General features: G+C 43.2%; 5 protein-coding genes and 1 long non-coding RNA gene across 13 annotated transcripts in view; 1 reads left to right on the top strand and 5 right to left on the bottom strand.

Annotated features, from left to right (window-relative positions):
- Positions 1-18507: 18507 nt before the first annotated feature.
- Positions 18508-20757, bottom strand: LOC136490153 (uncharacterized). Its single transcript, XR_010767537.1, has 2 exons — positions 20255-20757; positions 18508-18924 (listed from the first exon to the last, which is right to left on the bottom strand). It is a non-coding gene; the product is annotated as an uncharacterized lncRNA (long non-coding RNA).
- Positions 20758-49930: 29173 nt separating this feature from the next.
- Positions 49931-55074, bottom strand: LOC136490152 (uncharacterized). Of its 2 annotated transcripts, XM_066486639.1 has the most exons (7): positions 53326-55074; positions 53095-53202; positions 52894-53013; positions 52616-52665; positions 51998-52111; positions 51353-51451; positions 49931-50669 (listed from the first exon to the last, which is right to left on the bottom strand). In XM_066486639.1, the coding sequence occupies exons 1-7, from the start codon at positions 54853-54855 to the stop codon at positions 50462-50464; spliced, it is 2229 nt and encodes a 742-aa protein (XP_066342736.1). In that variant the 5' UTR covers positions 54856-55074; the 3' UTR covers positions 49931-50461. The 2 variants fall into 2 exon arrangements, with proteins under 2 accessions (XP_066342736.1, XP_066342737.1); XM_066486640.1 differs by lacking the exons at positions 49931-50669; positions 51353-51451 and having other exon boundaries at positions 52024-52136.
- Positions 55075-72924: 17850 nt separating this feature from the next.
- Positions 72925-78271, bottom strand: LOC136490151 (uncharacterized). Of its 5 annotated transcripts, none has more exons than XM_066486638.1 (8): positions 76393-78271; positions 76112-76304; positions 75731-75843; positions 75440-75650; positions 74719-74842; positions 73704-73837; positions 73333-73413; positions 72925-73257 (listed from the first exon to the last, which is right to left on the bottom strand). In XM_066486638.1, exons 4-8 carry the CDS (start codon positions 75623-75625, stop codon positions 73153-73155), a joined length of 630 nt encoding a protein of 209 aa, XP_066342735.1. In that variant the 5' UTR covers positions 75626-75650; positions 75731-75843; positions 76112-76304; positions 76393-78271; the 3' UTR covers positions 72925-73152. The 5 variants fall into 5 exon arrangements, with proteins under 5 accessions (XP_066342735.1, XP_066342734.1, XP_066342733.1 ...); XM_066486637.1 differs by having other exon boundaries at positions 75735-75843; XM_066486636.1 differs by lacking the exons at positions 72925-73257; positions 73333-73413; positions 73704-73837; positions 74719-74842 and having other exon boundaries at positions 75628-75650; positions 75735-75843; positions 76393-76521; positions 76707-78271.
- A 31353-nt stretch (positions 78272-109624) lies between these two features.
- LOC136486174 (protein FLORAL ORGAN NUMBER2-like) lies at positions 109625-110546 on the top strand. The gene is made up of 3 exons (XM_066483011.1): positions 109625-109814; positions 110093-110184; positions 110314-110546. Exons 1-3 carry the CDS (start codon positions 109733-109735, stop codon positions 110491-110493), a joined length of 354 nt encoding a protein of 117 aa, XP_066339108.1. The 5' UTR covers positions 109625-109732; the 3' UTR covers positions 110494-110546.
- A 2684-nt stretch (positions 110547-113230) lies between these two features.
- On the bottom strand, positions 113231-117573 carry LOC136490150 (target of rapamycin complex subunit LST8-like). Of its 3 annotated transcripts, XM_066486633.1 has the most exons (12): positions 117228-117573; positions 117107-117191; positions 116375-116496; positions 116171-116272; positions 115978-116090; positions 115187-115256; positions 114575-114652; positions 114367-114483; positions 114210-114304; positions 114031-114110; positions 113723-113782; positions 113231-113641 (listed from the first exon to the last, which is right to left on the bottom strand). In XM_066486633.1, exons 3-12 carry the CDS (start codon positions 116480-116482, stop codon positions 113514-113516), a joined length of 951 nt encoding a protein of 316 aa, XP_066342730.1. In that variant the 5' UTR covers positions 116483-116496; positions 117107-117191; positions 117228-117573; the 3' UTR covers positions 113231-113513. The 3 variants fall into 3 exon arrangements, 2 of the variants coding, with proteins under 2 accessions (XP_066342730.1, XP_066342729.1); XM_066486632.1 differs by having other exon boundaries at positions 117107-117573; XR_010767536.1 differs by having other exon boundaries at positions 113553-113641; positions 113723-113941; positions 117107-117572.
- A 25944-nt stretch (positions 117574-143517) lies between these two features.
- Positions 143518-144179, bottom strand: part of LOC136490148 (plastid-lipid-associated protein 6, chloroplastic-like) — a 1516-nt gene continuing 854 nt past the window's right edge. The window contains exons 2-3 of the mRNA XM_066486631.1: positions 144046-144179; positions 143518-143926 (exon numbers count right to left, since the gene is read on the bottom strand). The exon at positions 144046-144179 is cut by the window's right edge and continues 233 nt beyond it. Coding sequence (XP_066342728.1) covers positions 143709-143926; positions 144046-144179 — 352 coding nt within the window. The 3' untranslated portion in view covers positions 143518-143708. The remainder of the gene's footprint in view (positions 143927-144045) is intronic.

The following is a 144179-nucleotide window of genomic DNA, read 5'->3' as shown; positions in this document are numbered from 1 at the left end:
AGGTGATAACAAGTTACTTTTTCTTTTACTGAGTAGGTGCATATCTCTTCTTTAGTAACTAAACAAACACTTACGTAAAACATTTTCTAGACTACAATACAACAACCACTTGTTTTAACCATAGCTGAAGTTATACACATCCAAATAATATGGTTGTGGACTTTATGGAAATCTTATGAAATTTCCTACAACTTTTGTTTAATCATCTTAATGTGATTCAGAAGTTATATAGGTCAAACAATTCAATCTTTTGGATCAGTTCAGAGAGCAAGCATTTCTAACAGCAGAATTCTATAGCCAAAATTCTTAAACCATAAGGCCTATGACTATGAAAATTTAACACAAGGTACATAAGTAAGCTATCTACAACTTTGTTATTATCAAGTTACCTAGAAAAAGTCATTATGATCATGAAATTATTACCACAACAGAAACTATACATGAAGTCATCTAGTTGAATTATAAAGCAATAATTAACTAGCTACCTATAACCAATTACTTCTAAGCTTAACCAATAACATCAACAGATCATTTGCATCCCAAGCACCACATAAAACATCATGGTTAAGCCTAACTAATTTATTTATATTCATTTATTAATTTTCTCATATAATAAGGTGATTTACAGGATAAATACTTCCATTCCTCAATAAATTCTAAGAAAATTATAGTACCCTACATATAACTTTAATAGTCTACTATATAAATTTCATACCATTTGGATAAGTATAGCTACCTCTACAAAAATAATGAGTTACATACGCTTCTTTCTAGAAAAATAGTTTAGCATAGTGAAAAGTGTCAAACAACAGATTTAATATTTTTCATACTTTCCTCCTAGCACAAAAATAATGAGTAAAAATTTGCATGATCATATGTTAAGTATTTTTATCCCATTTAATTTTACTAGAAACTAGCAATTAATTAAGATTAAATAGGAAGACCATATTTCAAGTATGCTTATTGTAGATTTAATATTTTTCCTAGCTAGAGCATGTCAACACAAGACCATCAAAATTGAAATCATAATTTTTGTACTTCCCTAGCTTAAGATATGCAATTTACAAGATATAAACTAATTTAAAAGCACTCAAATTACTCAATTTAATTCTCCTAGAAAAATACCCTAAGTAGTTGATTTCATATTTTTATCAAATAGTAAACTTCAATATGAATCCAACAAAATTTGGTCACCCCATTTGGATACGCCTAGCTCCAGATATAATTTTTTCAAGTTAGCAAGAAAATATGTGAAATAAATAAAGAAAATCATATTTACTCGAGCGCTATAGTTAGGTGCACCCGGTCTATACACTCGTTGCGACTAACAGCATGGGCCCACGGTCAAACCATCCCCACTTGACAGACGTATAGAGACAAGGTCACCGCCGTTATCTTCCCCATCATCACGCTCATTTACTGGTATCCTAGGTTTGCTCGGAGGATCGCCAGAGCTAACTCACCGGTGAGCATGGTGGCTCAACGACGGTGCGCTGTGGTGCTCCAGCCATCTCCGATGATGGCATGACTAGGCAAGCGTGGCTACAACATCCTATCGACACAGAATTTTGTCCCATGCTGAGGACACACGAGCAAGCCAAAAGGGTCCGCTTGATGGAGCTAGAGATCCGCCTAGCTTCAGCACAGGGATGGTCAATCCTACGCACTCCTCCCAAGACGTGCCAGTCAATTTAACCATGTAACTAACAAGGAGAGAAAGCTTATCAGTAATTAAGGGCAGAATATGCCGGTGTTGCCAGATAGTCCTGAATGTGTGGCTCTGAGAGCCAATATGAAAGGAGATCGACTAAATAGCCGATTCTAGTATATTCATAAAATAAATCGGTTAAAGCTCATGGGGTTGTGTAAGAAGAATCGGTTATCATTCAGGGTGAGTATCATTTTTTAAACAAATATTGGTCAATGACCATAAGATATTAACAATAATTAGTTTATGCAGAGCCAATGACTATAAGTAACCGAACCCCTTTTTTATAAAAGAAATAGTTCATCATCATTCAACCATTTAATAGAGATAAATCTAATAAACATATTAGATCTCATCTATCGCTATGACCAGTGGGGCATGAGGTAGAATCATGCAGGCCGTAATATAATAATAAGATCATGGGGCTAACATATCTTTCAACCTACCGCTACTTTAACGGTCTTATGACATGAACTGTTCATGAAAGCACTCGATATCGGCTAAAACAACTGATTCAGGCATAACGCACAGTTAAGGTCATGCCTTCTCAGGAATAGATCTACCAAATAACGATCTCCGCTCCACGGTGCTAACAATGGGGTGTGAGGCAAAATCACACAGGACGTGGTAACGGGCCATGGAACAGTTTTTGCTAGCCAATAGATCTACTTAAGATCAAACATGCCTTAACCGTACGCTATGCACGATCAAGATTGACTTAAAACAACCAATAACACATAAGTCATCATTTAAAGTGTAGATTAAATCAATTTAGATTAACAAACAATGAGTTAACAAAGATATAAGGCTGATCTAGATCAATCCTAATCGGGCGAAGTGATATTGTTGTAATTAAATAAACAATGAAAGCAATAAGCAATATCGGTAACTTATTGAATCTATCCGAAGGAACGCCACCCTTAGATAGAGCCAATAACTTGACCTTAATCTAGTTCGAGCAGTGGAGGTCGACCGGATCGATACAGCCATACTTGAACTAGACAAGAGTCGATAACTAACTCATACCAGAGTCATAGTGGAGGTCGACCAGATCGATATAGCCATACAAACAGAGGTATAAGCCATGACGGTACTTACAGACAAGCAGTGGAGGTCGACCGAATCGATGCAGCTGTACTTACTGAAGAACTCACTGAGATCTACTCTACTCCTACTCCTAAGGGGTGGCCAGAGCCGAAAAAGTAAATAACTTGTATTGGATTGATTGTGTGTCTTTACAATAGCCGGGGTTTGATATTTATACCCGGGACCTACGTATGACTCCTATCTAAGCACGACTCATCACAATCTTTGGCCCTAAGAGAAAACATTCCTAATTTAAGATAACTTGGACTCTAATCTTTCCCATTTTATAGAGTCCATCATGTTTTGTCCCGATGCCAATCTTAGCCTTTGTCGTTATCTGCTGGCGCTGCCTGAAAAAAGCCGATTCTAGTGCTGCATTCGAATCAGCTAATTCTGATCTGCACGCAATTGATTCCTGCTGACACGATCTTGGGAGCTTTCGAGTCCCTATGACTCTCCTTCCAAATTTTGGCCATAGTTCAAGGCCAATCACCCCCTAAGGCCAACCCGGTGCGGGAGAGGCTAGCCAAGGCTAAAGCTAGAATCACTGGTGAGACATTTACCATAATTTTTTGTTTCTTCTTAACTTTTGTCTCCAAGATCCTGATCAACTCTTCCTTAAATCCTTTAGATCTATCGGCTCTACTGGAAAGCCTTCGTTTAGCTATGGACCATGTGGCGAAATTCATCAATGATAGGGGCACTGTTCTGGTGGTTCACCTGCATGACATCTCGAATCGCGTCAGGGAAGTCGCTCTTCCTGGCATTCGTCATGGTGTTGCCATGGCATTAGCTGCTGCGCAAGTTCACTCCAGCCACGATCTTTGGCTTCTTCCCCATGGAGCTCCAGCCACCGGATACCCTGGAGATTATGAGCACTTGGTCGAGGATTTCTTCGATGCTGCCAACTATGTAGCCCTGACCTCCCAGGCCGATGATATAGTAAACAAAGTGTTTTCTGGTCTATAGCTTGTAATAAGTGATATTAGCAAACAATCCCCTCGTCTCCAATGATTTTCCTTTTACTTCATGTATCACTTTGTCCGCATTTGCCTCGCTCCTAAGGGCGATACACATCGTACCGGCTCTTACCCCTCTAGCTTTATCTTCGCACTAGAAGCGATACCCTTCTAGTATCGACTATTAGAGCTGACAGCCGAGCAAATTGGTTATCATGTATTAATCCAAATGCTAGGGAAATATTCCTTTGAATATTCCCCATTTGATTGCTCTGCCAAATTCCTCTTCTCTTCTCAGTGTCTCCAAAATGTAAATATTACCAGGCGCACAATGCTTGATCCGATAAAGTCTCTCTCGATTAGGCGACAATACCAGCTATCTTGCTTTTGGCCATCAAGGGTAATCCATCCCTAGCTTTCTCTGGAGTCTTATTGCCATTGACCATCATAAGTACATCCTCAAGAGCATCCCCGGATCAGCCAAAGAAGGCAAACAACAGACCGTGGGGGCTGATGCTATTCGGCTAGAAATGTTGAGAGCGATCCATGATGTTCTAGACTTGAAATCTACATATCAACGCGTAGCTTGTGTAGAATCGATCATACTCTTCATTATTTAATTACACTTCTTGTTTTGGCTAAAGAGTCGATTTAATACAGCCGATCCTAGACTTCTAATCTTAATCCAATTAAGTCTAAAAACATGGCTTTTATTAAGAGAGCCTTTTGATTTCCTGCCTTTAGTTGCCCAATGTCGTATTCCCATCGACATTAGTGAAGTGGCGCTTTGCCTTCCATTAATTGCGGTTGCCTTTTGCGCCCCCCGATGCATCCACCTCTTCATTTTATGTCTTCAAATACCAGCCGATGGCTTCGGCCTCGAACACATCTCCACTCGCAACTGTTCCTTTGCTCTTCTCCGCCTGCCAAAACCCTATAGCGGTTTTCTTTCTCCCTTCTATAGATCCAATCATTTTTCATGGTTGGCGAGGACAACCGAGGCAAGCGCATGGCGGAGGAGATCCCGAAGGAGAACATGCCGATGAACCAGCATCTCCGACGCATGAGGTGAGATTGACATTGCCTGTTTATGATGATGAACTGTTTTGACTCGCCTAGAGGTTTGTTGTGAATGACAGTCTTCGTCCTCTCCCTAGGGTCGGTGGGCCCCCTGATGTTGCATCTTCTATGCCAGCCTCGTCATCGAATTCTTCCAACTCCTACAATGGCGATGATGCCTGGCGCTACCTTCATGAGTGGAGGATGGCTCAGAATCATTATTCCATGGTGACTTGGGAGAATAACCAACTTGAGATTTGCCTCAGGTTCTCTCAGGCCGCCCTCCATGTGGTTGTGGAGGAGGCCAGCGCCATCTGAGCATGCCTGACTGAGTCTGATGCCATGGTGGTGGGTAAGATGAATTCTAGGAATGCCTCATTCCAATTTCCACTATCAATATCTTGATAGTCTTTTTGTTCCTATGATTGTCAGCCCTAACAGTGCAGTTGGAGTCATCAATGCCATCAATGCTCGAGGTTCCCCCATCACCACTCATTTCTAAGACATCCTGGCCCACATTCAGGAGATTGCCCTCCATGGCGTTTGTCATGGTGTGGCGGTGGCACTGACCATGGCATAAGTCCAAACTGGGTACGAGCTCCACGCCATGGAGACTGGTTTTCCAATGGGTGACGGCCCTGAGGAACACGAGGACCTACTTGAAGAATTTTCTTATGGCAGCGGAGGCCATAGTAGACATCACATTCACCTAGGATGTGGTGAACAAGGTCCTTGATTAGATTGTATCTAGGGTAATCCGATGAACCAAGACTCCTGTTCTTTTCATGAATGTGTCTTAGTGCAATGCCCTTGTGCATGACTATTTTTGCTTGTTGTTTTTGCTCAATGGGTGATACATATCATATCGGCTTTCATTGTCTTTGAAGATTTTCATTTTTTGAATTAGAGGCGATACCCTCCTAGTACCGCCTGTTAGAGCCGAGAATGAATCGGCTATCGAATGTTGATCAGATGTTAGGATAATGTCCCACAGAAGTTTTCATATCAAAGGTCAAATGATTAATCAACCTAGGTAAAGCATCCTATTAAGCAAAACATAACTTCTTTAAGAAATCCATTAACCTTGAATCACACTTACAATTTGACTCAACATCCACATACGTCGGCCTAAACCCATCTCCAGGGCTAATGCTTATTTTAACTTAATCCAATGGCTGACGTGAAGCCGTGACTTTTTACTAAAACAAACTCTTAGAGCCGATCGATTGCATCGGTTGTTGGCTTTCATTGCTGATCTTAATGAAGCCTCCTTCCCATGACTTGCTAGAAAAACATTCGAAGTCTCCTAATTCCCAAAAGACTGGATCGACTGTTGTGATGCTCACGGACTCATCAGCATGAACCAGTTCAACATCATCTCCATGCCATTAAATCAAACACTGATGCATTGTTGATGGTATACAATAGTTCGCATGAATCCAATCATGATCGAGGAGCAAACTGTACGACCCTTTTTCATCAATGACGAAGAATGTGGTGAGCAGAGTCTTGCTCCCGATTGTTAGTTTGATGTTTATTACCCCTAGGTCTTAGACGTATTACCTCCGAAGTCCTTAAGCATCATGTCAGTCTCCATTAGATCTCCTGGTCCTTTGCCAAGCTTACAAAAAATGGTGTAAGGCATAAGATTGATAGAATCACCTCCGTCCACCAACATCTTGTTCATCGGCTTCCCATCAACAAGACCTTTCATATATAAAGCTTTTAAGTGCCGATGTTTGACTGGTTTGTCAAATATTGCTTGTTGTACAACCGTTAACTTGGCAACTATCTCCTCATACTCCGATTCATCAAAATCCAAATGAACTTCTTGATCTGCCGGAGCTCTGAATTCTGATGGCAACAGAAAAGCCATTTGGATATTAGCCGATGGTTGCTTTCTATAGACTGTTTGCTTGGTACGCCATACTTTAGGTTTACCGGATGCCTGAGCCTGTTCCATCTCTTTATTCCTTAGGCATTGCACCCTTCTCTTCTGGCTTCTTATTAAACCTCCTGGACACCATTGGCCTTCCTGCCAAACATATTTTCTTTCATTGCCTTCTTTATAATCAGCCCAGTCCTAGTCAACAACTCTTTTTCTCAGCCGATTATGAACACTTTTATTTTTTAAGCACCGATCCATGTTATTATGATGATATGCATCTTGAGCATGGATAGACTGGCAGTTGGTTGAAGACTGCCTAAACTCCAAATATTAATTGCTACATTCTAGACAGTCATGTCTGGTAGGCAACTTTAAACCTTCATTCCAGCAATGTCCGAAGAAAGGACAATCCAATGTAATTTGGCTTGTTTCCTTTCATACCTCTCTTCTTTCAGTTGATGCTGGTATGCTTGATCCTTTAACCAATGCTGATAATCCTTTTCCTTCTATCGCTACCACTTATTCAATAGAATCCAAGATGTAACTCGTGGCTTTGTTGTCCTACTTTTAACGTCTCCCCCTGCTCATATCGGCTCTTTTGCTTGGCACGACGTCTTCTAATCTCTTTGTACTCGTCAGCCGATATTTGCATCTTGGGATCAACTATTCTAGCTTCTTTTGATTTAGTTGATGTTAGGACCATAGTCTTTCCTTTGAGTAGCCCAGCATCAACCATGTTTTGATCTCCCGGGAAAGGATTATCATCAACTTTCATTTTCTGAGGCATATCAAATTTGAGCCTCACTTGCTGAATAGCCCTCTGTATATGCTGCCAGAAGATTCTACATTCATTAGTGGAATGGGAAGTAGCATTATGGAACTTGCAGAACTTCTTATTCTTCAACTAATCAGGGTGCAACATATCATGACCATCGGGTAGCTTGATCTATCCCTTCTCAAGCAAGAAATCGAAGAGCTCATCTGATTTGGTGACATCAAAGTCATAGCTCTCCTTGACTCCTCTTCCCTAAGGATTTGGCACCATTATTGTCTTCTTGCCCCAATTCCATTCAGCCACAGCAATCTCTTCTTCATCTTCATAGCCGTCATTGACTAAGTATGGATTGTAAGCCTCGGCCACTATGGTACTTTTCTAGAATCGGGTATCTCTGCGCATACTCTGGAATTGGCTATTGAGCGCTGCCACTCATTGAGCCAATTGACCTAGGTTGTCAAATTCTTGTCCTAGCAGCTTTTATTTCCACATTAGCAGCATTCCTTGAACAGCTAAGCAGCTAGTTGATCATCAGGCAAATTTAAGGAGAAGCACAAGTTCCTGGTTTCTCGGAACCTTTGAAGAAATTCAGTGCCTGATTCATTAGTCTTCTGTCTTATAGTTGTCAGATCAGTAATCTTCTTTTCTCCAGTCCCAGTGTAAAAATATGTATGAAACTTCTTCTCTAGGTCAACCCAATTGGTAATGGAATTGACTGGTAGTGATGAAAACCAAGTGAAGGTTGGCCCTGATAAGGACAAGGAGAAGAAACAAACTTGATGGGCATCCTCAACTAATGCTTTGCCCAATTGTGTAAGATACCAACTGACATGTTCTATCATGCTTGTACTGTCTTGGCTAGTGAATTCAGCAAACTCTGGGAGCCTATAATTTGTGGGAAGAGCGACAAAATCATACCATTCTAGATATGAGCATTTGTATGAAAAGGTTAGCCCTTTTGGCATCAGACCGAACTGATTTTTCATCATCTTGGTCACCCTCAGCAATAATTCATCAGCTTGCAAATTTGGATTCCTCTACACCTGCTGACCCATCTATGGATTGAAATCCCATGTGCCTTGATATCCTAGATTTGGCATCATGTGAAGGGTGTTATAATATGTGCCATAGTGATACCCTTATGGAATCTCGATCTACTGGGTCCTTTGCTAGCTTGTTGCTTGAAGTCGCTGATTGTAGACATAAGGATCTATATCTCTACGGATCCTTTGAATTGATGGTGCTATTTTTTGAGCCGACGATGGTATGTGGCCTGATGTGCCAAAATTGATCGCCTGGTTCTGACTTTGCCCCGCTGGCTGTTGCACATGCTATATTAGCGGTCCAGGATTATACTATATCTGATTCACAGTAGTTCCTTGAGCCTGTTCAGATGAACCCTGAACTACCTGGACATCACCATTACTAGCTGGTGCTACTTCTTGATGGTTGGTACCAACTTGATCAGTCCCTTGGGTCGATAGATCTGGAATGTTGTAATAAGCCAGCCCACCTTGACCAACTGGAAACCCATGAATCACCTCCCTCATGGCATTGTGGAATATGTCCAAGAAAGCTTCGTTATGGCTTGATATGGCATCACGAACAGATATGTCTACAACTTCCTTAAAGAAACATCTGTCTTCATCTTCAGTTGTATCCGTCTACCCGTGTAATAGAACTCTTAGTAGTGGAAATTTCTGAACAATTGTGTTATCACGTGTTTTGGTGTAGGACAACAAACACTTGTTCTGAAACTTTTCTGTAGCCTTGCTGATGATACCCTTATCCCCATCAGATAGATCTTCATAATGCAGCATAAGGATGTCGTTGTTGTTGTAAACTACCATGATGATTGTGGGGTCCCACCGGGCATGCCAGAAATGTGTGTCGACATGGAATTTTGTCCCGTGCTGAGGACACACAAGCAAGTCGGAAAGGTCCACTCGATGGAGCTAGAGATCCACCTAGCTTCAGCGCAGGGATAGTCAATCCTACACACTCCTCCCAAAACATGCCAGTCAATTTGACCCTGTAATTGACAAGGAGAGAAAGCTTATCAGTAATTAAGGGCGGAACATGTCGGTGTTGCCAGATAGTCCCAAACAGTGTTTTCCTAAACGCTAAATGGTAAACAGTCGGTCACCTACCATTTAGCCATTATTCGGGCAAAACGTCCCATTAAACGGGCTAAACGACCAATTAAACGGGGTAAACGGGTGATTAAACGGAAACGGTGCACCACCGTGTAGCGTTTACACGGTGTTTAAACGGGCTAAACAACCATTTAGGTGAACAGTGGTCCCGAATGTGCGGCTCTAAGAGCCGATATGAAAGGAGATCGACTAAATAACCGATTCTAGTATATTCATAAAATAAATCAGTTAAAGCTCATGGGGTTGTGTAAGAAGAATCGGTTATCATTCAGGGTGAGTATCATTCTTTAAACAAATATTGGTCAATGGCCATAAGATATTAATAATAATTAGTTCATGCTGAGCCAATGACTGCAAGTAACCAAACCCATTTTTTATAAAAGAAACAGTTCATCATCATTCAACCATTTAATAGAGATAAATCTAATGAACATATTCAATCTCATCTATCGCTATGACCAGTGGGGCATGAGGCAGAATCATGCAGGCCGTAGAAATAACAATGGACTCGATGACCCTAACTTATTACTAATATCAGTGGGGCATGAGACAGAATCATGCATGCCATAATACAATAATAAGATCATTGGGCTAACATATGTTTCAACCTGCTGACATGATCTTGAGAGCTTTCGAGTCCCTACAACTCTCCTTCCAAATTTTGGTGTAAACACATCCATGAACCCTAGCGAAGCTCTATGGCGTGGATCAAGTCATGGTAAAGCAGCGGTGATGCTTGGCCGCATGCATGGTGGTTGCACGGTGATGGTTCGGCAGGAAAGGGGGTGCAAGCGTGCATCCATCTTCCCCCCGAGTTTCCTCATCCTAAGCCTAAACCCTAATAGCTACTGTGAGAGAGAACGGTGACTATACAGGCGCCACCACATTGATGTGCATGGCAACGACACTCCTGGCTCACGGTAGTGCGGCTCGTGTTCTGGCACCGACGACGCGATAGTGGCTTTACGAGCAGCAGCTATGGCTTCTAGGGTTTATAGCAAAGATGAACCAAGAGAGAGAGAGAGAGGTAGGAGGAGCGGTGGATAGGGCTGGCCACCATGAGCCCAGAGCTCGGCGGTGCTTCATGGCCATGGCAGTGACGGCAACGGCCCATAGGCCTTTACCTTGGTTCAAGATAAGGCAATGATGGGTCGGTGAGGTGGAGGAGGTGATGGCGGAGCTATGGATGCAAAGGATTGAGCAGTGGGGCTTCACGGTTGGCAAGCGCTGCTAGCAGAGGTCCGACGGCGACACTGCTACTATGCTCCACTTGCTTCGGTGAGTGCCAGGGTGAGCAAGAAAGGCGAGGCAGAGGGAGTGAGTGCGTGAGAGACAGTAGGAGGGAGCGGCACACTTTTCTGCCCATGTCGGCTTGACTAGTGGGACCATCACTAGCGGGCAGCCACCACGCAACACGTGCAGCCTGCGCCGGTCGGCCACGACGTGACTGAAATTTGAATCGGCTAAGTCTGATTTAGGTGACTGACAGCGCATCTTCAAACGTTCAAAGCTCCTAATCCATGGCGAGTTGGTGAAAACTTCATTAATACAAAGTGTAGAGCTACATGAGTACTACAAGATTGATTAAAGAAGTTTTGTCTAAATAACCATGTGTTGGGTTCATAGACCTGGGGTCCCTCGGGGACCGGCTTCCTAGAAAAAGGCTCGGCCAAAACTGACAATGCACAACTCATGGGCTGGCCCAAGTATCAGAGCAACAGACTAGGGAGTGGTCCAATCTCTGACCGGAAGGTCAGGCCGAGGAGGAACAACGCCCGTTTTTCGACTCTAGCCCACCTCTCTAACCAGAGCGCTCGATTCAATCACCAGCCCGCCTCTAGATGGCCTCTTCGACTAGAAGGACTGGCCAAAAGCATCGCTTCCAACTCAAACCCCGCTCTCTCTGACCGGGGATACGCCCAGCCCTTGCTCACCATCCTTCTACGACTAGCACGAATAGAGCTGACTGAGATCAACTGACTAGGGATGCTCGCTCGGTAGGGACTAGGAGACATGCGGAGAAAAGCAAGGCAAGGCTCACAAGTCAAAACCACTGTACCAGGGACCATACCCTGCATGGAACAGTACTCTGTAACTGCCCTAACACAAACAGTATTGTAGGTGCCAACATTTCCCTCTATAGTGTTGAGGGCGCCATTGACTCCCATACGGTAAGGCCCCCCACATGCCCCTGGGCATCGACAGTGTTGTGGGCGCCGGAATTACCATACCGAGTAGACATGGAGAAAACCCCTCATATGCCTCTGGGCATCAACAGTATAGCAGATACCGATATCTGCCATACCCAAACAAGATGACGTAACCTCCCACATGCATCTGATATTCTACAGTGACATCAATAGTGTTGTGGGCGCCTACCATTATCCTGCACCCGTCGGCATGGGCAACAATGCTTAGAAGCATTCATACTCTCTCTCTCTCTCACTTGTAAGGCCATCCCCTTCATCTATAAAAGGGGATGCGCTCTCTCCCAATAGACCAAGTTAACCCAAGTTGATCCAAGCTTAGTCCCTTTAGAATCATTAGATCGATCAAGTTCACTAGCTCACAACAACCAAACCACCAGGTTTGGACCTCAAGCACATGCTTGAACACTTAGCTCAAAGTGGAGCGCCTATCACTCTCGGCCCTTCCGACCAGAGCCGACCGGACCTCTCATACATCCCATCTTTCTCCTTCTCGTTTGTAACCCCACTGTAGACTTTGAGCACCTGGGCTCAGGAATAAAGTCATCGACTGACTCAAGCTAGATATAGAGCACGTTGCCTGAACCAATATAAACCCTATGTCATTGAGTGCTAGGCCACCTCCGATCACAACGTACGACAAAACTACAAATATTCACTAGTTGGTCACTTTCTGTACCGATAATTGGCGATGTCCGTGGGGAAGACGTTGTATGTTCAACACTTTTTGGTCATTGGATGGCCCACTTTTCTGCCACCCTCACCGTGGCAGGCTCGAGCGATACAATTCGCTTCGGCTCACTGGAGTTTCCCGCACTCTCACCTGTTGGGATGTGGGTTCCACCCATCTTTGAGCCATCCCAGGCCTTCCTTTTCGGAAGCCTAGACTTCATCGCCGACCGGCTCGGCGTACTACACCTCCGTTAGGAGGCTCACGTCCCGGCACCCATCGGAGGGGCACCCTCCATTGACTCCGGGATGCATGACTTCGACTACGCGGCATCGGTGCTTCATTTCGAGCAAACTCTCTGCTCAAACCCTGCTGTGAGTAATGTACATGCTGTTATTTACTTGCTATTCTCTATCTTCCGCCGATTACCCGGAGGAACCCCGTTGTCCCCGACACGATCGCCATATGACCAGTTTCCTTATGGCCTCGCGTCTTCCACAGATGGATACGCCCGGGGGCCCGAAGGATGCCAGCGCTGCCCTTTCTCGCATCTGAATTCGTGGGAATGGCGGACTATGCTCCCACCTGTTTCCCCGACCTCATGGATGACAATGGTGAGAGTGATGGCTCCAGCATCGGCAACATGGTGCCTAGCCACCGGCATCACAGGAGTGTGCCATGGCGGATGCTCCGGGACACCCACCGGTGAAGAACCTCATCGGACTCTCATGCGGAGACCCTTGAGCTCACACGGGAGCACGGCGAGGCACTGCGACAATAGTGGCCGCATCAGCCACCAACTGCACCAGCGTGCTCGATGCACCACACTACGCCCCATGCGCATAAACCAGCGGTGGCGCCCGGGGTCACGCCCGTCAGGTCTAGCGCAACACCATGGATAGGGGGACTGCTCCCCCATAGTTTGCTTGGGCCAGTCAGAACATCGCTACCACGGCAATGCTTCTATGCGGCCTATCCGAGCCAAATGACCCTCATGAACAGGTGATCCACCAGAACCTCCGAGCACTAGTGGAGACCACCGCCATGCAACAAGCGGAGAGCTCTGTATCATGACACCAACTCATGACCTCACTCCCCACTAGGGGAATGGGGATGCAGCAGATGGGTCGCTCCACCCGATCACCACGACGGCCGTCGAGCGTAGCACAGGAGGCTGCATTGGCACCTCGCCTTGACTTGATGACCACTTCGTACCCACCGCCTGGCTACGCGTGGCTCAAGCCAAACCGAGACACACATAGCAGCGACCAGAGTCCCAACCCTAATGGCCCGAGACCATAGACCTATGTCCAAAACCTCCAACGAGCGCCGCTCCCGCTGCACTCCAATGGATGTCGGTGTAGAGGAAAGGCCAAGCGCTAGGATCAGGACGAGGGCCCCTCCACGTAGAGGGGAAAAAGAATAGAAAGGATCGCCACCGACCGGCCAACTCCATGTTAGATGCCACGTCTGATCACAAGGGCACATAGCCCCAGCAGGACCATATGGGCCACTTCCATGAGCTCATGGAGAGCCCGTGCACCAACCACGACTACCCCATCAAACACCTCTACAAGGACTGCCAGCTCCTCAAACGCCTTCTACGGCAGGCTGGCAGGCCAAAGGAAGAGAAAGGCGAAGAAGCAGCAACCGAGAAAGGGGGCACAGCGGGTAAGGATCCAGACGACTGAAGGTTGAAGTGATCTGACCGGACGTCTACCGACTGAAGGACAACAACGATTACACTCTCTCCGAATGCTTGGAACAGCTATGTCATTTACTTAGTGTATGCTCCTATAAAAGCACCCCGGCCCGAGCACTTTTCGGCCAGGGGCGCTCGGGGGCTCCACTAGGGTACACCACTACCTCTCCATTTTGTTTACTATCATATGGTGAAATTCCTTCCTACCCAACCAAAAGGGTAGTTCATTCCATTAATTTGCCATACTTAGCTTTGCTTTAAAACATTCCGACCGATCGCACCCCGCCTTTCCCTACGGTTACGAGCAGCCGAGCCTCACGAGCCACACCCTAGGCTCCCAAGGTTGCAGCCTATGGGACAAATGGGCAGGTACGAGGAAACAAAGAATAAAAAAACAAAATTATGCTAAGAAAAAACTAAGGAACAGAAGGGGAACAAGCTTCCCCGAACAGAGTGACTGCATCATAGAAACTGAAACTAACCATAGTCATTAAGCACACAGGAACATTTACCCGGGGGCTCCCCCACGAACTTAAAACTTTTTACGTTCACTAAACTACTTATATTTTACAAGCTACTGGACTGGCCCGGCGGCATCTGCTATTGGTGCAACAACGAAGGCATGGGCTTCTCACTTCCCGACGGCACGACATTCAGCTCAGTCGAAGCCAGGGCGACGTCCACCTCCGACCCAGGCTCCATGCATCCATAGGCTAGGCAACGTCCTCCCCATGCATGCTTCTAGCCATGTCTTCACGGTGGATGTCCATCACCCACTGGGTAGAGACTTGCTATGCCACCAACCTTGCGTGCGGCAGCAAGCCCTCCCCGATCGATTGAATGTTGTCCATGCTCAAGCCTTCAGCATACCCACTGCAGATAGTAGTGAAGTCTAGGTTCGGGTGGTGTGTCACCACCAAAGTCAGCACCCCCAATGCTCTATAGAACTGCCTGCTCCTAGTAAGGTCCCAGACCGCATCCAGGACCTCTGCCAGCTAGACGGCGGGCATACTAGTGCTTGGCGCTGACCTAAAGACTTCTAAGATGATGAGCTAGGCAACGTTGCAGATCTGGTCAAGGTCCCCCTTGAGAGCATGTCAGGACTTGGCTAGCTCCTCTGTGTTCTGGCTAAAAGTTGCCTTGACTGTCTCCAGGTTCTGCTCCAGTAACCTCACCTTTCCACCCAGCTCTGAAAAAAGGGCAAGCTCAGAAACAGGTTGAAGAAAGAAACCAACATGATGAGAAACAAAAAAGGTACACACCATGCGTGGAAGTTCTCAAGGACGGAGAGTTCCCTCGCTTGCCGGGCCACCTGCTCATGCAACCGGGTGCTCACCTTCTCCGTCCCCATCATCCGGCCCCGAAGCACGAGCACATCCTAGTCTACCTTCGACCGGGCCTTTTGCTCCACCTCCAGGGCCCTCGGCTCCACCTCTAGGGCCTTCTGTGCTGACTCAAGGGTGCTCTGCTCTGACACCAAAGCACTTCGCTCTGACTTGAGGGCTACCTGGGACTCTTGGAGCCCCGCCTTGGTGTTCGACAGGGATGACCGCAACCCCACCTCGGACTCCACCTGACAGGCCTTTGCCACCTCGAGCCCTTGCTCGGCGATAGTCACCTGCTCTGCTGCATGCTGCCCCTCTGCTCGCGCTATGGTTGCCTCGGCCGCTCGGTCCTAGGACTCATAGCAAGCGGACTCTAGCTAACGCTCAAGCTCAGTCATCTGGGCGTGCTCCATTTGGAGGAAGCGAGACTTGCGGGACGACATCCCCTTCAGACTCTATGAAAAAGAAGCATGCTAAGACAACCAACAAAAGATGCAGAGGTCAAGGATGAGTATGGGAAACTCACCTTCACGGCAAGCTACAGGTCAACCTCGACTAACTGCTGAGTGGACTTAACCTGCTCCTGGGCATTTCTAAGCTTTACAGACATATTGGCGAGTTCGGACACCGCGGCATGTCCTTGCTCTCCAAGGATGTCCCAAAGCTAACGCTCCTATGAATCCCAAAGGATGAACCGCACCTTTGCCAGGTCCTTGGGGCAGGACCACTCCAAGTCACCCTCCGGCAGCCCGCTGGAGGGCCCAGCCTTCGATGGAACCACCTCCAGCTCCCGCGACAACACCAGCAGCTCCACCATGTCGTCAGCCTCGTCGTCGCATGGGATGTCCACCACCTCGGTTGCGCGGGCCATAGCCGGGCATTCCGACTCTACCCTAGCCATGTCTCCCCCCGGTGCCTTCCGCTCTGACCACGAGGGCGAGCCATGTAGCCCTCCACCCGGTGAGGTAGGGAGCTCGGTCTCCCTTGCCTCTTCCGCCGCAGCTAATGGAGAAGGGGCCTCAAGGGTTACCTCCAACGTGACATCCACCATCGACACCAGAATCACTACTAATGCCGATGCTGCCGATGTCACTGTAGCAGCAACCACCCTCGAAAGGGAAGGGCTTGCCGCCACCACCCTGTTCCCTCCGCCACTCGCCACGACAAGCTACAGGGTGGGCCTCCATGCCTCCTGCATGGGAGTTGGGGTGATACTCAAGCCCATCATCGCCCAGCCACTAACAGAGGGTGTAGATAAGTCACATTCCAAAAAGACTCAACAGCAAAAGATCGAAAAGGGACAAAGGAAAATGTACCAGGAGGTGAGAGGAACGACTCTGAAGGTAGGACCCAACGTCACCGGGCCTATAGGGCCAGGACCACTCCTAGGCTACGACTCATGCCCCCTCACTTCAGCCAGGGACGAAGTCCTCCTAACCGGCTCCTGCCCATCCTACCAGTTGCCACGACCCTCGGCTCGGGACTCCCTGACCAGAGTAGCGGGCGGAGCATCCTCTGGCCGCAAGTCACATGATGCACTGGTGCTAGTCCGCTCCTTGGACCGCCCGGCATGCTCGGCCATGTCTGCGGCATGTGGGGCGTCCTCTGGCCTCGAGTCACGTGCTGGCACCGTTCCCGGTGATGCACTGGTGCCAATCTGCTCCTCGACTGCCTAGTTTGCTCGGCCACGTCCACGGAAGGAGGGGACAGGACCGGCGACACCACCAAGGGGCGTGGTGACCACGTCCGCTTTGCCTCCCGTTCACCGACGGCGTCCACGCTCGCCACATGCTTCCTCGGCATGGGAACCACCGCGCTCCGTGTGGCCTCCTGCTCATCACTAGCGGACGTCGCCATAGGGTCACGACGCTCCGCCGAGGTCACAACGACCTCCTGGCTTTCCTCCTCCTCGGAGAAAACCATGTTGTCCACATCTATGGGATCCTCCGACTCGAGCTCGGACTCGACGTTGCTCTTCCTCTCCCTAGCCTTCACACGCCTGACAACCTCCTTCTCCTTCTTATACTTTCGATGAACCACCTTGGCCTTCTTCTTCTTCCTGGTGTTTGCCGCCTCCTTCTGAGCGGCCTGCTGGGCCACGCCCTTCGAACCCTTGGGAAGGTGCGGCCAGGACTTGTAAACTCCAAGCCCCAGTGGAATGTGTGGCTCCAAATCAAAAAATAGGAAAAGCAGAGGAAGAAGTACGGGCTAAGGAGAAGGGAGCATACCAGTCTAGACACGATCGTGGAGTTGAAGGGTGTCGGCTTCCCCTCGACCCTCTCATTGGGCTTCAGCTGCAGCACCCAGCCAAGGTGACTCCAGACCTCGTCGTCCGGTAGATCCTCCGATGACGCGTGGTCTGGGTCTAATGGGCCGCTGTACAACCACATTGGCCATGTCCTCTCCGCAAATGGCGCAACCCGGTGGCTGTAGAGGGTGTGGAACACCCGCACCCTATCAAGACCACGCCGCACAAGCTTCCAGAGCTCCTCCTCGACACTACTAAAAAAGTCCACATCTAAGACGATTCGCTGTTGTCATAGTAAAGGTAAATAATGTCATGGAAATATATCTATGACGAAGTTATGATGAAATTATGTTCATCATCTTTGTAGCGTCACAGTTGTTGCACAGTGATGATTTGGTGCATTTTGTCGTGGATACAGTTACAACCATGATGATTTTGCCCCGTCACTGAACTGTTTCAACCAATGTTCTAGTGGACACGTGTATGGCGGAGAGGTCGACACGTGTATGATGGTGAGGTTGACACATGTACGATTTTATGATTGAAACGTGGCGTTCTCATGTGCATTTACATGGCAGCACGTGAGCGATAACGTGGTAGCACATGAGGGATGACGTGGCACACATGAGGGATGACGTTTTTTTCGTCATAGAATTTTGACGAATTTGATATAATCCACAGGCAGTACCATTGTAGCCCGGACTGAGCACTCATTCCAGAAACAGAACATAATTTCACATATCCAGCACATGTTCATACATCATACACAATTGTAGGTTCATACATCACAACTTTAGTGTTCATACAACCGAAGTTCCAAACATAGGGGAACCACAAGTTCATAGGTTCACATCACTGGAACCACAAGTTCATAATCAACCGACAAAGTCACAAAATAAGTTCACAAGCAACAACCGACAGACCAAGTTCAGTAACTTATGAGGACCAGCAGTACCGACACGGCTCAGCACAACTCCATGGAACTAGAGGGGAACCCAGGCAGGACAGGAACAAGCTATGTAGCTCGATTACCTGAGTTGAGGCTCAAGATGCGCTGAAGGATCAGATCATTAGCTTTTTGTTTCTTCTTGAACTCCTCCATCGCTTGCTAGGTCCTGAGCACAACTGGCCATTGATTCTTCTGTGTAAGACATAAAAAAATAAGATATTATAAAAAAGTACTTGTGCTGAATGCTTTTTTGAAACAAAAAAGGCAAAGCATCTAAATAAATTCCTTTCGGTCCAAAGCCCAAGATGTTACAAATGGTGCCTGAGTATCCCTGTGTATTTAGTTAATAAAAACAGAACATATGGATCTGATATAAATTCAAAATGTTAAACAAGCTGAGCTATCATTACAAGAAGAAAGCATTTTCCAAACAATATCCAAAACTATAGTCCAAATTGCTTGAATGTTCAGATTTACATTTCGAATAACTAGGTCAAGTTTAAATATCTATTTACAAGGTTAAATCATGTTATCTTGATGGAGAACTACAAAATAAACCTAGCTCTTGAATCATATTAGATCCAGGATCTTATATTAGTGCCAGTAACTTTACAAGATTCAAATTTTTGTATCAGATGCACAACCAAGCATAAGGAACTTGTACCGAACTTCAACAAGAGGTATGGATAAAATGATAATATTTACTTTATCTAACTAAATCGATAAGAGTACAGTAGTCCAAAAAACTATAAATAATTAATTTGATACCACAACAGCATTGTCCAGTTCTTATAGCTATAACTAAATACTTCTCTAACATGTAAAACCCAACATAAACGAGGGTAGCATCTTTCATCTTGTACGGATGGTGGTAATGGGGAGCTTTGAAAAATAGACACGCAACTTCCCCTGATAATTAACCTGAGAAGAATTATAATGGTACTGAGTATTGACTCCCGAGAGAGAAAATTTACAGAAAGAAAGAAAGCAAGTCCCTGTCCACGACAATTACAGCAAGAAAGAAACCAAGTAGCCGTACACAGCCATTATACTATTGAAATTTGTACAGCCAATGAGCTCATAATCTTGCCTAATTCCTAACGAGGTTTTGACTTAGACAAAGTCTCCAATTGTTGCAGCCACTGCAAGATCAAATAGGAAAGCAAGCCTCTTTTGTACCCTTACTTGAAATAAGTAATCAATATATCTGATGTTCCTAATTGATTGTCTAAATCTGCATCTACAAAAACAAGTCTTCAGTATTATTTGATTGCACCGTGTGTTCATCTTGGATCTCACGCATCACGAAATCTCACATCTCCATCAAGTTATTCTGATGTTGGAGAACAGCCTAGTCCTCAGAAATTGGCATCCGAAATCACACCCAAACTAGCACTAGTGAATCGATAGATACCATGCTTGCAGTACAATTTACACCACACGTCTCAGATACGAAATAGCTTCGATCCAAATAAAAGGCCGATCGGGGAATCAACGAGCAAGCGGGCAGGGATTTGCTTACTTGAAGCGGACGTCGGCGAAGGTACGCAGGAGGTAGAGGATCTGCCTGAACTCGCCGCGTGGGGCACTAAGGAAGACACAGAAGATCCCGGTGATGAAGAGCGCGAGCACGGCCGCGAACGCAAACGCCTCGGATCTCGTCAAAGCCGGGCGCGCCCCTACGAGCTCCGGCTTGCCCTTATTAGCGGCAGGAGAGTCGTCGCTGCCAGGGCCTGTGGCCTCCTCTGCGCTGCCGCCAGATAGAGGCCGGGAGCCTCCCTCGCACCGCCCTTGGCCGGATCGACACCGGGGAGCCTCCCCGCGCCTCCCATGGCCTCCTCTGCCACCGCGAGTGGATGATGTGCAGGATCTGAGTCTTCACAAGAGGAGGCACTACGGGCTGCTGGCTGCATGGATCCAGGTGCAGGCGTGCGGAGGTAGGCTACGTGGAGGAGAAGAACAAATGGGTAGAGTTAGGGACTTAGGGTTTCAACCAGGCAGTGGAATGAGTGAGGCGAGAGGGGAATTTTTGGCTAGGGTTCGGTGAAGGGTGCAGGCAGCCGAGTTTTATAGTGAGGGCGGTAGGCCATCCGATCATGTATCGTACGGTTGACATCGTGGGCTGAGTAGATTGCTTTTGTTGGGCTGCATAGAAACAGACTGTTTCAAAGTTTTGGCCCATAATTGCTTATGATTTTTTCTATAAAATTATAACAAATATTCTATAAACTAAAATGTAAACCAGTAGATGATTTTAAATGTGAAAGTCATCAACTACAAAGTTGTAGAACTCATCACGATCTACAACTTTGATTTGGGTCCTTTCTCCATATGAGCTCGTTTCTACGATTCAAAATTTTAAATTTCAAAATATGCTAACTTCAAATAAAATTTTGGGACACTAAATGATTTCAAATGGAAAAGTTATCAACAACAAAGTTGTTTAACTCGCTGAGATATACAACTTTTATTTTGGTCATCTTTCCACGTGACTTTGTTTGGACAATTTAAAATTTGAATATCAAGAAATGACAAATTCAAATAATATTTTGAAATACCAAATGATTTGAACTGAAAAAATTATGAAAATAAAAGTTGTAGTACTCATCACGATCTACAACTTTTGTTTTGATCATTTCTTCATCCGACAAAGTGTTAGCACACTTTGTTCACAAATTGCTATATCTCTCATATAGTTTCATAAACTATGTGAGAGATTTATGAATTTGTGAACAATGTGTACCACCACTTTGTCGAATGAAGAAATGATCAAAATAAAAGTTGTAGATCTTGATGAGTACTACAACTTTTATATTCATGACTTTTTTAACTGAAATCATTTAGTGTTTTAAAATCTGGTTTGAAGTTGTCTTTTTTGAAATTCAAAATTTGAATTGTTCAAATGAAGTCACAAGAAAAGATTGCCAAAATAATAGCAGTAAGAACACAATAACTTGATAGAGCATGATTTTAGAAATATTAAGGAAAAAAATCAACACATTTGAAGTTAGTATGAGAGAGAAAGCCTAATTACAAGTTTTAGCCAGAGATTAAAAAGAGAAATCACAGTTGTCCAACAATTCAAAAATCGGAATTTCAATATATGAGTCTTCTCTGTTTACTTGATGACATGCTATAAGTGCTCGAAATCGTAAAAATGATTTTATATGAATATTGGAAAAAGAATCATCCAATTTGGAGTTCATATGAGTGAGATAAACTACTTTCAAATTTTATTCTTGCATTAAAAAGTAAAAAACTGCTATTCTTGATGAATTTCATGAGTGGATGGTGGAGGTGCATCACCTGCTATCGTAGATACTTCTATATATATAGAGTAAAATGCAGTCACTAACACAAAAGTTGGCACTTCTCAATGGTAGAGCAAAAAGTTATGATGCTTATGGTTCAGAGTTCGATCCCTCTCTCAAGTACTTTTTCTCCAGCTTGAGCAAGGTCACACATTTTCTCTTTTTTTCTTTCTTTCATGCATTTTTGTAAGATAATTGATAACTCAGTAATACCACATCTATTGATCATGAAATTTTTATCACAAACCCTACACGCCAAAAGTAAGCTAACATACAAATTTCATAATTTTTAGAGCAAAGAAACTAATATAATTAATTATAGTAAACTCTAGTTTAACAATTGCAGCAAATATTTTAGACTAAAACAGGGTGTTTTATATGTTCACTTTGTAGAGATTTTTATTCAGAGTTTAACAAACTTTGGTTTTCCATTTTACGGTTTTTATTTTATTTATTACAACTTTTACAAGTTCTCAGATTTAAATGGAAATAGATAAAATCTTATAAAAAGGAAAAGCGACCTGCGGGCTCAATGGTCCACTGAGCGCACGAGCGGCCCAACGCAAGAAACAGGTCAGCCCAGGCGGTGTTTGGCCCACGCATGAGGTCATATGAATGATCCTAAATTCCAATAAGAAAACAATGTTCCCATCCCTAAATACGAATTCTGGTGGTAAATCAACTCACTGTTGAACTATCAGGTGCCGGGTTCAATTCCCAGACACCTGTATAGTTTCACTTCTATGACAGAGCTCAGTACATTTATATGAGGATTTTTCCTAATTCGTCATAGTTGTACGAAGGGGCTGACGACCGCATCCAATGTCTGTGATGATCAAGGTAGATTCGTCATGAATGAACCTTATTCAGTGACCAAAATCTGATTTGTCATTCTCAAATCGTCATAGATCAAAGGATTTTTAGTAGTGCGATGACCTCCACCTTCTTCCTCTCCTTGTGGGCGCAACCCCATGACCAACTTTCCTGCTTCTCTGGCCTTCACCGATGAACGTCGGGAACGGCGCCTCCATCGGTTTCCTGATGTAAAACCACTCCCCATGCCACCCCCGGTTGGAGTCAAGGGGAGGTACGCGAGATACGAGGCACCCACGCTCGGTTTCCTCTACAGGGCGAAACCCCCCACCGGCGCGATCTCGGTCGGATTCCCCACCGTCAAGGCTCTCCTAGAGAATAGCCACCGAAAGAAATCCGCATGCGGCTCCATCCCGAGGAAACCCTCATAGACGGTGATGAAGCTAGCGATGTGCAGCACCCTCATTGGGTTAAGGTGCTACAGCTCCAGACCCCACTCATTGAGGAGCCCACGTAGGAACTAGTGTGCGGGGTACCCTAACCCGCGCTCATGGAAGGTAAGAAAGGACACCACCTCACCAGGTCGAGGTTGCGGGAACTCCTCCCTCCTGGGAACCCTCCAGTGTGCCACCTCCTTCGATGGTAGGAACCCCTTCGCAACGAAGGCCTTCAACACTAACTCCCTCACGGTGGACAGCCTCTAGTCCAACATTTCGCTCTAGGATCGCAAAAGGATTAGTGAGTTCCTCTCTTCTCCCTCGCTCTCTCCCCTTTCTTTCCTAGGAACCATCGTGGCTCTCAGGAACGCTCACCGCAAGAAGGAAGAGGAAAGGAGGCGGCGGATGAGGAATAGGCAAAAGAACAGAGCGAAAACCCTCCCCCTTCTCCTACTTAAGGAAAAGGGAACAACAGTTGGGGAAGGGCGCGCTGATCAGAGAAGGCAAAGCGGCAGAGCGAGAAACACTCTCTCTTTCCCATTTAATGCAGATGAGACGTGCCCTAACTGATGAGACGTGCCCTACTCAACGGAACAACTCCTGATCAGACAGGACGTGGCCTAGGCATGGCCCACCACTACCGCATGACCAACCACTACCGCACGCTAGGCACAAGAACCAAAGCGCCACCGCACATGGGCAGCTCCCCGCTTCCCCAGGCCAGACCTAGAAAAACCCAAAACAAGATCTCCACTAGGAGAGACCATCGGGCCCCCCCTGAGTCGATCAAATCCCTCATGATAAACATCGAGAGATAGGTAGGGAGCAAAGGGATGCCCCATATAGGCCATGCTGACTCTGTCATGAACGATGAGCACGGGTCCTGGTCGGACAATTCCGACTAGAGCTCTCCAAACCCCATCACTCGAGTAATCAAGGTAAAAACCACCAACCCCTTCTATTTCTTTATAAATCATTTCAAACATCCATATGTGCATTCATTCCATACGCCCATGCCTCACAACGCTCCATGTTGCATCACGAAGCGGCGGTTGCCTCATTCGACATGAGCAACCAATAGAGCCAGGGGACAAAAACATAGATGAGCCCCATGCGGCCCTCACCCAGTCTAGTAGATAGGGTCATCTCAACCTTCTTATTCGATCCTGAACCTCTTGCCAAGCCTACAGAATCTCCATCGAGGGGAGGCCGTTAGGCCACTCGGGTCGGTCTCCAGAATGACCCAGGCATCTGACGGGTTGTAGGTAAAGGAGTAGTGGAATGTCACAAGAGGGCTATGCCGACCCTGTCATGAATGGTGGACCCAGATTCCGCTCGATCATACCTGTTAGCGAACTCACTGAGCGTGTCACTCGAGCCCGAGCGATCGGGACAAGCGACAAAACTCAGCCCCTCTAGTTGTGAGGAACCGAGGATGGGGTAACACACACAACTCACATTGACCCCTACTAAGGCCCAACATGGCTCGGGGGCTCAAGACACAAAAAGCCTGGGTCTATGACCCCAAACTCGCCACTTCCGACTACGCTCCAAACAATCTAGGTCTGCGACCCCGATCTCGCCCCATCCGGCTACACTTCCGACTACACTCCAAACAACCTAGGTCTACGACCCCAATCTCGCCCCATCCGACTGCACTTCTGACTGCGCTCCAAACACCTGGGTCTATGACCCTGATCTCGCCCCATCCGGCTATACTTTCGACTATGCTCCAAACACCTGGGTCTGTGACCCTGATATCGCCCCATCTGGCTACACTTCCGACTGCGCTCCAAAAACAAACCTGGGTGTGTGGCCCTGATCTCGCCCTATCAGGATCTACGAGCTCCAACTCGCCTGATCCCAAACTAACTAAACTAACTGCCTCACCCGATCCCACGGTGTGCATCGACGCCAGGATCCACAAACTCCATCTCACCCAAAACTCTAAAACGACTAAACACCATGGCTACGCAATGATGTCGTGGTTGACAACTCTGTCTTAACTAAAAACATGCACACACGCCCACTAACAAACACCCCCTAGACGGTTCCACCTGAACCGCCTGGGGGCTCGGGGGCTACACCCGCGGGTGTGCTCGCGCGCACCCATCGATAAAGCAAAAACACCTCCCCCGCTGGCAACACAGAAAAACCCCCCAAATAGTTCTACCCAAACCGCCTGGGGGCTCGAGGGCTACACCCGTGGGTGCGCTCTCGCGCACCCGCTGTCAAGGCAAAAATCTCATAGACGATTCTGCACGAATCGCCTAGGGGCTCGGGGGCTCCTGTCGGGTTTATAGACCTAGGGTCCCTCAGGGACCAGCTTCCCAAACAAAGGCTCAGCCCAAACTAACAACGCATAACTCATGGGATGGCCCAAGTATCGGAGCAACAGGCTAGGGGAGTGGTCCAGTCTCTGACCGGAAGGTCAGGCCAAGGAGGAACATTGCCTGTTTTCTGACTCCGGCCCACCTCTCTGACCAGAGCGCTCGATTCAGTCACTAGCCCACCTCCAGACGGCCTCTTCGACCAGAAGGACTAGCCAAAAGCACCGCTTCCGACTCCAACCCTGCTCTCTCTAATCGAGGATATGCCTAGCCCCTGCTCACCATCCTTCTCTGACTGGCACGAATAGAGTCGACTAAGATCAACCGACCGGGGACACCCGCTCGGTAGGGACCAGGAGACGTGCGGAGAAAAGCAAGGCAAGGCTCACAAGTCAAAACCACTGTACTAGGGACCATACCCTGCACAAAATAGTACTCTATAACCATCCTAACATAAACAGTATTGTAGGCGCTGACATTTCCCTCTATAATGTTATGGGTGCCATTGACTCCCATACGGTAAAGCCCCCCATATGCCCCTAGGCATCGACAGTGTTGTGGGCGCCGAAATTACTATATTGAGTAAACATGGAGAAAAACCCTCACATGCCTCTAGGCATCAACAGTATAGCAGATACCAATATCTGCCATACCCAAATAAGACGACGTAACCTCCCACATGCATCTGACATTCTATAGTGACATCAATAGTGTTGTGGGCGCCTACCATTATCCTACACCCGTCGACGTGGGCCACAAGGCTTAGAAGCATTCATACTATCTCCCTCTCACTTGTAAGGCCATCCCCTTCATCTATAAAAGGGGATGCGCTCTCTCGCAATAGACCAAGTTAACCCAAGTTGATCCAAGCTCAGTCCCTTCAGATTCATTAGATCGATAAAGTTCACTAGCTCACAACCATAGAACCGCCAGGTTCAGACCTCAAGCACATGCTTGAACACTTAGCTCATAGTGCGCTCTCGGCTTTTCCACCTGGAGCCGACCGGACCTCTCGTACACTCCATCTTTCTCCTTCTCGTTTGTAACCCCATGCAGACTTCGAGCACCTAGGCTCAGGAATAAAGTCACCGACTGACTCAAATAGGACGTAGGGCACGTTGCCTAAACCAGTATAAACCCTATGTCAATGAGTGCTAGGCCACCTCCGATCACAACGTACGGCAAAACTACAAATATTCACTAGTTGGTCACTTTCTGTACCGACACCATCATTTTCAAACTACAAAGCTCTAAATTCGGCTACATTGAAACTAAAATCAGCATTCTACACTTAGAAAAATTGTCACAAAACAACATTTTGTTGTTACTTGTGAGCTCTATTTGACTATGTTAGACACTGATTCAGCTCATGACCCTTAAACAAAGTTTGTTACCCATGATGTGAACTACAACTTTTATTTAGGTCACACAACCATGCAAACAATCTAAGCTACTGTTCAACTTTGGTCAAACAAGCATCATGAAAATGGCATTACCAAGTAAACCAACACTTAGAAGCAAAATTGGTTCATGTCATGAATATAAGCATTGTTCCATTTACCATCCTAGATGTATCTAAGGTATTTTTGTGACCTCACAACCAACTTTTGCATTGGTCACACATGATCACAAGCATATGCATATGCATATATATAATCAATCATCACATGTGATAATGTACAAAGAATGAGATGAAATTTCATATGCTCATGTTCATGAATACTTGGATGATGCTTGTGCTCATAAAATGCAAATGCCAAATGCATTGCTTAACACTGGGGTGTTACACAAGTCATGCAGACTACTCAGTGCAATGAGACCACTTTCCCTTTCTTAGGGCATCGGGATTCTCCTCCATTGCTGCCTTCGCTTGGCACGCACGCTCAAGCTTTGTCTCCCTCTCCTCCCTGTACGCAGCAACATGTCTCCTTTCCTTCTCTTCCTTGTGCTCCTTTTCTATAGCCTCCTCTCTGTATCTCTTCTCAATCATCTCCTTGTCCTCTGCCTCCCATCGCAACAGTTTCTACATCCACTCCTTATCTTCCGACTTGATCTCAGTGTCGATCCACTGCTCAAAATCATAGAGTGGTGGAGGGGTCTGCAACAAATGCAATTATTACAAAACAAATAAATCATGCAAGACTTCATATGATACAAAATAATTATTACACAACATCAATTTCTTACCATCTTGTTAATGTGGCGCTAATGAAGTGTAGGCTCAAACGCAAAATTGGCAAACATCTAGTACCTCTGCCTATATGTGTCCTCTTCATCAGACTTTGCTACCTTGCAAGGATCACCGCACCAGCACATGGGCACTGGAACACCACTAGGCAGAGGCAATGGGTTGAAGGCATTTCCGGTCATCCGGCCATAACTACAATTCAACCAATTTTGTTCTAAGAACCAAAAGCAAATAACATTAAACCCTAAACCTAGGGTTTTCCATTTGATGCACAACAATGAACGCATAATATCGCAAGAGGCACTGAGGTTACCTTAGTTTGCTAGCTTTTCCACGCCTTGGAATCCAACGGTTGTATAATACATCCAAATATTAAAAAGTTCATGAAACCCTAAGTAATGACGATTCTTAGGTTGGTTGAAAAATACGACTAATATATACCGAATCAATGCAAAAAAAACTAGGAAAGGAGATAGGATACCTTGCTATTGAAGATCTATAGATCAAATCCAAGTTTCCACGGTCTAATATGCTGATTGGTGAGGTAGGACATAGTGGGGAGAGAAAAAACCCGAGAGCGAGGAGGAAGAAAAGGAAGAAGCCTTGGGAAGGAAGGGTGGGTGCTGGTTTAAAACACTACCATAGTGCCATAGATCTTGGCACCAAGCTCAGCGCCAATGACATTGGCGCCATGCTTGGCGCCAATGACCTTGGTGCCATGGTGGTTGCCATGTCACCACCACATCTACATCGACGCCTACGTTAGCCTAGGACCTTGGCGCCAAAGGTTCTAGCACTAAGACATGTAATCTCGATGCCAATTACAACAGCGCCGAGCTAAGGGTCTAGATTTTGAAAGCATGCCTCTAGGGGCAGATTTGTGAAAATCTTTCAAAAAAGGGCCAAAAAAACAAAAAATTCGGACGGCTCGACCAACTCTCCTTGGGGCCTTGGCCCAACCTCTCCACCTACTTGTTGGCATGCTTCCCGAGACACGCATTGCCTTGGACGACGTCACATCAATAAGGCCAAGACCGGGCGGCGGCCGAATGCGTGCCAAAAAAACGAGCATCCGCCATGGCCTCACAGAGTCACGGCCCTCTCGCCATGGCACACGCTGCACGCACCCCTCCTTGCACGCTTGGACGCGCATGCCACGTCATTGCTCTAGTCTTTATACACCTTTTAAAATTTGATTAGGCACATTCCTATTGAGCTTAATGTTTGGATCAACCACAAAAGACTATTTATATATCGTTTTTAATTTATAGGAATAGATATTTTGATAAAAAAAAATAGCCTCCAAGAGCCCCTTTAAATGAATATTCAAATATAGATATTGTATACTTCGGATTTCTCACTAGTCAAAGGTGGACAATGAGGATAACTCTTTAGAGTGTTCACAAGATATAGAAACATTGATAGATGATATAATATACTTAAATGACTCTGCAAATGATAATTTAGAGTATATTTTAGAAAGATGCTAATTAAATTAAATTAAATTAAATGCATTTTGAACATAAGGATCGCTATCCCCTGTTCCTAGTACATGTACAGTTGTAGTCTATAGCTAGGCTACGTCTAAGGAACGTTAAGAGTGTAGTCTTACAACAGAAACTAATCAAGGTCACAGTAATTCATGGCACCAATCAAGATTGTTGCCATGCTGTAACGAAGCTATAGTGTGAGTAAAGGGCGCAAATACACCCAAAAAACTGAAAATTGGTTACATTTTTTTTACTAAAATTCCAGTATATAGGCACCCACAAGGCAATTGTATCCTAGTTCATTTTTTTTCTGGCTTCACCACTTAGTCCTGTCACGTTGCCTGAATTGCCGAGATATTGGTGTCAATGAGATCGAGGGATGGACTGCGAGGCTAGGTGCTCCCATCTCGATCACCATTCACCAAGTCAGTTTCCTCAGCATACCAATTAAGCCTCATCAAACATAAGTTTTCGAATCTTTTTCCTTACTAGTGGAGATGCACGTGCGATACACACGTGTCTATGAAAAAATTTCCATAATAGAAGAATAACAATCAAATTTCTAAATCTAGTTACTATAACTATAAAATCGTAGTCCTCAACCATAAAGCCTGATTTTTTATAATGCATAGAAGCAATCTTGAACTCATATCACCATTGGCCTAGTCACAAACTCATAAAAATTTACAACATCACTTGTAATGTCATATGGAAAGAATATTATTTCTAATGCATAGCGAAGCATAACGGCAAAATATTAATTTTCCTAATGGGTAGAAGCCGTCACAAACTCAAATCAATATTATTCTAGGCCCAAAGTAATAAACAATTACCATAACCTCTATCCTAATTGAAAATAAAGAATATTGATCTAGGCATACATATATATTCAATTAAAGGCCAAACACATCCAATAAACAGAGACATAAATATTGTATCTGGCACTTTTGGTAAAGAACTCAATGAACTCACTTGCGCATGTTCGCCAGGTCTGGGTACCTCTCTAGTGCTTCCTTGACAAACCCCTTGTCATCCTTCTTGTCGAACTCCACTTGCGCGGTGCTCTTGTCGACAAGTTTCAGGTTTGGCAGCTACATGAACAGTATGCTCTTGACCTGCCTAATGTTACCTTGTACTTGAAGACGTACTCCTGCACAAGCAGGATGACCATGAGCTACACGAACATTCGGTTAAATACAGAGCAGGCAGCATATTGGAGTCAAGGAGTAAACTCAAATATACATTTACTGAACTGGAGCAAAATATAACAGAGCTACAGACCAGTTATTTATATGTAGATGGATACAAAATATGCATGCAGTATCATTGACCATAACATTAATGGATAGAGGCTCTTTGAATAGGGAAAACAAATTCAGTGAGCAGGTTTGAGTATCAACTGCACTATAATACCCTTGGTGTTACGAGCTTGTTTAGCACCGCGCTTTAGGCCTAAGACGAGTTTTCGAAACGAGTTTCTCGAATTTTCTATTTAAAACATACATGAGGCGATAAGCGAGTCTTGTGTGACTTAGTTCGTGAACTCAAATAAATGCTCAAGTTAAATCACGCCGTGCGTAGAAATATTTAGGAATGTCGAACGATGATTCTGGCGAGTAGATTAAGCATGAAAAAGGCGACTTTTATAAATAAAATAAATCCATTAATAAATAGAACGATATATATATATATATATATATATATATATATATATATATATATATATGAACTCACGGGTTTATTTTGATGAGCACGAACTAACGAGAGGGAGAGCGCAGCAGTTTCATTTATTTTTCCTGGCGCGGCGTGGAGTGTACTCGCCTGGCATTGCTATTGATCATGTCTCATTCTCATCGTGGCTCTATATTTCTCTGTATTGCGAAGTCTCCTCGTCCATCGCCCTCCATGCTCCCCGACCTTTGCTTTTACTTCTCTCTTGATTGCTTTTGTCTGCCTCCGCTAGTCCTTGCTACCTCCGCTGTCTCCGTGGCCGGCAAGCAAAGCTCCAATTCACGAGTTCCCACGTCCCTGCCTCGGCCTACCTTGCTTGTCTCTAACCTTGCTTGTCTTCTACTACTGCTTGTCCTTGCTCACTGTTCTCTCTACTAGACAAGTCGGCCGGTCACCTCCGAGCTCTGCTGCTAGCACGCAACCACCAAGGTCGATGCTGCTGCTCGAGCGTCCTGCAGCTCCGCAGCGCCGCCCTTCTTTTTCTTCCCCGCGTAGCCTGCCGTGTCTGTGCGTTTCCACCTACCCAGGCCATAGGGCCTCGCCGTGCTGCGCCTTCAGCCGTCGCCCGGCCCCCGCACGCGAGCGCTGCCTCTCCTTTCCCCATGACCCAGTCCGGCGTCTACACCTCGCTCTCACGCTCACCTCAGAGTTGTGTCTCTCTGCTTGCTTCTGCTGCTAGAGGCCGTAGTCGCGCGCGCAGCTCTGCCTCACGCGAGCACCTACACGACTATGTCATCGTCGCCCGGCCACAGCACGCGCTAGCGCACCGCCCGCACCCTTGTCCTGCTTTCCTTCCCCGCTGCACTGCCCCGTCGTCACAGCATCACGCGCCGGCGCTCCTGCTACTCCTCCGCACCATACCTCAACATCGACGTCCCTCTCCTCCCTGCTTGCTATGTCGCAGCGCCACTCCTCCCATGCTCACGCGCATCTCCACCTCGACGTCCATGCTCTGCACCCCAATGTTCGCGTCGTGCCACCTGCCCACACGTGTCGGCCCTTCCCCCGCATGAGCACACGCAAGTCCCCACGGCCCGCTCGGGGCTGCTGCCCCTCCCATGCGTCCGAGCCATGTTGCCGCGCACCACATCCCCTCCTCGACGGCTACATCTCCACGCCGCCGATGTCGTTTCCCTCTGTGCAGTACCTCACCAGCCGCCATGCCGAGGCCACCCGCGCCAAGGCGCCGTGCCGCACACAGCACTGCCTCGCCTCGCCGCGCCTCCCTGCGGACAGCCACATCAATGGCCAAATCATGGCCACGTCCTCCTCATCCTCGGTGGCTCACCACCGCAGTGTGCCATGGCTGTCGCTCCTGCTGCGGCCGCACATGGCCACCAGGTCATGCCATGCCTCGGCCCACGTCGCCAGGGTGTGCACATCTGCCTCCGACAGGCCGCTGCACCCTACCTCGGCACATGCAGTGCCATGTCCACCGACGCCGAGAAGCCGCCCTGCCAGCGCCATTGCCGGCCGGTTCCCCTACCTCTGTGATGCTCTATTTTAAGGTAGAAAAGGGGCTCAAGCGTAAATAACAGTTTTACCGTGTTCTTTTTGCAAAAATGCTAGACTCATATTTTTACAGATAGGGTCTTAGTTGATTTAGAGAAAGTTCAGGGGCCTTTACGCAAATTTCCATCACGCTGGGCTCATCCACGCACGGGGCGACCGCTCCTAGTCGTTGGGTCGTTGGCCGCGCACCCTGCCTAGGCCTGGTGCCACGCGCCCCGCTGGGCCGGACCGCTTCTGCACGTGGGTTGGCCGCTCAACCACGCCTGGGCCGCTCAACCGCGTGCGCATGTTCTATCCCGCCTGGGCCGCGTTCGCGTTGGGCCAAGGTCGCTGATGCCGGCCTTGTTGATTTGTAAAGCAATTTCTAATTAGCTTATAAGGTAAAATTGTAAAATCAATATAAAATTTTGTAGGTGTACAAAAATTGTGAAACCAGTTTTGTTAGTCTCCTAAAATCATGATCTACCTGTTAGTATATTTTATTCACATAGTGTGATAATATTCTTGGAAGCTATATATTTAATTTAAGGTACTTAATATTGTAAAAATATAAACTTGTATGAATTATTGTGATAAAAGTGGTAAAAGTGTTGAATCTAAAATTTGTACAGTAGGCTCCTAGCAATATTAGGTACTCACTATAATTTTTGTAGCTCCAGAATAATTAGTTTACTAGATAGATAATGATGCCCTATTCCGAATAATGATTAAATCGATAGAATGAAATAAAGAAACACCGTGGTTTATATAACTAAAATATTTGTTGGGAAATAACGTCTTATCTTATTCGACAACATGGATATGTAGTCTAAGTACGGGCATCGTTAGAACTAGCTCGTTAACTTGAGAGGCATAAATCGCATTATACGAATCACGGTTACAGTTGATTAATTACTTCTTGCATGGCATCGCATTGCATATCATATAGGTACGATGATGGATCAATGGATCAATTGAAGGATGATTGGGAATCCAAAGAGGGTGTAATGGTATTCTCTCCAGGAGATGATGCAATGGGCTTTCTATTCAGTTGATGGCGGATGATCCGAAGATGCAGATACTAACTTTTAATATATATCTTACCTAGGCAAGCCTCGGTGCATAACCCCTACTTTCTACAGTTTAAATTATATTTGTGCATTAAGTTTTAAGGAGATGATTGAAACCCACTTGCATATACATATCTTTATCCTATGAGTCTTACTAGTATGACATGATCATGTAGATTGCTATGCTATAGGACTCCGGTAGAAGTCGAGTGATTGCCTATCACTCGCGAGATATAGGAAATATATTACTATATGATTATCACTTGGAATATATAAAATGGTGGAAAGGAAAAATGGGGACCGGGCAGGGATATGGTTTGGGTATTGGTGGGTGTAAGAGGTTGTGTCACCATAGACGCGGGGCATGGCTTGGTTACACCGCTTTCCCTATCTGTGTCGATTAAGGACCGGTCATTGCATAAGCCATCGAGGCAAGTCACAGACTTATTATCCTGAGCACATACTTGGGTATGGGTGCTTAGAAGACTTATTGATCTCTAGTCATGGATCCGGCTCTTTCCGGATCGACTGTTAGGGTTTTATTTTGATGGAGGAGGTCCTTGCACCGCACTGAGACCGGGACTCAGGGGCGGGGGCTTGGAGTCCTAGTTTGGACGGGGACCTAGACACCCGGGATAGGAGAGTGATGGGTTGGTCCTGCTTATGCCTTGGGTACAAGCGGGGCGTGTGTTTTCGGGGTACCCAGCTAGGGGTATTGATTCGTGAATCGCCGGGCAATCTGTTACGGCTTGTTTCATGTCTAGTACCGTAGTAAGAACTAAAATATGAAAGATGGAAGATGGAAAAAGGAAATCTGATTGCTTACCACCTGCTTGAAAGTAGCACAGATGCTTACATAGAATGGTTAGTTAATGAACCAATGCGGCTATAAATAAAAATCGAATATAAGGACGCACGCCTAGTACTGCTTCCTACAAATGCAATAACCCACAAGCCAGATAGCCTTGCATATCCTTGGAGTCTTTTTTTTCCTCCTGTCAGGTAAGTCTTGCTGAGTATAATTGAGTACTTAGGGTTTTATTCCCCTTGTTGCAGGTGACAGGTGGAGGCTAAAGCTGACCCTTGTGTGGATTCCTCCTGGTGGGCTCAGAGAGGATTTCCTTTACGTTGTGATCATAGTTTTTATTTATAACTCTCACCAAATGCTTTTATAAATGAAAGTTTCATAATCTGTTGTCGTAGTTTATATATCAATACTTCATCATGTCATGATTAGATATTCATTTCCGCTGTAACTCTATTCACATGTTCATATTCCACTATTTAATTAAATTATTCATAACTCTAATAATATGATTACATTCCGCTATTATAATAATAAATGTTATACTCTGATGTTGTATTAAAAGTGATGTAAGAAATGGTTATGAATGATGTAAGCTTTATTCTCTCATTTGTGATCCTGATGGCAAAAATGTGGATTTTTGGGTTCTCCCCTGGGGTGTGCTCGATAGAACTGAGTAATTTAGTGTCCTCCTTTGGGTGCTTAGGGTCTAATGGAAGACAAGCACTCCTGGGAGGTATTAGATTAGGCGGTTCTGCCACATGCACGTGCGGCACTCACATGTATCATAAAACTTTATTCATAATAGAAGAATTATATACGCACACTTAATAAATTATGTTCCATGGTAAAATGAATTTGAACCAAATAGCCAGTAAACATAATTAAGGACAAACTTTGGTAAGTAAGTTTCAAGAGGCTTAAAAACTTAATTGATATTTGTACATATAATTTAACAATTAAGCAAATGCATCAATTCCTGCCCCTCAAGAGCGGGCCAAATTAACTATTTAGGCATACCATATCTCTTGGTCAAGCATGAATATTAGAATTTTCAGCTAGATAAAAACTCTTTTTATTCAACAAATAGATCATTTGTTCTTAAACCCTTGACATTTTGAATTCATTTCCTCTAGGTCAAGCTTATTTTAAATTAACTGTTTGAGCATCCCATATCTCTTAGTCAAGTGTGAATATTAGAGTTTTCGGCTGGATAAAAACTCTTTTATTCAACAAACAGATCATTGGTTCTTAAACCTTGACATTTTGAATTCATTTCCTATAGGTCAAGCTTATTTTAAAGAAGGCAATATTGCTACTTGGACTTATTATTATGGTCAAGTGTGAATATTAGAGCTCTCAGCTGGATAAAAACTCATTTTTTCAATAAACAAACCATTGGTTCTTAAACCCATGATATTTTAAACAGTATTTTTATGAGGACTTCTATAATTTGTAAATCGATAAATGCCATCTAGACTGTGTAAATTAGATAGCAGTGTATTTATGAGGCTATAATCAAGCATGTTTTGAGGATCCTCCTCCCTCTGGTTAGCTTGATGAGGACCTTAATGATAATTCACTACCGAAAACAGCAGATTTGCTGAGATCCAAAATATTTGTCGAGTGCATTCCACTGGGCACTCAACAAAAAATTTATTTATCGAGTGCTGCAGAAACTAAACTCGACAAAATAATGGCGCTCGGCATACCAAACTCTTTGTCGAGTGCTGAAAAAAGACCACTCGGCAAACTAGGAAAAACACTCAGCAAAACAGAGACACTTGACAAAAAACCACCATGAGGTCATCTATCAGTTAGTGTGTCGACCATTAGGAGTTTGCCAAGTGTCCGTTAGTGGCACTCAGCAAAAAAGTAAGTTTGCCGAGTGTTTTTCGTTAGCACTCGGCTGAGAAATAATTTTACTAAGTGTTTTTTAGCACTCGGCAAATAAATAAGTTTTTTTTCTCTTCTAACCTTGAAACTTTTTCTACTCTCCACATACAACATGTGGTACTCCATGTTAATATTTGGTATATTTCTGGATCTATTTGCTATATTTAATTAATTTATTGAATTTTAAGGAATTTTTTTGTATAAGTCAAATTTGAACCGCAAGTGATTCAAATAATAGAATAAAATGAGTAGAAAAATGATATTCATGTTATTGAGTCCAGTGTGAGGCCTTACCTGGGAAATGAAAAGAAATTTCAAACATCTTGTTCAGGAAACACAACCACGAACGTGTGGCCGAATAGTTTCTAAATTCTAAAAAAGCAAACAAAGTTTGAAAATCATGAGATTTGTTAAGATCTCATGATATCATACATGGAGACCATAATAAAAAATTGAGAAGGTTTCGCACAATCTATCATGTACGATGTTTACAAACCGAAGTATCTCAGAAGAATAATCGTAGCGTTGAGAAGGATTCGATAGGATTTGAAGTCAAAGTGACGGTTGAATTGGGGTTTGACTTCAAAACTTTTTTGTATAGGCAATAGAGAATATAGATTGATTCATGTGAAATTTTGGTGATTTTTTGGACCTGTTTGATAATTTTAATTTATTAAGTGCAATTATTGGATTTTAATTGTTATAGATTGAATTTGAGATATAACTACATGAAATAACAAGTTCTTTTCTCTTCTAACCTTGAAACTTTTTCTACTCTCCATATACAACATATGGTACTCCATGTTAAGATTTGGTATATTTCTGGATCTGTTAGCTATATTTAATGAATTAATTGAATTTCAAGGAATTTTTCTAGTATAAGACAAATTTGAACTACAAGTGATTCAAATAATAGAATAAAATGAGTAGAAAAATGATATTCATGTTATTGAGTCTGGTGTGAGGCCTTACCTAGGAAATGAAAAGAAATTTCAAGCATCTTGTTCGGGAAACACGACCACGAATGTGTGGCCAAAAAGTTTTTAAATTCTAAAAAAAGCAAACAAAGTCTGAAAATCATGAGATTTGTTAAGATCTCATGATATCATACATGGAGGCCATGGTAAAAAAAATTGAGAAGGTTTCGCACAATCTGTCACATATGATGCTTACAAACCGAAGTATCTCAGAAAAAAAATAATAGCATTGAGAAGGATTTGGTAGGATTTGGAGTCAAAATAACGGTCAAATTAGGGTTTGACTTCAAAACTTTTTTGTATAGGCAATAGAGAACATATATTAATTCATGTTAAATTTTGGTGATTTTTTGGATCCGTTTGATAATTATAATTTATTAAGTGCAATTATAGGATTTTAATTGATATAGATTGAATTTGAGCTATAACTACATAAAATAATAAGTTTTTTTTTCTTCTGACCATGAAACTTTTTCTACTCACCACATACAACATGTGGTACTCTATGTTAAGATTTGGTATATTTCTAGATCTGTTTGCTATATTTAATTAATTTATTGAATTTCAAGAAATTTTTTGGTATAAGTCAAATTTAAACTACAAGTGATTCAAATAATCGAATAAAATGAGTAAAAATGATATTCCTGTTATTGAGTCTGGTGTGTGGCCTTACTAGAGAAATGAGAAGAAATTTCAAACATCTTGTTCAGGAAACATGACCATGAATGTGTGGCTGAATGATTTTTAAATTCTAAAAAAAAGCAAACGAAAGCTAAAAATCATGAGATTTGTCAAGATCTCATGATATCATATGTGGAGGCCATGATAAAAAATTGAGAAAGTTTCACACAATCTGTCACGTACGATGTTTACAAACTAAAGTATCTCAGAAGAAGAATCGTAGCGTTGAGAAGGATTCGGTAGGATTTAGAGTCAAAGTGACACTCGAATTGGGGTTTGACTTCAAAACTTTTTTGTATAGGCAATAGACAACATAGATTGATTCATGTGAAATTTTGGTAATTTTTTGAGTCTATTTGATAATTTTAATTTATTAAGTGCAACTATAGGATTTTAATTGATATAGATTGAATTTGAGCTATAACTGCATGAAATAATAAGTTTTTTCTCTTCTAACCATGAAACTTTTTTTACTCTCCACATACAACATCTAGTACTCCATGTTAAGATTTGGCATATTTCTAGATCTATTTGCTATATTTAATTAATTTATTGAATTTTAAGGAATTTTTTGGTATAAGTCAAATTTGAACTGGAAGTGATTCAAATAATCGAATAAAATTAGTAAAAAATAATATTCATGTTATTGAGTCTGGTGTGAGGCCTTACGTAGGAAATGAAAAGAAATTTCAAACATCTTCTTCAAGAAACATGACCATGAACTTGTGGCCGAATGGTTTTTAAATTCTAAGAAAAGTAAACGAAGTCTAAAAATCATGAGATTTGTTAAGATCTCATGATATCATACGTGGAGGCCATGGTAAAAAATTGAGAAGGTTTCGTACAATCTATCACATACTATGTTTACGAACCGAAGTATCTCAGAAGAAGAATCATAGCGTTGAGAATGATTCGGTAGGATTTCAAGTCAAAGTGATAGTCGAATTAGGGTTTGACTTCAAAACTTTTTTGTATAGGCAATAGAAAACATAGATTGATTGATATGAAATTTTGGTGATTTTTTGGATCTATTTGATAAATTTAATTTGTTGAGTGCAATTATAGGATTTTAATTGATATAGATTGAATTTGAGATATAACTGCAATAAATAATAAGTTTTTTTCTCTTCTGACCTTGAAACTTTTTCTACTCTCCACATACATCATGTGATACTCCATGTTAAGATTTAGTATATTTCTAGATCTGTTTGCTATATTTAATTAATTTATTGAATGTCAAGGAATTTTTTGGTATAAGTCAAATTTGAACTGCAAGTGATTCAAATAATAGAATAAAATGAGTAGAAAAATGATATTCATGTTATTGAGTCTGGTGTGAGGCCTTACTCGAGAAATAAAAAGAAATTTCAAATATCTTGTTCAAGAAACACGACCACAAACGTGTGGCCGAATGGTTTTTAAATTCTAAAAAAAGCAAACGAAGTCTGACAATCATGAGATTTGTTAAAATCTCATGATATCATACGTGGAGTCTGTGGTAAAAAATTGAGAAGATTTCACATAATCTATCACATACGATGTTTACAAACCAAAGTATCTCAGAAGAAGAATCATAGCGTTGAGAAGAATTCGATAGGATTTGGAGTCAAAGTGACGGTCGAATTGGGGTTTAACTTCAAAACTTTTTTGTATAGGCAATAGATAACATAGATTGATTCATGTGAAATTTTGGTAAATTTTTTGATCCATTTGATAATTTTAATTTATTATGTACAATTATAGGATTTTAATTGATATAGATTTAATTTGAGCTATAACTGCATGAAATAATAAGTTTTTTTTCTCTTCTGATCTTGAAACTTTTTCTACTCACCACATAAAACATGTGGTACTCCATGTTAAGATTTGGTATATTTCTAGATCTATTTGCTATATTTAATTAATTTATTGAATTTTAAGGAATTTTTTGGCATAAGTCAAATTTGAACTGCAAGTGATTCAAATAATAGAATAAAATGAATAGAAAAATGATATTCATGTTATTGAGTCTGGTGTGAGGCCTTACCCGAGAAATAAAAAGAAATTTCGAACATCTTGTTTAGGAAATACGACCACCAACGTGTTGCCAAATGATTTTTAAATTCTAAAAAAAGCAAACGAAGTCTGAAATCATGAGATTTGTCAAGATCTCATGATATCATATATGGAGGCCGTGATAAAAATTTGAGAATGTTTCACATAATCTATCACATATAATGCTTACAAACTGAAGTATCTCCGAAGCACAATCTATGACTAATGTTATATGTTTGTTACCAACTAGTATTTAAGCAATCATACTAGAGCACAATGCAACTAAGAAGATATTACAGATAGTTGCAAGGGTTATACTAGTTAGGCAGTATAGAGATCATATGTGTTGTTCAATCTTGTCTCACACATGCAATCTCTTCTCCTTTGTGCAGAATCAATCGGTGGCATTGAATGAGCCTCATGACCCAGCGTGGTCGTAGTGGAACCCGTGACCTAAGTGACTACTTGTGATTTTATTTGCATTTGCATTTGTGGATAACCTGTGACTACTTGTGACTATCTATGGTTGTGAATGAACCTACTAGTGATTCTGAAGTTTATTTGCATTTATGTGTTGTCGATATATCTATATGAACTGTATGTGATGCTTATTGTGAACTATGTATGATGCCTGTAATATTTATTTGATTGGGGTATGTTATACGTGATCGAACAATAAAAATAGGAAATATATGGTAGCTTTGCCGAGTGTTACACTCAGCAAATAGGCCTTTTGCCGAGTGCCAGGGTAAAAACACTCGGTAAAACGGACACGTGGCAAAAATCTATGCATTCTGGGACTAAAATGGCTTCTTTGTCGAGTGTCTACGCTGTGACACTCGGTAGAGAAGCCAACATTTATACATTTTAGACCAGTCTTTGCCGAGTATCCATTATTTGACACTCGACAAATAAGGTAGGTTTGCCGAGTGCCCAGGATTTGACACTCGACAAACCACCTAGATTTGTAGAGTGTCTAGGAGTTGACACTCGGCAAAGGAGGTAGGTTTGCTGAGTATCAGGTACGGGACACTTTGCAAAAGTGCCGTGACCGTCTCCGCACCGTCACATTACTTTTTTTGCCAAACATCGGTTTTAGCTCTCGGCAAAGTATTTGCCGAGTGCTCGACAGAAAACACTCGACAAAGAGATGTTTGTCGGCACTGTAGATGTCGTGTGCTATTTGTCGAGTGTTACACTCTACAAAGCCTTTGCCGAGTGTTTTTTTGGTCTTTGCCGAGTGCCTATGGCACATGGCAAAGCGACTGTTTCCGGTAGTGATTGAGAACCATGGCGGGTTTGTGTCGAGGGCATCACACACGGATTGGAGACATGGTGGTGGACGTGAGCTAGCAAATAAACCATAGCAAAGAACTGCACTATGATATTCTACCATATACATGTAGAGATCTCTCACAGGGGCATCACACGTGGATCAGACACATGGTGGTGGACGCAAGCAAGCAAACCGCAGCAAAGAACTGCACTATGATATCCTGCCACATACATGTAGATATATCTCACTTATGTCCAATGAATATAATAATAATAATTATATATAGAAACTTCTCTACTAATTGCAGCGCACTTTATCCTACTACAACTTCATTCATCAAAGGAGCAGAAATTAAAGTAAAGTCCATTAATTAAGCACCTAAAATTCCATCTGATGCGTCATGCATGACAAGGCTCTCCAAGGATCATTTTTTCACCAATCTTGGACAATGACCTTTTCTTTGACCTCAACTAAAAAATCAAAGGACACAGATTAGATGAAAGAATGACCAAATGGCAAATGTGTTGATAGTAATTGAAGTATGACTGCAGATATAGTATGTGGAGCAGTAAACTCATCATCAATTAAAAGTCTATTTTGTTATAGATACTATGACTAGAAAAGCAAAAAAAAAATATGATCACTTAAAACCAAGAATATACAAACGAATGGGCAAAAGTACACTTGATGACCCATAATCCAATTATTCCAACAAGAAAATATGAAAGAAATGACTACTCAAAGCAGCGATGCCAATGCAATGACCTTGACAATAACTCTGAAACAAAGTATTGTATAAGATGGCTAAACAAACCTAGAAACATGGACAGCACGTGCATCAACATCAACTAAAACCAATGAGCTTGAAAAGTGACATATATAGTCTATATACGATCTAACAAATTAAATTATTGAATGAACAAGTAAAACTGATGGTTCTCACCTCGTTGCTATGCCTAGACTGCTTGCGGTAGTTGGTTGCCCTATGGGGAAGCCGTGCATAGCACCTGCAGGAGAAAGACTGAATTTTTTTATATGTGGAGAGGGATCAGAGTATGAGGTTGTGGCCTCTACCGCCGTGTAGGACACGAAGGCTCTGATGGCGTACGTACCACGCAGGCGCCGCCTAGGAGGGCACATCTTCTTTCCTCAGGCCTTTGGTGTCCTAGTGGTGCAGATGCGGCTACGGCCTCAACTGCCGTGTCACTACGCCAGATTCTTACACTAGGAGCAGGAGCATTTTTACTATAGGGGTGGCTGGGGTTGGGGGCGCCCCTACAGTGGGCGTCCTCGGGCCCCAGCAGCCCAGCCGCCCCTACAGTTGGGGTTGATCTGTAGGGGCGGCTCAATCACCAGCCGCCCCTGCAGTGCCCATTTGTCTTTTTTCAAATTTTAAAATCTGAAAGGTTCAAATTTAGTCAAATGATAAGATAACCAAAATAAAAGTTGTAGATATTGATGAGTTGAACAACTTTTGTATTCATCACTTTTATATCTGAAATCATTTAGGGTTTTAAAATTTGGTTTAAACTTGTCAAATTTCAAATTTTAAATTTTAAAATGTGTAAAACATTGTCACATCTAAGTTTGATCAAACTTAAATGCTGAAGCATGATTTTAGAAATTTTTAAGAAAAAAACCATCACATTTGGAGTTAGTATGAGGGAGAACAACTAGTTACAAAGTTTACCCACAGATGAAAAAGAGAAATCACACTGTTCTAGATGATCCTTACATGATCATAGTAAACAGTGTGATTTCTTTTTTTAATCTATGGGTCAACTTTGTAACTAGTTTTTTTTCCTCATACTAACTCCAAATCTGATGATTTTCTCCTAAAATTTTCTAAAATCATTCTCTATCAATTTATTTTGTTGGTTTTGTCAATATATACATATGAAAAATTTGAGCAATTTAAATTTTGAATTTAAAAAATGCAACTTCAGACAAGATTTTGGTACCCCAAATGATTTCAGCTGAAAAAGTGATAAATACCAAAGTTGAATAACTCATCAAGATCTATAACTTTTGTATTGGTCATTTCTTCATATGACAAAGTAATAATGACATTGTTTACAAATGTGATACATCTCTCATAAGGTTTTATAAACTATATGAGACATGTGTAAGATTAGTGAACAATATATGCTAAGAATTTGTCAAATGAAGAAATGACCAAAATAAAAGTTGTAGATATTCATGAGTTGAACAACTTTGGCATTCATCACTTTTTATGTTGAAATCAATTTGGGTCTCAAATTTTGGTTTGAACTTGTCGTTTTTCAAAATTTTAAATTTGAAAGGTTCAAATTTTGTCAAATGACAAGATAACTAAAATAAAAGTTGTAGATATTAATGAGTTGAACAACTTTGGTATTCATCACTTTTTATGTTGAAATCATTTTGGGTCTCAAATTTTGGTTTGAACTTGTCATTTTTTAAAATTTCAAATTTGAAAGGTTCAAATTTTATCAAATGACAAGATGACCAAAATAAAAGTTGTAGATCTTCATGACCTCTACAACTTTGATGTTTATCAAAAATTCATTTGAGGTCATTTGAGGGCACTGTAGGGGCGGCTGAAAACACCAGCCGCCCCTACAGAGGCACCCTATGTAGGAACACCCTGGGAAGGGCGGCTGGTGCAGCCGTCGCTACAGCCACCCCTCCAGTTAAACTTATGTAGGACAAGCACTGCAATAAATACATTTGTATTAAAAAAGTTAATCTGCATACACTCTCAGAACTTCACGTTAGTAGTTAAAGCATATATATAATTAATTAATTAATATATAAACAATAAATAATAATAATAATAATAATATTTATTTGTATAGTGTGATATTATTATATAAAGACCGACCTCTAATCCTGGTGACTACACACTATTCATCTCCCGTTTTGCACACCCAGATTCCTATTCATCCATGGTGCACCTCCCCTTACCGTCTGATCATCCCTCTAGGCATCTGATTCCCGCCACGCCTGCTCCACGCTGCCCACCGTGGTAGCCCCTCCCCTGCATTGCCGCCGCACCTAAAGAAGTAGAGACGCCACGACAACGCAGCATGAGAAAAAAAAATTCCTGCCTCACCGCGGCGACGCCACCGAGAAACCCCGCCGCTGCTCCGAATCCGGTCGGCGCACGCCATGGCCGTACCACCCCGCAGCAGCGCCGCCGCACCCCTCCCCTCCCCCCCTCGGGTTGCTGTGGCGCCGGCGCTGGTCGCCACGACACCGGGATGCCGCTGCTCCGCCCTCTCCGCCCGCCTCGACTTGCCAACGCGCTTCGCCTCTCCCAGTAGGTTCACTCCACCGCACCCTCTTCCCGGCTCTAGCGGCCCGATGCTGTGCCGCGCCAGCACGGGAGGCCCGACGCGGGCAAACCCTAACGGCGTAGCCCGGGCATTGGCGCGCGCGATGAAGGCTGGGTCAACCTCTAACGGTGCAGCCCAGGCGTCGGCGCGCGTGATGCCTCCAATGCGACCAGATGTAGGTATTGTTTACCTTAGATGGAGTTATGGTCTACAGTTCCCTCATGTTGTACATTCTTCTTCAGATTTTCCTCTTGCTTTCATTAAATTATATGTGCTCATTTCCTGATGAAGAGCACAAAAGGGAGATGATGCGTGTGTGCAAGCTGCACAGTTGTCAAAAAAACAGTGTTAGGCTTTTTGGTTTTACTTCTTTGATCTATTCCATAATATTTGTTTCCACTTTGCCACAGCCAAACATGTTTCGATGAATATGTTACTTTTAAGGTTAAAAGATGCACATATATCACAGTCAAATTAGTTCTCTTCATTGATTGCATATGGTGTGTCTATGTGCATGTCCTCCAACAAGGATCACAGGATTCAGTTTTACACGTTCTTAAACAAATTAACTTTATCGTAATGCTTATAGTTTTGCTTCATTTTCAGAGGTGTATGATCATCTAATAGCGTTGCAACTTGCCAAGGTAAATTATCTAGGTGCATTACAGATTCAATGTACTGCCATAATTTTGCTTACTGTTAATAAAAGTTGTTGCTCAGTTCATGTGATTCATGTTGGTGTTAGCTTGAGTGCATCCCACATAATTCTGATAGGGTGTGCACTATATCATCCACCATGACTTCTTACCTTCTGCCAACGTCTTCCTACACAAGTTATCTTACATTGGGTTCACAGTTATGAGAACCTTCCTATATTGATGATACAAATTATGAGTTTAGGATACTTTGCTCGATTGTGTTCACTTGCTTAATACCAGTAAGTGAAATTCAGTATGATGAAAATTAGATTCTATCCCAGACGAGATGAGATTGTAGTGGCGCTGTTGCTGCCTTTATTGATGCTTCCATTTCCAGTTATGCCGGAAAATATGTCATCAGGAAATAATTCATCATTACATCATATTGGGGTCTCAATTATCTAATTCTCAAGTTATATTCAGTCCATCTTATGAAGTATGCCAAAATTTACAGAGTGCCTTTAATTTGGACTCATTAGTTTGGATAGGATTCTTCTATTTTTGAAGTACACTGCTGCTGCAAGAAAGTAAAATTCCTTTTCTTTTACTGAACATCATGTAGCCCTGCCATACATTGGGATACTGATAAGAGAAAGGTGCTACTACAGCTGGGTACACCTATGTTTCAGAGCAAATCCTTTTGTTTTATTTTGCCGATTCGCCACTATTCGTGCACTGCTACTTTGCACTTCTTTGTCAGATAATGTCACTACATGTGAATATCTGTTCACAATGCCTATGGACTCTGTGATGAGTTCAGTGCTTTGCACCATATCCACAGTGCCTATGGAACAATTATTAGTCAATACTGCTAAACATTTCAGGAGGCTTGTCTTTTTGTTTTCCTTTTCTGATTCTGATTTTTTTTTCTGGTTTTACTTTATGTTAGGCACCATGTATGAGGAGCCACAAGCTGGGGGACAAGATCGCGACACTTTAGTAGCTAGTCTCGCCATATGGCAAGGTAAGGACCAGTAGCTATTTGCTTTGGGTGCTGATTATTATCTGTCATTACAGGAAGTACATTCCATTGTTGAAAACTGAAATTCGGCGTAGTATACTTTTCTGAAAGCATGTGTAGTAGTATTGTATGCTTTGGTTCAGATCTCAATAGCCCAAGTATAGATATTTTGACCAGACATGCACTAGTGTAAACAAAAGTGATTCCTAGTGATTCCTTCTATTACAGAATGCCACAAAACTTTAGATTTCAAACTCTTATTATCTGTTCTGAACATGAATCATTTTCAGGGGGCAAACAATCTATATCTTTTCATTTGTCAGCATATTTTAATTTATAGCTACAGGTGTATATATGTTTTCACTACTAGGAACTTCTATGTTTGCTAATTATTGTTCTTTATCCAATAATTAAATACTATACGTAATTCTCATGTCTCACTATTCCATGGCCCAACAGCAGACATCAGACATGTTGATTTGTAGGAAAGTTTGTATCCAAAATATTTGACAATGTTAAGTACAAATCCTCAAGGTGAGGGCATTCATATGTAATGAATCTATCTCTGTTGAAATTGGTTTTCCCTGTAGCTGTCCTTGCATGATTATTCTTAACAATTATTTGTCTCCATAGAGATTTCTTAGCAGTAGCAATATCTGCATGTGTAGTTGTGACTGCATCAAATGTACTGAATTTTCAGTATTGGCTAGAGCAAATGTTTGAACTTTATTATTCTAGTTGTATTTACTTGCTGTGATTTTGTGAAACCAGTGTCAAAATGTTTAGTGTGAATTGGTGTACTTCCTGGAAATGCTTAAATATATGTCAGAGTTGAGAAAAGATTGTTGTTACTTGATTTGAATTATATATATATATATATATATATATATATGTGGTCAGATTTGAATTTGAATTATTTTTTTTTTGCTGGAAAATCCACTGTATGGGCGGTTCTTGATTGAACCGCCCTTACAAATACACACAGCAGGGGCGGCTGATGATACAGCCGCCCTTACAGAAGTCCACTACAAGGGCGGCTGATATTACCAGCCACCCCTACAGAGGGCACTGTAGGGGCGGCTGAAAACACTAGCCGCCCCTACAGAGGGCACTGCAGGGGCGGTCAGAAAACCGCCCCTACAGAGGCACCCTCTGTAGGAACACCCTAGGAAGGGCAGCTGGCGCAGCCGTCCCTACAAAGGCTCTAGAGCCGCCCGTACAGTTAAATTCTGTAGTAGTGTGTAGGCCGCGGGAGGCCCTGATGGCCTACAACGCAGGCGTCGCGCAGGAGGGCACCATGGAAGGCGCGTCTTCTTTCCTCGAGCCTTTGGTCTCCTGGTGCCGTGGGCGAATGCAGCCGCCATCATCGAGGCTATGCGGAAGGATTTGGAGGGGAGATGCAGATGGAGAGGTTAAGGGAAAGAGGCCGTCGAGAACGTCGTCGGCCGGGGGACGCGAGGCTGCGGCGGCGTGTGGGGGCGGGAGGAGGAGGGTGGACACAGGCGTGGGCCGGTGGGAGATGGGGCGCGCGGCGATGGGCGCGATGCAGCGGAGGCCAGGAGCGAGATTGGAAACCGCGGTGGGGAAAGAAGCGTCGTGATTCATCGAGATGGTAACCACTGTGGGTATGCGGGCGGGTAAATAATCGCTCGGTGAAAAAAGCGCGAGGGAAGCGCGGCCGCAAGTGGGAAGACGTAAGATCTTACGCGTAAGATTAGTACGGTTTGATAGGTGGGCTAAGGTGGGTCTAAAATTTTTAAGGTAAAAATGAATTTCAATTGCTTCGCTCCTTTATAATATAGATAGATATAGTTTGGTTTCGATGTAGGCTAATCGCTTTACTGTGACATGCACTTTGGGTTTGGGTACATGTCTTGACGACCTCTGTTGGCATCATGTAAAGGAAGCCAGGAAGAAGAACGTTGGTGGCAAAGCGTGCTCGTCTTCCTTTACGGAAACGAAAGTTTCTGAAATGATTATCAATCAGTGTAGTAGGATATTTACCTTATGGGAGACGCTAGCGCCTAGACGTCTGGCCCTAGGAGGCGTTCGGACACAACTCCCACCCAGCCTATAACGTTATCTGATTCCACTCGGCAACATAAAACGATACATGATTCCACCCGTCAATAAAAATGATTGCTACACGCCTGCTGTACATAGGGGGACCGCCCACGCCCACGCTTGCGCCCTACTATATGCACCGACGGGGACTGCATGCGCCCGTATCCTGCTGCACGCACAGGCAGGGACTAGCCACGCCCCTGTCGCCATCCCCCTCCACTTCCTGTGCCACGCTGCACTCCATCCCTCCGCTTCCCACGCGCATGCACGTGCGCTCCAACAGCTGCAGCAGGCGGCTACAACAGTTGGGTTCCATTGCAACATGTGCAACACCCGATCTACTTTTATAACATTAAGATAAAACACTTGGAACATACGTCCGAAACAGCTGAAACACTTGTAACATACGTCTGAAACACCAGAAAAACACGTGTGTATTCATTGCAAAATATATGCAACATTCAGATGAAACACTTGAAACATATGTTTGAAGCAACTGAAAACACTTGAAACATACGCTTGCAACATGCATTTATAACAATATTCAGATCTACTTTTGCAACAACCAGATGAAACACTTGTGACATACGTCTAAAATAAATGAAACAGTTGGAACATACACTTAAAACATACGTGTACAACCATTTTAATATGTGCAACATCCCAATCTATTTTTGCAATAACGATATAAAACACTTGCCACATACCTCTGAAACATCTAAAACACGTGAAACATACGTTTGCAACATGCGCTTTCAACACAATATATCCTTGTTGCTTAGGATGAAGGCTCGTCGGCGCATGGAGTTCACTAGTGTAGAGTTTGCTGCTACTGGGAGGGAGCACGCGGTGGGGCAGCCGTGGAAAGGGAGAGGCGAAGGAAGTAGCTACTGGCGCGAGCTGCCACCGGAAACAGGTGAAACTTGGCAGGCCGCTAGGGTTGGGGTAGGCCGGGTGGTGGGATGGAGCGGCCACAATGGCCAGATGCCGTGGTGCAGGCGGGCCGCACGGTGAAGGCGGAGTTGGGAAGGTGAGCGACGCGATGGAGCGGCTGCGGCGGCCGGTGGAGTAGGCCGCGCGGGCAGGATGCGCCTGTGGAGCGGCCGCGCGGGAAGAATGCGGCGGTGGAGCGGTCGCGTGCGCAGGATGTGGCGGTGGAGCTAACGCGTGGATAGGATGCAGTGGTGGAGCCAGCCACGATGGTCGAATGAGGAAATGGTGATTCCGTTTTTTTTTTTAAGTTACGGCCGGTGGAGATGAGTGGCCGCATTGCCTGGGCTGGTCCACACAGCCCAAGCAATCAAGCGTTCGGGCGGACGGAGATGGACGGACGCCATGTCCGCAGCATTATCGTTACCTTACGATGGGTCCCGTCTTTTCCCAGTTAACTGCCGTGGGGCAGATCTTGCTTGTAGTAGCTGTTGTTGAATCTTGCCTGATTGGTGCGCGCCCTGTTCGGAGCAGATCAAACATTGGTTTCTTGTTCACATTCGTTTCTGTGGCCCTATTTATCTCAGCGAATTTCTAGCATTTCTCTGTAACAGCGTAAGTCTTTTATTCTGTCGCATTTGCTAAGTTTTCAGACATCACCATGTTCTCGTATGTGTGATCAAGTCGTGGAGCAAATGACTGCTGACACCAGAGATACGCATACATAACAGAGGACAGATGAGAGTATCAATGCTGCATTTGCATCAGAGTGGATCCATCAGGATTCCAGAAGTCCTGCACTGGTCATACCTTTTTCCAAGAGTTCAGCTTCGACATGAAAGATGTTGACCACCACAGTTCAAACCGCTGACGGCACACAACCAAACCAACCAAAGCGTCAGTTCTTTTGTGGCCAGAATGGCTGCGCGCCACTCAGCCAGAAATTTGGTTTACTTCCAGACCTGTACCGATATCTCTCATTAGAGGGAGGATGAGCTTCCTAATGTTTCTACTATATGACTTCTCACAAATCTCCATGGAGCTCAAGACCGAGCCATGCGTTCCATACAACTGACGAATATGCCTCATGTTCTATTCTAACCTGAGCCATACACATACTCCCGCGTATCATCCTATTCCTTGTTTGAACTACAGCCTACAAAGACAGTACATAACATAACATGTGTCTAGCACTGTTTTTCCTCTACCATACTTTTGGACTGGTGTTCTCACTCCTGCTGGTGCTGACCACCACCATCTCGGCCACTTGAACCAGCATCAGAATCCACAATCCATCTGTCAGAGCCTGGACCAATCTGCAACTTCTCCAGCTTTGTGTCAAGGTCACTCCCTCCCTCCGCCGTGTTGGTAGGTTGACCTGATGACTCTGCGCCGGTAACGGTGGCCTTAGAAGTCTCTCCTTCAAGCTCAACACCACTGCAGCAGCGATAACAAATCTTGTGAGCTTAGCAGATGAGAGCTAGGCATGCAATGGAAATGAGAAAACGGAATGGCATTCAGTGAAAGGCGATTATTTGCATGTTACAGTCTGGAGAACTTCTAAATGAATCAGTCACATAGTTATGGCATAATCTGATGATGAAACAAAATCTTTGTGAACAGATGCGTGGTTAGCGTCAGGGGGTGTTTGGCTTTGAAAGACCACTCATTGTGGTCAGCCACAAAAATACCCAGCAATGAGGGAAACCAAATATAACCATTTCTGGAAAGCTAGTAGTAACATTCAGTATTGCTTAGCAGTTGTACACAGCAAACATCTTAGCTGTTGCTATGTAATATGCCCATTTTGTACAGATAGGCAATACAGGATGCTAGCGATTTTTTTTTAAGTAAAAACACTTTTCAAAATAGGCAACCCTATTAATGTCATGTTGTTCATTACCAGTTGGGTAATCACAATCAAGAAGATAATTTGTCGACAAAGATACAAACAAATTCCTTGAAAAAAGAAGGAACAAGACAGAAGCAGTCTGTTGAACTACAAGATGTTTGATGACACCATTAAAAATTTAAAACTTTATTACAGAAAAGACATCGAGTAAATAATTCTGTAAAGTGTATAAACCAGCCAGGAAGTAGTAAACCAGAATAAATATTACCTTTCCCTATTATTATCACTGAGCTTTGGGTCAGTCTTTTCATCTAGGTCATTCCTGCTTGCTGGGGAATCAGAACTCTCGTGTTCAACATGAACCTCACTGTAATGATAATGAAACTTGTAAGTTGAGCAGGTGAGAAACAAAATGGACATTAAGTGAGAGGTGATTCTTTGGATGCCCAAAAGTCTAGATGAATTTTGAAAAGTGAAACCAGTGTCAGGATTATGGTTAATGGCTGAGTATCGTGATGACATAATAGCCTCCTTGTGTTTACTCCAATATTAGGAATAGGCACCACTGGACAAGATGCTTTATTAGACACCCCATTTCTATACTAGAAACCTATAAATAATTTCATGCTGGTAATTCCATTCGAGTGTATAATTGCAAACAGTAAGATATAAAAAATAGAGCCAGTGTGCCACAATTGATAATAACGAATCTAACATGGTTTATTACATCAAGTGTGAAGTCAGGATCAATATGACAATTTGCTGGCAAAGACACAAGTTCCTCAAAAAAAAAAGATAAAAACACATTGTTGAACTGACATTTTACAATTAATCAAACTAAGATGCAGGACATCAAGTAACTAACTCAGAAAAAATGTATAAAGCAGGAAACAACAAACTAGAGTATCATTACCTTTCCAATTTTGCAGCAAGGTCAGTCTCACTTTCTACCACACTGATTGCCGGATCTGGCGATTCTGTATTCTTTCTCGGGTTCTCAGAACTCTCCCCTTCGTCATGAACATTACTGCAACCATAATGAAACTTGTGAGCTGAGCAGGTGAGAAAAGAAAAGGACATTAAGTGGAAGTGGATTATTTGTATACAAACAAGTCTTGAGAAATTTCTAAAAAGGAAACTAGTGAGAAATTTCTAAAAAGAAAACCAGTGGATTATTTGGATACCCTCCTTGCATGCAGATGGTGAACTGTACTACCCGCTTGGGAAAAAAATATGATCTAAGCACAAATATAATTGTAGAAATATAAGTAAATATCTTGGTTTCTGTGTTTAGAAGTGTTGAAGAAACTTCTGTGTGACTGTGACACCAACAAATACTCCAATACTATAAATAGGCACAACTGGACAATATGCTTAATTGGACATTAGATGTGTTTGAAACAACCCAGTTCTATTCTAGACAACCCTAAACAATGTCATGTTGCTCATCCCATTGAATCAGTTCATCAAACTAATACACAATTGACAATATCAATCAAAGCTATGAACAGGACTGTTATATAGACATTACCTTTCTTGACGATTTCCACTGACCATTAGAGCACCCTCTGTTTGGCAAGACTGAAAGGAATTCGCTTTGTTAGTACTTGTATTTTTCCCGAATCATCGGATGAAACAATAACAATACTGAAAGAAATGCCATGTGTAGTAATTTACTTCTATCTTTTATTTGCATCAACTAATGAAACAATAAAACAACATAAGAGTGGTCCACAGATCATTAGCCCTCATATTATTATTTGGGGGAAATGTGAAAATAGCAGAAACAACCTTCATCTAGATGTTTACCTCAACAGCATTGCTGGCAGGATTAACAAGTTCTTTGGTGAATATGGCATCAATATCAGCAGCACTGATCGACTTAGAAGCGAGTTCTGGATCTTCAGTCATGCATTTCTTTAATTCTCTCTGCAAACATGGTTGCCATATACAATATGAGCAAACAACTGTATAACTTGACCTAAGCAAGAAAATTCAGAGATAACGAACCCATAGGAATGATCTTGCAAGTTCAAGAATGGCTTCTCGATAATCCAATGCAGAAGATTTGAGAAACTTATGCCACCCCTCCTGGATTTCAGGAATAGCCTTGGAGAACTGCGATGCAGAGATATAGTGAAACATTAGACTCTCACTAATATATAAAGTGCAAGTGCAAGAATTCATCTAAGGAAGAAATGCCAAATCGAAGTCATGCGGCGTCACTTAAAGTTGACAAACCTCAGTAGTAGATCTATCTGCAGGTAGAGTCTTCATTTTGTCCTTTATGCTTTCAAGCAGCATACGTCCTTTCTCACACTTCTTTTCTCGTATTTCAGGAAATGGCTTTGGCCGTACTCCACTTGAAGGTGCATAGAACAACCATTTGAATACCTCGCTGCTCTTATTGAAGCATATCATCATGTCTTGCTGTTCTGAATCTTCACAAAATGTCACCCCATCCAGAGAATCATCACTCTCCAATGCTTCATCACTCAGTTTCTGATCCAATACTGACTGAAGCCGTGGCAGGACTGCCCTTGGGTGCCTGCTGCACATGTGTGACAATAGCAAACCAGTGTCCATAAACTTCTTGCGATCACAAAGGGGGCAAATCCAGAACCTCCAGGACTTGTGCTCCTTGACAAAGCTCCGCACATCAGACATGGTGAATGCATACGACCGATCAACCTTGAGGTACTCATCCTGCAGCACATCGAGCCTGACCTGTAGGAAGCTGTTACGCTGCCACTCAGTGCTCATAGAGTCCCAGTAATCGCTGGCCAGAATCAGGATCTTGTTGATCAGCTCATGGAACTCGCAGGCCAGCGAAACCAGCCTGGTGCCACGGTTGTCCCCGCTGATTGACCCAACCGGGATGCAGTCTTGCTGCGGGTCATCGGGCTCCATCTCCAGCGCGCGGCGGCACTCCGTCTCGGCCGCGTCGTACTCACCCAGGACGAAGAGGAGCTTCGCGTGGAAGGAGGCGATGACGGCAGATTTGGGGTAGTCCCGCGCGGCGCGCTCGGTGATGACGAGGGTGCGGCGCAGGAACGGGCGCTTGTCGATGGCCGCGTCGAGGCTGCGCACGAACTCCAGGTCCATGTACGCGGCGAGGTACTGCGCGCGCCCGAGGTTGGGGAAGGTCTCGGCGACGAGCTTGGCCCGCTTGCGCCCGTCCGCCGCGCCGAGCTGCCTGCCGGCTTCGAGCACCCGGTGGATCGCGATCGGGACGAGCTCCTCGACCGTCATGCGGGCGTAGGAGGCGCGGGCCCGGTCCCTGGCCTCCTCCACCCTCTCGCTCTCGAAGTCCGGGTCGCGCTCGTGCTCGTAGCCCTCGAACATGCCGTAGGACGCGTTGTGGAGGGCTGGGTCGGAAGGCCGCGGGATGCGCCGCGCGCGGAGGTACTCGACCTCGGCCTCCTTGAACATCCGGGAGGCCGCGAAGGCGTCGCCGAGCGCAGCCGCGATGTCGACGCAGTCGGGGGCGAGGCGGCGCGCCGCGGCGAGCGCGTCGCGGGCGACGCGGAGGTGCGGCGCCGCCGCGGCCTTCCTGACCTCCGCGGTGCCGTCGCCGCGGGCTGCGCGGACGGCGGCGGCGTAGTGGAGCTCGCCCAGGAGGCGGTGCGTGACCGCCAGGTCCTGGTGCGCGAGCATGAGGTCGCGGGCGCGGGCGAGCGCCTCGTGGTTGTGGCCGTCGTGGTCGAGGAGCAGCACCTCCGTGGCCGCGGCGCGGACGGCCTCCGCGTCCGCTTCGGCGGCGTCGGCCATCGCGGTCGGAAGGCGGCGAGGGGCGCGCGCGGGGTGTTCGGTTAAATGCCGCGGCGACGGCGGGGTCCGGGCGGCGGAGCGAGGGGTTTGTTTGGGTTTTGGGGAGGTGGTGCGATGGAGCCGTGGAGGCGAAGGAAAGGTGGAGGGGGTTTTATAGTGACGCCGTGGAAGAGGGTGGTGGGGCCCGGCGGGCGGTGGCCGCCGCGGTGAGGTGTGCCCGGTTTGCTGCTGCGCCGTGGCCCGTGCTGTCGCGCTCGCGAGATTTTGGGGGGCAGGTCGACGGAGATGTTGACATGGGGAAGAGGGTTTTGGTTTGGTTTGATTCTATTGGGCCCATCAGTCAGTGATGTTGCTTACAAGACTAGGCAGTCCTAGGAGAAGTGTTTTTTTTTTCAACTGGAAAATGGTTTTATTATTTGTAGATGTAGATACTTGTACAACAATGGTGCATAGGAGTATTCTAGATCTGTATTAGAAGATGAGATTATATGATCAAATCCTAAAAGTTAAAAATCTATGTGGGGTCCACCTTTCAGTGTGCAGTTGTCATCTATCCCATCCTTCTATGCGCGGTTGTTACTAGACATGTCGATTGTGTCCATTGGCCAACCAAAACAAGCGTAATCATTTTTGCTTGCCTGGATGTTCTGCATTGCATGAGCTGTACAGCGTAGTTGTGGCAACAAAACTTGGTAAGGCGCATGATCCTCGCGAGCGTTGCCTACTTTTGCTGAACCGTTTAGCAATGAAGCAAAAATAATCGTGATCATGTTGTGGAGTGCAGGTGATGTCATCATGCAAGTGGGATTTGATCACATCTGCTGCGGTTGAATCATATTACAACGCTTCACTTTGATTTCGATATACTATAAGCGGTATAATTTTGTGCTTTTATGGTAATGCTAAAGTTGTGTGGGCTACCAAAATTTGGTAGTGAATTAGATAATGAATACATCTGATGAACAACTTTTGATAAACCTTTCTTTAACGATGAGGCAAACATGAATCTCTTGTTATGGAGTCTATATGATACCTTTATGTATAACGGACCTTTCTAATATGGAAGTTGCATCATATAAATTTAGCTTGTTGGATTTCCGCACTGCCTGAGCTATATAGTTTGTGCTTTTAGTGGTTCTAAAGTTGTGTGTGCTTACCAAAATTTTGGTAGTGAAGTAAATGAGCATTGAATCTTGTATGCATTGTCAACTTCTGGTCCGTCTTTTTGTGAGCAATGAAGCAAACATGAATTGTTCTATTATGCTATTACTGACATGCATGTGATTGTTTACATTAGCGGGTCTGCTCACATTTCATGGGATTCATTCATGTTCATTTTGCTTGCAAGGATTTCTGCATTTCCAGCTATATGGTGTGCTTTGGTAGTGTTAAACTTGTGTGACCTACCAAAAGTTGGTAGGGAAGGCACTCATGGATGCTATCAATCCTTTGATATGGCTTTGTGTGTACAATGAAACAAATATGAATTAGGGCTTGTGCACATTTGGTGAGGCTCCATCAAATTTATTTATCGGGCTTTAGGTATGTGTTGGTATAGTTGCACATTTACGATACAAAAGTTTTTAAGGAATGAAACTAGTAGAAAGAAAATATGATTTGGAGCTTCTTGGTTGTAAAAGTTTGGAATCCATATAGGGTCCATCCTCCAACATGTACTGTCTACTAGCTCATCCTCCTATGTGCATTTGTCACTTAGCTCGTCACTTGTTACCATTGGTGAGCCAAAACAAGAGCAATCATTTTGGTTGACCAAATATTTTCATTAGTTGATTTGTATAAAAAAAAATTGGCTGCCAAAATATTATAGAGAATTAAGTGGCAGATGAATCTTGTGGTTGCTATCAAGTTTTGCTAAGCCTTTTTGTGAGAACTTGAAGCAAACATGATTGGTACTCTTGTTACTGAGTACAAGTGATGCCTATATGTTAATGGGCTTTCTCACATTTCATGAGGTTCCACCATATTCAGTTGTTCTTTTGATGTATGTGCACTGGATTTGCTCATTGCTCAAGCTGCACAGTGTGATTTTGGTAAGGCTAAAGTTGTGCAGGCTTACCAAAACTTTTTCTAGTGAATTAAATGGCCAATGAATCTTGTACGTGTTGTCATCTATCCCATCCTTCTATGCGTGGTTGTTACCTAGCCTTGTCCATTGTGTCCGTTGGCTAGCCCAAACAAGCGTAATCAGTTTTGCTTGCCTGGATGTTCTGCATGAGCTGTACAACATAGTTATGGTAACAAAACTTGGTAAGGTGCATGATCCTCGCGAGTGTTACCTACTTTTGCTGAACTATTTTAGCAATGAAGCAAACATAATCGTGAACATGTTGTAGAGTGTAGGTGATGCCATTATGCAAGTGGGATTTGATCACATCTACTGAGGCTGAATCATATTACAACACTTACTTTGATTTCCATACTATAAGCGGTATAATTTGTGCTTTTATGGTAATGCTAAAGTTGTGTACGCTACCAAAATTTGGTATTGAATTAGATAAGAATACATCTCATGAACAACTTTTGATATGCCTTCCTTTAGCAATGAGGCAAACTGTAGCACCCGGTTTTAAGAATAAAACCAGATACACACCATGTGTGAGCCCAGGAAGTCTAATCCCACATATAGCTACAAATAAAGGTAATATCGAAAGACAATGCTCAATATATGTAACACCCTCGGTGTTACACTGTAAATCTTTTGCTAGAACACTGCATGTGCATCATGTTTATGTGATAGTGTATGAATTATAGTGTGTAAATAAATTCCTGTGACTTGAAACGTTTATCGGAAACGCGAAACGAATGTTATATTTCATGTCGCGTTATATCACTTTGGGTTCTAAATGAATTTTTATTGAAATAAAATGTTATAGAATGCATAGACGAAACTTTAATAAAGTTTGTAGTACAAACTTTGGAGGTGGCGGTGAAATACCTGCGGTCGAGAACGGGATTCACTAGCTAGCTTACTTAATAGCTTGGAAATCGTATTCGACGCGAAACCGATCAAGACGCGGTTAAGTTTCTTAAGTTAGAAAGCGGGTTGACTAGGCTACATTTGGGAATTTTTATAGGAGAATCGGTTTAAGTAGTAGCATGGTTTTAGGGTTTGTTTTAGTAGCTTGACATCCCATCTTGAGCGTAAAATAGGTAGTTTAGCAACTGGATTATCGAGTTGGATTTTTTAGCAGCTTTAAAAAGCGTGCATGACACGGTTGCAGCACCTAGGCACGATCACCGTGTCGGCACTCGGCGTCGCCGCGCCTGCTGCCCATCACGCAAGCCCGCATGCATGCCACCACGTGGGCTCGGCCTGCCACTGGCTCTGCGCGATGGGTCACTGTCACCCGTTGCCACGCCCTGGCTCGCGCTCATGCTCGCGCACGCATGCACGCCGCGCTCGGCGGGTCTAGCCGCTCTGCCACCGCCGCTGTCATCGTAGGCCCTATGCTCGGTCGGTTCGCTGCTGTCTGCCTCACTGTGTCCTCGCGCGGCTGCCAGCCTCGGTACGCTCTCACCGCCTGCATCGCTTGCAAGTTAATGCTCTATCGGGCATAAGGCCTGCATGGCAGTACACTCTCTCGGGCACAAGGCTATGTCACCATCGTCTTGCAAGTTAATGCGTTGTGGCCGCCTGAGTCATGCCAACTCATATGAGCACGTGTGTCTTCCCTGTGTGTGCCCTTGTCGGTTGTGTTTGCGTGGTGAGCATCGCTCTACGCCCCCGGTCACCTCTGCCTTTAATGGCGTCGCGCTAGAGTCACCCGAGCCATGCCAAGGATAGCTTGCAGCGCTGGCCCAATCCATGCAATTGCGTGCGCCAAAGGATTGAGTAGGAACCCAACTACGCACCGAACCCTCCCACGGCTGCTGCCAGCCAGTGTCGAGCCCCAATTTGACGATTCCTTCACCGTCGGCCATTTTAAGACCCCACGGTAGCGCCTGTCTAATTCACCTTACCCCACGCCACCTCCGTCCAATTCATTGGCACTATGTCTTCGCCCTGTTCCCCTCTATCCCGTGCGCACCCCAATTTGCCCGGCTATTGCCTGACTAGTGTCGCTGACGTAGTTGCGCCACTACGGTCATCGCCGTGGTTGCTACGCGCGTGTGGCCGGACTCACTCGGCCCATCTCCGATCAATCCACCACGTCTAGTAGGTTCGGGGTGAGTCGTTGATGCCCATTCTTGAGCTCATTCACGTTGTCTGTGCCTTGGCTCACGGGAACGTGGCCGCTATCATAGGAAGGAGTACGCCATCATGGAGGGAGCTCGGGACAGCATCTCCGTTAGCCGCTTCACCGCCTATCGCTTCGGGTTTATGCCTAGGTGAGCATCAGCTCACATTTGGGGATGGGGAGGGGCTGGTCAGGCCGGCGTAACCGCTCGGTGCCAGCGTCGTCGTGCTGGTGTGTAACATCCCAGATGTTTAGCACTTAATAAAACTTTAATCATGGTCATTATCATGCATAATCATTAAGCATCATGGCATATAAGCATCTCATGATTCAAATTGTACCATGTATATGTTGCATAGGAGTGGAGATATCATTTCTTGGCCTGTTACCAAAAGTCATCCATTTAAGTGTTTTGTTATTTTATGGAGCAAGAAATTCTTCAACAATGAAAAGTTTGGTGTATGCAATTTGTCGAGTGCAAAGTATATACTTCACCATAGTACCAAAGTTGGTTGAATGAAATTGAGTTATTTTTAACCACCAAAAATGACTAAATAACTATTTTTGGAAATTCTATAAATTCAATTTTCAATATATACATTTCGTTGAAATTCTACAATTTTTTAAACCATCAAGAATTTGATGTTAAGCCTTAAAGCAAAGTTGAAGAGTTCATCAAAGTAAACAAGTTTGCTTTAAGGAGTAAAATGAGATGCTGAACAGTTTGGGAGTAATTTGAGAAAAATAAAATCTGCCTTCATGAACAGTAACCTGCCGTGAGCTTCTTCTACTCTCTGTGTTCCTCACCGTTGCCATGTCCTCTCGGCACCTTCTCGCACCATGCCATGTAGGCAGCCGATTGGCCAGCCTCGCCACGTCCTGGACCGTGTTGCAGTGCCGTCGGGCAGCTGTCACCGCCGGCGGTCCTTCTTCGGCGTTCCAGGCGCGTTCATGGTGTCTTTGGCGTCGCGCTGGCGTGGAGAAGGCCGTGTCGTGGCTTCCTCTTGCTTCCTGACCATCATATATAGCTTGTGCCGTCGCCGTTCGTCTCCCTTCTCCTCCTCTGTTTTCCCACCGCCGCCGCCATAGCTCTGTCGAGCTCGCATCGCCTCCTCAGCGCAAACCAGCCTCGGCTAAGCTTGCCACAGCTTCGCTAGTTCCTTGCGCAACCAGTCCTCCAGCCCTTGTTGCTTGATTTCGCCGGGAACCGCTGTTCTTTGCCTTTCTTCCTCGCAACCGGCAGCACCGCCGTCGCGAGGGCGTTGCCGTGGCCAGAGCTCTCCGGTGCGTTTTTGTCCTTGCTCAGCATAGCTCCAGCTTCGCCTTGATCCCGTGATGCTCTATGACCGGTTGTTAGATCCTTTTGACCACCGCAGTCACCAGAACGCCGCCACCGACAGTCATTGCTCAGTTGTGGGTGCTGTGCATGTCGAACCACTCATCCGTTGCTCTTCCGATCCAGCTTTCTGGTCCAGTGTGTTTGGGGTGAGCTTCTCGTGCTTCATGTGCCATTTATTTAACCGTTTCTGACTTAGTTTCGTCGACGTAGCGCCATCGAGCTGCTGTGTCCGCCATGGCCGGCGTAGTGCTCGGTCCAGTCCGTAATTGGTCATGCTTGTGCCACAAATCGATGCGCCGTGATGTAGTGATCATGTTAGTACCTTGGTCATCGCCGTAGACCTCGCCGTCGGCGAGATTTCGCCTGTCAAAGCCGCTATCGCCGTGGTCAATGTGGGAGGTAGGGGATGAGAAGTGGGGTCGGGCTGTCAGTGATTCAGTGTTGAAAATGGATTTTTCTATTTTGCAGATTTGAATGAATAGTCATAGTTTTTGTTATTTTTGTGTAGAATTATTTAGAGTTCCAAAAATTATGAAAATTTTTATGTGGCCTCTCTGTAATGTATATTATTTAGGAAAAATATGAAATTTTATTTTTCAGTACTTTTTGGATGTGATAAAAATGGCTCAATTAATTAATAAATGAGTTTCCATGATTTTTCTAGGCTTTATTAATTATCCAAAAATTATGAAAATTGTTTTGCCACTTAGTTATCATGTGATGAACCTTTACAAAAATTTTGAGCTCAATTGGAACAAGTTGATTTATTTCATAATTTTGAATTAAATAATTAATTCATAAGAGCAAATAGTAACCTTTAATGATTTATGTTTTGTTTGAATTTTGGATTGAGTGATGACCTTGGGTCATTAGTTGGTAATGATCCTTGGCAATTGAAGTAAGTGTTACGAAAAAGGTTTAGTTAGTTTGACTTGTAACTGTACCGCGAAGGAAAGTTGTATTCAAGTTGTTAATTTTGCATCCATCATTGAGCATCATATTTTTGTATTTCGCATCATGTTAAACATGGCATTATTACTACGTGTAGTGAATGAAGGTGAACACATGGTAGTTAATCAAGTTGCAGAGAAAGTTAATCCATCCGTTGAGGTCGGATCTGATAATTGTGGAACGTCTCAGGAACCTGACTTTTCCGTGAACCAAGGCAAGCCCCGGATGCATTTAAACCTACCTTGTGTTTTATAAATTTTTATCGCTTTTGCTTTTATATACTGCATTAAGTGATTAGGAGTCAAGTGGAAACCTAATTGGTGCATTACCAACCTTGTTTTTCCATATCTACCTGGCTATTAGTTTTAATTCGTAAATGCTAGTTATGCTTAGTCATGCTTAGCCGAGTGATTACCTGTCACCTACGAATTTTAAATGGATCTTTGGTTATGTTTGGTTACTTATGTTATCATGAGATATGAGCATGTGAAGTAATAAATCTAGACCGGGCGGACTCGGTATGTGAGAGCCACAAGATATGGAGGTCTTGTGAGCGGCTTCTTTCTGCCTATGTTGATTAAGGTCCGTCCATTGTTGAATTGCATGAGGTGAGACTTTGTAGTACTAACCACATACTCCGGTAAGCCTTAACTCGGCTATTCTATTACGAGAATGGCTACTCGCGCACTAGGAGTGGAGAGATGGCAAGAATAGCGTGTACCCATGTGGCAATGGGCTGGATTAGTGGAGTACTATATTCTCGGGTGGTGCGAACCAGTTCTTGTTTTAGGGGACCTGAGGGTAGGTTGGTATATGTAGGTCGAGGACCTACATATGTCGTGTGGTCTGGAATCCCCAGCTGGGTTTTAATCGGTTTGAATCGTCGTTGCTCCTCGGTTATGGAGACTCAACTCACTGTTCATCATCGTAGTTTAATAACTAGAACTTGAGAAAGGTTTGAGAAAGTATGGGATATGAAGTTTCATGATCTCATTACGGATCATGTCAGCTTTGTATATGATCTTTTGAAGATAAAAATGTTGATATAAAGAATTTTGTTAAAGAGCTTTTATGCAAAAGAACTTTGACTATTGCTAAAGCCATACCTTGAATCCCTGAGTCTGCATTCCTGAGTCTTCTCAGTTTTAATTCTGGTTAAATCTTGTTGAGTACTTTTGTACTCAGGGTTCGTTGACCCTTGTTGTAGGTGAGCCTCATGAGCAGGTCTATTTTGGACCTTGCTACATGACTGTTGTTCAAGTCGATGACGATAAGTGAATGTGTGATCCTTGGGCAGGATACTTATATTGTGTGTTTGTATTATGATACTAATGCCACTCCACTGCTACTATGGTTTATAATAATAATCGTACTTAGTTTGTAAGGTTTGAAACAACTGTTTTGTAAACTAAGTTACTATAAGACTTCTGTTATTTTACTCTGATGTATATTAATGAATAAACTGTTGTATTACTGCAATGACTCTGTAATGGGATCCTGCTCGGAAATCGTGGATGATTCAGGGTTCTCCGAGGACACCCGACAGTCTTCTTAAGTTACCGGGAACATATGCATAGTCATCAGAGGTCATTAGACAGTGACAGGTGCATGTGGGCCCTATAATTTAGGAGGTTCTGCCCGCGCATGGTTGCCCGAGGGTATCTAAAAGATCCTTATGTGGTTTTGGTAATTGAGTGACAATCTATGTGGACTAATTGTGTTTATGTGAGATACACATATGATTAGTCCATAGGTACATATGTGTGAGCAACATATGCCATGAAGGTGAAAATGGCTTGGAGATGTTGCAAAGATCACACATGTGATGATGAAGGAGCTCATTGCACATGAGACATGACATTGAGTCATGTGATCAAGGTGGAGAAGATCAAGACAAGACTTGGCTTGATGGACCGGTTGCAAGCGTGAAGGGAAAGTCGGAGGCTTTGGAGCGATGAACCGCGTGGCGGTGAAGCTTGAGCAAGACTTGGCACCGATGGACGAAGGCAATGGTGAAAAGCAAGTGAAGTCAAGATCGATGAACCAATATGATCACGTGATGATATGAAGTGGATCATATCATTGTCGATCATGTTGGTGCATGTGTTACATCAACATTGGAGGAGATGGAATGGAATGCGCAAGGCAAAGGTATAACCTAGGGCATTTCATTTCACCAGTCATAGGTGGGTAGAGAAGTTGATGACCGAGTTTAGGATAGATGGTCGTACTATCAAGAGGGGCAAACTTGTTTGCATATCGGTCATCTAAGTGCCACTCGAGTGATCTAACTTTGCATCATCGCTAGGATTAAGTGGCGTGGCAAGTTGAGTGGCTAATCCTTTGAAAAATGATTGTGAAAATGCTAACACACATACACATGGTGGTGTACACTTGGTGGTGTTGGCACATTTATAAAGGAGATGAAGTTGGAGTTGATGTGGATCAACTCAGCGATGGAACGGAGGTGAGAAGGGTTTGAAACTCCATTGGTGAAGTGTTCGCCCGTAGAGTGCGGATAGTCCAACGGTGCCACCGGTGCCTTGTTCCGAAAAGGTAGGGTCTCATAGAGTGGACCGGACACTGGTCACGTAGTGACCGGACGCTGGGTTCCAGCGTCCGGTCAGTAGTGGCAGATAGCGGGCAGGCGTCGGTCATCGACCGAACGCTAGCGCTGTAAGTGACCGGACGCTGGCCGTATGCATCCAGTCAAGGTGATATATGGTGACGTAGGCAGAGCAGTGTTGCTGGAGGTGACCGGACGCTGGTGCTGTGTCCGATCGTGACTGATCGGACGTGTCCGGTCATGTCTGGTACCTTACTGGAAATGATCGGACGCTGGGGTTGCTGCGTTCGGTCAGTTCAAGCTGCTGCGTCCGGTCGATAGATGACCATTGAGATCGAGCGATCAGCATTTGAAGAAGGGGACATGTGGTGTGCAGCGCAAGACCGAAAGCTGAGGGCCAGCGTCCGGTCGATCGGACCGGAGCGTCCGGTCGTCCTGACTTTTGCCCAGTGAAGGGGTAACGGCTCTATTTGTTCATGGGGTTATAAATAGAAGCCATGGTTGGCCTTGGGTCAGTAGCTGAGCACACTAGAGCCTTGGTGGCTTGTGTAGTAGTGCTTAGGAGCCCTTCATCTCACATATACTTGATAGTGATCATTCGATTGTGTGAGAGAGCGATTCAAGTGCGAATGCATCGTGAGGTTGCATCGAGTGGCACTAGGTGATTGAGTTGCAAGCCAGTGGTGCTTGTTACTCTTGGAGGTTGCCACCTCCTAGACGGCTTGGTGGTGGTCTCCGTTGAAGCCCGCAAGAAGCTTGTGCGGTGCTCTGGAGAAGAGCTTTGTGAGGGGCATTGTGCTCGCCCCGTAGGAGTCGTGAAGAGCAACTCTAGTTGAGCGTGTCATTGAGCTACCCTCACTTTCGGAGTAGGTTCTTGCGGTGCCCGACGTGCGGGCTTGACGGGTGATGCCAATTAGCCACCGAACCACCAAGTGAGCGGTCGACACAACGGGGACATAGCGTGTTGGCAAGCACGTGAACCTCGGGAGAAAAATCATCGTGTTAACCTTGTTCTTCCCGTTGGTTTGCATCCTCGTTACACAAGGTTGTAATTACTTTCATATACATTGTGCTTATGTAGTTGCTCTTGTAACTAGTTAGCTTGTGTGGCTTACTAGTCACCTTCTTGCTTGTGTAGCATAGAAATAGCTCCCTTGCATGGCTAATTAGGTTTGTGTAACCTTGTTAGTCACTTTGCTTAGTTTGTATAGCTAAGTATTTGCGCTCTCTAATTTGGTATTGGTTGCCTTGTTATTGAGCATTGCTAGTGAGCTTAGTTGACTTTGTGCTTTTGCTTACTAGCATATGTTGGAGCTTCCTTGTTGCTTAAAGTACTAGTGGCATAGGTTTGTGTGACCTTGCTCCTAAAATTGGTTAGGTGAGCTCTAGCTAGCCCAGCACCTTTGTTGCTTAATTAGTATCTTTAGAAGGTGCTAGAGAACATAGATAGAGGGGCGTAGTCTTCGCTAGACCGATAGTTCTAATTCTGCACTTGTTTCGGTTAGCCAACATGATTAATTTTAGAAAGGACTATTCACCCTCCTCTAGTCCGCCATCTCGACCCTACAGTATCGCCGTTGCGAAGACATGTTGTTCCGTGGGTTTATCTGTGAAGTAGTTGACTGTAGGAATACTGTCGTGGGTCTCAGGGTGATTCGTCGGTAGGTCAGGGCCGTTTTCATAAAATAGTCGAAGCGCACGGGCCTCCCTGTCGTGGGCCACCGTCGCACGGGTGGGCCGCGCCAGCGTTGGGCAGCGCCGGTGCGTCGGGTGAGTGCGCGCGTTGCGCCAGACTGGGCCAAGTCGTTCGCACTTTGGGCCGCGCGGTGGAACTTGGTTTTCCATTTTCCAATGAATTAATAAATGCTTATTCAATTTAGATTTGAGCTAAACTTTGATAATTTATAGTAAATCTTATAGATGTCCAAAAATAGTGAAACAAAATTTATTAGGTTCACAAAAATGATATCTATCTGTGGTGTAGTTAGTTTACAGTTAGCTGTGATTATGATATGTTCATAAATCCAAATTAGAGAGCTTAGTATTATGTAGATTAATATTTGTAGGATTTTTTGTGGCTAATTGATGATGGCTTTAGTCATGAAATTTTTATAGTAGGTTCATTAGAATATTATGTAATTACTATAAATTTTGTAGCACTAGAGTAGGTTGATAAATAAGAGTAGTTAGTACTCCTCGTTTTATCATATATAGAGTAAATCGGAATTAAGAGTAGGAATACCTTTAGTTGCTAAGATAGTACATGCCATGCTTCATACTTGTTAGTGGTAACAGTAGGTAACTTAGCACCTTAGTCAGTAGAACTAGCTTAGTAGCTTAATAGACATTTTTATATTTTAATAGTTGTTGTTGCCGTATTACTAAGTGTTGCACCATCATTTGATGCCTGTAGATCACGAGTTGGTAGAGTTCGTGCCCGTGGACGAGCAGGACTATGAGGAGGTCATTGAGAAATGCGAGGAGGAGATCCTCGTGCAGGATGGAGCCCCGGAGCCTTTTGGTGCTGACTTTGTTGACCCACCGCCTGCCCAAGGCAAGCCCTGGTGCATAACCCCTAATTTTGAATTATTACTGAATATATATATGATGTGCATTTACGTTACAGACATTTTATGGAAACTACATGCATAAATATATCTACCTATAAGTCCTACTAGTACATGTCATGTAGCTGCTATGCTTAGGATTTTGGTAGCGTGAGTAACCTGCCGTTACTCACAATAAAGGATAATTATGATCACTCATGATAAAATGGTGGAAAGGAAAAATGGTGACCGGACAGGGATGTGGTTTGGGTACTGGTAGGTGTAAGAGGTTATGTCCTGTGGCCAATAGGGCATAGCTTGGTTACACTTTTTTCCTGTCTGTGTCGGTTAAGGACCGGCCATTGCAATAGATGCTAGGCAAGTCATAGATTTATTATCCCGAGCACATACTTGGGTATGGGCGCAGGGAAGACATGTTGCTCTCTTGTCGTGGGTTCTGGCTCTTTCTGGACCAACTGATTGGAGGCGGGGATGGTAGAGGTCCTTGCACCGTACTAAGTCTGAGACTTAGGAGCGGGGGCTTGGAGTACAAGTTTGGACGGGGACCTGGAACCTAGGACAAGAGGGTGATGGGTTGGTCCTGCTTGTGCCTAGGGTACAAGCGGGGCGTGTGTTTTTGGGGTACCCAGCTAGGCACAATGATCCGCGAATCGCCGCCGAGTCGGTATGACTTGTCTTAACTCTAGCATCGTAGTAAGAACTAAAAGATGAAAGGTGATGAAATAGAACTGCTCGCTCAACTTTTGCTTGAAAGTAGAACAAGTGCTTACATAGAATGGCTAGATAATAAATTAATCATGGCTGCTAATGATAACATAAATAAGGATTCACTACTAGTATTGCTTTCTGCAAAAAGAAACTCAGCAAACCATAAAGCTTTGCATATCCCTTAGAGTCAGGAAATTATTCCCACTAGTCGGATAAGTCTTGCGAGTACATTATGTACTCAGGGTTTATTTACCCCTGTTGTAGGTAATGCTTGAGGAGTATCGTTGTGTGAAGGATTCTTCTGGTGGGCACAGACGAATCCTTATTCATTGTCGATAGATGTTTATTTTTAATTCTGCTGTTTAATATTCTGCACTTTGACTTTGGAAATGTAATAATGTAATTTTTAAGAACTCTAGATGTATATAATGGATTAAGTATTGTAACTCGTTCTCATTATTGGATCCTTGGGGAAAATGTGGATCTTTCAGGCTCTCCCTTGGGGTGTGCCCGATGGATACTGCCCGATGTAGCTTGCTTTCGGGGTGCTTAGTGTCTGGTGGAAGACGAGCACCTCCGTAAGTGTGTTATTTCGGGCGGTTCTGCCACAATATATAATGTACTTAATATAAAGAATATAATCTTAGATAGCAAACAGCGGAAAGACAACTCCGATCCTTGGGTAAAGACTCCAATTCCACAGGGACAACTGACTGGTTGATCACAAGCCTAATTCCTCCAAACTCTAGTAATCTAGTACCCATCCGGGATTTTTATCCAAAGTTTTAAAAAGTAAAGCAAGCGTAAGTACAAGTCATACTTAACAAATATAACATGAGGTTCATAAGGCTCAAAAGGTTGACACTGGTTTAACTACGATTAGCTTTTAATGAGTCATCTTTTAGCAATTGGGTGGCAACAAGTTTATTCACAAGCCCATATAAACACATGATCAGGTAAACATGAATAATGAATAGCATAAATAATTAACCATTAATGAGCATCTTTATCATCAGTATGATCAGTGTTCATCATCTATTCCGTAAGGGTCCAAGGCCGCTCGTGATCATGAGCACGGCTGATATACTAGTTTTACACTCTGCAGAGGTTGTACACTTTCACTGTGAGTCGTGATTTACCCTTTTGCCCGAGGTAGCTAATATCTTGACCCACTTCTAAGGAAGGTCAGCAGAGTTCACTATGAAACCTTTCAAAGGTTTGTCTAATAAGTTAGGGCCATTAGATTCACTCGACAAACAGATATAGAAACCCCCTATCGAATGGCACAATTCCATCATGGCTATACACATAAGAGTAGAGGCTGTCCTATACCCGATTCGTCAAGCCATTCTTATGCCATAAAGGTAACCTCTAACAATCTAGAAAAGGTCCTCATACTGAGCTAAAGCTAGAGTCATGTAGCCCTCACAGTTGTACTGTAAGTCTTGGATGTTCGCTTACAGATAAGTCCTTAGGGAGAGAAATCTAGAGCATCATAAAAATAGCCCAATGCTCTAGCCCCCTTGTTCCATGTTGTTAAAAACATCTTTTAGTGTTTATTGCATATATCATTAGTCAAGTTACAAGATCATAGTTTTTAATTGAGCACTAGCATCATACTACCCAATGCAATACCTCATAGTTGACAAGGTACGAGGTAACCAAGTACTAGAAAATCCTTATTGGTAGTCAAGGTGGACACATGCATCATGAATTACATGATTAAAGGTATATAGGACAATAAGGATGATCCCATGCTATACTTGCCTTAAACTCAGATCCTCCTTCTAGTCCAAACCTTCAAAGAATTGCTTCTGGATTCACCATGTATAGCTCACCGGCCGAACATGATCATAAAGCACCACACAATCATCTATGCAATCATACACGAAGCAAACAATAGAACTAAATTATAACAGTACACCAAACACCATAAACAGTAAGTAAAAAGGTTTTAAAGACGTTCTACATGTTACTACGAACACACAGACGTGAAAAACACTCTAATCAGAGCTATAACGAAAAAGTTATGAATTAAACAATATTTCCTTTAACAAAATAATAGATTAAATCTTACCTCGAATTTCAAAAGTTAAAAATATATTTAACAGTAGGATGAACATCTAGATTACTCAATTACGAATCTAACACAACTTGAACGGATCAAATCAGAGCTAAAACAGAGATTTTATTGCCTAAAGAAAACTAGTGGCAAAACTTTAATAAGTGGATCTTCTATTTTGAATTAAAATAAATAAAAATTGGAATTTTGAATCTAGAGTGGACTGCGGGTTCGAATATAGAAAAGTGTAGGGTCTCTTTTGCAAACAAACCTGGTGAAGGGGTACGGGTTAATCTCAACCGTTGGATCGAGATTGGATGGCTGAGATTAGAAGACAGGGAGGGAAGACGTGGCCGACCGGTCGGAACAGGGCCAAACATGGTGGGACGCCATTGTCGGTGGCAAACACTTCATCGAAGATCACGAAAACGGCCCTCGAGGCCACGGGAGAGCAAATCGGAAGCACGGGGAGAAAGAGAGGGAGATGTCGAACTCGACTAGGTAGCTTACCGAGGCGCGGAGCGGACGGAGGCGACGTAGTGCTCGGCGGGACGACGGCGGCCGGTGGCGCTAGGGTTTACGACGGCGGCGCGACAGCTCTAGACGTGAGGCAGTGCGAGCTAGGGTTATGCGGGGGGAGTCAGCGCGGTGTGGGCTCAGCATTTAAGGCAGGGGAACATGGGGCGCACGGCACGACGTGGAGGCGGGATGGATGCGGAGTCTCAGCGGCGGTAAGAGTCTAGGAAGGGGACGACTGAAGGTGGAAGACGACGTCTCGCTGACATGCAAGTCCGCCCTAGCAGCGACTGCGGGTGGGAAGGAGGCGTGGCGCGGTGACGTGGCCTACTGGGCTTCGGTCTGCTTAGCTGGGTTGCGCGAGAGAAGAAGAGGGGAAAGCGGGGGCGGCCGGCTGGGCCTTCGGGAGAGGAAGAGCTAGGCCACGCGGAAGCCAGGCCGAGCTGGGCCAGATCCAAGAGAAGGAAAGGAATAAATAAAATTCTTTTTTTCTATTCTCTTAAACACATTTTCAAATCCAATTTCAATTCAAATTCAAATTCTTTTAAAATTTGATCAAACCCAAGCATCACAAAAATAAGTATGCATCAGCATGAATGCACATGTAGGTAGGCCTTATATTAGATTTTAATTTTAACAAAGCTTTTATTTTTCTAAATTTGCATGCTCACAAAATGCATAATTAAATCAAATTCACCTATTTTAAAATTATGCTAATTTTAGGGTGTTACACAAACATGAATCTCTTGTTACGGAGTGTAGGAGTGTCGGTGATGCCTTTATGTATAATGGACCTTGCTAATATGGAGGTTCCATCATATAAATTTATCTTGTTGGATTTCCACATTGCCTGAGCTATATAGTTTGTGCTTTTAGTGGTTCTAAAGTTGCGTGTGCTTAACAAAATTTTGGTAGTGAAGTAAATGGGCATTGAATCTTGTATGCGTTGTCAACTTCTGGCAAGTCTTTTTGTGAGCAATGAAGCAAACATGAATTGTTCTCCAATTAGGATATTGTTTACATTAGTAGGTTTGCTCACATTTCATGGGATTCATTCATGTTCATTTTCTTCATTTCTTGCATGGATTTCTGTACTTCCAGCTATGTGGTGTTCTTTGGTAGTGCTAAGCTTGTGTGGCCTACCAAAATTTGGTAGGGAAGGCACTCGTGGATGCTATCAGTCTTTTGATATGGCTTTGTGTGAACATTTAAATTTATTTAGGGGGCTTTAGTTATGCGTTGGTATAGTTGCACATTTATAGTACAAAAGGTTTTTTTAAGGAATGAAACTAGTAGAAAGAAAATATGATTCGGAGCTTCTTGATTGTAAAAGTTTGGAATCCAAAGGGTCCATCCTCTAATATGTACTATCAACTAGCTAATTCTCCTATGTGCATTTGTCACTTAGCTCGTCACTTGTTACCGTTGGTGAGCCAAAAAAAGAGAAACAATTTGGTTGCACAAATATTTTCATTAGTTGATTTGTATAAAAAAATTTTGGCTGCCAAAATATTAAGTGGCAGATGAATCTTGTGGTTGCTATCAAATTTTGCTAAGCCTTTTTTGTGATCACTTGAAGCAAACATGATTGGTACTCTTGTTTATGTACGCCTCATTTCATGAAGTCCAATTCTGTTTTAAGTATATTAGTTGTTAGGAATATAGCTATTCTTCTCTGGTCTAATCATTGATCATAGTTAAATAGAATTCCTATGTTCGAAAGAGGTGTAAGTGTAATGGTTTGTTTGCTATGAGAACCCAAAAAGGCATGTTTGGAACCCAAAATCATCAAATGATCATTGTGCCTAGCGAAAAGCCTAACAACGTGATCAGAAGCAATTCGAACACAACCTAACAATGTGGTCAGAAGCAATTGTTGCTTATTTCTTTGCAGCAGCCGAACCCATCTCTGGTCACATAGTAGTATATTTTCATGAGTTCAGTTTCTCATGAGCAAATTATTCAGTTATCACATAAAAAAATAAATTACAGGAAAATAAGTGAAATCCCTGAATAATTTATCATTAGTAATAAATCATGCTGTGAACACAAAAATAATCATGTTTAAACATTCTTATAGTTTCTGTCATGTTCCTGCCAATCCTAAAATGAACTACTACTACGACTACTCACTCATATTTTCTTATGTATGTACCATGAGTAAATCACTTCAAAATTGCAATTCAAGCCAAACACTTTGAGTGCATCTTTAGTGGATCTCCTATCTAGTCTCCTATACTTAAAATAGGAGGTGAAGCATAGGCAGACAGCCAGCCCATCAACCCTTATACATATATAAGAAAAATGATGAAAAACTAACTTTAGTGACTCCCAGAAACTAACTCTAAAATTGTATGTTCTTCTAACTTTGTTCTAAGACAAACATGTCTAACTTTGATCAAGTTTATAAAAAAAATACATTTACAACATCAAATTAATTTCATTAGATACGCCATGAAATATCTCTTGATAAAACATTTATTTGGTATTGTAGGTGTTAATATGTTTTTTTTTAATAAAATTGATCAAGGTTAACTTAGGATAAAACCAAAAAACAACATATAATTTTGAAGAGAGGGGGTAATATGTTAGTTTATACTTGTGTACCAAATTCCTTAGCAAATTTCAGAGTCGGACCAAATTGTTTACTAGATTATATTGAATTGTATATGGATTGTACCAAATGTATATGAAAAAATTGTCAGGCATATCCTTTGTATATATTCTGGATCTGCTGAAGGCGCTCCAATAGATTTCCCATCACATACTCCCTCCGTCGCAATGAAAGTGTCGTTTTTGACTGCTTCTTGTTTGACCATTCGTCTTATTCAATTTTTTTATGCAAATAATAAAATAAATAAATCATTATTATAGTATCTCTAATGATAAAATAAGTCATAACAAAATAAATAATATTTATATAAAAATTTTAAATAAGACGAACAGTCAAATAAGAAGTCTAAAAGTCAAAAACGACATTTTCAATGGGACGAAGAGAGTATACTATATCTAAATCTTTTTAGGAGATCCTCTAAAAATAACCCCTTCTCCCCTAAAGAAAGGAGAGACCCTTTCCCCTTTCCCCTATCCCTTCACCTCCTATTTTAGGTAAATCAGCTGCAAAACTTCTATGTTAACATGGTTTCAGGACACTCCATATATGAGATGTGTTGGAAATGCTCGCTTCACTTCTTATATACAACTTGGCAACTTTTCAAGAAATTGAGCTCTAAATCCTGAAAATCTGAGCTTGAGTTTCAGCCAAATGGCCCTTAAACAAGTAGGACTAGACAAGGATGCACAAATGGCCGTGGCCGCAAATCAGTTGCGCGCCTATCCATGTGAATGCTACCACTAATCAAATGAGAAAGTAACTGAATCTGCAACTATCAATGGATACTGCTATCTGATCTAACACGGTCGAAGAAAAGTATTTGGGGCTGGAGACTCCTATGCCGATACTGATGGAGTAAACACTCCCACGAATCTGCAAACTGCAAATACAACCAAATGTCATAAGAATTACCAGGAAGAACAAAGAAGTGAAATTTTTTTTTGAGATCTCATGCCTCTACTGCCTTGCTTCCATATATGATCCATTTCTCCTCTTTCCGGGCAAAGCAGAGATGTTCCTCCTCAAGGCAGCATATCTGATTACAAAGTAAGATTGTGCGCCTATCATAATCTGGTCCTATATGAACAGGTGTACAACTCCATGCAGTCCATCATAGGCCATCAGTTTGGATAATAAATATCAAGGATTAGCAGGGCATTAAAAATGTCTTCCCTGCTCTCCCACTAAAACTCACAACCTAAAGTGTAATGCATGTATATATGATTTTATTTTATTTTTTAAAAGAGAACATTGCAGATGTGAAGATTCATGAACAAATGAACTAAGGAACAGATATGAAAAACAGGAGGTTCTCTCAGGACATACGGCTGTAGCCAGAGTATAATCTTCTGGAGGAAGGACTTCATCATAAAGTGTATCAAACCGCAATGGAGTGGTTATGTTTATCAGCACTTCTGACATGTCAATGCGGCAATGCTTGTCAATCGGCCAGTTAAAAACTGCAACAATGGTACAAAGAGAAAGAGAAACAAAACTTGGTGACGTAGTCATAAAAAATATCGATAAATAATGTTTTGTCATTAAATTTAATAATTGTGGTAATAGAAACAAAAGTTTGGCTATTTTTTTAGGAAACTACAGGCAGACTTGGAGCTCTACCTGATTTTTCTCATTAGAATTTGACCAGAGATCAAAAAGGGTAAAGCCCAGGGAGTTGCAATTAGATCCTTCTAATAAAAACCACCAATTTTAAGCTAAGTGGGAACAATCACTGACGTGGGCACAGGTGGCCCAAAGCTCAGCATGATCAATGAGAAGACTAGCTGTCGCCGACTTGCCATATCCAAGAGGTGGATCTTGTCAAAGATCATCGTGTTCCTCCTCTACCAGATTATCCAAAGCATAAGCAAGATGGCAGTGTTGAGGAGGCGTGCTGGCCATACAGAGCAGAGGTAGTGGGCACCATAATTTGCCAGAAACTAGCGTTGGATGGGCATGTGCAGAAACGTGTTTGATGGTCTCAGGGACACCATCACAGGCCTCTCAGGTTCAGGGGAATCCAAGCAATAAATGGGAAGTCAGGATGCATCCAAGCAGTAAATGGGATGTCAGGATGCCCTGGTGTGCATCTTGCCTTGCCTCAGAATCCAGATTCCAGAAGATCTGAACCTTCTTAAGGGCAAATTTGGCCCAAATGATCAAAAGTTTGGAATATCATTGTACCGGTTCTGGTTATATAATAGCCACATTTCAGACTGGGACTGCAGGAACATAGCAACAAATGCACTAATCTTATATAGTTTATTGATTTGCCTTTCCTTTCTAGCACAACCGAAATGTATTAACCTAGCAAATTGTGCATTGGAGCAAGCAACCATACCAATAGCAAAAATAAGAGGCTCGGATCGAAGAGAACGCTTAGTCTTGTTCCCACATTGGCAGTTCTCAGTGGCAAACTGAAACTGCTTGTCCGCATCTCTCAGGAGCTGACCGAGCGATTTCATCTGAAAGAACCATAAGGCTCCAATTTTAAAAATGAACAGAACACAACACTGAAATTTATATCCTCAACATGAGGGAAACAAATAAGACAGAAAATGCTGTTTACCTCCACTACTGGAATTGCACTGACATCAACACTGTGGAAAAATGTAATGTAATCCTTTTTTCAGAGGATTCGTTCAGACAGATGCATTTCTTTTGTTCTCTAATGGGCAAACCAAAAACATTATGTGCTACACTACACATACAAGATCGAGGCATCTTGATGTGCTTATTAGTTGGTGTTCAATATTTGCATTGTAAGAATGCAAAGAAGTATGCGACTTGTGCAAAGTCTCCAAGATTGTTGATATAATTTCTGATGCAATGTTCATACCTTCCTACAACCAAATAAAAAAAAAACAATTCAACTAGTTAGCTACAAGCAGAATCTTAAATGGACCTAATGAAGTGCCCATTAGTACTATGTTATAATAATATATTCTTCGAGGCATCTGTCTAGTGGTTTGTAGCATAAAAATGCTGGATAATACATTCTTTTATGGAGGCTCCGCTCAGGAGTAAGTCCAGTAGAAAAATATAATGTGAAAGGAACAAACCTTCCCAAAAAGATTATGTTCATTCAAAATATCACTGAAAGCAGTTCCTACATCATGTGGAAAATTAGTGACTCCATAGCCTTTCTCGTTGTCCCATGCTTTAAATGTTTTTCGCAAGACAGATAATGCAGTGGACCTCAACAGTAAGATGAGGCAGTACAAGTGGCATATCCAGGAACCTATCATGGAACTCCCTCAAATGCCACAATGCCTGCAATAATATTATTCTTTTCAAGTGGATAAACATCTACATATTAAAATTTTGAAAGAAGAACGAAAATAATTTGTTACCCACAGAGTCACATTCAAAAACAGCAGACCCTCAGCAGTGATGTGAAGTACAGAACCTACACCACTGTCTATGGAAGAACTTTCAGCTTCCAAGGTAGAAAAATTCGAGCTATCTGTAAATGTTGTCAATCATGGTAAGCAAAATAAGCAAGTCATGAATTTATGGTAAAATAACTGAATCTTAAATGACGATATATCCTATTTAGAACAGGCAAGATTAATATTTCTTTACATTCATCACATGGATAATAAAATATTTATATAACTTTCTCGCATGGTCTCGCGCAAGTGATGCAAGCCCTTTTCTGTTGGGTATTTGGATCTCATAGAAACAAGATCATCAGCAATAGCTAAAAACAAATTGAGATGTTTACAGTTTACCAGATTGCGAGAGCGAGGAGTTTTCACATTCATCTGTCCTGCTGATAGTAAAACGCATGTCTGAATCCATGTCTGGAATTTTGTCTTCGAACAAAGATTCCTCATGCAGATTATCTAAACCATCTCCATTATTGACAGCATTTTTATCACCCCCATCCTGTGAGTCTTCTCCAGCAGAATTATTCAACTTATCCTGTGGAGACAACCATGAATACAAGCATTCAAGCAACTAATATGATAAAAGACATGCAACAATTAAGTGACATAAGCACTACACTAACCCATATATAAGCCCTAATAAGAGGCAAAATGGCAGCACCGTAATCAAATGTACAAACTTCCACGAGCTTGCTCTTTAAATAGCCCACTTCATTATCCAGTAGCAACATCTCAACATCTATAGAATCTGCCTGCATGTTTGACAGGAAAAATCTGAACATCAACAGACAAGAATCAAGAAAAGTGAGATGCACTCTTTCTGTTTAGTAGTAATATATGTCGAACTTCCTTCTATTTTCCACTGCCTCAAAGATATAATTTCCTTATACCTGATTGCACTAAACCCACAGTGAGTTATAAATTGAAATATAAGTACCATTAACATGCAAAGTAAGGACCACCGTAAGGGAATAATCCCTATGATTTTTCTTCTTTGCAGCACACTTCGTATCAAATTGTCTCAGCAATAAATCTGATATTCCATAAATCCTTTCCAGGACTTCGTTTCCATGATGGACACACTTCTGCCTCAAGCTGGCCCATGACATCGCAACCTCTTCCAGAGAATTTAACAGCCATCTAAACAGCGCATCCTCCTCGCAAGAACCATCCTTCGTTCTTGAAGCAACCTTCTCAGCGTCCAAAGATAATAAGGTCCCATCTTGAACCAGAGATATGATATCAGAACGACCTCCCTTGTTCTCCCCTTCATCACCCAAAATCCTCACGAATTCCCAGCCTCTGGATAAATGATTATAAAGCTGGTCCAATGGTTTATCGAGTCTCTGAATTTCCATGGAGTCCAATGAGGTGACACAGGAAGGAATGCAATATGGCAATGGTTTCTTGGACCTGCTCCTCGCAAACTTGATGACCTTGTCCACAAGGCCAACAGGGAGAGCCTTAAATGTATTGAGACCAGAAAAGACATCCTTGATCCTGTCCAAGTTCCTTCTTCGCTCTGCATCTTCTTCTCCCATCTCAAATGACGTACACTTCAAGGAATGCTGAAGCTCTTCGGAATCCAAGGCTGCTCTTTTCGGCATCAACGGCTGCAGCTCTTGGAGTTCATCGATGTACTCGCCCTCGACGTGTGACACGAACGAGTTTGCGTCCAAGAAAACCATGTCGCACACAGGTCACAGCCAGTACGCCCATGCCTTTGTGGCCTTGGCAAACTCCACTGCGCAGGTGAGCAGATGCACGCCGCCGCCGCCGGTTTGGTCGCAGTAGGACCTCAGGTCGTCGAGGTTCACCGTGAGAAAGCCGCGCAGGTCGTCGTCGGTCACCGCCTTCCGCGTGGTGGCGTGGCGGCAACAGCACGGTGGCTTCGTCGTCGGCGCCGCCACGCCCACTGGTGGCGCGGTGGCGTGGCGGACCCCCGTGGCCTCGAGGGCCTCCGCGTCGGCGCGGGCTCGTTGTTGCCACGAGCGCGGCGCGGCGGGAGGCGCCAGCGGCGGCGTCGGCGGCGTGCAGGGCCGGGTCGGTAGGGTCCGCCACGTCGTCGAGTGCGCGCGCGCACTCCGCGAGGGCCTCTCCGAGCCGGCGCACGTAGAGGAGCGCGGAGGCGAGCGTGGCGGCGATCCCGGGGCGAGCTCGGAGGCGCGGCGGGACCGCGTCGCCCGCGCGCGCCTCGACCGAGGCGCGCGCGTGGCCGAGGATGTGGTGCACCAGGGGCGACGCCGGGTGGCGCTCCGCGAGGCGGGCCGCCGCCGAGGCGCAGCCGTCGTCGTGGCAGTGGGACGACCGGGCGGCGCGGATCGCGGACTCGGCCTCCTTCCGGAAGGCGGCGGTGGAGTCCTCCCAGTCCGCGTTGGTCGGCGGCGGCGCCGCGCACCCCGCGGGGCGGGGCGGCTTCCTGCTCCCGCCGCCCTTCTTGCTCTTGCGGCCCATAGGAGTGTTTGGGTGTGGGGGCAAGGCAAGGGCAATGCCGGCGGCGGCGGCACAAATCACCACGCGTGACGGTGGCGAGGAGCAGCGGAGCGGAGTCACAACTCGAGGAGGGGACCGCAGGAGTGGGACCCACTCGTCAGCGGTACATGACTTTTGGTCACGGTCTTGTGGAGGGAGGGAAGTAACCGTATGCTATGTAACCGTATAGTACGTTCCATCTAACATATGTGTCGTCGTGATGAACACCCTTCTTTGTATTCTTTTTTTTGGAAAAAGTCTACTTAACCCCTCACCTATTATACTTGTCTACTTCACCCCCTCAACTATGAAACCGTCTGTTTTACCCCCTGAACTATCTAAAATCGTCTGTGTTTACTCCTTGGGCGGCTTTTAGCGGCGGTTTTGCTACAGTAACAGCGGTTTGCTACAGTACCTATATTTTGAATTTTTTATTTTCGGTGACTTTTTGAAAAATCATAAAATAAAAAATCTAATTTTATTGGACTCCACATGAGTAGATCTACATAGTAAATATATAATACGGTATACTTTAGTATAAAATTTTTACTGTAGCCTTAGATTAATTGGAAAATCTAATTTTGTCTGTAATTAATTAGAATAATTTATAGCTGCAGCTTCTATGGTCCAATTATGGTGAAATTTTTATGGTACGCTAATTATTGTATGCTTGAACTATAGTAAAAATTTCGTACTCATTGGACTATGTATAACTTAGTTATAGATAAATTCTAATTAATTATAGATAAAATTGGATTTTTCAATTAATCTAAAGCTACAAAAAAAAATTGTACTAAATCATACCGTATTATATATTCACTGTGTGGATCTACTCATGTGGAGTCCAATAAAATTAGATTTTTTATTTTATGATTTTCTATGATTTACTATGGTTTTTCAAAAATTCACCAAAAATAATTTTAAAAAAAAGAAAATTCAAAACACTGGTACTGTAGCAGCCCATAGTTACTGTAGCAAACCCGCTGTTACTGTAATAAAACCGCCGCTGAAAAACCGCCCAGGGGTAAAACAGGCGGTTTTAGATAGTTCAGGGGGTAAAATAGACGGTTTCATAGTTGAGGGGGTGAAGTAGACCAAGTATGATAGGTGGGGTTAAGTAGACTTTTTCCTATTCTTTTTGTTTTTTTTTTGAGCTAACCTAGCTTTTTGTCTTATAATTTTTCTAAACAAACCGTGATGTGGAAGAAATGAGGTGATCAAGATGCCCTCTCCTGGGTCTCGGTTACATGTTCACCTTATTCGCGGGTTGATTTCTAGGCTAATAAACTCGGTTGGTGCTGGTTTGTTGTGAGAGAAAAATAATGTTGATTGACTGGCTGATAAGACCTGACTGAAACCAATCAACGAACAGACCGTTATATGGAACACGGGAGTAGCCGCTGGCGTGACTTGTACAACAAGTGTAGATTACAGCAGAAAAAGGAGGATAAGATCTATCCTATACAACTCAAGTTAGGCTGCGTTTAGTTCGCTGCCGAATCGGCATTTTGCACAGTGTGATGTGACAGCAAATACTGTAGCAATTCGTTTGTATTTGTGAATTATTGTCTAAACATTGACTAATTAGGCTTAAAAGATTCGTCTCGCAAAGTTTAACCAAACTGTGCAATTAGTTTTTGATTTCATCTACATTTAGTACTCCATACATATACCGCAAGTTTAATGTGACGGAAAATCTTCTTTTTATGTAAGTGTCAAAGTTAGGAATTTAGGGGAACTAAACAAGGCCTTACAAGAAAAGGAAGACAGCTAACAACCTAGACTAACCGAGTATCTATCCTGATCAACAGGCGCTAGCACTAGCACCCATCGGTATACATGTTTTCCAACACATAATGCACGTTCTACATTCCAAATGTGCTATTCATGTATACGGATTGATAGTAGCACGTAATGAATTTAAGTATTTTAGAGTTAGAACATTGTGCACACCCACATGAATCTGGTATATATGGTTGTAAGTTAAATTAGGAAAGTTTCGTTTACCTTAAAAAACATATACCATGCCATACAATTGCATGCACGATCATAACATTACATGAAACAAAAAGACATTCAAATCGCCTTAGGCTTTTGTTTACATGCTGTCAGATTCACCTTCATCCACATGTGTTGAGGTGGATTGGGATGAAATTTAGTTCAAGTTCTACTCCAATCCACCCAATACATGTGGATTGATACGAATCCAACTACATTTAAACAAGGCCTTAAGGAGTAGATTCACTGGTGTGGCGAACCATGGCAGACGCCCGCCGATGAGCACCCCGTCATCTCGAGCAGTGAGGGTTGCTGTTTGGTAGGGATACATATCACTATAGAAATGTTTTGGATCTATATTTCTTAAAAAAATATTTTAGATGATGCGTCAGAATCACTTTATGAGATTGTTTTACTGGTACATTCGATTCTGAACTTTAAAATATTTTTCTATAAAAAATCATATAAGTAATTAAAAATATTCATAAAATTTAGGAATTTTTTGTGCTTGTAGAAGAACTTAAATATAACACGTTTTAGCTTATTGTACTTAGAATGATTAGCAATTAAAAATACATAGCAGGAGCGCACATGAGCTGGCACAAGATGACAAGAATTATGTGAAACCACCTAATTCTATTTTGGTCCTTAGCGAAGGAAATCTTAGGCAAGTCTCAATGCCAATTTCATGTCTCAGTTTCTAACACACTCGTATTTTGGAAACAGTGCAGAAGAGTTTGTTCCCCATGAAACTCTCTCTACTCCATGAAACTCTTATCATCTCTGTCTTCATTAACACAGTGTCATGTCAGTATATTTAATGTCCATGAAACTTTATGAAATCCATATTGAGATTGGCTCTAGAATCGTTAAAAATATTTTAGCCCCAATCGCTAAGCTATAGTGCCGTTTTAGAAAAGGCTATGTTTCCATCATCCGAATGGAAGCGCAGCGTGTATCAGAAGCTATCGAAATATGAGAAATTAGAATTTTGTCCCTGACTCCTTGGTGCAACCCGTAACTGGTGGTTCTTTGATATGTTCAATCATTAATCAATATTTACCTAGAACTTTTTTTAGTCTGCGATCATTTTTTTTTTCAAATCATAGTACAGATGTGGACACTTAAAAATGTACTCACACTCATCTTATGAACACACGCACACGCATATATTCTTTTCCCATGAACACCTCTAAAAATTGAGTCAGCAAGAAGCATTCACCTACCACTAAAATAGTAATAGCGTTAAATTATGGAATAACGACTCTTGAAAAATTCAAACACCCTGGTCAAGGACTTCAAACCAGGTGGGCAGATCCACCTTAAGAAACTCAACTAGCTGAGCTATGCTCAGTTCACTAGTGTGTGATCACTTGATTATAATAATATGCAGAACTGCATCCCGTTTATATTCTCTAAGTTTCTATTTCCATGGTATTGCACCGAGTTATCATGTACCCTTGTTTCTTAGTACATTATAAATTTGCCGTAAGTGCATTATCTGTGTACCCTTGCTGATTTGAAAGGTGTTATTCTATTTTATAAAAATAATAAAAATTTAGTTTAATATCTAAAAAATCATAACAAATTTATTTTATCGAAAACATGAAGCTAGTACCTTTTGTTTCTAAAAATGTTATCTATCTTGTTGGAATCTATTAGAGTTATTTAGAAATTATTTATTTCTGTTCATATTGCTTTGTGGCTCATCTTGGTGTTTATTATTTCTTTAAAGCAAATAAAATCCAAATGACTATAAATAGATCACTAATAGTTAGACAATATTTTTAGAAGAAAATTGGTACTTGTTTCATATTTTTATATTTAAAATAATTTGTTACAATTTTTATAGATTAAACTAGATTATTAGATAGTAGAAAACCACATTTCAAACAAGACTAAATTTGTTGAGTTTAGACAGTTGGATGGCGTCTGATACCTGACTTCGTAGTTCAGATTGAAAATTAGGCGGTCGTATAAGTTGGAGGTTGAGAATGGACTCTGCCTGAATATAACAACATTAGCAACCAAATTAGTTTATTGAATCCACCAATGAATATACTATAAATGTTGGTCATAATAAAAAAGCTAGCTAAGAATCTTAGAGGGTGTTTAGTTGGGTGAATTTTGGATTTTGGGCTACTGTAGTACTTTTGTTTTTATTTGGCAGTTAGTGTTTAATCATGGTCTAATTAGGCTCAAAACGTTCGTCTCGCGATTTTCAATCAAACTGTGCAATTAGTTTTTATTTTCGTATACATTTAATGCTCCATGCACGTATCGCAAGATTCGACGTGATAGGTACTGTAACACTTTTTTGAAATTTGGCCTGCTAACTGAACACGGGCTTAGGCAAACCTAAAACATTTTAGATTTGAGAACAAACACGGTCCTCAAAGCACTGACGCGCCTGCAACCGGGGAAACAAAATCAGGTTCGTTTCCCCTAGGCTCGGCTCACAATAGGCACAAGCACATCAAAAACGCATCAGCAAGGCAAGTTGAACCACCGGTCTCCTAGAGATGCCCTGGCGCAGTTCACCCACATGGGCCAGGCAAGTCCTGACAGATAACATGCCCGATATAACTCATGCCGCGTTGATTCTACAACTTTTTATTGTAATAATTGTTAAATTAATCAACTAAATATTTTTAAAAGGACACTGAAACATGAAACCTCAAATCTGACAATTCACCGTATCTGTGCTTTAGGACTCAGGCCTGATGCCTAAAACTGATTTTGTGCTTTATGTGTTGTTGGATATTGATGAGCCCGTGGCTCCTCCAATTATGCCAATATATGTAAAGCTACAAATTTTATAACTACGGAGTTTGATTCATTATTCTTTGATGCGAAGCAAAGCTGTATGAAGGAAGGAGTTCTGGCTTCAAATGGGATGAGGGAGCTTAGAATCATCGGCTCTATAACTTGTTGAGGAAAAAAAAGAAGAAGAAAGAAGAAGAGTAAAATGAAATGGAAAACAAGTTTGCACTTCAGGTTGGCTTAATGCATGTAGAGATCAAAGAGGAGGCGACGAGTTGATGCACAGAACTCATGGTCAACTAATTATTAACAATCGACCCTAAGGTTCATCCTAGTTTAGTAACTTGCGGTCTTGCCTAATGATGCTTATATGATTGCTAATCACTCTAGAAGTCTGAAGTTAGTTTTACTGTTAATTTGCTTAATTTGTACTGTAGTTTAAAGAAGTCAGACATACATACATGTCATTGATTTGGGCTAACAACTACACGAGTTAGCTTTGTCTAAATAGTGGTTAGAAAAATATGCATTTCTAGAAAAGGGAATATATTAATATCTCAGCTTCTGCATCGACTAATGCATATGGTTGTTCATTATTACAAGCGAGAAAAACAAAGTCCAAGACATCTCAAACACGAAGTTTTGAGCCATGAATACAACAAAATTCTCAAAAGGAAAAGACTAAAGAGCAATTATGTTGCTAAATCGCCAGCCGTGTCTAGCAAACACCTCCATCGCGGCCGTCTCAATAGTCCTATAGCCCGCCTTCATGAAATGGCGATCCTCCTCCTTCTGAAGTAAGGTCCAGTACCTGGTCCAATACATTCCCTTGAAGATAACCTGCAAATAAGATGGTGCTATGGCCTTGTCAAACACAACATCATTCCGAGTTAACCAAAGAGCCCAGCAAATGACACTTGCACCCACAAGAATTTGAGACTTTCTTTTCCTATTTAACCCTTCCAACCAACCTGTAAACAAATTGGCCCTGTTCGCTTGGAGGAATCTGGAGGAATCTAGAGGAATTTGTGAGAGAGTGAACAGTATTTTTCATCTGAGAACAGTGTTTTCCGGCTGGTTTTATGACCAGCCGAACGGCGCAATTGTGTACACTAGTTGGGGGTTTCAAGTTAAAGGAAATATGAACAATTCTCCACATAAATTTAGCATAATGACAGTCAAAGAGTAAATGTTATATGGTCTCATTGGTGGAACAGAAACAACACTTCCTATCTCCTTACCACTGTCGCCTAGCTAAATTATCCTTGGTCAAGATTACGCCTTTGTATAAGTACCACATAAAGACTTTAATCTTGAGGGGTAGTTTAAGTTTTCAAATTAAAGTGTTGTAAGGTAAAGCCTGTACACCTAATAATACTCTGTACATGGAATTAACTGAAAACAACCCTTTCTGATGCAGCTCCCACACAAAGCGATCCCTTTGGTTTCTTAAGTGTGCATCTGCAACCATGGCCACTACACTGTGCCATGCTTGCAAATTAACCCCCATCAGAGATGTCCTGAAAGCTACATTTAATGGTGTCGTAGACAGTACCATCCTAACAGATGCACTTTTCTTTCTCATAATGTTATATAGTGACGGGAAGAGCATCTTAAAAGGGTGTGGCGTTATCCACGAATCCTCCCAAAAACACACTTGGGATCCGTCACCTAGATCAAACCTACCCATCGACAGGAACTCACCCTTGACCTTCATAAGGCCAACCCAAAACTGAGATTCCCCAGGCATGTATTGAACCTGAGTCAAAAGTCTTGTCCCTTAAATACTTATTTTTAAGCAACTGTTGCCAGACATCATCACCATTTATCAGTTTGAAAAGCCACTTGCTTAAGAGGCGCTTATTATGGACACCTAGATTTAGGATACCCAATCCTCCTTGGTCTTTTGGTGTACATACTATTTCCTATTTTGTCAATCTATATTTCTTCTTGTGTTCATCGCTTTGCCAAAAGAACCGAGATCTAAAATAATCCAATTTTTTTTCAAAATCCCTCTAGGTATTTCAAAGAAGGACATTATGAACATAGGAAGACTACTCAGAACCGAGTTAATGAGGACAAGCCTCCCACCCACCGAAAGCATATTACTCCTCCAACCACCCAGTCTCTTTTGAAATCTTTCTTCCACATGTTTCCAGTCCTTATTCATTAATTTTCAATGATGCATAGGAATTCCTAGGTATCTAAAAGGGAATGATCCTACATTACATCTAAAAATTTGTGTATATTTAAATTGATTAGCATTAGCTGCTCCATAACAAAATAATTCGCTCTTATGGAAATTGATTTTGAGTCCCGATAATTGCTCAAAGGCACAAAGCAAGAGCTTCATGTTTTTGGCCCTCTCTAAATTATTGTCCATAAAGATAACAGTGTCATCCGCATACTGAAGGACTGAGAGTCCTTCATCAACCAAATGCGGAACCACTCCATCGATTTGTTCGGCCTCTTTTGCTCATGAAATGAGTATAGCCGCATGTCAACCACTATGTTAAATAAGATTGGAGATAACGGGTCCCCTTGCCACACTCCTCTTCTTGTTTGGAAATAATGGCCTAAATTATCATTGACCTTTACTGCAACACTCCCTCTAGACATGACTTTTGAAATCCATTCACACCAAACCGATGAGAATCCTTTCATTCTGAGGACTTGTTGTATAAAAGGCCACTTAAGATTATCATACGCTTTTTCAAAATTTTGCTTTAGGATCACTCCATCTTTCTTTTTCCTATGCAACTCGTGTATTGTTTCATGTAGTATTACAATACCTTCCATTATATATCTTCCCGGAATAAAAGCCGTCTCAGACGTACCTATCAACTTATCTGTCATTTTCAAAATTCTATTATTTAACACCTTCATAAAAACCTTGAACGACACGTTTAAGACACAAATAGGTCTATAATGTTGTATCTGTGGCAGAACCGCCTAATCTAATGCCTCACAGGAGTGCTTGTCTTCTATTAGACACTAAGCACTCGAGGGAGAACACTAAATTACTCGATTCCGTCGGGCACACCCCAGGGGAGAACCGAAAATCCACATTTTTGCCATCAGGATCACAAATGAGAGAATAAAGCTTACAACATTCTTAACCATTTCTTACATCACTTTTAGGACAACATCAGAGTATAATATTTATTTACTATAACAGCGGATTGTAATTATATTATCAGAGTTATGAATAACTTAATGTAACAGCGGAATATAAATATGTTAACAGAGTTATGACAATTTAAGTTAACAGCATAATGTAAACATATGATCCGGATTATAGCAGAAATAAATATCTATTCATGACATGTTGAAGTATTGATATATAACAACTATGACAACAGATTATAAACTTTCATTTATAAAAACATTTGGTGAGAGTTGTAAATAAAAACTATGATCGCAACGTAAAGGAATCCTCGCTGAGCCTACCAGGAGGTATCCATACACAAGGGTCAGCTCTAGCATCCACCCGTCACCTGCAATAGAGGGAAATAAACCATGAATACTCAATTGTACCCAGCAAGACTTGTAACAACCCAAAAATCCATACACTAAAAATACCAACTACAATTTTTTTCTTAAAAACCCCCATGTGATGATGAGTGTCATGTATAGAAACCCAACCTAAGAGATGCATTAGGTCTAACCCAACCTAAGTCAACACTTGAGCATGGCATGTCATTTGTTATCATGTGTACTTAAATGCTGACAAAAGAATCATAACATACAATGTTAACTAAAATGGTGATTTGAATTTTCATCTGTTTTATGAAATGCCTAACAACTCTTTAAAAAAATACACTATAAAGTAATTAATACTCAAACCAGGGAATAAAGGTTTAAAGAGAAAACAAATTCTATTTTTGTATAACAAAACTACCCCTATTTTTGTTATACAAAATAGCTAAATAAATTCCTAATATTTATATAAGTATGTTGTGGGCCTCATATCAAAGACTCCAATGAATATGGTGCACCAATTTGGAATCCAAATTTCAAGATCAAAATTGAATTCAAATAAAACAGAAAAAGAAAAGGGGAAGAAGAAGGCCTCGTAGGCCGACTCGGCCTGCTCGGCTTCATGGCCCAGCCAGCAACCGGCCAGCCCCGCCAGCACACAGCAGCAGGCTGACCCACAAGCTCGCGTCGCCCCAGCAAGCCCGCACGCCGCTCACGCCAACGCGCCTCCCCGCCTTCGCTTGCTGTCACTGCCGCCGGGCCCCACGCGTCAACCGCACGTGTCCATAGTGTCATCTTCCTCCCTCGACCGCTCATGCCGATTCTCTTCTCCGACCGAGCCCCGACAGCACTGGCAGGGGCAGGCCAAGGGGTCATGCCCGGGGCATGGCCCTGTCTCCTTGGTGCCGTGCCCACACAACCACTCGTGGCCGTTGGATGCAAGCTCGCGCCCTGATCACCCTTGATCCCCATTCGCTGATCACCAGCCGTCCACCATTGGAGCTTGGAGCTCCAGCTATAAAAGCCTCAGCTCTGGTTGCCCTAGCGCATTCCCGTGCCTGCCGCCACCTTGCGGCCACCCCCCTGCACACTTGAGCCAAGAGAGAGAGCCAAGAGAGGAAGAAGGAAGGGAGAGGGAGAAAGAAGAAGGAGGCACCGACGAAGCACCTCTGAAGCCGCCGGAGCAAGGATGACGCCACAACGCTGCACGACACTGCATGGCTTTCGGAGCTACACGACCTCGAACCGCCACTGCATCACCACCCTATTGCCTTTGACACCAATGGTGAGCCCCCTCCCGGTCTCTCCCTGCCCGCCGCCGGACTTCACCATGTCGGCCATGGCGCTCCACACCGGGAGCGCATAGGCCAGGGCCATCTCCGGCCTCTGGGAACACACGCACCCACGCGCACACCCGCGACCACACCGTGACCACCCCACCAGAGCCCCATAGTGCACCCGTGCGCCTCGCCGTCGTCACCATGTCGCCGTGGCCGCCGGGGAGCCCCTACCGGCCACCTAGAATCCCGAAGCCCCGCCTTAAGCCCTGGACGCCCCCATCACGTCCCCACGGACCCATAGAAGCTTACACGCCCCACCGGGACGCTTCTCCAAGGCCGTAGCCACCTCACTGATGCCGTTGTCGTGCCCGGAAGACCACCACCATGGCCGGCACACCACGGGACCCCGCACGCCGTGTGAATCCCACCAATGAAGACGCCGAGGCTCGGCGGAGCTTCCACCCGTATCAATTGCGCACTAGCACCGCCACGGAGGCTCACCAGTGAGCTCGCTGCCGGCAAGAGCACAGCCGCAGGAGAAATAGGGGAAACCCCCCTCGCCGGCCACCCGCGCATGCACCCGGTGCACATGGACCGCGCCTGAGAGAAGAAGGGTGGACTCGATCCACCGTAGACCTGTCTATGGTCCATGGACCAGCCCCTCTTGGTCCATCGTGAGCCATGCTCACGCCCATAGCCGAAGACCATAGCCCAATGGGGGCCCAAGGTTGTGACGTGGCTGCATCACAGCCTGCCACGTGTCCGGGTAAGCCCGGCCCAGACCGGCCCAACCCGAGCCCACCAAAGCCCGTTTGAGACCCGGTCCATGTTGACCGTTGACCGATCAACATTGACCGTTGACCTAGCCCCACATGTCAGTAGCACGGACACTCTGGACCCACATATCAGATGCTGATGTCATGCTGACGTCACGCGGGACCCACACGTCAGAAGCCAACAGCTAGGGTGACATCATGCTGACATCACAATGACATCAGCTACTGATGTCAGTAGCCCTGGCCCCACACGTCAGTGACCCTGACCGTTGACCATTGACTCGCCATTGACTGATGTTGACTTTGACCGGACCCACATGTCAGTGACCCAAAAGCCCTAGACACACCTGTCGGAACTGATAACATTGCTGATGTCATGCTGACGTCAGCTAGACCCCACCTGTCAGCTTGGAACCGAGACGCTGACATCATGCTGACGTCAGCATGCCACGTGGACCAGTCACAGCATGACACGTGTCAGCCCAGAATTAATTCTGCCTTTTCTATTTTCAGAAATGATATAAACTTTGGAAATTCATAACTAATTCATATGACCACAGAAAAAATATAAAACCAGGACCAAAATTCATCTAAAATCAATCTCTACGCAATGAACCCATGTTTGAGTGCATTTGGCTCTTTTGAATTTTCATTGCTTCTTTATGCTATTCTATAGACGTCGCTAACGCGACTATAATGCGATCGATGCAGACTCGGAGGAGAACCAGACGGATAAGGATCGTGAGTACCATGAGGAGTACGGAGACGACTACACTAAAGGTGCCACATTCCACCCAATCTCGTAGCACCTATTACGCATGACTAATATAGAACTGCTATTGCTTTACTTTATAGATGTAATCACACTGTGATAGGACCTGCATGGTAGTATGCTTTCTTGATGGCCTTTACCTTGACGCAACCTTACCCCTGCTCACCTTGCTATTAGGCTAGATACATGCTTGCTGCTATATTGCTTAATACTTCTACTACGCTTGTACTACGTTGATGCGTGGTGGAAACTAGTGATAACTGGACTATGGGGAGAGTGCTACGTGTGTGACTTGGGTGCGTGGAGGGTGAGGGTTGAGTCGACCAAGTTGGAGTATACGACGAGCCTAGGGCAAGTCTTGCTATGGGATGCTACCTGGGCACCCCTGGAAATGGATACTTGTGGTGGGTAAGTGGTATACGAGGTGGTCCTGGGTATGAACCTATGATGGGAGGAGCCTAGGATGGAGGTGCTGTGGTGGCACAATAAATGGAAACCCTGATGAAGACATTCTAGCTTGGTCATCCCTAAGGACTTACTAGTACTCAGATTCATCGGGAAGCCTTACGTACCACTCGCCCTATATGGTGCGGGACGGCCGGACTACTTGGTAGGATATTGCCACTACTGCTAGGTTGATAGCGGACAGTGTAAGGAGGTACGGGGCACAGATGATTCCCCCACACCCTTTCGAGACTTCATGGAGACCTTGTGGACCCGGCTCATGACTCACAGTTTCGGCCACCCGACACCAGACATGGGGTGTACCAGGGCTGAATGGTAGAGTGGCATTATCCTAGGCTAGCAAGTGGCCGGAATCAGCCCAGTTGACGACGGTCAGCGAAGAAGGCAGATCTTGTGGTTATGTAAAACCTCTGCAGAGTGTATGGTTGATCGATCGATACATGTGCTGACTTGTCGGCTATGGACCTTTCTTGGGTTTCGCTTAAACTAGATAGTGAGATGAGTCCTTCTCTTCTTCCCCCATGAGAGAGTGTCAGTCATAGCCAGGGGCTACAGGCCTTGAGACAGTGTCGAGAGGGAGTTGGCCTATCGACTGAGCGATGGTATGATTATGGTATGATGATGGTGTGGTGATGGAGGTATATCGATCCTAGGATCAAAACCTGGCTCTAGCATGGAAATGGGGTGGAATGTGTGTGGTAATGGTGTTAAAAACTGGACAAACTACTATTATATACTTGATATGCTAATGTATAGGAAACCCCAGCCTTATAGGTTCCTTTTTTCTTATATCCAACTTGCATCCAATTTCTACAAAGCAATGCTCATAGGGTTGGGAGTGGCTAGTACAAATCATACTGATAAATTTTGGCACACAGGTTCTGTTGAGGAGTATAGCTCCGAGGAGTTTGACGGTTGAGGGGTTCGTGCCTACGCTCGAGTTCGGCGATCTTATCTTCAAGCTATTCTGAATGAATGCTACTTTTGATTCCGCCAATGCGGCGATATAATAATTTATGTAATTTCATACTATTTGTACTCTGATATTATCATTGTATGGATGTGATATTCGATTGGAATTTTGGGTAATATGATCTACAATGGTCTTATTACACTTTGACACTGTGGATTTCCCTTCATGGAAATCGGGGTCGTTTCAGCTGGTATCAGAGCCATACTTGACCATAGGACGAAACCCTTAGGAATGGATGATAGAATGGGACGTGAACAACCCTTCTTTCAGTTATATACTGACCCTACATTTACTTTTATGCAAGGCTTATCTATTAATGACCTACTGACACATGTTCCTTAAAACATGCAGATGGCAACGAACGTCGACTGGCCGCCTCTAGGACCGCTACCTCTAGACCACGCCAAGCTTACCTTCGACCTACGTGAGCTCGGGGGTTTTGCACAGACCCTCTACTAAGTTCTCATCACGTTAGGTGTCCCCGATGAGCTTGTCAAGGTCACCTGCACCGGGAAGCCAGCTCAGGAAGGAGGAATCGAAGGACCGATTGTCGACTAAGTTGAGTTCCTAGCTAGCACTACCTTACCTTCTGTCCCAGCTTTCATCGAGTTGACGATAGAGGCCATAGTCGAGGAGGGACTGCGAGCTATCTCACACAAGGCACTTCATAGAGTGATGAGAGACCACTACGAGCACCTGAAGACGATAGAGTTCCATCTACTTCCCCAGGCCCTCGACCTCAGCCTTACCCCAGTGAGCAGAGTTTCGTAGCCGACAGAGTTATCCTTGTCGAGGAGGACAGATGCCTTTGTGTCTCAGCTATCCACCTACTAGAGCAGGACAGGTACGTGACCTAGCTAGAGTAGAGGAGACGTCAGGACCAGGCCCTTCTGTGGGAGTACTAGGAGTGAGACTCGTAGGGAGCACAGGGGCAGGCTAGTCTACTTGAGACAGTTGCCAAGCTATAGGATGAGCTCAATCGTCGTGAAGGAGTCCACAAAGCCGAGGTCGCTGACCTACAGGACAAAGCAGTCGACCTGGGCAATAGGAACTGCTACCTCGACAGTAAGGTCTTGGAGTTGCAGAGAGAGTTGGACGACAAGAAGGCCGAGTTCAACCGCAGAGGAGACAGAGAGAGATCCAAGGGGATTAATATGCTGAAGATCCAATCTCAGAACAAGACCATGACTCAAGAGCTAGAGGAGTTCAGGAAGAAGGATATTCACAACCAGGGTCACCTGATCGAGGCACTCAGGCAGACCGAGTACCTATAGGACAAGTGTGAGAGGATATGGCAGGCTTGGCAGAAGTCTGACAGGAAGCGCCTCAGGGAGATGAAGGGTATGTGGGATCAGCTACCCAAGGAGATTCGCAGCAAGACAAAGCCTAGGATAGAGGAGTTTGAGTTAGCCCTAACTCACCTCAACCTAGACGCCTACCCTACCCTACCTAGAGCCAAGCCTACTAAGGAGCTCGCCGAGGCCCTGAAGTACGTGTCCCGACTTCACAAGTCTGATGAGGAGATTGAGATCGAGAATAGTTGTATCCCAGCTACGGTGTACGAGTTAGAGTAGAATGACCCTGCATGGTCATGAGTCATGTCAGTAGCTTCCGTAAGTTGTACCCCATGATGTACCCCTTATGAGATGTATTATACATTGTGCATAGTACGATTCTCGCACGTCTTCAAGTGTAACTACTGGAGATGATGCTATGTAATAAAACCCATGTAATGAATGTTTTGGATCTTATTGCATCTTTATAAATCTTATTGCTTCTTTGTAATGAGTGTTGGATAGTATAAATGTTTTTCTTTAAATCATCAAAATCATGTAATCATATTGAAATATAAGCACTTATGGCACAAGCACTAAAATTCTCTATGATCCGCGTTGCAGATGCCGAACTACCGATCTAACCGCCTAATGAACCATGGACATGCGCCCACCCTTGAACTAGCAAAACCAAATGGGGGGTGTGGTGGCAACAACCATGGCCGTGGTCATGGCTGTGGACATGGAGGGATACCCTTCCACTTGGAGAATACCCCGCCGCCTGAGGAGATTATTCCACCACCACCTCCACCAAACCTGGCAGAAGTGATGGCACAACAGACCTAGCTTCTTGCAGCTCTTGTTGAAGGGGCAAACCATCGCTAGAGAGGTCAACAAAATGACTTCCAAAGGGAGCTGGAGGGATTCCTGAAGCTAAGGCCACCTACCTATGATGGCACTGACCCTGACCTGCTTGTAGCCGATGACTGGCTTAAGGAGATGGAGAAGAAGCTTGACCTCACTACTTTCACCGACGATGAGTGTGTTGGAGTAGCCGCACACTAGCTCACAGGTGCAGCACGCGCCTAGTGGGATAGTTTCAGTGATTCCCATGAGGACCCTACCAACATCTTGTGGGATGACTTCGCTGAAGCATTCACTTAGTATCACATTCCCAAGGGTGTCATGGAGGCCAAAGCTGAGGAGTTCCGCAACATCAAGATGGGAAAAGACAGGGTGACTGAGTACACTACTCGTTTCACCAACTTTCTATGCTATGCACCTTCCTATGTTGTGAACTCTGAGAAGGAGAAGCTGTACTATTACCGCAAGGGACTTAACCCGCACATCAAGCTAAAGTTTGGCGATATTGAGAGTAACACGTTGCGTGCTCTGGTGGATCACTGCATCCAGATCAAGAAAGATCGTGCTAAAGCTAGAGAAGAGTATAGGGAGAGGAAGTGTAAGCCTGAGGAGTCCTTCCATGGACGTGATCGCAAGAGGTTCCATAGAGATGCACCATCTAGGGAACGCTCTCACCACAACAGGGATGACAACCCTGGATCAAGTAGGGGTAGTGGAGGCTACACCGCCAAATACTCTCGCCCTGCTCAGGATCATTCCACCCAGGACCATTATGCTCAGGACCACAACACTCAGGACCGCTTCAACCGTCCCCGCTCAGCGAATGAATGCCCAGCATAGAACCGCTCCGCACTAAGCACTGGAAACTGGAAGGCACCCACGCCAACCCCTACAGGCGGTACGCCTTTCACCTGCTTTACTTGTGGCCAACCAGGTCACAAGGCCGCTGAGTGCCCTCAGAACTCGGCTGCTCAGAAGTCTTAGTTCAAGGGATCTGCTACCCGAGGATGTCTCAACCATCTAGATGCCGAGGAAGCACAGGCTGCCCCTGACATGGTGTATAGTATGTTTATAGTTAATGGCAATACTGCATTAGTTCTATTTGACTTAGGAGCAACTTGTTCTTACATATCATCCAAATTTGCACGATAACATAACCTACCTGTAACCCCACATGAAAAGCCTATCATCACCAGTTCACCTTTAGGAGACCTAAAATGTACCCACATCTGTAAGGGAGTGAGTCTTACCATTGAGGGTCTTATCTTTAAAGCCAACCTAACCCTGCTACCTTCCACAAACCTAGATGTCATCTTAGGTATGGATTGGTTAACCATTCACCGAGGTATCATATCATGCTCACCTAGATATGTCCAAGCGACCCACCCATCAGGCCAAGTCATTAGATGTGAACCCCAGTCTAGAAAGTCCACCTCTATCTTATGTGCCCTTAAAGCCAGTTCAGAATCACAGAAAGAGGAGAAGATAGTTCATGATGTGCCTGTGGTCAGAGACTATCCCGATGTATTCCCTGAAGAATTATCGGGTATACCACCAGACCGTGATGTAGAGTTCATCATTGATCTCTTACCGGGAACAGGACCCATTGCCAAGAGACCCTATCGCATGTCAGTTGATGATCTGGCTAAGCTCAAGAAATAGCTTGATGAGCTCATCTCAAAGGGATATATCAGACCCAGTGCTTCACCCTAGGGATCCCCTGTTCTGTTTGTTAAGAAGAAGGATGGCTCAATGAGAATGTGCATTGATTACCAGAACTTGAACGCAGTCACCATCAAGAACAAGTACCCCCTACCAAGGATTGATGATCTGCTTGATCAGCTTCGAGGTGCTAAGTATTTCTCTAAGATTGACCTTAGATCTGGTTATCATCAGATAAAGATTCGAGAGAGTGACATTCTGAAGACAGCTTTCGTGACTAGGTATGGGCGGTTTGAGTTCACTGTGGTGTCCTTCGGACTCATGAATGCTCCTGCATACTTCATGAACATGACAAATAAGGTTTTCATGGATGAACTGGATAAGTTCGTGGTAGTATTCATTGATGACATCCTTGTCTATTTATCCACCACTGAAGAACACGAACATCATCTGAGAATGGTGCTTGAGAAACTGGCCCAACATCAGCTCTACATATAGTTCAGCAAGTGCGAGTTTTGGCTACAGAAAGTTGCCTTCCTAGGCCATGTGCTATTAGCTGAAGGTGTCACAGTTGACTCGGCCAAAATTGAAGCTGTGAAAGAGTGGGATCAACCACGTAATATGACAGAAGTCAGAAGTTTCTTGGGATTGACTAGATATTATCGTCGATTCATTGAGAACTTCTCCAAGATAGCCCGTCTAATGACAAACCTTCTGAAGAAGACTAAGGAATTTGAATGGACACCCGAGTGCGAACAAAGCTTTCAGAAATTGAAACAGAAGCTTACCACAACTCCTGTGCTAGCATTGCCTGATATCAGTAAAGATTTCGTGGTCTATTGTGATGCATCCCATCAAGGACTTGGTTGTGTACTGATGCAAGATGGAAGAGTGATAGCATATGCGTCTCGACAGTTGAAAGAATACGAGAACCGTTACCTAACCCATGATCTCGAGTTAGTAGCAGTTGTGCATGCCTTAAAGATCTGGAGACACTACTTGATAGGCAACAAGTGTGACATCTACACCGATCACAAGAGCTTGAAGTACTTTTTCACTCAAGAAGATTTGAATATGAGGCAACACTGATGGCTAGAATTGATCAAGGACTATGACCTAGAAATTCACTATCATCTGGGAAAAGCTAATATAGTCGTAGATGCTCTCAGTCGCAAGAGTTCCTGTCACACTTTGATCACTGAATCTATACCACCTGAGCTCAAGGAAGAGATTGATGATTTCCAACTAGAGATACTACCGCATGGCTTGTTGAATGAGCTCCACATACAGTATGATCTCATAGATCATATCCATCAAGCTTAGAAAAGTTGTGAAGAGATCGAATATCTCCGTGGTCTGATAAAACTAGGCTACAAGACCAACCACCAAGAAGATGAACAAGGAACCATCTGGTTCAAGAACAGAATCTATGTTCCATCTGACCCAGTACTATGAGAGGAAATTCTGTTAGAAGCTCACGAATCCAAGTACTGTATTCACCCTAGAGGTTCAAAGATGTACCAAGACTTGAAAAAACACTTCTGGTGGAAGGGCATGAAGACAGACATTGTAGGACATGTGGCACGTTGTGACACCTGTAATAGAGTCAAGGCTAAACATCAAAGGCCTGTAGGTTTGCTAAAGCCTCTTAATGTTCCCGAGTGGAAATAGGAGAGTATATCCATGGATTTCATAGTTGGATTGCCCCGTTCACAGAGAGGCAATGATTCCATCTAGGTAATTGTTGATCACTTGACCAAGATTGCTCACTTTGTACCAGTTAAGACCAAGACCAATGCCAAAAAAATAGCAGATCTATATGTTGAGCATATTCTTAGACTGCATGGAGCTCCCTCTAGTATTGTATCTGATCGTGGTCCTCAGTTCGTGTCCCGATTCTAAGAAGCTCTGCATAAGTCCATTGGAACCAAACTTGATTTTAGTACCGCTTATCACCCACAGACAGATGGACAGACAGAGCAAGTAAACTAGATCTTAGAAGACATGCTTCGTGCTAGTGTACTGAATTATGGCTCTGATTGAGAGAAATGCCTACCCTATGCAGAGTTCTCTTACAACAACAGCTACCAAGCCAGTATTAAGATATCACCATTTGAAGCTCTGTATGGCAGACCATGTAAGACACCTCTGATGTGGTCCCAACCAGGAGAAAGATCGTTCTTTGACTCCGCTAAAATTCAAGATGCCAAAGAAGGAGTTGCTCAAGTGAAGGAGAATTTGAGGATTGCTCAAAGTCGATATAAGAGCTATGCTGACAAAAGAAGAAGAGAACTGGAGTTCAATGTGGGAGATTTTGTCTATCTCAAGGTATCCCCGCTACGTGGAACTATCAGATTCCATGTGAAGGGAAAGCTTGCCCCTAGATTTGTTGGCCCATACAAGATTTGCAAGAGGATTGGGAAGCTCGCCTACAAACTTGAGCTACCCGAGGAATTGATGGGTGTACATCCCGTATTCCATGTCTCACAGCTACGTAAGTGTTTGAGAGTGCTCGATGAAGTAGTTTCAACTGATACACTTGACATACAAGATACACTTGAGTATAAAGAACATCCTATCAGAATTCTAGGCAGAGATACCAAAGAGACCCGAAGCAAGACTATTCCTATGTGCAAGATCCAATGGAGCAATCACATGGAGAGAGAGGCAACATGGGAGAAAGAGTCTGACCTCCGGCTATAATATCCTTACCTCTTCGAATAGTATGTTACGCTTTAATCTCGGGGATGAGATTCTGTTAAGGGGGTAGGACTGTAACAACCCAAAAATCCATACACTAAAAATACCAACTACAAAATTTTTCTTAAAAACCCCCATGTGATGATGAGTGTCATGTATAGAAACCCAACCTAAGAGATGCATTAGGTCTAACCCAACCTAAGTCAACACTTGAGCATGGCATGTCATTTGTTATCATGTTTACTTAAATGCTGACAAAAGAATCATAACATACAATGTTAACTAAAATGGTGATTTGAATTTCCATCTGTTTTATGAAATGCCTAACAACTCCTTTAAAGAAATACACCATAAACTAATTAATACTCAAACCGGGGAATAAAGATTTAAAGAGAAAACAAATTCTATTTTTGTATAACAAAACAACCCCTATTTTTGTTATACAAAATAGCTAAATAAATTCCTAATATTTATATAAGTATGTTGTGGGCCTCATATCAAAGACTCCAATGAATATGGTGCACCAATTTGGAATCCAAATTTCAAGATCAAAATTGAATTCAAATAAAACAAAAAAAGAAAAGGGGAAGAAGAAGGCCTCGCAGGCCGGCTCGGCCTGCTCGGCTTCACGGCCACGCCCGCAACCGGCCAGCCCTGCTAGCGCGCAGCAGCAGGCCGGCCCATGAGCTCGCACTGGCCTAGCAAGCCCGCACGCTCCTCACGCCAACGTGCCTCCCCGCCTTTGCTTGCTATCACTACCACCGAGCCCCACGCGTCCACAGTGTCGTCTTCCTCCCCTGACCGCTCACGCCGATTCCCTTCTCCGACCGAGCCCCAACAGCACTGGCAGGGGTGGGCCAGGGGGTCATGCTCGAGGCATGGCCCTATCTCCTTGGCGCCGCACCCACGCAACCACTCATGGCCGTTGGATGCAAGCTCGCACCCCGATCACCCTTGATCCCCATCCGCCGATCACCAACCGTCCGCCATTGGAGCTTGGAGCTTCGGCTATAAAAGCCTCGGCTCCGGTTGCCCTAGCACATTCCCGTGCCCACCGCCACCTTGCGGCCACCCCCTGCACACCCGAGCCAAGAGAGAGAGAGCCAAGAGAGGAAGAAGGAAGGGAGAGGGAGAAAGAAGAAGGAGGCGCCGACGAAGCACCTCCGAAGCCGCCAGAGCAAGGACGACGCCACGACGCTGCACGGCACTGCATAGCTTTCAGAGCTACATGGCCTCGAACCACCACTGCATCACCACCCTATCGCCTTCGACACCAATGGTGAGCCCCCTCCTGGTCTCTCCCTGCCCACCGCCAGACTTCACCGTGTCGGCCATGGCGCTCCACACCGGGAGCGCATAGGCCAGGGCCATCTCCGACCTCTGGGAACACATGCACCCATGCGCACACCCATGACCATGCCGTGACCACCCTACCAGAGCCCCATAGTGCACCCATGCGCCTCGCCGTCATCACCATGTCGCCTTGGCCCCCGGGGAGCCCCTACCAGCCACCTGGAAACTCGAAGCCCCGCCTTGAGCCCTGGACGCCCCCACCGCGTCCCCACAGACCCGTAGAAGCTTACACGCCCCACCGAGATGCTTCTCTGAGGCCGTAGCCACATCACCAACGCCGTCGTCGTGCCCGGAAGACCACCGCCGTGGCTGGCACACCACGGGACCCCGCACGCTGTGTGAATCCCACCAATGAAGACGCCGAGGCTCGGCGGAGCTTCCACCCATATCAATTGCGCACTAGCACCGCCATGGAGGCTCACTAGCGAGCTCACTGCCGGCAAGAGCATAGCCGCAGGAGAAATAGGGGAAAACCCCCCTCGCCGGCCACCTGCGCATGCACCCGGTGCACATGGACCGCGCTTGAGAGAAGAAGGGTGGACTCTATCCACCGTAGACCTATCTGTGGTCCATGGACCAGTGCCTCTTGGTCCACCGTGAGCCATGCTCACGCCCATAGCCGAAGACCACAGCCTAGTGGGGGCCCAAGGTTGTGACGTGGCTGCGTCACAGCCTGCCACGTGTCTGGGTCAACTCGGCCCAGACCGGCCCAACCCGAGCCCACCAAAGCCCGTTTGAGACCCGGCCCATGTTGACCGTTGACCGGTCAATGTTGACCATTGACCTGGCCCCACATGTCAGTAGCACGGACACTCTGGACCCACATGTTAGATGCTGACATCATGCTGACATCACGCGGGACCCACACGTCAGAAGCCAACACGGCTAGGGTGACGTCATGATGACATCAGCAGCCCTAGCCCCACACATCAGTGACCCTAACCGTTGACCGTAGACCATTGACCATTGACTTGTCGTTGACTTTGACCGGACCCACATGTCAGTGACCCAAGAGCCCTGGACCCACCTGTCGGAACTGATAACGTTGCTGACGTCAAGTTGACGTCAGCTAAACCCCACCTGTCAGCTTGGAACTGAGACGCTGACGTCATGCTGACATCAGCTTGCCACATGGACCAGTCACAGCGTGACACGTGTCAGCCCAGAATTAATTCTGCCTTTTCTATTTTCATAAATGATATAAACTTCAGAAATTCATAACTAATTCATATGACCTCAGAAAAATATGAAACTAGGACCAAAATTCATCTAAAATCAATCTCTACGCAATGAACCCATGTTTGAGTGCATTTGGCTCTTTTGAATTTTCATTGCTTCTTTGTGCTATTCTATAGACGTCGCTAACGCGACTATAATGCGATCGATGCAGACTCGGAGGAGAACCAGATGGACGAGGATCGTGAGTACCGTGAGGAGTACGGAGACGACTACACTGAAGGTGCCACATCCCACCCAATCTCGTAGCACCTATTACGCATCGCTAATATAGAACTGTTATTGCTTTACTTTATAGATGTAATCACACTTTGATAGGACCTGCATGGTAGTATGCTTTCTTGATGGCCTTTACCTTGACGCAACCTTACCCCTACTCACCCTGCTATTAGGCTAGACACACGCTTGCTGCTATATTGCTTAAGACTTCTACTACGCTTGTACTACGTTGATGCGTGGTGGAAACTAGTGATAACTGGACTATGGGGAGAGTGCTGCGTGTGTGACTTGGGTGCATGGAAGGTGAGGGTTGAGTCGACCAAGTTGGAGTATATGACGAGCCTGGGGCAAGTCTTGCCATGGGGTGCTACCTAGGCACCCCTGAAAATGGATACTTGTGGTGGGTAAGTGGTATACGAGGTGGTCCTAGGTATGAACTTATGATGGGAGGAGCCTGGGATGGAGGTGCTATGGTGGCACGATAAATGGAAACCCTGATGAAGACATTCTGGCTTGGTCATCCCTAAGGACTTACTAGTACTCAGATTCACCGGGAAGCCTTACGTACCACTCGCCATATATGGTGCGGGATGGCTGGACTACTTGGTAGGATATTGCCACTACTGCTAGGTTGATAGCGGATAGTGTAAGGAGGTATGGGGCGCAGAGGATTTCCCCCACACCCTTCCGAGACTTCATGGAGACCTTGTGGACCTGGCTCATGACTCACAGTTTCAGCCACCCCAGACCAGACATGGGGTGTACCAGGGCTGAATGGTAGAGTGGCATTATCCTAGGCTAGCAAGCGGTCGGAATCAGCCCAGTTGACGACGATCAGCGAAGAAGGCAGATCTTGTGGTTATGTAAAACCTCTGCAGAGTGTATGGTTGATCGATCGATACATGTGTCGACTTATCGGCTATGGACCTTTCCTGGGTTTCGCTTAAACTAGATAGTGAGATGAGTCCTTCTCTTCTTCCCCTATGAGAGAGTGTCGATCGTAGCCAGGGGCTACGGGCCTTGAGACAGTGTCGAGAGGGAGTTGGCCTGTCGACTAAGCGGTGGTATGGTTATGGTATGATGATGGTGTGGTGATGGAGGTATATCGATCCTAGGATCGAAACCTGGCTCTGGCATGGAAATGGGGTGGAATGTGTGTGGTAATGGTGTTAAAAACTGGACAAACTACTATTATATACTTGATATGCTAATGCATAGGAAACCCTAGCCTTATAGATTCCTTTTTGCTTATATCCAACTTGCATCCAATTTCTACAAAGCAATGCTCATAGGGTTGGGAGTGGCTAGTACAAATCGTACTGATAAATTTTGGCACACAGGTTCTGCTGAGGAGTATAGCTCCAAAGAGTTTGATGGTTGAGGGGTTCGTGCCTACGCTCGAGTTCGGCGATCTTATCTTCAAGCTGTTCTAAATGAATGCTACTTTTGATTCCTCCAATGCGGTGATGTAATAATTTATGTAATTCTGCACTATTTGTACTCTGATATTATCGTTGTATGGATGTGATATTCGACTGGAATTTTGGGTAATATGATCTACAACGGTCTTATTACACTTCGACGCTGTGGATTTCCCTTCACGGAAATCAGGGTTGTTTCAAGACTTACCCGATAGGAGGAAAGAAAAGACTCCAAGGATATGCAAGGCTGTCTGGCTTGTGGGTTTATTGCATTTGCAGGAAGATTACTAAGCGTGCGTCCTTATATTCGATTTTTATTAATAGCCGCATTGGTTCATTAACTAACCATTCTATGTAATCACCTGTGCTACATTCAAGCAGGTGGTAAGCAATCAGATTTCCTTTTTCCATCTTCCATCTTTCATCTTTCATCTTTCAGTTCTTACTACGATGCTAAACCGTAGATAAGCCATATCGGATCTCCTGGCAATTCACGAATCAATGCCCCCAGCTGGGTACCCCGAAAACACATGCCCCGCTTTACCCTAGGCACAAGCAGGACCAACCCATCACTCTCCTATCCCGGATGTCCAGGTCCCCATCCAAACTGGGACTCCAAGCCCCCGCCCCTGAGTCCCGGACTCACTGCGGTGCAAGGACCTCCTCTACCAAAACAAAACTCTAACAGTCGGTCCGGAAAGAGCCAGATCCATGACAAGAGAGCAACAAGTCTTCCAAGCGCCCATACACAAGTATATGCTTGGGATAATAAGTCTGTGACCTGCCTAGAGTCTTATGCAACGATCAGTCCTTAACCGACCAGACAGGGAAAGCAGTGTAACCAAGCTATGCCCCGTGTCCACGGCGACACAACCTCTTACACCCACCAATACCCAAAGCATATCCCTGCCCAGTCACCATTTTCCTTTCCACCATTTCATATATTCCAAGTGATAATCATATAGTAACATATTTCCTATATCTCGCAAGTGACAGGCAATCACTTGACTTCTATCGGAGTCCTGTAGCATAGCATCCTACACGATCCTGTCATACTAGTAGGACTCATAGGATAAAGATATATATGCAAGTGGGTTTCATTCAACTCCTTAAAAACTTAATGCACAATTATAATTTAAACTGCATAAAAGTAGGGGTTATGCATCGGGGCTTGCCTGGGTAAGATATATATTAAAAAGTTAGTATATGCATCTTCAGATCATCCACCATCAGCTGAATAGCAAGCCTATTGCATCATCTCCTGGAGAGAATACCATTACACCATCTTCGGATTCCCAATTATCCTTCAATTGATCCATTGATCCATCATTGTACCTATATGATATGCATTGATGCAAATGCATAGATGTAAATAATCAACGACAGCCGAAATGCTAAGAAACCCGATCACGTCTCACAAGCTAACGATATAGTTCTAACGCGCTAGTCTGCGTATCCACGTTGTCGAATACGGCGTTACTTCCCAACTAAAGTTTTAGTTATCCAAACCAAATGTGTTTCTATATTTCATTTACTTGATTTACTATATTCGAAATAGGACATCATTGTCTATCTAGCAACTAATTATTCTGGAGCTACAAAAATTACAGTGAGCAACTAATAATGTTAGTAATTTACTATAAAATTTTTAGAGTCACTACCATCACCAATTTATCACAGAAATTCCTACAAGTTCTCATTTTAACACTATTAAGCATGTTAAAATAATTAGAGAAATTCTAAAAACATACCGAACTTATGTGAACAAAATACACTATTAGGTAGATCATGATTTTATGAACTCAACAAAATTGGTTTGGCATTTTTATAATTTTTCTACATTTTATTATCAATTTCGAAGTATTCAGACGCTTGCTGGAATTAACAAAACACCGAAAAGAAGGAAACATGTCCTTGGGCTCAAAGTAGCCCAGAGCTAGAGGTGGAGTGGCGAAAGAGCAGCCGGTACTGCACACGGGAAGTGGAGAGTAGGGAGAGGAAGAGCAGCGCGAGGCGGAGCAGCGCTACAGCACGAGCATGGCGTGCGTCGACGACTGGCCATGGCGGCGCTGTGGAGGAGCGAGGTGAGGCAGAAACAGCGCTGGAGGAGGAGCATCATGGGGCCATCGGTCCGCGCGAGGAATGGTGCGCGGCCATGACCAAGCACGGGCGCGCAGTGGGACTACAGAAGGGGCAACGTCGGGGAGAAGCCGTGGTGCCGAGCGGGGAAAGGAGATGCAACGCGGTGATGCGGTGGTGCGGCGTGCCAGCAAGGGCATGGACGCCGGATGCGGCACGACAGCGAGGGCTTGCGCGCACACAGGTGGAGGCAAGGCGCTGCTGGCGCGACAGCAAGGACACGGCCATGGCAGGGCGCTCGCACGAGGCAGCAGCAGCGAGAGGAGTGGCATGTCGGACCCGGCCTAGAGAAGGAGTGGGAGCAGAGGAGAGACTGCTTCTACGAACTGGCAGTGGAGAGTGGGGTGGGCAAGTCGAGCAGCGGCCTGGCGTCCTCAAAAAGTAGAAAGAGCAGAGGGTAGGAGGCAGTAGCGTGTGCGACCTAGCACAACGTGGCCGAAACGACATCTACGTGCCCATAGAACATGAAGGGACACAGCGTGGCATGGATAAAACCACGTACAATGATGGCAGTAGCGAGGACGAGAGTGGGCCAACGAGGAAGCAACCTGAGAGAGTAAAAAGACAGACAGAGACAGGCCACATCAGGGAAGCAGAGGCAGCACCTGTCGAAGGCAGTCCACGGCAACAGAGACAACACAGGGTAGACAGAGAGAGAGAGAGTGAGGTGGAGAAAAAACAAGACGATGACATTTACACGGCTCGTCCATCTCTGGCCGCGAACAGTGTCGAGCAGAGCAGGCAACAGCACGTTCAATCATCAACGGAGCTCATTTCTGGCACTTTGCTTTTCATACTTAATCTAACAGAACAAACCGTTTGCTATTTATTTGTCAGGATTATCGTTCAACATTCCAAAATATTTTTATGCACTGAAATTTAACCTGGACATTTATTTGAGTCTGCGAAACTACGTCACATAGGATTTGATTATCGCCTCAAGTACGTTTTAAATTAAAACCCGAGAAAAACTCGATTCGAAAATTTTTCTTAGGCGTAAATTGTGGTGCTAAACGAGATCATAACACCAGGGGTGTTACAGTATCCTAGTTGCATCCGCGATCTTCGGTAATAGTGTAATAACCCCAAAATTTAAACTATGAATATGTGTCTCCCCATATAGAATTCATAAAAGAGGCTCATCAAATCTTGCTTGACAACATCCCAAAAGAATTAGTAAAATTCTACAGGAAAGCCATCCGGACCCGGTGCCTTATTATGTTCCATATCAAAGATTGCCATTTTGACCTCCTCCTCACTGAATGGAGCCACCAATACTTCATTCTCCTCCTCCAACACTTGAGGTATATCATGCCTCAGAGTCTCGCCCAATGAGAAAGAATTCTGTAAATGAGGTCCAAACAATTTTTTGTAGTAATCGGTTATATAATCTTTCAATTTCGCATCCCCAACAATAATTCCTTCTTGTTCTAGTTGTGTGATTTTTGTTTTTCTATGTCTCCCATTTGCCAACATATGAAAATACTTAGTATTATCATCTCCCTGCAACAACTTTGTTGCTTTTGATCATTGGAGCCAATAAATCTCCTCCTCTCTTAGCAACTTAGTTAATTGCCCTTTAAGATGATATCTAAGCTCTACCTCCAGAGATGATAGCAAAGTTGTTTCTTCCTTTCTGTCGAGGATGTCTATTTTATCCATCAGGTCTAGTTTATGTTTCTTGTTTTGGGAGACTAAATTTCGAGCCCAACCTCTAAGAAAATGTCGCAGCTTCCTTATCTTAGACTGCCACCATTTCAAGGGTGTTCTACCCCTATTCTCAGACTCCCACACCTCTTTTACCAAATCAAAAAAATCATCCCTTGTTAGCCACCCTAGCTGAAATTTAAAATTCCTAGCGTTGCCTCTGTGAGGTGGTTCCCCTTCATCAAGTAAGAGTGGTGTGTGATCAGAGATTTCTCAAGTGAGCCTGGACGGTCGCCAACGGAATTTTATTCCCATTCGGTTGTCACCAAAATATGATTTAACTTCTCATAGGTTGGAATTTCAGCATAATTAGCCCAAGTGAACTTTGTACCCGTTATTTCTTGTTTCCTTAGATTCAGAGTTTCGATAATGGCATTAAAGAGAAGTGGCCATTTATTATTATACCTTGAATTTTTTTTTCCGACGGGTTCCTAATTATATTGAAATCCCCCTACTATAAAAGGTAGATCCCCGCAGCTAGTGCAAGCACATACTAACTCTGATAAAAAGTTCTCTTTGTGCTCTTCCTGTGCTGCGCCATAGACAGACAAAAGGGCCCATTGAAAACCATCTACCTTATTTCTTAAGACAAATTTTATGTAGTAATCCCCATCAATAATATTTTTTACTTCGAAGCTTTCTCGATTTATCCCCATTAGCACCCCCAGACATACCCCGGGGACATCGCCAATGCCAAACAAAATCAGCCCCCGCATAGAAATTTTTCAGACACTGAGTTGAGAACTATTTCTGTTGGTTTCTAATAAAACTATAAAATCAAGTCTCTTATCTTCGGCCATATCATGTAAAAAGATATGTTTAGCCAGGTCACGTAGACCTCTGCAATTCCAGAAGATCCCTTTCATTGGAACAATTTTTTTTTGTAGACGCCTTCCTATTAAGGAGTTTCTTAAACTTTTTATTTTTTGCCACCTTGATGGGTATGTCAACAAGTACTCCATCAACGCCCACATTACTATCGTCCATCACCTCTTCTGTCAAGTCGCCACGGAGTCGATCGATGGTGCATGGATGCAATATATATAGGGTAAGGCTATTCTGCAGCTGTTCATAGAATAACTTATTCTATAGCCACCTTAATTTACGATAATATTTGTACCAATTTACGATAACATGAATATGCATTTACGATACTCGTGTTACTACAACTCACGGTGATATTTACGATAATGTTATAGTAAATCACTTAGTAAGAAGTTACTGTAATCACGTAAATTAACATGATAATTATCGTAACTCAAAGTGGCCACAGAATAAGTTATTATATGGCCAGCTGCAGAACAGAATATATATAGAACTACTGTAAACCACCCCCTGCTCCAAACTGAGTGGCCACATAATTTTGAACTCTGAACTTTCATAACTCTGAACTTTCATAAGAAATCAGGGCCTTGTTTAGTTCCTCCTAAACTTTCAACTTTGGCACTATAAAAAAGAAGATTCCCCGTCACATCAAACTTACGGTACATGGAATACTAAAAGTAGACGAAATTAAAAACTAATTGCACAGTTTGGTTGTACTTTGCGAGACGAACATTTTCAGCCTAATTAGTCAACAGTTGGACAATTATTATCAAATACAAATGAAATGCTATAGTGACGCTACAGTATATTTTGCCAACTTTGCACATTCAAAATTTAACAAGTAAACAAGGCCCAGATGCGGTGAACACTGGAAACCACCCCCTGCTCCAAATTTGCAAACATGACACAGGAACGATGGACCTTGTTTAATTTGGGCCTTGTTTAAATTGTCTCAAAATTCCAAGTTTTTTTACTCTCTCTTCATCACATCAATTTTTAGACGCATGTATGGAGCATTAAATGTAGGTAAAAAAAATAACTAATTGCACAGTTTGGTTGTAAATCACGAGATGAATCTTTTGAGCCTAGTTAATCCATGATCGGACAAAGTTTGTCAAATACAAATAAAACATGCTACAGTGTTAGATTGCAAAAATTTACAATCTGGGTTCCGGTCCCAAAACGCTACGCGTACTGGTCTTGCAGTACAGTGCCTGACTGCATGTCTCCCGTCTCCGTCCACTGCTGCTGGCAGAGGCGTGAGGCGCGGGGGAGGGGGTCGAGCAGCCGGAGACAGCGGCGTAAATGCATCTGCGCGCACGCAGCTCGGCAGCAGGTAGCGTAGCGCCGAGAGCCCGAGCTCCACTCGAGTGCAGCGAGTCCAACCATCACGTCGGGCGGTCACCAGGCGGGCGGACGTGACGCGAGTGTGAGTTGCGTCGCCCCTGCCACTGCTAGTGCTAGGCTCTCAGCCTCGTGTGGAGCGAGCGAGCACTAGCAGCATAGGGTCGAGGTGGAGGTGGAGGTGGAGGTGGACGGGTGGGATGGATGGTGCCGGTGCCCCCAGACTCCAGTCGTACAGCACGTCGTCCCAGATGAGATGAGATGAGCTGAGCTCGCCGTTCAGCGTAGGACATACGGATACGATCCAGCAGCCATTCATTCATGATCACAGCAAGCGTACGTACTACGTGACCACTCGTCAGCAAACGCGCAAGCGGCGACAGTACGTGCGTACGGGTGCCACCAGCACAACGTACTATGATTTCAACGGAGTACTAAAAACTGGTTGAAATTATCGGTCCGACTTATCAGTTTGGTTATAGTATTTTTTCTCGTAATAAATCAGCGAATATTATTTTTCGGCGGAACTTTTCACGAAGCGAACCGGGAGGCCAGGCCGGCGCATGGTCCTACGTGGCAGCACAGTTGCTTTGATTCTTCCATTTTGTTTGTTTGCTCATGAGCAGGACTACTGTAGGCGTGGCATGAACCGGCCGGCAGGCAGGCGCCAGCTTTGTTGAAGAACTTGAACCAAGGCGGCGTTTAGTTTGGCCGGAATCGGCGACGCCGGATTCACGGTAGCGCACTGTAGTATTTCGTTTGTATTTGGTAATAATTGTCTAATCGTTGACTAATTAGGCTCAAAACGTTCGTCTCGCAAAGTACAACCTAATTGTACAATTAGTTTTTGATTTCATCCACATTTAGTACTCCATACATATATCATAAATTTAATATGACGGAGAATCTTCCTTTTACCTAGTGCTAAAATTGAAAATTAAGAGCAACTAAACAAGGCCGCTGTGACGTGACCCTCTCTCTCTCCTCGAACACGTCAGAGCAAGCAAAAGATGCGGTCATCAATTCGCTTTCCAAACCGTCATCTGTACTGGATCCGCGAGCAGGATCTCCACCCCACTCCAGTGCACACAGGTGCAGACGTGGGAGCAGCCACTCCGCGGCAGTGCCCTCTTCTCATCTCATGATCCTCATCCACTGCACTCCCTGGCCACACAAGTTCCCTTTTCCCAGAAGAAACAAGGGCTTGTTTAGATTGCCAAGTTTTTTTATTTTTTCTCCATCATATTAAATCTTTGAACACATATATAAAATATTAAATATAGATAAAAAAATAACTAATTACATAGTTTGATTGTAAATTACGAGACGAATCTTTTGAGCTTAGTTAGACCATAATTGGACAATAATTATCAAATACAAATAAAAATGCTATAATGTCAAATACTGATTCCTAACTCCAATCTAAACAAGAACCAAGCAAGCAATTACACGACACGACGGCAGCCATCTTGTCAATCCTTAACTGTACGAATTGAATCCAACCAAAACTTTTACCCCCACCGATGCTCCGGCTTTTAGGGGCTGTGTGGTTCTACGTGAAATTTTAGTCCATGTGCTACCGCATGTTTGACACGTTAATGAAGTATTAAATATAGATAAAAAAATAACTAATTGTACAGATTGTGAGTAATTTGCAAGATAAATTTTTAAGGCTAATTAGTCCATGATTTAATAATGTGGTGCTACAGTAAATATATGCTAATGACGGATTAATTAGGCTTAATAAATTCTTGTAAATTAGTCTCCATCTATATAATTAGTTTTTATAATTAACTCATATTTAGTTCTCCTAAATAACATCCGAACGTCTAATGTGACATAGACTAAAATTTAGTCCGTGAAACCAAACACCCCCTTGCTCTTCAGCAGTACAAAGAGCTCCAGTGGTTGATGCCTTGATGACAGAAGTTTCGGACTAACGGCCACTCAGCTAATACCACTATCGTTTTTTACCATTTGGGTTGCTTGTCAAACCCTAACTTAACTTTGACAGCTTTTACTTATGCTGATGAAATCTTTGGGAGCAAACCAAGTGGGCCCGAGCTCTCATCTATAAGTACGTTCGTGGCCCTCCGCGGTTCTTGCTTTATCCCAGCAGCACAAGCCTGGTGCTCTCACGTCACTCCAGACACCACTGCTAGCTCCTGAGACTGTCCGCGCGCGCGTCCGTCCTCTGGTTATACACCGCGGCTCTTGCTTGGTCGACACTGCCATCAGCCATGGCCCGGATCTTCCTCTGCTTGGCGGCGGCATGTTGCTGCCTTGCGCTGCTTCCGCCGCCGGCGCAGGGCCGCCGTCCTGGTATGCACGATCGAGCAATGGCGCGCCGAGCTTATTTCTATGCCAACCTTCACTAGTTTCCATCTCTCTGAATACTAGCATATATATAGCTCCTGTCACCCATCCCCTCTCGCTTTTTCTTTCTTTATTTGCCTTTTCTGATGTTCATGTACCTGATGCGTGCAATGCAATGCGCTTCGTATGTTCCTGACTTGTTGTAGCATGCATGCAGTGTGGATGGTTGAGACTCGAGAGCCCTCCAGCTTCGTTGTTCATGTTGTCTGCGCTTGGTATTTCAGGTCATCTGGCGGCACCGGCAGCCGGTGGATTAGGCGGCCGCAGCAGGCTTCATCTGTTGCGTGTGCCAGAGCCACACTTTGATGCCACGGAGGTATCACTCGCACGTTCGTTCTATTTTTTTTAAAGAAAAATATTCATATAAAATATGTACTACTGCATTGTTGCGCTCTAGAGCTTTGCTGACCTCTGTGGTGGTGGTACCAACGACTGTGCATGTCAGGCGGCGGAGGAGGAGCCGCAGCAGCGCGGCGTGCCGGGGAAGGCGAGGTCAGCGTGGTCACCGGCGGCGGGGAGCGTGAGGCCGGAGCTGCGGGCGGTGCCCGGGGGCCCGGACCCGCTGCACCACCACGGCGGTAGCCCCAGCAGGCGGCCGGAGAAGGACCGCACCCCGTCCCCGTGACCCGGCCAGCATGGCTATCTGCTCGTGTCCGGCTATCGAGTTGAGTTAGGCTGCGCATGGGCGTTTTGTACTACTACTACTACGTATATGTACAAATGGTACTTGTTTCTTTTGTTTTCGAATTAAAATGGTACTTGTTTGGTCCCTTTGTGGAAGCGCAATTCTCACTGTGAAATTGTTCCGATTTCATCATTTGCTTATGAAACGTAGCTCCCCTGCATATATATATGCTCGGAAGTCGGAAAGAAAAAGAAAAATAGCAAAATGCAAAACATAACCATTGGCCATTTAGTCCATTACAAAAATTTCACGGAAATCGGATGTTTAGTTGGCGAAAATTTTTGGGAAATTATACTATAGCACTTTTGTTGTTATTTGGCAATTAGTGTTCAATCATAGTCTAATTAGGCTTAAAAGATTCGTCTCATGAATTTCGTCTAAACTATGTAATTAATTTTATTTTTTATTTATATTTAATGCTTCATGCATTCGTCGATGATCAACGTGCGCAGCAGGCGTGTAGCAAACCTCGCACAACTTCACAAGCAGTCACGACTGACGGCCCGTCTGGAACGTGAAAAAAAAATTCTGTACCTGCGTTTTCATATAAAATTGATATTTCTATAAAATTCTTGTATTATTATTACTACGAAATTTCTATGTTTCAAATATGCCATCAAGAGAGGTAAAAAAAAGAAGAAGAAGAAGGCACCCTACACACGGGTGGCGAGTGTCCCAGCACGTGGGCTGCTGAATTTGGTGGGCCTATGTGGAGAGTATTCCGACAATGGGCTGGTGAACATCTAGATCGATCGGAAGAACATAATTTGGTTCTTCTAAAAAAAAAGAACATGATTTAGATGGAGATAATGTATACGCATGTATAGACTTGATATACACACATCTCACATCTTTTTTTTTCTAAAATACTTGATATACAAGCATGTAACCCCCCCAACATGTCTATGCCCCCGGGTCTGCAGGCCAATCCTGGCCGATACCAGCCATACCGGTATAAGGCTAAATATTCAAGTAACACCTCATTTAGTGTGAAATGTTATAAACTTGTTGAGCTCTATGTTATTTTAGAAACATTTCTATGTTTTCCTAAAGTTGTATGCAAATATATCATACACCACTATTTATATGTAGCTATATCTATATATGTTATTGTTTCAATAGATGTGTAGTCACAAATCTTTTTACTAATATTTTGTTTATATATCTAAAAAATTAAAAAATCATGCTTCACGTTTACTTTCGCTGACCTATAATACAGTGCATCATGACTTCCAAAATTTATATTAAAATATAAGGTATTCTATGTGGTGCCCATGTTCATATTTGACAAAGTTTGTTAAAAAGAAAATCATAATTTGAGGAGAAATTTCTTAGTTGGGTCTAATCTATGGGTACATCCATTAGTTGAATATTCTCTTAAGTTACTTAAATTTGTTTGAATGCATTATATTACAAAACGGAGGTAGTAAGTCTTAAAAAAATTGGCGAAATTTCGGACGACGGGTTTCTTGGTAATTTTGAGTCTGGCGAAATTCTAATACCAAAATTGAAAAGCTAGTTGAGGGAGGCGAATGACCAGCAACGGGAGATCGACCTGGGCTCTTTGCATGCATCCCTACAATCTGGTTTGCTGTTACCAAACCTTGACAACGTCTGATGTTTCTTTGTCGAATTTTGGCTCAACTTTTGGTAACTCTCGCTTGCTTGCCAAATCGTTGTCTAGTCAAATTCGGTAGCAAAACCAATCGGTCGGGCCCACACTCTCGGCATCGCATCTGTATATATCCCAGGAGCACAAGTCTGAAGCTCGATGCTTTTGGTTCGTCGTCGTCGTCCAAGCCCAGCCATGGCCCGGTTCTTGCTGTGCTTGGCGGCGGCGTGCTGCTGCTGCCCTGCGCTGCTCCTGCCGCCGGTGCAGGGCCGCCCTGGCCCTGGCACCCGCAGCGATCATCATCTCCTGTTCCCGGAGCCACACTTTCGATGCCGCAGAGGTATCACGGCTACTTTCACGTTCTATTGTTTTTTCATGTATAAATAAAATATATATACATACCTTGTTTTTTCTACGAGAAGAAATTAAGCTTCTGCAACTGTGATCTCTGCATGTGGTGGTGCAACTGACTACTGTCAGCCGACGGAGCAGCAGGGCAGCATGTCGGTAAAGGCGACGCCGTCGTGGTCGCCGCCGCCGCCGCCGACGGCAGGGGGCGTCGTCACGCCGGAGCTGCGGTGGGTGCCTGGAGGCGTGAACCCGTTGCACAACCACGGCAGTACCACCAGGCAGGATGAGGAACGCACCCCACCGGCGGCAGCGGCGGCTGTGGAGGGGAGCGTCGCCAGGCCGGAGAAGCGGACGGCATCTTGGGGCGCGAACCCGTTGCACAACTAGAGACCACGGAAGCACCCCACCCCGTCCCCGTGACCCGGCGTGCGGACCGCAGAGGATCTGATCTGGCTCGCCTTGTGCCGTTGTGCGCATGGCTGACGACGAGTTGAGTCGTTGAGATGTTCAGCTAGCATCGTAGTTTGAGGGCACATTTGGGATCGTGCACTATGGAATTGCAGTGGTCACCGAAACTGTTTTAACGTGCGTCATGCTTCATGTACGATACTTGTTTCATCCAGTTCTGCAACGTAGAATTGCAATTTGTTACTGAAACGGTTTAGATTTCTGCAATATAGCTCTCCAGCATATGCTCAGGGAAAAAATGGGAACTAAATTCAACGCGTAACCATTGCTGCATTCAATTCATAGAACAAAAAGAAGTATCACTAAAATTCTGCTGAATCATCCACCAACAGCACGCAAATTATTTGTACGCAGCCCCAGAGGCTTGCCGCATATATACAGCTACAGCCCCGCATTTCAACAACAGAGCGTTAAACACTACCGCTTGCTGCATATACAGCTACAGCCCCGCATTTCAACAACTGGGCGTTAAGAGTGAAAAAAAAGCTCTGCAATCCAAAGTATGTACAGGAAAGCAGTCACAACATGCTTATGAGGGCGCTGATTCTGCCCCATCATGGAGAGCGCAGCACACGGTGGCCTTGTGATGACCCTGGTACACCCTGACGGCCTCTCCAGTTGACATCGTCCATAGCCTCGCTGTGGTGTCTGAAGAAGCTGCAAGAGAGAACAGACCGGTTAACTGTGCAACTGATGAATCATCGGGGAAGGCAGAGGGCAACACGGTGTAGTTCATACCTGTTATCAGATAAGCACCATCGACCGAGAATACACAGTCCCAAACCCAGCGCTGATGGCCTAAGAAGTTGATTGCCAGTGATGTTTCAGGATCTCGCCAACACTCTCACGGTGCAACTGGTCAGCACAACACGCCAAAGAAGCGGTTGGCTGAGCCAGCCCGGGTTCGAGTCACGGCACCAGCTTCTTAAGATGAAAATCAGGGGGACATCTCTCCACCTAGTCAAATCTTATGTTTCAGGATCTCATTCGGAAACATAAGATGAGTATGAGATGGAGAATTGTTAAAAGGAGACTCCAAACATTACCGACTAAAGTTCTTTCCAACTTGAAGCCATCAACATTCCAAATCTTTACAGTGTGGTCAGATGATGCTGTGGCAAGATACCTGCAAACAAACCCAAGAATGTCACATGGAACCCAAGAGGACACAATAATACACTGGAAGAACCATGAAAAATAGCCTTTTAGACCATTATTACATTACCTGTTAGGATCGCAAAATTCTGGTGAAAGCAGGCACTTCAGAATGTAGCCATCATGGGCTTGCACTTTGTGCAGAGGTTCAAAGCAGGTAATTGTGTATTTGAAAAATTCAGAAATCACAAACTCTATTTATACGGTTATTTGCAGAACAGACTGACCTGAGTACCCTTAAGTAGGCGCCAAACGTAACATGTCCCACGGTTATTTGCAGCAACCACCATACTCCCATCCCACATGACTGTCAGAGATCTTACAGCAGTATCAACCTCCGGTACCTAAATAATTGGAACCAACAGATCAATTGTTTTCTTGCATTACCCTTTCCACAGAAGTACCATAATACTGGAATATGAGTATGTGACTCACAAACTCACAGCTGCACGAGTTAGCGGCCAAATCCCACACATGTATGTTTCCATTCTGATCACCAGATATTAGCTCTTTCTGAAAAAAAAAACATATAATGTTTTGAAATTTGGTGGAAAGGAACAAAAATAAGTAACAGAGGAGAATGGCCAAAACAAAAACTATCTGACTCAACCATCCAAGTTAAGAATACTCACTATTTAATCAGTACAAGAAAATAAAGTTCCACAGGAAATTTGAGAAACAAAGAGAGTGAGACATAGGCCAAGCCATCTCTGCAGTTTGAGACGAAGGCTAGCCATATGAAAGTTCAGTTCACTCTCTCGAGTTGATTTCAACTAGGGTATCACAATAATTGAAACCTATAAATTCACAGCTACATGCAGTCAAATTGTGTTTTGTCAGCATTTTTGCATTACAGAGTTGGCAAGGGATACAATCAATGCCAAGCAATCACCTAAAAACAGTATGGAAGCAATGAACAGAAGTATCTAACCAACAAGTTTATAACCAAAATGTAGCTTAATCAGTGTTGTACTTGGATGAAGATATTTGCAATCCATTACCACTTAAGATCGTACAGATAAAAAAAATGAAAATAATGATTCTAACCTGATTTGGGTGTAGAACTACAGTGTTGACAGCGGCACGACTTTCATATTCTCGTTGGCAAGTTCCAGTCCTGAAACCATACACACACAAATAACAAAATAAATATCGAAGGCATAAGATGATTTATAGCTCAGAAAATTAGTATGGTCGAGACTGTACAAAATTAAAAAGCTAATATCTAATTCACATCACACCATCTAGTACACTACCAGACAAACTCATGAAGGAAGTTACATGAGATTTGGAGGATTCAGATAGTCTGATTCTGATCAAATTGGTGTGGTGGCATTCTTCACAGATGCTATCGATTTGTGAGTCGGTTAATTTCAAAATGTTCATATGTTTGCCCTTTTAAGTTTCCCTAAAGTTTAATCCAGTTAAAGTAAACCCGACGCGCCATATTGTGCGTATGCATGATAGCACCTGGAAATTGATCTGCACTGTTTTTTTTAACCGAAAATACAGTAGGGGTGGCCCCCAATATAAAGTTTTATTAAAATAAGGAGAAGCTCAACATCTGTTTGAGAAACACCAGGAACAGAAACTGTACAAGAGCAGAAAAGAGGAGGGGGGGAGGGGGGGGGGGGGGGGGGAGCGGTTCCAAGGTGGACCAGAGAGCTATAACAACCCAAGGGGCAAGAAAGCCAACAACACTAGACTATGGAAATTGATCTGCACTGGATTGTCCCCTAGTGAAGGACATTTTTTAAAGTTTTCGCTAGAACTGCCGGTCAAGTAAATAGGCTTACAACTTAAGAAATGATACAAGATATTAGGTTTGAAAAGCTCACCGTAAATCCCAGATTCTAACAGTACCATCTTCAGAACCTGAATACATCCAGTTACCATCACAATGGAATCCCACAGCCATCACATTGCTAGTATGTGGATCATAGCTAATTACCTGCTAGGTGTATTCTCATCAAATAAGGAAAAGGAACTTGAGGACTCATAGGGATTGATGTTGAAAACATGTATTCGTACCGGTTGAGGGCTATTTGAGTTGATGTCAAAAAGGCGGATATGAGGATTGCCAGCGGCAGCTAAGAACCGCTTGTCAGGGGTTATCTCAAGGCGATTAACTTGCTGCAGTCAACATGTTACAGCAGCGAAAAGGTGTGTAAGATTGTTTTTAAACTAGATAGCTCTGATGCTGACGGTGAAGTATTACCAATAGCAATTACTTACAGAGTCTGGATATTGAATAGTGCGGTAACAGCGGCCACTCTTGGCTTCCCAAAATCTGGTTGTGTGATCATAACTTGCAGTTGCTAGAATGACAGAAGGTTGAGCCATTTAGCAGCATTAGCCTGTGCATACATCAGCACATGCTCTCAGAATGATGAAAATAGACACGGATAAAAGATGGCATTATATATATGGTAACAAATGAATAGGCTTTGGCGTTACAATTTACAAAGAATCCATTTATCCTAAGATTGAGCATTTATTCCTATCCTTACTTATAAATTCAATCAACCACTAAATTGGTACATGATTTTTCTTTCTACCAAATTACACATGGATAAAGCACCACAATGTAGGTAACCTGCTGATCCTCAAAGCTAAGTCTGTCTTCAGGGGTGTGTCTACCATTTTGAGGTTGGGTATTCAAAATGTAAAGGGCTGTTTGGGTTTTTTTTACAGTCTAAAGTCTATATTTAACATGTATAATACCACATAATAGTAACTGTGTAACATATAGCAGCTATAACACATACTTGAGCACACATGTTCATAAAATTGAGCTAAAAATTAGTAGTACCACTTCTTTTCGTCTTTATATTTGAGACCTCAAATCGAACCAGTGATCTAAAATCAGGAAATCACATTCAAGTAATGCTCACTGCCATAATGTGGTAGTTCCATTATTTCACATAATACAACGAAATGTAAGGCCAATTAACCAAATTAACTTACAAATTGGATTCCCAGTTGATGGCTTGCTGAAGATTGCTGAAGACTCCAATCGGTCAGACCTTCTCCTGCCTCGGTGCCTATGCAGGTTGCAGAAGTGCTGCTGCAGGCATAGGCGCTGGCTTCCAGTAGTTTAAAAGCTCGAGCAGGCGGCCGCCGGCCACCCACGGGCTGCGGCCGCCGCCCCGCCGCTGTCCGCCTAGCCGGCGCTCTTCAGCCGCCCGTGCCCAGCGTCCACGCCTGTCTCTGCGCACGCCGGAGGGAGTATACGTCGCCACCCGTGCCCAGCGTCCTCGCCTGTCTCTACCCACGCCGCAGGGAGTACACGCCGCCGCCCGCTAGGGTTTGGTTGGGAGTTTTGGATCGTGAGGGAGGAGCAGAAGCCGGCCGACCCGGAGGAGACGGGAGAGGGATGCGATACTAGCGACGAGGAGAGAAATATTGGGCCATCGGATAGGGAGGGAGAGAGAGTAGAATAGGCCTTTTGGACGGAATTCTTGAGTACCCAGTCGTGTTTGTATCATTTTCTTTCTTTTTTAATACACGTACGTGGTATATGTACCTGCCATATATATAGAATTTTTTTAAAAAAAATATTCTCTCCATTCCAAATTATAAAATATTTTGACTTTTCTAGATACATAATTTTTATTATGTATCTAGATATACATTATGTCGTCTTATAATTTAAAATGGATAGGATAATAGATTATTTAACTAAAATACCCTTGAACTAAATTGTCCCATCCTTTGTCTGTCTCTATGGGCGATACACGTTTGGGACTTAGGTCGACACAATCCTCACGCAAGTCAGCCGAGCCTAGGGTGACGACGACGAGTGCCACTCAGCTAGTTTTTTGAAAGAACAGATCAAAGGAAGGCTGAATGAAGCTGAGGGCAGCGATTTAGGTTGCCCCGCAAGAGGAGGTTGACAGGGAACATAGTTGTTCGATCTTTCGTTAGGTACAATAGACTATGCCCTCACTAGTTTTCACGATTCCCGTTGACTACTATCGGATTATGATGTGGGATCAGCACCGTTGGAAAGCTTGTCTTCTTTGCTTTTCTGTACATATGTAGAACATTAAACACGGAGTCCGTGTGCGGTATGGGCATTGATTTTTATTGTAGACTACTCCTGAAGTCCGAGGTGGACTCGAATTTGATATGGATTGGGTCTCCAACTTGGCTTGATGCCCATGTTGGGTCTTCTTCACCTCTATGTCTCCCTCCAAGTACTTCCATTACCTCTCTATAGTTCTTTAAAAATAATAATATCATTAGATAGCAATCTATTATTATAATCATGAAATGGAGTACTTAGGAACGAGCTTACTCGGAGAGTAAATTGTTGTGCTTGAGTTCTAGTGATCGACCCTTCTTGAAGAATGATGTGTGTATCTAAAGGAGTGATGTCCTTACTAGAGCTAGGGAGACATGGAGGAGATGGTACCACATGGATCAGTATTGCACCCAATTCCTTGTTTTGGGCAAGTTGTGAATTGTGAACAATAATTTCTTGCTCATTGGGCTTATTATTCCAGGTAGGGATCTTCTGTTTGTTGGTCGTAATTAACAAGAAAATTAGTTGGCTCGAGCTGGAATTTCTAGTGCGGAAGGCGCACCTGGTCTATGGAGCGTGTGCCCGAGAAATTTCAAGCCGCCGCCTGGAATTTCCATTGCGGGTGTCCAACCCACGCCAATGGTCGGGAGAGGAGTGTCTGCATGAGAAATTCTAGGGCGTTGCTTGGATATTCTAGTGCAGGAATGGGAGCCTCAACAGCAACGGTCGAGAGGGGGAGGCATGCTAGAGGATAAGGCTGGCTCCTCCCCTCCTTCTTCCTCACTCCTTTATTCCCCATTCTTGAAAATCTTGAGATCTAAAATTGAAGAAGAAAAGCTCTCTCTCTCCTAGGCTTGGTGCTAACCCTAAGAGAGAAGTTGAGAGCCCCAAGTGTTGATCTAGTGGCTCCAAGAGCATCTCCCTCTCCTCTCCCTCTCTAAGCTTGGTGCTCATTCACGAGAGGATTTGGGGGAAACCCTAGTGTGTGCTTTTGAGATTGCATATTTGGTGACACTAGGTGGTGATTGTGATTGTAGATTTCTTGTTACTTTTGGTGATTGCCGTCACCTAGACGATTGGTGTTTTGTTGATTGGTGAGGGGATTTGGTGATTGTGTCCGCCCCCAATCAAGGATTATATTTGTGAGGGGTTCTTGACCTTTTTCCCGCGAGAGACTGCAAAAGGTACTCTAGTAGTTTGCTCGTGTCATTGAATTACCCTCGCTTGTGGGTAGGTTCTTGCGGCGCCCATTTATTGGGCTATGTATGTGATACCTATTAGTCGCCGAACCACCAAGTGTTAGTCGACATAATGGGGACTAGCGTGCTGGCAAGCACGTGAACATCGGGAGAACAAATATTGTGTCAATTGTTATTGGAATTCTTCCGGTGACTCACTTGGTATTCATTGATTGGTTCATTGTCTCTTGCGGCGGTATAATCATCTCACTCACTCTCTTGTATTTACTTTGATATATAGTTGTGTAGCAAGGCTCTTTAGTGTAATTAGTCTGAGAGCTTGCTTGTTAAGTTGAGTAGCTTGTCTAGTGAGGCTCTTTAGTGTAGCTAGTTTGAGAGCTCACTAGTTAGAGAGTAGTGACTTAGCTATTGATTGATCTAGATATATTAATCAACTAGAATTGTGGTGTAGGTGGCTTGCAACCTTTATAAAGTTAGAGCAAAATTGTGTTTCGCTATTTATGTTACTAACTCTTTGCTCTAGTGAATTTATAGATATTTTTATAGGCTATTTATTCTCTCTAGCAATTTATAACCTTTCTTATGTTGATGGACACGAGGAGGGGGTGCAGCGGCGCGGGCGTGTGAGGTTCTGCCCACATCGCCCTTGGCGAGCATATATACATGATGCTCTACACGCACTAGTAGTTGTTGTAGCAGGCTAGCATAGCGCCACTCTTATGGACCATGTGCCATATTATACTGTGGATACCCTTCATCATCTAAGTGCACCACCTCTTTCAAGATACTCGATGGTGTTATTATGGAATATATATGTAGTGAACGAGAATGACGTACTGGATTTTGTAGTCCATAGCTAATATAAAAATACATGACACAATAGTGACTATTTTTAGATAATAAGGTACTATTAGACTTAAGGTCAAACCTTATCCTCATATAAATCACCTCCGTTACATACTTACATTCCTTAGGCGGTGTTTGGTTTCACACGACGAAAGTTTAGTAACTGTTACATCGAATGTTTAATACAAATTAAGTATTAAATATAGACTATTTATAAAACTAATTACATAAATAAAAATTAATTCACGAGACGAATCTATTAAACCTAATTAGTTAAGGATTAGCGACGGTGATGCTACAGTGGTATGATTCTAATGATACTCACTAGTCAACATACTTTTTGGCACGTGTTGACATAAAAATATGGCGATGTGATCAACACACAACAAGCCAAAAAATCTGAGTGGAACGAGACTATAGATCTGCTTAGCTTCGACACAGAACCAGCCGATTATGAAAACCCAATGACGTGCCAGTCAATTTGACCTGCAATCGACACAGAACCGGAGCGATGCAGCTATGGAAGTATCATTAGATTAGATCTCATTAACTAGTGAGTTTATTCAAGATTGAAACATGTCTTTGGATGCATACTATGTTTGACTGGAATAGAGATAAAACAGCCGATCTAGCGGAATTAAGCCATCAATTATAAGATTTGAAGCGTGACCAGATCAAAGGACGATCAATTAAGATGATATGATGCTGATCTATCTCTATCCCAATCAGGTATTAATTATAGCAAGATTGATAACTGGTGAATCAACCAAAAACAACAAGAAAAATCTTACTAATCTTAGCAGATTCGATAATTGATGATATTGTATTAAACAATAAGTTATTTAACACAAGATCGATAACTTTGATCTATATTATGATTCGTAAGAGATCAATTCGCTGATGTAGCCTTACAAACTACGATATAGATCGATAACTAACTTATATTATGGCTCATAAAAGATCAATCAGCTGATGCAGCTTTACAAGCAAATACAAGTCGTGACGGTACTCATAAGCAAGCTGGAGGTCGATCAGTTAATGCAGCCCTATTTGCTGAAGAACTCACCGAGATCTATAATGCTTCTACTCCTAATGCGATGGCGAAAGTTGAAAAGAATGTATTGATTGAATGTTCATCTTTTTTTACAATAACCAGGGTCTAATATTTATATCCGGAACCTAAACATGAATCCTACTCAAATACGACTCATTATAATTCTTGTAATAAAAAGAACTTCCTAACTTAATAATAATCTGGACTCCAATTTTTCTTATTTATATAGTCCGACACATCTTCCTAGCGCCACTCAAGCATAGCCCATTGACGTCGTCTACTGACATCATCCATAAAATAGCCAATTCTGATATCACATCTAAATCAGCTGATACCGATTCATATCTAATCGATTCCTTGATGACACAATCCTAGAAGCTTCAAGTTTTTGCGTTCTTTTTTCCAAATTTTGGTGTAAACACACGCTCCCCAATTTTAGGATAAAAATAATTTTATTTCAAAATTCCTATTCATCTATTCACCGTGTTACAATTGCCCATTCAAAAATGTAAACGCATGGCTCCTGACCTCTTGGGCCAAATTCTATATAATACCCCAACAATATCATTTCCAGTTCGCTTGGCCTACTTACTTTGCCCTTCTTTCTTGAGCAAACTTCAACAGTCAAAGCCGCCACTACCAAAGCCTTAACCCTAGCAAATCATCTGTTCTACCAAACCGCCATTCAAGCAACCTTCCTCAGATTTAGATTCATTTTGGCTACAATGGCAACTAGCGACCACGTTCCTAAGGTATGCCTTCAAACTTCTACCTTTCAAGTGTTAGCCGCTACTCTGTATTTTCCTTTTTCTTAAATTCATCCCAACTGGTATCTAGGAAATGAGGAACAAAATTCTAATTCCATCAGCTGTTGTTCTTAATGCCTATTATCTTGGACCTATGGGTGACCCTGATCTATTCGATTTCATCAACTAAGAAACCAACCGAATCCCCTTCAAACAATCTATAATAGATTTGTTTTCTTAGAACACCAAAACTCCCTTTAAAACTGGCCTAAAATGTCTAAGGGATGGAGGGATTGGTTCCGTAGGGTATCAGAGAAAAAAGCTAGAGATTGAGAAATTTATGACTTAGAATCAATGCCTGACACTCTCACTGTCTGGAATGGATAGGAATGACTCACTTCTGATTTCTGCATCTTACTTTTGTTCCAACACTTTGAATGCTTTTGTTTTTTGTCACGGTCTAATGACCATCACTTTAGCCTATATTTACATGTTGACCGGCCTTAGAATAACAGGATCAATGCAACCCTATAATTTCTTAAGTGCTGGGTCTAAAAAATTAGCCAAAATATTAGACTGCACAGGATGGGCAAGTTATATTCGGAACCATATTGGGGATGGATCGATTGTTGATGAAAGAGAGCATGTAGCTTTCCTGAACATGTGGCTAGAAAAATTCATCTTTTATGGGTCATCTTGCGGACCAACTTATAATCATAAATACATGACAGAACATCTAGCAGCCGGTAATAAAATCCCCCTCGGAAAATATCTGCTAGGGTCTGCTTATCACCTGATGCACCAAGTATCTATTCAATTACTGAAAAATAAACCAGTGCATACCATTAGTGGCCTTGGTGGTTAATACAATTGTGGCTGAATCTGTACATATAAAAAATTGTAAGACCCAATCTCAGGAATCTAAGCTTCCCTTCTTCCAACTTTGCTGAAGATTATAAAGGAAAAGAAGAAAGAATTCGACAATGTATGAATTATGGTGAAGCGGCATCAGCCATAACAATTGCTGTTGATATAGGCCACCTTTTAAAGAAATTTTTTAGAGGGTTTGATACAAACATCTTGACTTGACTGCCTTATGATAGGGATGAAGACAATGAACTAGTTCCGCGAGTCAAATTTTGGTTTGAAACAGGTTGCTCAGATGAAACAGCTGTTGTAATTTTTAGTTGTATCATCAAACACTGTGTACTGCCAGCCGAATTTCATCATGGCCGTGGCAAAATGGCTACTGGTTCTTTTCTCTCAGTTAACCTTCCAACTTATGAATTCTATAATCTTTCTTTTGTGGCCCGTCAATTCAGCATTGGTCAACTATCTCCTCGGCTATTCTTTAGGAACACTCTGAAGCCAAGAGAAGGTATCAGTGAGATGATGGAAGCTTCTAGAGTTTTAAAAATGGGATCAGACCTTCCTTCTCTTTGCCTGCATGAATGGGCAAGAGCTACCTTCTCCTCAAATTTGTTTGATTCCTGGTGGCAAGAATGGCACTCTCACCTCTTCTGCAGTCCAATTCATTCAAACTGTTTAGCCCTAGATGAAGAATTTGCTTTTAATAGTGAGGTAATTTACTACTTTTTTCTTTCAGAAGGATTATCTAACAAGTTCTCCTATCAATTCATCTAACAAACTCTTTTGTAGGATACCGAATTTGATCCGCCAAGCATGGACAGGAAAGGGCATCCCATAGAATATTATCCACCATGTCCAGCCTCAAGAATGGGATCAACTGCACCCACTATGAAAAAGTTAATGAAAACTCCAGTTGCCCAAATAATACTCATATATCAGTCTTCAAAACACAAGGCAACCCAAGGTGTAACTCAGAAAACCACCACTGGAAAGAGACTTCATAAAACAAATCATCAACTGCTCAGGTAACTTAACTTATCTTCCCTCTTAAGATGATACCCAACTTTTAATTCAATCCCTTTCTTGCAGCCATCGACTATTACATCTCAATCTGCCTTGGGTGCCGAATTATTGTCCTAGGCATTTGAATCGGCGTCTCCAAACCTCTCATCGGCTAATCCCCCTAAAGAGCCAATTACAATTGAAATAAACAATGCTTCTGATAGACCCAAAACAGTAGAAGATGAGAACCCCTCTACTTCACCTCCAGAAAAGGTACTGTGTTCCCCTCACCACACATCTCATTGTTAATCCATTTGCCATTTCTAATAAGATTTATTTTGTTCATATGTAGGCACTTAATTCCCTAGCTCTGAGCTACTCCTTCAACTTTGAAGAATACATAGATGAAAGTGAGATTAGCTCATCAGCCATTTCTTCCCAAAAGACTTTACCAGATGAGACCAAAAATCGGCTAAAAGACATGCTGCCAATGCTCAAGGGAAATATAGCCGATTTGGTCCAGGATGCAGACCCAATGAGAAGAATCTTCTTGGCCATCAAGGATAATCTTATCCTAAATCTTGCTAAGGCCTTGATACCTATATCCAATATCGAAGACTAAGCTCCCAAGGTGAAAAAAGCTCAAAGAAATATGATTGATCGTGAAGCTTTGATGGCCAAAAAGAATTCTAACAAACAGGAAGCCAAAGAATTAGCACAACTGATCGACAATCAGAAGAATTCTTCTTCCAAAATTGAACCAGAACTAAATCAGTCGAGAGTTAGGCATGCTGAGCTTGAAAAAGAACTAGAAAGTGTGAAAGCCACCATCGAACGTCATGAGTCCAACTTGACTCAGATCCCCAATGCTATCAAATAGAAGAAAGAAGAAATGCTGACCAAGGTCAAAGAAGGCAAAGCTATTTGCAACAGTCTTTATAGCATTCCTGGATCAGACGAAGAAGATAAACAACAAATTGCAGAAGTGATGCTATTCGGCTGAAAGCACTATGAGCCATTCATGATGCTCTTAACTTGTAATTTACACTCAAATATCTGTAGCACATAAAACTGATGATAACTATACTTTTTGGTTCAACTAGAAGAGCCGATTTGAATCAGCCGATTTTCGATTTCTGATTTTACTCTGTCCTAACTAAATCTAAAAATGGCTTTTATCACAAAACCCTTCGAATTCCTTCTTAGTTATCAATGTCGCGTTCTCCTCAGTATTAGTGAAGCAGCGCTTCCCCTTCCATCAATTGGGGTTGCTTTTACACATCCCAAGATATCTACCATCTCGCCTTCGTGGCTATAAATATTAGCCAAGGGCTTTGGCCTCAAACACATCTACATTTGCAACTGCTCTCATTCTCTTGTGTCATTCCATAGACTTAGAGGATGCTTACCCCGTCTATGATCTAATCCCTTATGAAAGGTTGTACTCAAGCTACTTTGGTAGAGGACTGCTTTTCAAACTTTGTGAACGAACATGGAACCATTGTAATGAGTAGCTTTCAGAAGCTTGCAGTCTAGTGCAAAGTTCACATGGTCCATGTTATATTTACTAGGGAAATAGAGATTGTGGGTAGTTACTTTATGCTCTGTAGTACTCTCCATTTCCCGAGAATGAAGTGTTGTGCTGTCTTGGATTCCTCCCAAAGTAACAATGCTTCATGGAAGTCAATGAAGGAAATTCTTCAGACAAAACTTACTACGAAGAGCAAGTATCAAAAAGTGTCTTGACCAAATTAGCCTCTCTGATGCTCTGAAGTTAAGTAGCCTAATGCTATCACTGATGTTAGAAAATGGATGACATAGTTCTCTTCCCTTAAAAGTCTTTCGCACCGAATCTCAGGGCGAGATTCTCGTAAGGGGGGAGAGCTATAACACCCTGGGTGTTAGTCACAAGTTAAGCAGTGGATTTGGACTTAAGTAGGCTATGTGAAGCAATGATCATGATCTCTAGTCATAATTTTTAAGTGATGATGAAGGTGTTGAGGTCCAATCTATGAAATTGAGTCCCAACTTGAACTTGGACAACACACCTTTGCTTACATGTGGACCCTGGTTAAGATTAGGCATGAGTAATGTTAAACATGCTTATTTCATGAACATTACATCAACATGCATCCATCTTGACCAGTGGAAGAGTTTCATGAAGCTTGGAATCAAGAAGTCACATAAAATGACAAGTTATAACCTTTCTTGAATTGCTTCATTAGGTGAATGGGAACATGGGATGTCAACCAAACCTTACAACCTTGCTCAAACAACTCTACTTAAACTCATGCACAAAAATCATGAAGGGTTCATGTTGAGCAAATGTCAAGAAAATGCTTCCAAGTGTGGGAATAGCTAAAATTGTCTTTTTCATGATATGATTTTGACCTGTGTTGACCAACTGTTTGGAGTGCTTGCATGGAGTTGGACCTTAAATAAAAGTTGAAGTTTGAATAGAGTACAATAAACTTTATTTTTGGACCAAGCCCTGATCCAACTCCTAAGTAGCTCAAACAGTGGTCTCAAGTTTGAATGCAGTGCTATTTTGGCCCCTCTGAAATATTTCTGTCCCTGATTGACAACAATGAGTTGACATGTTTGTGAATTTTATGTTCTAAATTTGTGTGATAGCTCGATTGGATTCCTTACTATGAGTTGGAGTACACTGTGTGGAGGAAATAACTAAACAAGTCTCATCACTTTTAGAGCTCGTTTGGATGTTCAAATTGAATTTCAAAAACAAAACTCGCACTGTTCTGTCCCTGTTTGGACTGAATGTCTGAATCCTAAATTTTAGTTTTGGGTACTCATCTTTGGAGCTTAGTGATGAGGACATGGCATCTTCGGATATGAACAATTATCTTTCCATCCATATATGGATCATCGAAAACGGAGTTCGGATGCGTCCTGGGCGTCCGTTTTATTGCAGACTGGTCCTGATGGCCGAGGCAGACTCGAACTCGGATTGGACTGGGCCTCTGGCTTGGCTTGGACGTCCTTGCTGGCCTCCTAAGGTGGTGGCCAAGGAGGAGGACGTCCAAGGCCATCTCTTAGGTGTTCTCCATCTTCTTGGGGCATGCTCCAACTTGGGCCGGGGTCCCAAGGATGTCTAACAAGCCCATGACAACAGTGTAGCTCCTGCCAGAAATAGTGATAGAATATATTAGTAATTTGGAGGCCTTGCCGATGTGATATTGAGATGGAACTAGATCTATTTGAAAGCTTATCAAACAAGCTTTCCATCAAGTGCTCATTGACCTCGATCGCACTCCGGATGGATGAGTTATTGCCTTCCCAATGAGGCACTGTCGGGCTGCCGACGAACCAAAAGTTCAACTTTGATGAACTTCCATTATGAAACACATTTGAACCTACAATCAAATAGTGACATGTACATGTGGAACCAAGTGAATTATAACCAAAGCCACTATGCAAATGTAGGAACGAGCGCACCTTATAATCATTGTTCATATCCGAAGATGCCATGTCCTCATCATCCTCCCCTTCTTGACAACAAACCGTCCTCGGTTTGAGCTTAGCTGGTGGACAAGTTGTCGGTAGTAGCCAACATTGCTCCCCTTCTTGAAATTTAACATGTTTCTTTATAACAAAACTAGGGGAACTTGACATGACAAGATTATAGCAATTGCAATCCTTTGGTTGATCATACTTTTGCACAATATAAGGAGATTTCAGATTTGAACAAATATAGACACGATGCACCATATACTCTCCTTTACAATTATATTTTCCAATAAAATGATATGTATGTCTAGAGAACCATGGCAAATCAGCATATGCATAAAGTTTCTCTTCTAAAGAACTAAGATTACACGGAACATCAAATTCAATGTAACCCAAAGTATTTGAAGAATACAATAATTTCTTTTCATCTTTTTCGATAGCAATGGGAAGCAATTTTTTATGTTCAGCATAAGTAATTGGTTCCAAAACATGTAAAACTAAAGCATCTTCAACAAATTCATCTTTGTCACAAGGAACATCAAGCAAATTATCATGGGACAAAGATAAATCAAGAGAGGGTTCCACTAACAATTGCTCTATGATAGCATGGTTTGTGGAAAAATTTAGTACATCAAGAGAACTCTCACCTTCTGTGAGTTTAGCATCATGGGCATTACCTTTGCTCTCATGTTCAGTAGGGGTAATCGTTGATGGTTCTGAATTTTCACATGAGGCTGTGAGCTTCTCATTTTCTATCACGTCATCCTTGCTCTTTTCTACATTGTCCTGCAAAAGGTTAGGCATAGTAGGAGGAATAACAACAGACTCTTCCTCTAAATGGTGCACCTCATCATATGAAGTCAAAACAGGAGGTGGATTAACAAAGGTTTCTCGCATAAGAAGTTTCATATCATTCCAAGTTTGAGGCTTATCAGAAGGATCTAAAGACTCCCACCAAGATAAAGCAGAATGTAGCAAAACGCTAGCTGCATTTTTTACCTTCCTCCTTGGACATATAAAGCGAGTAGCAAATATGTTATTGATGGCAATTTCCCACTCCATGTACTCATCAGCACCTATACCATCATAAGTCGGTGGATACGAACAACCTGTCATTATTAGAAGACAGCAAAAGACAATACAAAAATATTATCCCTATCAAATGACTACGTGGTTACAGTGGTGTCACTTTTGACAGCAAGTGGAAGCGTCTTACCAAGCTCTTACAAAGTTCTTACCAATGCAAGCAGTGAACGGTACAACCGGCGGCTGGTTCGTGATACCTATGAGGCAGTGGTACCGAGATTGCAAGGGTCTTTTTCTGTACCGATCTGAAGTATATGTGGAGCTTGGGAGGCACGAAAAAGAACAAATATATATATGTGGCACACAAGTCAGTGACAGATAGCAATATTGAATAAATGTCCAGAGCACTTGTCCTAGTTGCTAGCCTATACGTGTTCCTATCACCAGTTGTGATAAACAAGAGAGAAAACAAGGATGAAAGGAAACAAGTATTAATGGTAGCAATGGATATGAACAAGGCAAAAGGTACCACAAACAATAGAGCTATTGAGTGTTTCTTATGTGCTCCTTTTCGATATCTTCTATTCTCTTTTACTATTTTTTTTCTTTTATTTTTTTTTGTCCAATCTTTTTTTTTCTTGCTTTTGCTCTTTTGATATTTTTTTCTCAGCAAGGAGCACACAAGAATAAACCACAAAAAATTTGAGCTCAATTGAATAAAAGATGTGGCCTATAGAAAATTAGGACTGTACTCTAAAAAGCATACCAAAACTTGTGGGCCCAGAAACTCAATTTTCCTAATCGAATTTCGCAAATCTAATTTTTGCGAACCCAGCAATGCTGGGATGAAATAGATCTAAAATTTTCTGGCGTTCTCCGTAGATATAAAATTTTTCCCGTTTCGAGTTCGGATGCAAAAGTTATGACTGTTTTAAGGAAGCTGCTCGAATCAGGGATTTAGTGGACACAAGATGCAAACCGATGGTGATACGGAATAGCGGCGGGTGAAGGGATCAACACAAGCTAGAAAAGAACACAATCTAAACCAGCAACAAGACTTTGACCTAAGACACAAACTCAACAAAGCGAACTCTGAAACTAAAATATGCAAAGGCTATGGCGCGGAAGGTTCTAGGACAGGAAAAACGAGTATGGCACTGGACTATGGGACGAATGCGAAACACTCAAACTAGGGAATAACAAGTGAACCTGACGGTATACCTTAGCTCTTAATGGAGACGGGGATCCCGATCTTCCGTCGGGTTCAAGATAAACAACGATTTGTTCGGAGAGCGACACACCGATCCGGCTTCAGATCACAAAGACCCAAACCCTGCAACCTTAGCACCACGTCTCCTCTGGTTATCAACCGTGTCACAATCCGGTTGACCTCGCCAAGAAGGCTAATCCCTGCTGCGAATCGAAGAACACAAGCAAGAACAAGATAAAAGCAACTCAATTAAAGTGACAATTGCAGATGAATGATTAAGCACTCAAAGTTGGGGTCTTGCAAACCGATAACGGCGACTGTTCAATGACAGATTGATCTAAAACAAAACCCAAACCCTAAAGTAGGTGGTGGCTACTGATTATATAGCCTAAGGGACGTCCAAGGATCCCTCTTCACGTCCTAAAGGTGTCCCAACACGTTACAAGGCCCAACGGCCCAAAAGAAGGTGTCGCAGCACCCTGACAGATTCTGGATGTTGACTTGTTTCGACGATTTCCGTTGATTCCGAAGAGCTTTTGATGTGAAACCACTTGGATTGGCTTCCTTATCAAATTATCTTTCCATCCATATATGGATCATCGAAAACGGAGTTCGGATGCGTCCTGGGCGTCCGTTTTATTGCAGACTGGTCCTGATGGCCGAGGCAGACTCGAACTCGGATTGGACTGGGCCTCTGGCTTGGCTTGGACGTCCTTGCTGGCCTCCTAAGGTGGTGGCCAAGGAGGAGGACGTCCAAGCCCATCTCTTAGGTGTTCTCCATCTTCTTGGGGCATGCTCCAACTTGGGCCGGGGTCCCAAGGATGTCTAACAAGCCCATGACGACAGTGTAGCTCCCGCCAGAAATAGCGATAGAATATATTAGTAATTTGGAGGCCTTGTCGATGTGATATTGAGATGGAACTAGATCTATTTGAAAGCTTATCAAACAAGCTTTCCATCAAGTGCTCATTAACCTCGATCGCACTCCGGATGGATGAGTTATTGCCTTCCAATGAGGCACTGTCGGGCTGCCGACGAACCAAAAGTTCAACTTTGATGAACTTCCATTATGAAACACATTTGAACCTACAATCAAATAGTGACATGTACATGTGGAACCAAGTGAATTATAACCAAAGCCACTATGCAAATGTAGGAACGAGCGCACCTTATAATCATTGTTCATATCCGAAGATGCCATGTCCTCATCACCCTGGGTGCTCCCCGCCGCTACTGGCCCCTATTGGCCAAGGCCGACCGACCCCGAGCCATCCTCGCCGCCATCCCCTCTGCTCTGCTCGTGAAGAGGAAGACAAGGGGCCTCACGCTCAAATAGGAAGAAAGGGAAGGGCCTAACTATGAACCCTAGACTTAGTTGAATAGTACCTATAAGGACCTTTTCGCTAGAATTTATTTTCGTGGAAGTTCAGGGGCCTCGGTGCAAATGTGTTTTCCTTTATTGCATTTATTTGGCTGAAACTTTTAAAATTCACAATAAATCATAGAAAAATCGTAAAATAGCAAATGGAGACTTTATAGAATTCATGAGAGTATATCTATGTAGTGGAGTCGTAATATGACATGTGTTAGTAGAAGGTTTTTACTGTTTTTATTTATCTATGTTAATTAGGGTTTTATAGGGATAAATTCATATCTAAAGTTGTGATGCTCCAATTTCTATGAAATTTTTATAGTAGGCTACTGATGCTATATGTGTGATGTGGTAAAAATCTCATAGCCATTAGATGCAGTGTGATTGAGTTATTGATTTAACTTATTTATTGCTTGATAAATGGTTTTAAATAAGTTATAATTTTTATGTAGGTGTAAAAATAGAAAATGTGGTTCCACTACCTTTGTATGATGTTGTGCTTCCATAATAACATATAATATGGCCATGTGTTTACAGAAAGTGGTGTGTTTCAGATTTATCTTTCTCTCACATGTTTTCTTGCATTAGCAATTTATCTTTTTTTGTAATAATTAATCTATAAAACCTGAGTATGTAAGATTTGTACAATAATCATGTTTTGTCATCATCTATCACTCATAAAAATTTGAGATCCAAATGAGATGTTTGCAACATCAACTATAATCAATATATATGTTTTTATATATAGAAAATCTAATGAAAGTTTGTTAGTAGATGCTTGTGTTTATGCCATGTAATACTTCTAATAATTGGTGCTAGGTAATGTGATTGCTTGGTTATAGTTAGGAGTTGCATGGAGCTGCATATATAGCAACAAAATGTTAGTTGTTAACAACATAAATGGTAAATGCATATAGTTGTATCTTTGCTGTTATGGCTGCATGTATAGTTTTTGTGGTGGTGATATTTTCGTAATGCAAATGATGTTTTATGTAGATATGTTGAATATAAAATTTGTATGTAATTTCCTTATCTTCCTTGTAGTAAAATTTCATGGTTTTAAGCCTGCTGGTTTATGAGTTATAGATTTTACAAGTTTGCTATCAGCCTTTGCATGTGCTATAAACAAATCTGAATGATTGTATTGTTTGGCTTATTTAAACATGGGATCATGTATTAGAGATAATAGTAGAGTTGTAGTGCCATTCCCAATCTTTATAAAATGTCTAAGATCACTGCTTTTGGTGGTCTAGAACTCTAGCTATATCTATTCAAAGTGGAATGACAGATTCTGTCCAAACCTGGACATAGATGCCTTCTTGGTGTTGTTTAACCTTATTAGCTGTATAATCATCTTAAGATGATAATAAGAAAGTTATAGATAACTTAATAAAATTTCTATAAAGTTAAGGATTATGCTTCTTGGATGAATATAACTTGAGATATGCATTTCTGAAGTTAATATCAGTTTTCTATCCTTAGTTGTATAAGGTCTGCTTCATGATGTATTTTAACCTTGTTATTTATTGAATCAGCTTTTGGTGTTAATAACAAAGTTTTAGATAATTTCATTAGCTTTCTAGAAAGTCTATGATCACACTTTTTTCATGCCTACAACTCTAGGTATGGTTAAAACAAGTGACTGTGGTGCTGCTGTTCAAAATCTGTGTTTATACCTAAAATGGTTTGCTTCACCTTGTGTTGCTTTGTGTGTTGCTAAGTGTGGCTCGTACCTTTGATGGTGTTAAGTTAATATACCTAAAACCTTGTGAAATGTGTGCTATGCTTGGTGCTTCCTTCCTTGCTATCCTAGCATGATAGGTTGTGTGATGCTTAATTAAGTAACGTGGAGTGCTTATATATGTTCGGTGTAACCTTGTGCTCATCTTGAATACTTTTATGTGAGGCATCTTATATTACCATTCTTTGCATTCATGCACTTGCATTATTACATATCATCTAGGTACGCTAGATGCACCACATGAAGGATGTGATGTTGAAGCCGAACCTGAAGATGGAGTTTGGTGAATCTATCCAGAAGACAAAAAAACTAAGCAAGTACCGAGATGGGAGATGCTCATCAAGCGAGTGTCATCTAACAAACACTGACCTAGTGTTGGATCCCAGGCAATCCCTAGAGCATTCTAAGCCTCCTATGTTTTACAAATATCAACTTGAGTCCTTTTATGTTTGATGCATTAGGTTATAAAAGTTGATTGGAACCACTTGATGCATATAATTTCCTTGTCTAGAAATATACCATGAACCATATGTAGGTCCATGATTGAATATATGCTTAGCAATGCTTAGACCAGTAGAAGTTGGGTGTTTTCTTGCCACCTACGAGATATAGGTGGATACCAAAGCACGGTTGGCTATATTTGTTATCGTGGAAAATAACCATGTGTTGATGAATAAATAGAGACCGGACGGGATCTGGTGATTGAGAGGCAGCAGGACATGGAGGTCTTGTGTCACTACTATAGAAACGAGTTTTAGTCCCGGTTGGGAAGGCCCTTTAGTCCCGGTTTTCCCAACCAGGACTAAAGGTCCACACCTTTAGTCCTAGGTCTGGGAGCCAGGACTATAGGTCACCCACGGCAGAAAAAAATAAAGGAAATCCTCGAGGCCTCACTTGCTCTATGTGAGATTCGAACCCAACACCTCTCTCCTCGCGCGTAGGTACATTACCAACTCAACTGCACACCACTTGTGACAGAGTCATGTGCGCTCTCCTTTGAATAGACTCATGGGAGACCTTTAGTCCTGGGTAAAAGACCTTTAGTCCCGGTTGAAGACACCAACCGGGACTAAAAGGTCACCCTTTACTCCCGGTTGGTGTTACCAACCGGGACTAAAAGTTGGTGAACTTTTACTCTGGGTTTGTGACACCAACCGGGACTAAAGATGACTTTTAGTCCTAGTTGGTATTACGAACCGGGACTAAAAGTCCTTTAGTCCCGAACGCAAAAAATATCGAGACTAAAGGCTAAAATCGAAGTGGGTGAAAGGTCTGTTTTCTAGTAGTGTGTGCATGTTTTATCTCATCTATGTCGATTAAGGACCGTACTGTTGTTGGCACTTTTGTCGAGATTGAACGCATGCCTCTCACTTAGCTGGTCGGATAACTCATTCCGACCGCGAAGCCAAGTAGCTCAACTCAGGTCGGGCCCATTCTTTAAGAGTGCGCACTCTAGATGGTAGTAAGGATGTGTAGGGAGCCAGACGTGAGCCCAAGGGTAGGCCAGACCTAAACGTCCAGGCAGCTGGTCATCCTTGATTATGCGGCGCTGATCGAACCCGCAAAATGTGGACCTGAGTTGTACCAAAGGTGACCTAAGGTGACCGTTGATCTGGTCTGCCTGGGTTTGTGTTAGGAATAAATTCCCAGCTGGTTGAAATCGATTCGAATCGCCATCTCTCCCGAATAGTGAAAAACTTGGCTAGCTCCAACATCGTAGTAACTGGATTATGGAATACGATGGTTATGATGAACATAGAATTATTACACCAGCTATGGTTACTATTGTTATGCTACTAAATAATATACCACATGTTTGGCACAGGTTAGTTGCTAATCTAGGAATGAATAGCCATAATTAACTTGATGATCGAATTATAAAATATATAGCTAAATTAGTGTCTTTTATGCAAAATGTTGTCAAGCTAGCTCCACTTATAAAGCCTTGCATGATCCTTGGAGTCATTTTATTTCTGGTTTATGACAGGTAAGTCTAGCTGAGTACATTCGAGTACTCAGGATTTATCCCATCATATTGTAGGTGAAGTTTTTGGCCTACTGAAGATGGTGGCTAAATGTCGGTGGGCTCAGTGACTCTATATTTATTTCTCATCTATATGCTTTTGTTGGAGGATGTCACTTATGGTAGCAATATATTTGGAACTTATATTAATGTAATCATTTGAAAGCTATGTTGTTTTCCCTTAACCGGTTCTAAAACCCAAACTTGTACTATTATTTGTGAACTCATTTATAATATTATTTCCGCTGCAACTCTATGTATGTGATGTGTATTTACTTAATCATGCGATCTTGGTTATGATGTTTATTTACTGAGGTCCTTCGTGACACTCGGTGGACTACCGGGTTTATATAAGTGAAAGTATGCACGCGTCAACGTATTAAACGGGGACAACCGTACTTGATCTTGTATAAATTGGGCAGTTCTGTTAGAGCTGGTATCGAAGCAAGATTAGCATAATACTGTCATGTACCTAGTTTTCCAAACAAAATTTTGTTTTAAAAAGCCTATTTTGACTAAAACTGTAGCTATAGCCAAATTTGTCGAAACTAATTTGCAAAACTATGCTAGCGACAAACTCCAGTTAAGCCCAATTAAGGACTACTAGGTGGCTAAGTAAACTAATACTAACTATGGGGGATGTACTTTATTGCAATTTTTATTTCGTCGTCCATACGACGTGCTATTGTATGGATGCCATTCGCTTGAGTGGTAATGTATGGATCAATATACCTCTACGCCCGGATAAGATGGTGAGTGGCATGACCATAAGATATGCGCATGAGGTCAAAGGGGAGAGGTAGTTTTGATACTTAAGTATATATAGCTCATATATATATGGAAAGTATTTAAATGTGGTTTAGTTTTATCCTAGCATTTGGATTAATACTTAATACCCGATTTGTTTAGTCGTCGGCTCTAATAGCCGGTACTAGGAGGGTATCGCCTTTAGTTCAAAAATCAGCCCTTAGGCAAAAAGCCGATACGATATGTATCGCCTATAGAGCAAAAACACACACAAAGACAATCATTGATAGTTTGTTCGTTGTACAAACTAATCAAAAACTTTATTAATCACATCCTAGGCGAATGTAATGTCCACGATGGCCATAGCCACATTGTCAAAGTCCTCGATCAACTCCTCGTGCATGTCGGGGTCGTCGGCCATCGGGAAGCCCGGCTCCATGGTGTGGAGCTCGTGCTCGGTTTGGACCTGCGCCATGGCCAGGGCCACTACTGCATCGCGGTGGACGCCATGGAGGGTGATCTCCTGGGCGCACGTCAGGACGTCATGCAGGCGATTGATGAGTAACGGGCCATGGGCGTTGACGACCACCATAGCCACGTTCGCCGCCTCCAACTACACCGTTAGGGCTGGCAGTCACAGAAACAAAGAAACTATCAAGACAAAGGTAGAGAAAATAAGAACAGAGGTTTTCTTAGAATCCATCTTACCTGCCACTATAGTGTCGGACTCAGCCAACCACGCCCAGGTGGCATTGGTTTCTTCTTCGATGATGAGGAGGGCGGCTTGAGAGACCTCGAGGAAGATCTCAAGCTGACTATTCTCCTAAGTTGCCTTAGAGTAACGGTCCTTGGCTGCCCTCTATTCTTAGAGGAAGCGCTAGGTGTTGTCGCCGGTGTAGGAGTCGAAGGAGTCCGATGATGAATCTGGCACGGGGGATGGCGACGGATGCAGCATTGGAGGGCTCTCCGGCTTTGGGAGGAGAAGGAGGAAGCCTGTTGTTCAAGACAAACTTGCAGACACGTCAAAAGGTGATTGTTGATAGAAGCAGGAGTCATTTGGTCCTACCTCATGTGGCGGAGTCGCTAGCTCACCAACATCTCCTCCTCTAGGAGATCTTCTGCCACGCACTTACCATAGTTGTCCTCACCTGCCATGGGTGTTGTTAGATCTTGGGAGGAGAAGAGGAAACTGCTATAGGGTCTGTGAAGATGAAAGGACGCAAGAGAATGAGAGCAGTTGCAAATGTAGATGTGTTTGAGGCCAAAGCCATTGGCTGGTATTTATGGCCACGAAGGCGAGACGTAGATTTCTTGGGACGTGTGAAAACAACCCCAATTGATAGAAGGGGAAGCACCGCTTCAGCTTCACTAATACCAAGGGGAACGCGACGTTGATAACTGAGAAGGAATTCGAAGGGTTTTGTGATAAAAGTCGTTTTTAGATTAAGTTAGGACAGAGTAAAGTCAGAACTCGGAAATCGGCTAATTCAAATCGGCTCTTCGAGTCAAACCAAAAAGTATAGTTATCATCAGATTTATGTGCTACAGATGTTGGAGTGTAAATGATAAGTTAAGAGCATCATGAATGGCTCGTAGTGCTTTTAGCCAAATAGCATCATCTTCTGTAATTTATTGTTTATCTTCTTCGGCTGATCCAGGAATGCTCTCAAGACTGTTACGAATAGCTTTGCCTTTTTTGACCTTGGTCAGCATTTCTTGCTTCTTCTATTTGATAGCATTAGGGATCTGAGTCAAGTTGGACTCATGACGTTCGATGGTGGCTTTCACACTTTCTAGTTCTTTTTCAAGCTCAGCACGCCTAACTCTCAGCTGATTTAGTTCTGGTTCAATTTTAGAAGAAGAATTCTTCAAATTGTCAATTAGTTGTGCTAATTCTTTGGCTTTCTATTTATTAGAATTCTTTTTTGCCATCAAAGCTTCACGGTCAATCAGATTTCTTTGAGCCTTTTTCACCTTGGGAGCTTGGTCTTCGATATTGGATATAAGTATCACGGCCTTAGCAAGATTTGGAGGTCAAATTATCCTTGATGGCCAAGAAGATTCTTCTCATTGGGTCTACATCCTAGACCAAATCGGCTATATTTCCCTCGAGCATTGGCGGCATGTCTTTTAGCTATTTTTTGGTCTCATCTGATAAAGTCTTTTAGGAAGAAATGGCTGATGAGCTAATCTCACTTTTATCTATGTATTCTTCAAAGTTGAAGGAGTAGCTCAGAGCTAGAGAATTAAGTGCCTACATGTGAATAAAAGGAATCTTGTTAAAAATGGCCAATGGATTGACAATGAGATATGTGGTGAGGGGAACACAGTACCTTTTCTAGAAGAAACTTTGGCTAAGGAGATGGAACAGTCGATGATGTGCCAACATCTTTTTCAACATTTGGTTGAATCGGCTCTAGACTTTCGATGCTAGTGTCTGCAGGCATCAAGAAATTTTCTTTTCAGTTTATATTTGTTATAGAAGGACAAGAATGGATATATGAATTTCTTACCATCAACTATTTGCTGAGTTGGAGAATCAATGGTTTGGGTATCAGCATCGACAAGATCATCTTCAATTATTGGATTGTTGGACTTTTGCACTTGTGTGGATGTTTTCTCTGGTGGTGTCTAATAAAGGAGATGATCAGAGAAGAGTGAGGATTACATAAGATTAAAAGGCTTGAGGAGATACCTTGGTAGCATCAGGAGGTGAAGTAGAGAGGTTCTCATCTTATTCTATTTTGGGTCTGTCAGAAGCATTGGTTATTTCAATTGTAATGAGTTCTTTAGGGGGATTAGCTGATGAGAGGTTGGTAGATGCCGATTCAAATGCTTGGGACAACAATTTGGCATCCAAGGCAGATTAAAATGCAATAGTCGATGGCTACAAGAAAGGGATTAAATTAGAAGTTGGATATCATCTTAAGAGGGAAGATAAGTTAAGTTACCTGAGCAGTTGATGATTTTGTTCTACGAAGTCTCTTCCCAGTGGTGGTTTTCTGAGTTACACCTTGGGTTGCCTTGCATTTTGAAGGCTAATATGTGAGTATTATTGGGGCAGCTAGGGTTTTCATCAACTTTTTCAGAGTGGGTGTAGTTGATCCCATTCTTGAGGCTAGACATGGTGGATAATATTCTATGGGATGCCCTTTCCTGTCCACGCTTGGTGGATCAAATTTAGTATCCTGCAAAAGAGTTTGTTAGATGAATTGATAGGAGAACTTGTTAGATAATCCTTTTGTAAGAAAAAAAAGTAGTAAATTACCTCACTATCAGAAGCAAATTCTTCATCTAGGGCTAAACAGTTGGAATGAATTGGACTACAGAAGAGGTGAGAGTGTCATTCTTGCCACCAGGAATCAAACAAATTTGAGGAGAAGGTAGCACTTGTCCATTCATGCAGGCAAAGAGAAGGAAGGTCTGATCCAAGTTGAAAAACTCTAGAAGCTTCCATCATCGCACTGATACCTTCTCTTGGCTTTAGAGTGTTCCTAAAGAATAGCTGAGGAGGTAGTTGACGAAGGCCGAATTGACGGGCCACAAAAGAAGGATTATAAAATTCATAAGTTGGAAGGTTATCTGGGAGAAAAGAATCAATAGCCATTTTGCCACAGCCATGGCAAAATTTGACTGGCAGTACACAGGGTTTGATGATGCAACTAAAAATTGCAGCAGCTTTTTCATCTGAGCAACCTATTTCAAACCAAAATTTGACTGGCAGAATTAGTTCATTGTCTTCATCCTCATCATAAGGCAGCCAAGTCAAGATATTTGCATCAAACCCTCTAAAAATTTTCTTGAAAAGGTGGCCTATATCAACAACAATTGTTATGGTTGATGCAGCTTTACCATAATTCATACACTATCAAGTTCTTCCTTCTTTTCCTTTCTAATCTTCAGCAAAGTTGGAAGAAGGGAAGCTCAAATTCCTGAGATTGGGTATTACAATTTTATGCATGTACAAATTCAACCATAATTGTATTAATCACCAAGGGCCACTGATGGTATGCACTGGTTTATTTTTCAGTAATTGAATAGATACTTGGTGCATTAGGTGATAAGCAAACCCCAGCAAATATTTTCTGAGGGGGATTTTATTGCCGGGTGCTAGACGTTCTGCCATGTATTTATGATTATAAGTTGGTCTGTAAGATGACCCACAAAAGATGAATTTTTCCAACCACATGTTCAGGAAAGTGACATGCTCTCTTTCATCAATGATCGATCTATCTCCAATATGGTTTAGAATATAGCTTGCCCATCCTGTACAGTCTGATATTTTGGCTAATTTCTTCGATCCAGCACTTAAGAAATCATAGGGTTGCATTGATTCTGTTATTCTAAGGCCGATCAACATGTAAATATCGGCCAAAGTAATGGTCATTGGACCGTGACAAAAAACAAAAGTATTCAAAGTGTTGGACCAAAAGTAAGATGCAGAAATCAGAAGTGAGTCATTCCTCTCCATTCCAGACATTGAGAGTGTCAGGCATTGATTTAAGTCATAAATTTCCCAATCTACAACCTTTTTCTCTAATACCCTACGAAACCAATCCCTCCACCCCTTAGGCATTTTAGGCCAGTTTGTAAAGAGAGTTTTGGTGTTCCAAGAAGATAAATCTACTATAGATTGTTTGAAGGGGATTTAGTTGGTTTCTTGATTGATAAAATTAGATGGATCAGGGTCACCCATGGGTCCAAGATAATAGACACTAGGAACAATAGCTGATGGAATCAGAATTTCGTTCCTCATTTCCTAGAAACCAGTTGGGATGAATTTATGAAAAAGGAAAATACAAAGTAGCGGCTAACACTTGAAAGGCAGAAGTTTGAAGGCATACCTCAGGAATGTGGTCGCTGGTTGCCATTGTAGCCAAAATGGATCTGAATTTGAGGAAGGGTACTTGAACGGCAGTTTTGTAGAACAGACGATTTGCTAGGGTTAAGGCTTTGGCGGTGGTGGCTTTGAGTGTTGAAGTTTGCTCGAGAAAGAAGGGGAAAGTAAGCAGGCTGAGCGAACTAGAAATGATAATGTTGGGGTATTATATAGAATTTGGCCCGAGAGGTTAGGAGCCATGCATTTATATTTTGGAATGAGCGGTTGCAATGCCATGAATAGATGAATAGTAATTTTGGAATAAAATCATTTTTATCTAAAAATTGGAGGACATGTGTTTACAGCAAAATTTGAAAAGAAGAACGTGGGAACTCGAAGCTTCTAGGATTGTATCATCAATGAATCGATTAGATCTGAATCAGTATCAACTAATTTAGATGTGAGATTAGAATCGGCTATTTTATGGATGATGTCAGCAGACAACGTCAATGGGCTATGTTTGAGTGGCGCCAGAAAGATATGTTGGACTCTACAAATAAGGAAAATTGGGGTACATGTTATTATTAAGTTAGAAAGTTCTCTTTTATTCTAAGAATTATAATGAGTCGTATTTGAGTAGGATTCATGTTTAGGTTCTGGATATAAATATTAGACCCTAGTTATTGTAAAAAAAGATGAACATCTAATCAATACAATGTTTCTGGCTTTCGCCATCGTACTAGGAGTAGGAGTACTGTAGATCTCGGCGAGTTCTTCAGTAAACATGGCTGTATCGACTGATCGACTTCTAGCTTGCTTGTGAGTACCGTCACGACTTGTATTGTGCTTGTAAAGCTACATCAGCTGATTGATCTTTTATGAGCCATAATATAAGTTAGTTATCGATCTATATCGTAGTTTATAAGGTTGCATCAGCTGATTGATCTCTTACGAATCATAATATAGATCAAAGTTATCGATCTTGTGTTAAATAACTTGTTTAATATAATATCACCAGTTATCAAATCTGCTAAGATTAGTAAGATTTTCCTTGCTGTTTTTGGTTGATTCACCTGTTATCGATCTTGCTATAATTAATGTTTTATTAATTATAACAAAATCAACGATTGAGATAGAGATAGATCGGCATCATATCATCTTAATTGGTCGTCCTTTGATCTGGTCATACTTCAAATCTTATAATTGATGGGTTAATTCCACTAGATCGGTTGTTTTATCTCTATTCCCATCAAACATAGTATGCATCTAAAGACATGTTTCAATCTTGAATAAACTCACTAGTTAATGAGATCTAATCTAATGATACTACTATAGCTGAATCGATCCGGTTGAACCTCACTAGTAAGACTTTAGATTAGAAATTATCGATTAGTGGTCTTGTTCATGATCAAGATATGTACTCTGTTTGTTTGCTATGACTGCATCGGCTATTTTAGCCGATTTGCCTATACCCTCACGCATATAGCATGTTTTGATGAATCTGTCAACATATATATGGTTTTATAGATTCTTTGGCTTTTGTTTATTATCATTATCACAGCTTAATCGATCCGATCGAACCTCACTGTTGATGATAATAGATTAGACTCAAAACTGTTTATGGAATCATTTATATTAGACAGTCGATTTGTTTGCATGTTATACTCTTTTCATCAAACTTATCGGCTCGACGCTTTATATCGATCATGTTCCATTTAGCCGATGATGCTTCCTAATGTTCCATGAGCATCGGTTATTTTTATTCGTATCATTATCATTTAATATTAGCCGATAATCCTTGATTTAAAGATCTTCGTTTCATGGATACACTGGATATCGACTATTTAGTCGATAGCCTCATTGAATCGGCTATCTAGCCATACATTTGAAATTGTTTGATGCAACACCGACATGTTCCATCTTAAATCACTGAAAAGATTTTCTCTCCTTGTCAATTATAGGTCAATTTGACTGGCACATCGTTGGGTTTTCAGAATCGGCTGGTTCTGTGTCGAAGCCAAGTAGATCTCTGGTCTCGTTCCACTCAGATCTTCCGGCTTGCTGTGTGTCGATCACATCGCCACATTTTTATATCAACGGTAGTGGTTGTAGCAGGCAACAATGTACCACTGTCTCATAGACCACATTGATGTGTCATATTATATTGTACATACCCTTCATCATCTGAGGGCACCACCTCTTTAAGATTCGATGTTGTTATGGAACTAAGAGAATGGCGTACGGATTTGTAGTCTAATAAAAATACATGACACAATAGTGATTATTTTTAGATAATAAGGTACTACTCCCTCCATCCTAAATTATAAGTCAATCCAACTTTCTTGGAGAGTCAAAGCATCTCACATTTAACCAAATTTATATAATAAATTAATAATATTTATGATACCAAACAGTTATTATTAGATTTCTCATAATTATATTTTTATAGTATACCTATTTGATGTCATAAATCTTTATAATTTTAGTCAAACTTAAGGTGCTTTGACTCTACAAAAAAGTTAGAATGACTTATAATTTAGGATGGAGGAAGTATTAGACTTGAGGTAAAAACTTATCCACCTCCATTACATACTTGCATTCCTCATTTTGTAAAGGTGCAATTTGCGCGGCAAGTATCTTTACAGAATAATAATAAAATATTCAACAAAAGGGCATTTGGTCTGGTGGTAGGATTATTGGTTTGGGTCCAAGAGGTCCTAGAGTTCAATTCTCGGAATGCCCCTTTTTTGGTTAATATATATTTTTAATTAATAAAAAACAGAAATTTTAAACGATATAATCATGCAATTGCAGGCATAAACGTTTATAATATATAAATAACAATAAAGATGTCACAATAAAAAATAGGGCATTAGGTCTAGTGGTACGATTCTCGCTTCGGGTGTGAGAGATCCCCCGAGTTTGATTCTCGGAATGCTCCATTTTTTTAATTATTAACTTTTTAATTAAAATCTCGGAAAGACGATTAGACATTTTGTGAGGCAGGTATTATACAGGTAAATAATTATATAAAAGAATTTAATCTGTTCAAGGCATTTGGTTTAGTGGTATGATTCTCGCTTTGGGCTGGGAGAGGTCCCGAGTTCGATTCTCAGAATGCCCCTTTCTGTTTTTTTTAAACATTTTTTAAACTTAAAAAAACTTCTGAACAATCCTACGAATTTCCAGTTTGGCGTTGAAAGAAGCACTTCTTTACCTCACTCTACATATCCAAATCTACGAATTTTGCATTATAAATCAGTTAATCGCAGATTCAGTTCACGGAAAAACAGAATGGTACAACATGGTCAGACGACGAAGAAACCAAAAATCGACCGGAGGAGCAACAGGCAGGAAGAAAGAAGGGCGGCAATCTCACACACAAGCCGGCAGATCCGGAGGTCAGATCAGGACAGGTGTCACGCGATGACGAACACCCTGAGCTCCCCCCTGTCCCCGCGGGTGACGCGCGTGTCGTCGTCGAGGTAGGTCACCTCGAACTCGCCGCTCCCGGTGTTGGACGACGGCGGCCGGAGGTTGTCCGGGATGCGGGGCACCTCCAGCGGCGGCAGCTGCGACAGGCTGCCCTTCGTCTTCACCGTCGTCTTCTCGAACGTGATCTTCACGCCCGAGGTCCCTGCACGTACGCGCACGCGGCAATCAATGGCCGCCGTCGTCAGAGTTCAGGCAGAGAGAGAAGAGAGCAGAGCAGAGCAGAGGAGGGGCGGGATTGGTGATGGTGACTGACTGACGCACCGATGATCTCGAACTTGTGCGCCAGCGTGGCCGTGGCCTCGAGCGGCGGCAGCGGCCATGGCGCGCCGAGCTCCAGCTCCACGATGTTGTCGAAGTCGCAGCTCACCACGTCGATCCGCTGGAACACCTGGCCG

The sequence above is a fragment of the Miscanthus floridulus genome, chromosome 10 (assembly GCF_019320115.1).
Source record: "Miscanthus floridulus cultivar M001 chromosome 10, ASM1932011v1, whole genome shotgun sequence".
In the NCBI taxonomy this organism is placed as follows: domain Eukaryota; kingdom Viridiplantae; phylum Streptophyta; class Magnoliopsida; order Poales; family Poaceae; genus Miscanthus; species Miscanthus floridulus.
This window is presented reverse-complemented; position numbering and strand designations above follow the sequence as displayed.

Bases quoted from the DNA above. Each gene is read 5' to 3' on its own strand.
- LOC136490152 (XM_066486639.1), bottom strand. From the start codon at position 54,855: ATGGCCGACGCCGCCGAAGCGGACGCGGAGGCCGTCCGCGCCGCGGCC. The intron at 53,203-53,325 runs GTTTGTCAACTT...TCTGCATCGCAG, and splicing joins CAGATAGATCTACTACTGAG to TTCTCCAAGGCTATTCCTGA. The intron at 53,014-53,094 runs GTTCGTTATCTC...CCATGTTTGCAG, and splicing joins TTGCAAGATCATTCCTATGG to AGAGAATTAAAGAAATGCAT.
- LOC136490151 (XM_066486634.1), bottom strand. From the start codon at position 78,223: ATGGGCCGCAAGAGCAAGAAGGGCGGCGGGAGCAGGAAGCCGCCCCGC.
- LOC136486174 (XM_066483011.1), top strand. From the start codon at position 109,733: ATGGCCCGGATCTTCCTCTGCTTGGCGGCGGCATGTTGCTGCCTTGCG. The intron at 109,815-110,092 runs GTATGCACGATC...TTGGTATTTCAG, and splicing joins GGCGCAGGGCCGCCGTCCTG to GTCATCTGGCGGCACCGGCA. The intron at 110,185-110,313 runs GTATCACTCGCA...TGTGCATGTCAG, and splicing joins CACACTTTGATGCCACGGAG to GCGGCGGAGGAGGAGCCGCA.
- LOC136490150 (XM_066486632.1), bottom strand. From the start codon at position 116,482: ATGGCTCAACCTTCTGTCATTCTAGCAACTGCAAGTTATGATCACACA. The intron at 116,273-116,374 runs GTAAGTAATTGC...TGTTGACTGCAG, and splicing joins CTATTCAATATCCAGACTCT to CAAGTTAATCGCCTTGAGAT. The intron at 115,257-115,977 runs GTGAGCTTTTCA...GTATGGTTTCAG, and splicing joins GTTAGAATCTGGGATTTACG to GACTGGAACTTGCCAACGAG.